Source organism: Colias eurytheme, chromosome 8 (assembly GCF_061535395.1).
Source record: "Colias eurytheme isolate Ceu_HAF_F1 chromosome 8, ilColEury1 Martin Lab GWU primary, whole genome shotgun sequence".
In the NCBI taxonomy this organism is placed as follows: Eukaryota; Metazoa; Arthropoda; class Insecta; order Lepidoptera; family Pieridae; genus Colias; species Colias eurytheme.
In genome coordinates, this window is record NC_142987.1 from 8429923 (window position 1) to 8574101 (window position 144179).

A 144179-nucleotide genomic window follows, 5' to 3' on the forward strand; every position below is an offset into this window, starting at 1 on the left:
GAATCTCGTGTCCGTTGTTGGTACTGATAGGCATTTCCATTGATATAGCTCTGTTACTAGCGTGTAATTTATCCAAATTTATCGAATTCAACTTCAGAACTTCTTCATCTGTATTATATTGGCTGGAATCTGGCAGATTTGCAATTTTCATTATCTGTCCTTTGATATGGTCTTCTCGATTGACTATCTTGAAAGCCTCCGTTTGAAGAATGCAGTTTTTGGGTATTGTGGCTAAGTAGCTTCCTTTAATGACGTCATATTGATCTTGCGAGCATGATAGGTGAATTTTTGATGGCTTGGGGAAACTGATGACGTAGTGGGCGTCGTCTAATTTTTCTAGTGCGGGTGCTCCGAGTTCCACAGGCGTGAAGAGACAAGATGCGACGACTTGTTGCGTGGTAATAAGGTGATACACGCAGTCATTTTTGGATCGATGATGGTTCAGCTTGTCCTCACATAGATACCCTAGGCCAGACTTCGGGCATTCTGCCTCCATGTACATAAAATCCTCGTCGTGAATTGCCACAAAAGGATAGGGTGGAATTAGGACTTTACTATCTTTATTAGGAACTATGGATAATTTAAATAATTCAAAGGTAGCAGGAAGGACAACCGGGAACATAAAAACTATAACTATATTTCTATTACTATAATAATAGCCTAGTTTAACTAAATCAAAATATTCTCTATAATTAACTTGAGGGATTTGATCTTTGCCATAAAATTTGTTTAACTTATTTAACATTTCTTTTAGTGAATTTGAATTGAACATAAGATGATGCGTACTTTTCGCACGAATAAAACCTAATAAATTTTCTAATCTATGTAATTCCTCAGATATATCATCAATGTTATCTGATAAAATTGCTACGCGTTGAATTAAATCGATGTATATAGTAATGTTTAAATTATTTTCCTTTAAATCATTTATAGCTATTTCAATTTTTTCCTGATTTTTAATTAAGTTGTTTAAAATGTCAGATTGTTGGTTTATCCAATCTTTACTGAGGCTTATATGATTATTCATTTCTGTGACCAATCTATTTTCATTATTTTGTAATAATTTAATTGCGGTATCATATTTAATTGCATCCGTATAGTCTAGGTTACCAGAAATACTTTTTATTACTGAACCTAAACCATCTATGAGACCTCTCTTTTTGCGATTGGGTTCAAAAGTTTCTAACTGATTTGATAATTTAATAATCTTATAATGTAAGTGTTCGATATGTGAATTATATAGCGAAAATAATCTATCGTGCAAATTAGGTGTTAATGAATTTAATTGATCCTTTACTATGGTTATACTATCGCGAATATCTTTTAAATTAATAATTTGCAAAAATGAATGATAATGAGTGACAATTCTTGCAGTTCCAATATTAAATGGTAGTATACCGGGTCCATCATCCAAGCTACTCAGGGTGGGATCCTCCGCTTGAATCAGGCACAGAATCAGAGGAAGGATTCTGTAACAATTTAGGTACCCTCTTAAGCCTAGATTTAGCAACAGCGCCATATTTCTTCTTAGTATAGATATGAATAGGTAAATCAGCCGGTACATCTGTTATAGGGATATCTAGAATTGGGTTCTCCGCGTCAGTATGAACTGTGACGGTGTCGGAACTTGCTGTAAGAGTACCTGATTTCGAATGTGCAGTAATCGTACTTGAATTTGAATTAACAGTAATTGTATCTGAACTTCTTCTTATTAATGAAGGTGTTGTTTCTGTTGGATTAACCGCTAAAGAATCTGTTTCCTCATTGTTAATTTGAATACGCGATAAAGCATCGGCGTTACAATTTTGCTTTCCCTGCTTATAAATTACAGTGTAATCGTATTCGCTAAGTTTGAGCCTCCAACGTGTGAGACGGGAATTAGGTTCCTTTAAATTCATGACCCATTGAAGGGGCCTATGATCAGTCATAATTTTAAACTTTCGACCAAAAAGATAAGGGCGGAAATATTTCGTTGCCCAGACAATTGCTAGTAGCTCCTTTTCAATCGTACTATAATTAATTTCGCTTCTATTAAGTGTACGTGAAGCGTACGCAATTGGTTTATCGGAACCAACGGGGCCTTGAGAGAGTACAGCACCGATAGCTAAATTCGACGCGTCAGTTGTAAGAATAAATTCTTTATTGAAATCAGGATACTGAAGAATTGGATCGTTCATTAATAATGTTTTACACCTATTGAAACATTCAATGTAATCTTTAGAAAATGTTATCTTTGAACCTTTTTTTAAGCATTGTGTCATGGGTTTCGTGATTTTAGCGAAATCTGGTATGAATTTCCTATAATAACCTAATAGACCTAGAAATCGTTTAATGTCGGTTGGAGTTTTCGGAAGAGGATACTTTTGGATGGCAGATATCTTATCTGGGTTAGGTTTTATTCCATCTTTGCTAATAATGTGACCTAGATACGCGGTTTCGAGTTTAAGAAATTCCGATTTATCCATCTGTATTTTAAAGTTGGATTCGCGCAATCTCTGAAACACTTTCCCAAGATTAACGATATGCTCCTGTAAAGAAGTGCTAAACACTATTATTTCATCCAGGTAGACTACACAAATAGAATTTTGCAATTCTCTCAGTACATTATCCATAATTCTTTGAAAAGTAGACGGACTGTTCTTTAGACCCATGGGCATTCTTAAGAATTCAAAATGACCATGTTCTACACTAAAAGCAGTTTTTGGAATGTCAGCCGGGTTCATTTCCACTTGATAAAACCCACTTGCTAAATCTAACGTTGTGAAGTATTGACAGTTACCCAATTTACGTAAGACATCTGTAATATTAGGAATCGGATATTTTTCATCCAAAGTTTTCTCATTTAACTTTCTAAAATCAACAACTAAACGCCATTTAACTTTACCGGATGCATCTGCCTTTTTAGGTACTACCCAAATAGGAGAGCTCCATGCTGAATCTGATGGTCTAATAATACCCTGTTCTAACATCTTACTTATCTGATTTTGTACTTCCTGCCTATGAATAAATGGATAGCGATAACTTTTCGTATAAACCGGTATTTCATCCTTAGTTCTAATAGAATGCTTAATTTTATTCGTAAATGTTAAGTTTTCGCCTTCTATATAAAATACATCCGCATATTCTGAACATAATGACTCTAAATTTAAACGTTCCTCATTATTTAAGTGATCAGTACGCAAGCGAGATAATACCTGTTTCACACGGTCGGACGAACGTTTGGTGCGCGTGTACTCGTTATTATAAACCTCGGCACATACTGGTCGATCCATTGAAAAAATTACATCATTACGGGTTGGATTAGAAATTTCCACGATAGCGCGATTGCTCCTCGCCTTCGTTAAACATTCAGAAATATGACAATTACATATAATTTGTTCCGGTATAATAGCGTCTCCATTCTCAACATCTACGGGTAATCTAACTAATTTACTACTTCCTGCGGGTATGACGTCCTCATAAAGATTAGCGTTCCGTGAGTCATATACTAATAACCGATTCGTTGCATTGCAAGTATTTAAAGTTTTAGTTTTATAATTTATTGATGCTTCCCATTTATCTAACAAATCTGAACCTATTAAGCCGTCGAAATAATTGTGAAATTTATAAACGAAAAATGTGATATCGTCAGGGTCATTAAATTCAGGAAAACTAGGTAATGTTATAGAATACTTATTACGTGTTACAGCATGAACATTACTTACTTCAAAGGGATCATAATTAAGAGTAACGTCAGGAAAATATCTCTGTACTGCATCGGGGCTAAGAAAAGATTGGTTAGCTCCAGTATCAATTAACAATTTAAGTGGAGGATTACGAATTTGAATATAAGGAAGTTGACGTTGCGTGTGTAGATTTAATTCTATTTTGGTTTTTCTAATTTTGGTGGATTCGGAAAATCCTGATCGTGTTCTGAACGTACGTCACACGTTTCATCAGAATTTTCAGGTGCGTCTGTCTGTTCGTAATGTACATAAGGTTCATATTCCGTACAGTAATATTCATTATTATAATAGTCATCCTCATAAGGATATAAATCGGTACAGTAATAATCTTCATCTAGATATTCATTATGATTCATCTCCCTAGTCTTAAAATAATTACTCGGGGGTGGATTACCAAATTTTGACCAATCATGAGCGCGTGCAAAAGGTGTCGGTGGTAAAGTCTTTGTCACGTAATGGCTAACACCACTCATAGGATGCGGTTTCGGTTGCGCGGGATGTTTAGGCTGTAATCTGAACGTATTGCTCTGCGGGTTATAGTTAGGGGGTGCAGCGCGGAAAATTTGCATAGTACGAGTTGGACGTGCTGGTCCTTGCGGTTGATTAAAATTTCGATTAAAATTTGGTGGCTTAAATTGCGGTCTAAACGAATGTATAGGCTGTAGTTTAGAAGATATAGGTTCACTAAAATCATTATGTCTATAAAACGGTTCATGCGAGTACGGCATTCTAAAAGGTACGTGGGGTTTCCTATCAAAAGTTTCATTACGTTGTTGAAGGTATAAAGTGCTTTGTTCTTCATTAACGTATTCTAATGCCTTTTCAATGGTTGCGGGGCGCATGCAACGTATGCGTGAGCCTAACGGATCTCTTAAACCACGTAGGAAAGCCTGTAGTGTTAATTTTTGATACAGGTCCCTTTTTGCCTCACGAGTAGTAACGACTGTTTCATGTAATGCTATATACGTCATTATGGTACTAAAAAGATGCTGACATCTTTCATAGAACTCTTGAGGAGAGCTACGACCTTGCGTTAATAAGGCTAAATCGTTATAAAGGGCGGTCTCATCTCTATGGTCAGAAAAGTTATTAACTAATACGCTTCTAATACCGTGCCAAGTAGTAGGTATACCATTTGCATTAATAACTCGGGCTGCGGGCCCAGTAACTTTATTTAAAATACCATTACATAACGCGGCAGTTTTTAAAGTATTTCCGGGATCTTTATCTATAAATTCCTCAGCTAATTGGTCACTTAAATGTATAAATCTTGTTAAAACGTTAACATTACCATCGAATTCTGGCAAAAGTCTAAGCGCATTAAAAATTTTATCCAAATCTGACATTTTAAATATCTGTATTACCTATATAAAATGTATTAAATTTAATTAAATTTATTTACTTCGTTAAACTAATATAAAAAAATTAATAATCTTTACCTAATATATTTGAATTATAAAATGAATTAATTAGTAAAATTCGAAAATTAATCAATTCGTAATTAATTGATATTTAAATTTATTAATCTTTTATCAACCTAATATCTATATATTTGAATTTTACAAATTGATTTTGTAAAATTCTACAATTAATTCTCGATGAATTAATATATTTTAAGCCTACGCACTACAATTCCTCGGTTCCCGTGAATGGGTAATCTAGGAAAACTTACAATCTAGGAGTGGCAAGTCACTAAGAGAATTAGTGTACTTACAGGATTTTCATTTCGGCCTTTCTTGCAGTATCAATGTTCGGATACCCTTCGCGTTGCGGTGGCCAATGGTGTAGGTTCTGGATCCCCGTCGTCGTCCCTCCGATGGAATAGCGATACTCGATGCTTGTAGTTTCGCGTTCCGAGAGACGGCTCTCAAGGATTATCCACAAGACTGCGCCAATTATATCGACCGGCCCGCGAAGGCGCAAAAAAACCGAAATTTACTTATTAATAATTTATTGTAAAAAAAAATTACATGATAAATTATTCCTAACTTAAACTATGTCCCTCCCGTTCAATGTTGGAACAAAGAGTGCTCGTCGTCCACGGCGGAGCAGCTACAGCGTCGCGGTGGCGATGATTGCCGCAACACTCTCTGGAATCGCAGGTGTGCGCGATGTCGCAATTGCTAACAGGTGCAAGTCCTTCTTGGGTGGCCCCATGCATCCTCTAATAGTTAAGGCGTGTATACACAGTACATAACACTCTAAATAATAAATGTAATGCTTTTCTTTGTTTGTATTTCTTAATTTGTACAATAAAGTGTTTTTATTTATTTATTCTTAAATATTAGCTTACCTATTCAAATATGTCTGTAATTCAATTTCCTGTGATATTCTTTTCTCTTCTTGTACATTCCATCGTTTCTTCCTCGCAATTCTTATTTGAGCAGCAATGTCATCACCAAAGTTCAATTTTTGTTCACGAGCTAAGTCATTGGCTGAAAATCGATATAACGTTTAATTCTGTTTATTATCTTAAAATAATCTTAAGGAAGCTTAACCCATTGAGCCCCGAATGGCCCGATCGGGCCACGACACAATAGATTTTCTATTGTGTCTGTGATTCCGGGGCCTGAGTTAATAATATGGAAGAAATAATTAATGTTGATTTATAATTAAACACAATGGGTAAAACTGTAAACAACTAGTTATGTTGTTTATGAAATAAAATATTTAGCGTCTATGTTTGTTATTTATATAAATAAATAATAATAGTTATCAAAGTATATAAAATAATTATATTTATGAAGTATGATAATAATCCAGTTTTGTAAAATTTCTACAAAATATTTGTAAACACAAACAAAAATTCAAATTGGCTTCAATGATTATTTTTGAATTGAAACCTACCTCTATGGAGATGTTTAATAGCCTCATCGTAACACTCCAGTTCAACTAGTGCCTGTCCTAAGAAGAAGTGTCCCTTTACTTGATTACTATCTATGTCTAAAGCCCGTCGACAGTCCTGGCAAGTGGCCTCCCATCTCTTCATTTTCAAATGGCATAATGCGCGATTTGTAAAGTATGTCGCAACTGACGGGTTTTTTATCTACAAAACCAAAACACTCTCAGAAAAATGTTTACATTTTAAATTTATACAAGATCATCGTCAATGTTTATCTTATTGGATAAAATCAGGCAACATCCATTCAACCGTAACAATTACACGTATAAATTGGTAGGTGAATACTTACTATGGCTTTCGTATAAAAATTCATAGCATCCTCGAAACGACGTAGGCTAAAAAGTCTATTTCCTTGTTCTTTTAGCTCCTTGTCGGTCAAATTAGCAGTAGAATACATATGCTTACTCATTTTTATATGTTAATTTCTAAACATATGAAAACTAAATCACCGATTTCATTATATATTTTATAAAAATAATACTATGTTGTTGTAGTCTCTTTGCTCAGCAAGTTTGTACGATAGAATTATAAATCTAACACGTCTAGTTTTCTGTTTCAGAAAATAATTTTTATCAACTGACAGGCAAGGCAACTGCGGACATATTTTACAGCCCATGACAATTTTGACATAAAGTATTGACAGTGACAAATCACAGATGGCATATATTCGACTGTCTGTAATGCAATGTCGCTATAGAAACCTAGAGTCTGAATTCAGAAAGCTTCTAATTTTTCCAAATTGAAAATGTGTGGCGTGCTTTCAGAATTCCGTATCGAAAAATTCAATGAAGTGGCAATGGTTTTATTTTTGTTTATTTTACGGCTAAGGTCAGCCACATACTAATGAAATACCTGTCTATAATCATATTTTCAAATTATTCATTATCTATCGTTAAAGTCTCACATATCTTAAAAATGACCTTATGAGTTATGACCTTATTTTTCAAAAATTGGTTGTATGTAAAGTCTAAGTACTTACGATAGTTGAACGTGACAACGTCCGATTGTGCTTCTTTGTCGCTCGGTTCCGCGCTCTCGCTTGCACTTCAAGCCTATGGAACGCCTCAGAGCGAGGTAACGCCGCATGAGTCATGTTTTTCGTGCGTGCAGCCGGCTTTATCGAATTATAAGACGTTGTCACGTCAAAAATAATTTACTATATGCAATTTTACAGAAATACGTCGAATCACGCGTGGTAGGGATAAGAAAAAGATGGCGCGTAACGGAAAAATGTCACGCGTAAAAAATGTTACACTAAATTTTTTTTTCCACACCTGATAAAGTTTCACTTCAAAAATTCAGGATCACAAAGTTATTACGCTATCTATTTTTACGCGATTATAATTATTTAGTGGGTGTGTTTGTGTTCTCTCTATAGAATTAATGTGTGTAAAGATTTGTGTTCTTGTTCACCATCTTAAATTTATATAATATCCAGAATACACATCGGACATACTATCAGAGCAATCTGAAAATTAAGATTCTGAAAAATCTGATTGTGTGGGAAACAGTGAAATTGTACATGCATTTCTGTGTTTTCTAAATTCAAAGACAATTCCGCTTTAATCCCACAAAATATGCAAAAATCTTCACTTTACCTGAATCAATAAAAATGCACAATACATAATTATGTTTAAATAATAAATAAAGAACATACTGTAATTAGAGCTTTAATTATAATTCAAAAAGGAAACTGGTAAGATGGTATCTTTATCACTGAATAAAGAATTGCAAGATCTTTATTTTTCCAGCTGTAACGTTCATTTTCTAAGGCCTTGGTGGCATGTCTGAAACAAGCAAACTTAATTATTTATCTGTAGTATATTACTTGCTCTGTGACGTACTATGGTTATCTGTTTCATCTCTTGCCGCCAAGTTGTCTATTTCGAAATTTCATCAAGAACAAGAAGACGAGGAATTTTAAAAGTTTTGCTTTTGAGTTTACTCATTTAGTTAATAGCTACCTAATATTATTAATTTAAATACTAGCCTACATTAGTAGTAAAAAAATGCAATCTGTTACAAATAATAGCTATTAATTATGTTGTACGAAAAATATATAAGACGTTACTTAAAAAATTGATTTTCTTAGAGATATTCTGGAACTCACTTTAGAGTTGGATCCACAATGAGAGGAAAATCCAAAGGAACATTCAAATTGTGAACCAAAAGAGGACAAGGAAAGTTTAAATCACCTAACGGTAAGATTCCTTCAGATTCCTTTCTATTCTGAAACAATGAAAACAATAATACAACGTCTACCTTCTTTGTAAAAAATGATAATTAATTTAGTTTATGATAGAATTAATGATAATTTATAATTAAATAAATAAAAAATGTTGTGTGGTTTTATGAAACCACGGTAAAAGTGAAACTGTTCGAACGGTTCCGAACACTGCTTTGTGTAGCGCATGTCGTGTGACGGTCGGCTGCCGAGTAGGTATTAGTCAGTTCTTTAAAGAAACGAATCTTCAATGGCAACGCTTATCATTCCCTCTCGCTCACACACGGCCGTACGGTATGCAAAAAAAAAATGGAAAAATAAAATCACTAAAATGTATTTGATTTTCCCTATAATAGTTTTTATCATAAATTTACAATGACAATTATGCATTTGCGAAAGTAAATAATGTTTTATTGGAATTTGACAAAATATGTTCTTTGGGAAAAGTTGTTCAGTTTTATGGGCTTATTACAAGTATTATGGGGATTTTATTACATTCTGTATACGTAAATATGATAATTCATATAAATACACAAATACAATAACAAAAAAGTTTGTCAACAAACAATTTGAAATAATTAATAAAATAATTATCAATTTACGTTATTTTTATTTTCTTTTTTGCTGATCCTACCATCTGTCAAAGTCAGCTTTGGCCGCCATTGAAGATTCGTTTCTTTATTGAACTGACTAATATACCTACTCGGCAGCCGCGATACACGCGACATGCGCTACACAGACCAAAAAGTTTGAGACGATGTACTTAATAAAAGTTTCACTTTAATAATTTGACCATAAAGTAATGCCTGACTTCTTTATAACTGGTGTACATTTAAATCATTATCAGCCCATATACCTACCCAGCAGTAAGGTACATAATATTGTTATACAAGTATTTACTAACGTAGTGGCCGACCACTTCTTTGCGCAATTTCAAAATGTTCGAACACCATTTCCACATGTTTTCATCAGCAGCTCCACGTCGATCCAAACGTTCGTAAAAATCGAACATTTTTCGAATTGGTTTAAGGGTCTGAAAGAAACAAAATCAATGAAAACATTTTATTTATCTAGTTACATATCCTAATAATTGTTCTCAAATTAGATTAAGTAGGTATGTTATCATCAAAGTAAAAAAAAGAATCCTTGCAATACATTTGAGCGTCATAATATGATTGTGTGTCTGCCATCGTAAGCGGATAATTATAATTTTATATGCTTTGAAGGATTTTGTATGTAAATATGATAGAAACAAAGTAAATCCACTTACAGTTGGTGGTGGCCTTTTCACCTGTTTCCTCCAATCGGCAATATTAGCCGATTTTTTGACTGGCTCTACACTAATTGGTGATGTTATATGATAGGTGTCTCCATCGAGCGTAGAAGTATTTGTGCAAAGCTCAGACCCGCTCACCATGCCTAGTTCTTGGTCGTGACGTAGTATAATTTCCTAATAAAATTGTAAGTTTTTGAATTGTTTGTGGGACAAGTTTATCGTCCCTTATATCAGAAAGAAAGATAATATTGCTTTCTTGATTACCTATTTTAAGCAATTTAGATAAAATCGAACTTTGCAATTTAACAAGTAAAATTATGGTCGATTCAATCGTAATTTCAAAGTAATAAAACGAAACGTGTTAAAGTAAACACGTCTACGACAAACAATAATTATTGAGTAACGTAAAAAATATACTATTAAAGTACCAAATACCTATACATAAGTAAATTATAAAAAAAAATACTCACTCGCAATTTTTCTATATCCATATTGATCTTTTGTCTAGCCAGCATATCGGCTTTGATCTCATCAAGAAGAAAAGCCCAATATCTGTTCACTCTTGATATTTCCGTATACTGCGTTTGAGGCACGTATAATAGAATACGTTTGGCAATGATCGCTGGTAGAAGCTGAATCTATAACAAGCCGAAAATTTTAATGTTTAAAGCTTAGTATTTTTAAATGAACGTTAAGTTCTTAGTTAGTAGGTAATGCCCAGTTTGTAAATAAATAGCAATCAAATGCATACAAAATCAACAGTTTCCAAACTTTCTGGCTTCGGCCTATTCACTTTCCAGGTGGTCTTTTTGGTGCCATCTTTATACATCATTTGTAGTTCCTCCAGCTTAAAGCTATCTCGGAGTGATTTTATGGTTGAATTCCAAGTGGCCAGATTTATTTCCAACTAAAAATCGAAATGTTATATATTATGAAACTCACCCATATTTTTTTTCTTGCTGATTTGTAATAAAAGTTTGGATAAAAATGCATCTAGTTACTAAAAAACTATAAGAAAATCGTATTTTACCTCTCTTTGGGCTTGTCCAGGCAGTGGTGCTTGACTTGACGTATTTAATGACGTCTTACGACGCGGAGTTTCTTTTTTTACCTTTAAATATTGTAATACATTAAGGAACATTAATTTATATTTATTATAAGCAAAAATACCGTAATTCCTATTTAACAAGACACTTTTATAACGTAGCTAAATTAAAACGTAATAAACCTATTACAGCGTATTTAGGTACCTAATATTTTCTTAAGAATATTTATATAAATGATTTGTTCACTAAATAATTATAGATTTTATATCAAAATAACCTCAGTCGGAACAGCCTTTGACTTCTCTGCTGCTGGTTCATTCAAAACAACACAGTCCATCATGTCTTGTAACTGTTGTTGGCGATGTCTCTCAAATATCTGCTGAGCTCTAGTTAGTATATCCCACATAAGTGGACCACCTGATACCGTTAGTAATTCAGATAGAACTAATGCTTGTTGGTCCTAAAATTTTAAAACATCATAGAGAGGAGAAATATGAACTAGTGTGCCGTTATTTTTATGAAAGCTGAAAGTATAACAAGTACTTTCCAATCATAATAAAAATTTGTCCGGATGAGGGACTTCTTCAATTATTAGATTATTGTCATTAACTATACATAGTTATCAATATGTTGTCTATTCTGTTTTGTTGAAATCAATATTCAAATTATAATACTCACAGATTTCAGAGTCGAAAACCATTTGCGATCATTAACCATAGCTTCATTTAACATAGAAAGTGGCAGTACGGTTCTGTTATTATCCAAGGGAACCTGATCATAACTACTCCAAATTTGCTTTCTATAACGTAAGTAGGTAAAAGCTTTTAATTTAGGAAATTTATCGTAAAAATTATAAGTAGTACCTAAGTACCTAGCTTTATTCTTTTAAACTTAATATATATAGTGCTCTTGTTCTTTAGTTTATACAAACTTAATATATTACTGATGAGTAATGACCTTATTACCTTCTTATTGCTTATTGAATACTTACTCGCTTATAGAAGATATTGCATCTTTAGGCTTGCAATTCCAAATAGACTTCAGTAGAAGCGATAGAGTCCAAACGCTTCTAACATCTTCTAGCAATATCATTAGGAAATGCTTCTTATTCTTCCACGATATGCGCATGTACCAATATTTTGTAGTAAGAAGATGTTTACTAAATTCTATAGATTCTTCGTAATAGTCGTTTTTACCTTTAATAAAATTAGGTGACTTCATTTATAAACCACTAGGTATTTGATATATCTAGATTCTAGACCAAGGACAATTTATGTGAATAAACTTGTTTTCTGTGTGCCTCGTATTGATATTTCGGCTCTAATTCTACTTTTACAATTTGCTCACAATAATGAAAATTACCTGATATCATCTCTGTCAATATCAATTCATCTAATAAATGAACTTGTTTCGATACATCGGCAAATGTAGTCATTATAATATGTAAATTTCTTTAAATTGCAAATATACAAAGTTTAAATAATAACAACAATTAAAAATTCATTTCATCACTGACATCTTAATATGACAAAAATATTTTTTATATAAGTATGTCGTATTTTTTCTTTACTCTATTGCGTATAGCCTGAATAATTTTGGTCAGTAAATATTTTTCCCTAATGTTAGTTATCCATATTTGTTTTAATGTTAATTTATCCATATTTTGTAATAGAAAAGTAACATAACAGTTAGGTAGATCTAGCGGTAATTTCATCGCCTACTCCTATCTCTAAGATCCCAGGGTCGACCTTACAATGGCTATTATGTAAGCAGATTGTATACAGCAATATTCCAGTTACAAATCCGACGATGTCTGACCGACTGTCAGTTGGAAGCTGCAATGACGCGCGTAGACACGCCACCCCAAGCAATTTCAGTTAAACCGAAAAGTGCAAACCTGTGCCGGTTCTTATCAATAATAACTATTACAGCGATCGCAATTTCTTTGTACTTTATTTACAAAAAACCATTCGATTCACTGGGTGATCCATCCGATCAAATTGTAATTCAGAATATCCCTAAAACTTATTCAAAGTTAGAGACTGTTGATCCTGAGGAACGTGATGTTTTCGAAGGATTTCGCACGTCGTTTTTGCCTCCAAATGATGATTTTATGGCAAGACGGTACGCCGACAGCAATACTGAGACTTATTACAATGTAGCGAATGACCAAATTCAATCAGGAAACAGAAAAAGTATCCCACCCAAAAGGATTAAACGCAGAAGCCAATTTAAATTTACGTCGGAAGAAGACGAGTAAGTGTAGTCTGAATAGTATTAGTTATAAACACGATCGAATATTATTAGTCTACTTTCGAAAACGAAACAAAACATCTAGTAATAAATTAATGAGATATAAATATGATGATTGTTAACAGCTGCAGCATAATAAACATATACTTATTTACTTTAAATCATAGAACTGTAGTTGCATTGTCTTAACCATGGAATCACACTTCGGTATGTTAACGAGACAATTAAATCCTTACATACATACTCACAATATGGTATTATGGCATTGACACCAATTTACGAACTAATTTAGTTGCTAATGGTTTGCTTATAATTAAAAAAATAACATCAGAAGGTAAAAATAATATTTATCGTTGTCCAACATTACTATTTTTGTGTTATCCATGACTTTTTCGTCAGGTTCAAAAAAAAGGAAAAATGGAACCATCCCCATTATAAAATTTTTATAATTAAAGTGCAATATGCAAAATACGATAATTAATATTTAAACGTTCATATTATGTATGTACTGCAAAATATGTAGGTACCTACAACGCCGGTAATGGATAGATAATAATATGCAAATATCATAATCATGCATCTAAAAGATTATAAGATATTTTTTTGGGAGGTTGTTGGAACTTTAATTACCACATTCCTAATGCAATAATAGGGCCATTACCTTGAATATCTACCAAGTAAATTAACAATTTAAAGTCTCATGATAAATCAAAACATAAATTAAATTTTTACTTTGCATTGTTATTTCTTGATGGATTGCAGTTTAGACTATAAAACAAAACATCAGTTCCACTTCACTCCTCGTTAGAAATAAAAACAAGTATGAATGTAATTATTGATGAAAATTGTCAATTGTAAGATCATTTATTAGACAACGGTTTTGTAAAAAATGTACACAAAAAAATTTCAAGCCAAAATTCTTGAAGCCTTGAATGAACCAAAAGTGTAAATTTAAACACAAAATTGTCAAAACACTCTGCAGATAAAAGGACTATTGTAGGTGAATTTTATGTATTAAACTCTAAATGTAATATTTTAAACCAAGTACTTTATAGAGACTATCTCTCCGACCAAACCGAAGAGGATGAAGATGACAGCGAAATAGAAGAAAGTAACGAAAAAGATCCTAACGATCAATACGACGATGATGGAAAACTGCAAAGGTACTAGATACAAAAATATAGTGTACATCAATTGATTTCATTTATTACATAGAAAATGTTTCTGCTATCGTCCTAGCAAACTGCATCAAATCCAATATGATTGTTTATTCTATGACACCTACTACTTATTTTTTTGGGCTTTTAATTTTACAGGTTTATAATATGTTAACAATAAAGATATTAGAAACTCGTACACCGGATATTTACTTTGTTAGGCTCATGTTTCAGTAATGAATTTTCATGTATGTATGACTGTATTTATCAGTGTAGTGCATCCTGAACTATACGTTGACCGTGGCCCCTTGGACGATGTGGAGCAAGTTCGCAGGCAGCCCGAGTTAGAAGAAGGCGAAATGAGTTCAGCAGCACATGTGTACAAGCCTGTGCGTTCGTATGCTGGTAGGTTTTAATTATCTTTATCAATTGTATTAAGTATCTAAGTAGGTACGTGTTTTGTTTAAATATTTCAAATTTCCTTACTTATCCATAGGAACAGAAGATTTTCCACGATGATTTTCCTCTAGTATTGTTAAGGCTCAGAACAACTTTGCTTTGCGTATTTTTGCATAACAAATTAAAATCAATGTCACTTATCAAAAACCCTCATGAAAATGTACTGTATTTTAACTACCTATCTTATGTATAGTGGCAAACTATTTTTGGCGGGTTGCTATACGTACGACTTGTAAGCATTCGTCCCGAATTGACAATAGGTTATGCATACTACAACGTGCTACGCTCACGCCCATTATCCAATTGTGGACTCGTGTAAAACGAGTCAAGTTCACGTCCGAATCAAATGAAATTACATGTCAACATTATTATGAAAAATGCGAAAGAAGCAATGTACGATTTATGTAGTTAGTAATGATGGAAAATCTGGCTAATAGCACAAATTATTATTAGTATAGAATAAAAGCTTGATCTCAATTAAAATATAGTAAATAATAAATCTAGTGAGTCTAATTATTCGAAAATCTTAATAAAACAAACTGTTAATTTAAAAATCGTTAAAGTTCCTCTTAATTATTACGGCTTAGCAAACTTAAAACAATGGTGAATTACCCACAATAAAGAACCCGATAGTGTCATCTTTGGTAATTACATCATTACTTTATCAGGTATTCATGCATTTTGGAAAGGTCAAGGTGACCGCGACACAATAAGAAGCACTCAAGCAAAAATAATGACGCAATACATGGACGCTGAAGCCGATCCTTGTCATGACTTTTATCAATACGCGTGCGGTAACTGGCCTGCTCTTAATCCTATACCAGCTGATAAAGCCGGGTAAGATTATAAAAACGACCTAAAATAAGAAAATTTCAATATAATAACTCTATCTTGCTTTTCAGTTATGATACATTTGAAATGCTTAGGGAAAACTTGGACGCAGTTCTCAAAGATCTGCTTGAATTTAAAAGATCTGAATACGTCGAGTCCATTTATCCGGGCCCACATTTAGATCTTGAAGAAAGCTTTCTAAAAGTATTAAGACCCTCAGAGTGTCCTATTGAAAATATTAATAACATGCGTATAGATATAATTTTAAATAAACCGGATGATGTTTCCGATAATGTTAACGAACAAGCTCATTACGAAATAAATGATGACAAAAACAAATCAGAAATAATTAATCGTATTAGAAGGTATTTGGACAAAATATCGACAATTGACAAATCTCTACCTAGAATCAAATATAACATTCACGAATATTACTTTGATAACAAGAGAAAAGGAAGGAGTCGTTTAAAGAGGGATCACAGACTAGTGGAACACATTAATCGAGTTAACAGAATAAAAAGAAAAAAGTTTTATAAAAGGGACTTAATGCAAGGAAGACGATTACTAACAAAGAAGCGAGTCAAAAGACGGCAAGGCATTGACGACGTCATTTCTCATATAAAACGTATGCCTCAGAAACCTGACTCTATCGACCCAGCTCATGGCGATGCTACATTAAAAGCAAGATATTTGTTCAAGTCGTGTATGAATCATGAAATATTAAAACAGAGGGCGCAACAACCACTTTTAGATTTATTAGATCTTTTCGGTGGTTGGCCAATTTTAAAACCTGATTGGACTCCTGGGGCTTTTGATTGGCTAGAACTAATGGCCAAATTACGATTGTTTAATAACGATATTTTGATATCTGAGTGGGTTGGACCAGATATTAAGAATTCGGATGAATATGTCATACAATTTGATCAAACTAGTTTAGGTAAAATAATATTCTTATCTTTTTTTTTTCAAAAATGCCTTCATTATACTTTATTCTTTTGTACTAGGATTGCCAACTCGAGATTATTTTCTACAAGGATCAAACAGGGTATATTTGGAAGCATACAAAACATATTTGATAAAAATAGCAAATTTACTTGGAGGAAAACCTGGTTACGTGAAAGCTAGTGCAGACAAGCTTATCGATTTTGAAATCAAGTAAGTGACAAAACTTACCCATAACAATAGTTTTAATTAAATCTTAGTATTTTCCTGTTTTTTATGCTATTAATATTAGTATAAATAAATTGTAGCAATCATTAAGTATACAACAAACTAGAAATAAAAAATACATTCCTTGTATGTAATTTGATTTACATAATATATCCAACTTCAAATGCAAATATCAATATAATAATTTTCCATAGATATAATATAATTTGTGTTGTATTTTCTATATCTATTTTCATATAATTCTAATGTATTATGTACTCCTAACTCGGCAAACGTTATTCTACATACACCATATTTTTTCACGTCGCAACGGAGCGGTTTCATTAAATGTATTATGATTTTTGTGTCCGAAGGTAATTAGAAAGCCAGAGAGTAACATAGAGGTAAATTTTAGAGGTTTTAACAAAATAATTTTATACAGATTTCTTTGAACAGGTTGGCAAAAATAACCTCAGCGCCAGAGGACAGACGCAACGTATCAGAACTGTACAGGAGAATGACGTTAGCGAAATTGCAAACTTTAGTGCCCGAAGTCGATTGGAAGAGATATTTGTGTATTGTTATGAATAGAACTGTGCATTCTGAGGAAACTGTCGTTCTATTTGCGCTTAATTATGTTCGGGTAAGTAATTTTTTTTTATATTATTAATATTTATCTTTAAATAAAGAGATTATTTGTAAAATGTAGAGCAGGGGCAATAAATACTATAACTGTATAATTGTATTGTGTATTTTTTTTTATTACATATTTGTGCAGATTATAATTGTGACAATTGTGAAAGTAATATGAATTTATATTTGAAGAATAATCGCATTTCCTGCTAAAACTTATGCGAAAAAATTTTATTGCCGATGTTTTACCCGTCTGTAATAAAATGTAGAGTTCTATTTAAATTGTAATTATAGAAATTATCACTGCATTAAAATCTCGTATCTATAGTAACGATTTGTCTAGCATATATTTTGCGTATATTTTTATAAAGATATCGCTGACATAAACATTTCAAAATCAACTATACAACAGGCAGTGTTGCCAGCGATTTGCAACATGTGGATTCACCGTTGTTAAATAAATGTTTACCCTGAATACTGGGTTCTACTATGACGTAAATCTTCAAATCTATTACAATTATCCCATACCAAAGTCACATCACGTGTTCCACCTGACCAAAATCACGATCCCATCACGTGCAAGTCTATAATCTGTCAACAATTCGACAGCACTTGGTGCAATTGATAGAGGCGACGGATCCGAACACTTTAGCGAATTATCTGCTCTGGCGGTTTGTGCGGCATCGCGTTAATAACCTGGACGACCGCTTTCAGTCTGTTAAACAACAGTGAGATTTTTTATTATTTTTTTGGAAAAAATATATTTCAGATGTGTAAAAAGGAATGGTAATAAAAGCAGTATCAGAAAAAACAGAAACTAAAATTCTCTACACAAAAGTACCTATATGGTTCAGTTAAGATACTTTTATCATATAAAATACTTGGAAATATTTTATGCTATGTACTTAATTAAATCACAGTATGTATCTTAAAGCATAACAAGCTCCTGTTAAATAAACTGTCATTACAAATGAATTAATGTATTCCTAAAATAGTACCTAGAAAAGTGCAAATTTCATATACCCAATCTGTTAACATTCTATTACGATCCAAAAACTTTTCAGATTCTACTTCATACTATTCGGGCGGGAACAATCTCCACCACGCTGGAAGAATTGTATATCCCAAGTAAACTCAAACATGGGTATGGCCCTTGGCTCAATGTTCGTTAGAAAGTACTTCGACGAAATGAGCAAAAACGACACACTAACCATGACAAGGGAAATCCAGCAATCATTTAGAGATTTACTGCACATGACCAATTGGATAGATAACGAGACGAAAAAACTAGCGGCACATAAAGTTGACTCTATGATGCTTAGAATAGGTTACCCGGACTTTATCCTGGATAGAATTGAGCTGGATGAACGGTATAAGGAAGTGAGGATACACCCGGATAAATATTTCGAGAATATACTGAATATATTGCAGCATTTGACGAAAATGGAACAATCACGGTGCGGTTTTATTTTGATTACGTAGTTCAGTCGAATTGAAATGTAGAGTTTAAGAATTATCTAGTCTTTTGCATTTGAATAAAAAAAGTTTCCTTTATATCTTCTTATATATAAAAATGAATCGCAAAATGTGTTGGTAAGCGCATAACTCGAGAACGGCTGAACCGATTTCGATAATTCTTTTTTTATTATATTCCTGGAAGTACGAGGATGGTTCTTATGTAGAGAAAACGTAAACATGTACCACGGGCGAAGCCGGGGCGGACCGCTAGTCTTATATATAAAAATGAATCGCAAAATGTGTTGGTAAGCGCATAACTCGAGAACGGCTGAACCGATTTTGATAATTCTTTTTTTATTGTATTCCTTGAAGTACGAGGATGGTTCTTATGGAGGGAAAACGTAAACATGTACCACGGGCGAAGCCGGGGCGGACCACTAGTCTTCTTCTTATATATAAAAATGAATCGCAAAATGTGTTGGTAAGCGCATAACTCGAGAACGGCTGAACCGATTTCGATAATTCTTTTTTTATTATATTCCTTGAAGTACGAGGATGGTTCTTATGTAGAGAAAACGTAAAAATGTACCACGGGCGAAGCCGGGGCGGACCGCTAGTTTAATATAAAAATGAATCGCAAAATGTGTTGGTAAGCGCATAACTCGAGAACGGCTGAACCGATTTCGATAATTATTTTTTTATTATATTCCTTGAAGTATGAGGATGGTTCTTATGTAGAGAAAACGTAAACATGTACCACGGGCGAAGCCGGGGCGGACCGCTAGTATTTAATAAAATGCAGTTAAGTCTGTTCTTTTCTCAAAAAAAAAGTATAAGAATGAATTTTTGACCGAATAAAATATCGTAATTTAACGTCCCATCTAGCGCCGTCACTTTCCCATAAAGGAATTAGTTCTGCTATAAATTGTCACAATAACCCACACATTTTTTTAAACAGTTACTGAGCGTTTATATTGTCAAATTAAACGGTGAACTTGCGGTGTATGATATTATCTATTTAAGTTAGCCCTACAATAATTGACAATATAGATAATATTTTTAGATCAATTTAAATAATATTTTCTAGTAATTTCCATTAAAACACAGCATAGGCCAACCGGTAAACAAAACACTCTGGAACACAGCGCCCGCAGTAGTGAACGCGTACTACAGCCGCAACAAGAACCAGATAATGTTCCCGGCCGGCATCCTGCAACCGCCGTTCTATCACCGGCACTTCCCGAGATCGCTCAACTTTGGTGGCATCGGGGTTGTTATTGGTGAGTTGTGCTTGTTATATACAGTGTACAGTATATAGCAAGTACGTAAGTACGCAATTGTGAACGTGTACTACAGACGCAATAATATGAGTTTTTTTTTAATTGTTGGAATCGATTAAATCAATATAATAACGTAAATCCATGAATAAATGAATGAATCAATATATGACCTAAATCCCATATTAGATAGAATGAAACGTATCCAAACTAACGTAATAGTCTTTCGATTCACCAAAAAAACCTTTTCTTTCCTTTTTTTTCTTTCAGATACTTAAACTTGATGAATTTGATTTGATTTGATTTGGTTTTATGGCATTCAAATGTTTTATAAATATATTTTTTAAAGAATATAAAAAATTCGATCAAGAGGCGGGATACGAACCCGCGTCTTTCCACCAACCCGTTTTCCAAAAATTCGATCCCACCCCGTGGTCTATTTTTTTTTATTCTTTAAAAAATTATTTACTTACACTTGTCAAACTAATCACACCCGACGTGATAGTTTTTTGACAAAAAAACTTTAAATTACTATTTCCTTATTCCAGGTCACGAAATAACCCACGGTTTCGACGACAAGGGTCGTCTGTTCGACTGCGAAGGCAATTTGCACAGATGGTGGTCGGATAGCGCTATAGAGGCGTTCCACAAACGTGCGCAATGTCTGATCGATCAGTATGGACAGTATGTAGTGCCGGAGGTTAACATGAAATTGGATGGGGTTAATACACAGGTATGGAAAATTGTATAATTATTATTTTACTAGCTTACCACCCGCGGCTTCGCCCGCTTTGTCTAAAACCTAATAAATTATATACTAAAACCTTCCTCTTGAATCACTCTATCTATTAAAAAAACAGCATCAAAATCCGTTGCGTAGTTTTAAAGATTTAAGCATACAAAGGGACATAGGGACAGAGAAAGCGACTTTGTTTTATACTACACTAGCGACCCGCCCGGCTTCGCACGGGTGCAATGCTGATACTAAATACACTACAGAAAAACTTTTAACGTTGTATATAAAAACATAGCGGCCCGGCCGGCCGGTACCGCCGCAAACGGTACGCCCCGCAATTTTTAAATCTGTAATATCTTCGAAAATATTCAGTTAAATCATACGGTGTAAAGGGCCATATAGATCTATATTAAATGAACAATGTATTCAAGGTATTTAATTGGTTAAGGATTAATGCTGTATTGGTTAAAATCGCTTCGAAAATTAGCCATTATTTGTCGTAAAAAGTAAATGACAAAAAAAAGTTATTGTGGGTTATCCATAAGAGATAGACATATGCCATCGCGGACTTTTCTATAGACCTTTTCAATGTGTACAATACTTAGTACATTATTTTGATAAAACTCGTAGGGTTCAGCCTGCGTTTGCAATGTAAGCGGATAAAATGTAATTATTTACGACATCACATTAGAAACCTCAAAAATAACAGTACTTCTCCACTATTTAATGGATGTTATTATACATATAAACCTTCCTCTTGAATCACTCTATCTATTAAAAAAAACCGCATCAAAATCCGTTGCGTAGTTTCAAAGATTTAAGCGTACAAAGGGACATAGGGACATAGGGAAATAGGGACAGAGAATGCGACTTTGTTTTATACTATGTAGTGATATTTAGTGATGATGCATTTATCGAATTGAGTTTCCTAAAACTTTTTCTCGCAACCTTGCTTTGTCTTTTCGTGGTCTTTTCCCACAATTTTCATCACTATTATACAAATAATTTTTCTTGCGTAATAATTCCTCTCATTTTCTTTAAAAATTCATATTTGCAGGAAAGTTTACCTTAACAATGAGAAAAGATAATAATTAATTTCAATTTCTACTTTTCCTTGCATCAATTGATAGTAAAGATTGGGAGATAGTTGAAAGAGTAACAAAATGATAAGTAGTATATATAACAATAATTACTACGTTATTAATTTAACCAAAAATGATCATGAAATTTCGTATTCCAGGGTGAAAACATAGCAGACAACGGCGGTGTGAAACAAGCGTTCCACGCGTATCAACATTGGCTGAGACTTCACGATGCAAGCGATGAAACTCTACCAGGACTCAATCATACACACACGCAGCTCTTCTTCCTTAATTTTGCTCAGGTACTCTATGTAGAGATGGTGGCTAGATAAATCATATAAACAACTAGAGACAAAACTCTACCAGGACTCATTCCTCAATCACACGCGTAACACGCAGCTCTTCTTCCCTTACTTTGCTCAGGTACTCTATTTAGAGATGATAACTACACCTATCTTATTGTGTACAAGTCAAGCGATGAAACTCTACCAGGACTCAATCATACACACACGCAGCTCTTCTTCCCTTACTTTGCTCAGGTACTCTATGTATGAATATAGAAATAATGGCTAGAACAATCATAATAATATGCATAGTAACGAAACTCTACCAGGCCTCAATCATACACACACGCAATTATTCTTCCTTAATTTTGCACAGGTACTCTATGTAGAGATGTAGAGATAATGGTTAGAGCTATCATAATAATATGTACAACTATATGACGTACTCTATGTAGAGATCGACTCGGCTATTATATTAAAGTTATTAAGAGATAGAGATAGAAGCTGTCGGCTCTATCACACACTGCTCTATAAATAAATGAGTTCTATTCTAGCAACCGCCAACTACTATATTATATAATCGATCATAGGGATAAGAGAGCGATGCCTGATGCTTTTATTTATCATGCCGTACCCATGCATGTAGAATCCAATAAATGTCGAATAAACTGTATCTCATGGAGTGGAAAGCGTCGATCTCCTATAACACAGGTCTAGTACCTATTTTAGTTGATGTCGTGTCTCTTTATTTGTAAACTTATATAAAAGATCCATCTAAATATTTTCTATTTAAACTTTATTTTATTTAAGGTAATTCTTTACGATAATCACAGGTATGGTGCGGTGCAATGCGTCCAGAAGCGATGCGTAACAAACTGAAAACGGCCGTACATTCTCCGGGACGGTTCAGAGTTATTGGCACTTTGTCTAATTCTAAGGATTTCGCGAGGGAATTTAATTGTCCATTAGGTTCACCTATGAATCCTGTACAGAAGTGTAGTGTATGGTGAAAGAACGAAATAACAAGTTTAGAGAATATAATAAACAGAAATTTTTGATTTCTAAATATGTTCTGTTTCCATAGAGCGATAATATTTTATCAGTTTATATATATATTTATTATACTAGTGGTCCGCCCCGGCTTCGCCCGTGGTACATATTTCGCAATAAAACGTAGTCTATGTTCTTTCTGAGGGTCTAAAGATTATATGTGCCAAATTTCATCAAAATCGGTGCAGTAGTTTATGAGTCTAATCATTACAATCAAACAAACAAAGTTTTCCTCTTTATAATATTAGTGTAGATATTGTAAACAGAAACTTTCATGATTTAGAATCCTATTAAAAAATATATTTTCGATAATTAGTACATCTAGCCAGAATATTTAATCCGTCCATGTCCTTTATTTTAAAATTACCCTCATTTTTATAAAACGTATCTCTACTAATTTCAGCTCATAATATCTGAATGTGTGAATCCTTTCAGTACCTGATTTATTATATATTTTTTGTATAAAACTTTTATATTGTGGAGATATTACAATCGTGCATTTTGGTAACTGTGCTTTAATTGTATATTAATATTAAGTTTGTATTGTTAGTTATTGTCAATTTTTAAGTTTATTTATAAATGAATATTTTTTAAATAAATAATATCTGAAATAAAATGGGTGTCATTTATTATACCATTAATAAAATGCGTCAGTATTTTTTACACAACAATAATATTTTTATTGTCTTGTTATTTATAATCACGACAATGGATCATCGTAAAAAATAATAAAACAGCAACTCATATTACGTAATAAATTATTTACTATACGATACAAATGCAATGAAGAGTGCCTAGAGTTGTCACATTAAAAAAAATTAAAATTAATTTTAAAATTGTACAAGAGCTTAATTTAGGATACAGGTAGGTAGGTACACAAAAAAAATATGTAAAAAAATAAGCCAACTTCATCGCTATTGCGACTAAACCAATTTATTCAAAACAGTGAACACAAAATTTGATCAAAAAAACACACAAGGTTGCCAACTTCATTACTGCAGTTTATTAAAAAAAAACAAATATCAAATAAAAAAAAGAACAGAATCAATAGACAAAGTTGCCAACTTCAACGCTCTGCACGTCGTCATTGCTCCATAGAGTCTCCACTTCATAGTGCGAAGGTCCGCTAATATCCACATGGTCACGGCGCTGCCAACGTAAACTGACCAGCCGGGCCATTTCCAACCACAGACGAGCTTCAAGCACTGAGAAGCAAAAAAAATACATAATATATACATGTATGTTATTATTATCTACCTAACTACTTAGATAATTTCAATAAATTACTTACCAAATCTACTATTAAAATCTACAATCATGGACATGAATGAGATATGGGGCAGACGAAGGTATTATCACATCTGTTTTACTGATCAATAAAATGAAAAAAATCTTTATGGAAATAGGTGTTTAGAACTATATTCTGCCAATTTTTCAATACTGTCATAATATTTATATCCTTGTCCAATCTTTGTCTGCTATCATGATTTTAAGTTGCAAACACAGGTATTATAAAATAGAAATATGAACCAAAAACTATACTAACAGAACAAAAAAGAGAAAGCCGTCAAAAACAAAGGGTTGATGCATCCATTGACCACGCTCATGGTGTAAATCAACGCACCAGCGGTGGGCGCCTGCCTCAAACACAGGCCACGCATTGTAGCACCAAGCCATGGCAGAAATAGATATTCACTTAGAGGGGATCGCTGGAAGAATACATTTTTTTTTTGGATTTAATTATAGATATACGAAATACGTTCTCTTGTCTCTTCTTGTAATTTATAAAATTATTGTGTTGGTTGTCATACTTCTAGGAAACGGGGTGATCGATTTTTATGAAATTTGATACGTTTTTTAATAATGATTACCTATTGAATGTAGACCGTGTATTTTTTAACTCTAAATGAAAAGAATCTAAGGCAGAAAAACGTTCGTCGGGACAGCTAGCTGCGGTATAAATTTGATTGAATAATTAGACACTTTTGTAGCAAATCTTACATGATAAAAGCATTGATAATGCATCATTAAAACCTAATATGATTTCCTTGCGCCTTATACAAACATAAACAGAATTATTTGCATTGAAGTACGCGCTTGTAACATGTACTCGTTGACTATTTACATTAGGTTAGGTATACGTATACGTATCTACCGGTCCAAAATGTGTGCACAGAATGATCATATTATGCGATATATATAATATTATTATTGTACAGTTGTTTTTTCCTTCCTGTAGAACAAATCAGTTAGGTAATACAATTATTACCTACCACGTTTGATGAATTCCATATCAATAGTGTACTAAAAATTATAACAAGCGCGTCAGAAGCCTCGATACACCACATCACTCCTACAGAAATGAAAAAGATTCAATTATTATTTAAAAAAAAAGTGTACCTAAAAATCTATTTGCTCTGCCTCGCCATTATAAGTATACTTATTTATATTTATTATTATGAATGCTTCACTGCAAAGGAAAATTTCTTAGGTGCCAATGGTGTTAATTTAAAAATTAAATAACGACATCCTAATACTAGCAACTCTATGTAAATTGAATTTTTACTCACTAGACACATCAATATCATCGATATACAGTTTATCATCCTTGCTCATCACCATGAAGTGTAAATCATTTGCCAACGGCTCTTCATCAAACGTCACAACTTCGAATTTCACATTGCTCACCATCCCTAGGGAAAAGCAAACAAATGCTACGAAAGTAGCTGATAATGTTTGCTTTGAATTAGAAGCTTGCAATCTCTCCGCTCTAAAGAACGTTTTGCTCCTCATATATTCGATATTAGTACTTATATAATCGAAGAAAGCTCCGATAAATGGTATTGTAGATTTTGCATAGCTCATATGTTTCGGTATGTCGGGTGAATCTCCGCTAGCCATTGTTGATGTTCTTTGCGAGTTCAATTTTATCACGTTATTCAATTTGATAAAGTTCATTTAATATTTTGACAGAAATTTTTCTTTTTCTATCATATAAAGTCATCTTTATGCAGTTGCCAAGTCATTTTTAATTTTATTTTATGCTTGCTTGATGCTAGCAGTCCGCTTTGACAAGCAAGGAATATTATAAAAAAAGAATTAACGAAATCGGTTCAGCTTCAGACGTTCTCGAGAGGTATGCGTTTACCAGTTGTGATTCGTTTATGTTATAAGATAGATACATTCTTAGAGCATTAAACATAAATTATTCAATAGTTGATTTGTATCAAATAACCAAAATAATGAAAAATTAATATAATTTGTATAAAAAAAATACAGAATGTAGATCTTCATCTGGTATCAGTCTATCAATTATTAAGTACCTACCGTAGGTAAAAAGGTAGCCCGCATCTTACTATATATAGTATATACCTAATAATTTTCCATGTATTATCGTCATTAATACAAAATGCAAGTCATACTTGCATAATTATTATTGTTTATAAAAAGAAATATAAGATTAACCTGTGAGAAAATCTTGATTTTTTGAAGTGAAAACTTCTTTAGCGGCGTTGAGCACTTTTTTGTATGGGTGTTCACTTGAAATAAAACAACGAAAATACAATATGTAGCGTTAGCAGGATTATTACAAAAAAAAATGAACACCACATTATAAATGTATATATATAAACACTAAAAATTATAAAGTATTTCAAAACGAATTCAATTATTTTTTAGCAAAATTAGAAAATCCCCGAATTTGCATTCGGCTATTTTTCCATTGTAAATCTTTTGTTTCACGCGCAGGACTGTGGCGAAATTTCTCTTTCGCTCTTATTGGATTTCGTATGGAGGCAATGTACTGAATGTTGTTTCATAGGAGCGCAATCGAGAGCGCTCCGTAAGCTCCGTTTCGCGCGTTACTTATGAAATGAATGTAAGAGTGTATAATATGTAATGATGTATTTTATTTGTAATGTGTAAAGTTACTTATTTTATTGATATTAGTAAGTATTGGAGTTTTTTACTTGGCGCACTGAAAATGACAAAAAAGAGCTGTGTAATTCAATTACCTGTGCAAAAAGTTTGGCTTATAAAAGTAACCTAATTACCCATTTAACCTTAATTTATTTACATACAAGCGTGACTTGTATGTAAATAAATTAAGAATATTTTTATTGATAAGAATGGAGTAGTTACATGTGTATTCACGATAATCATCATTCAAGCAGATTTTTATTTTTTTTATTAAACAGAATACCTATTTATGGCTTAATCTCACAAATATAATTCAGTCTGTAATGAATGTGAATACAAATACCTAGATAAGGAATTTTAAGTATAAACAATAAACATTGTTCGCAATTAAATATATGAATGCGCAAGTATAAAACCAAGCTGATTATAAAAATACACCCTGTTATCATAAAGTATTGACAACTATTGAAAATATTATATTGTTTGTTTTTAGGGTTCCGTACCCAAAGGTAAAACGGGACGGTCATAAAAATAGCGTTACAAAATAAAAACGTTCCGTTCCGTTCATCAATGTTCATAGATGAATGCAACTGGAAGTTGGTTCAATATTATTTCAGCAAGTCTCAAACTATAATAAACGAATATTATCGCTAAAAACTATCATATTCCGAAGACATAAGGTTCTAAATTATTAATTTTTAACCGCGCTGTCCTCTAGAGTGTGGGCTATTATATTATGATGAATATAAATCTCAATAGCTCATTGACTGACGCACACCACAGAGCAAGTAATATAGTACGCACACATTCTCGACGCATGTGACCATAACAACGTTTATGTGTGGTTTGTGTGTATAGGATACACGTATATCCGGTATCACTACTTAAACATTAAAAGCAGGGAATATCATCAAACACTACAAGTTGTTGAAATAAACTTAACCAGATCGCCCGCGTCGGTGAGCACTGGGCATCTAATAAATATTTATTGAAAATTTGAGTTATTTGTGATAGTGACCAAGCAATATAACAAACGCTTATTTGATGTAAGTACCTAAATATTTGATTACCTATACTATCATTTTAGTAGAGAGTTATATCTATCTTTATTCAATAGTTTCATTATATTAGTTTTAATAAATTTTACAGTAAATCAGTAACAGTATTACAGTAAATCGTGTAGGGCAATCCAGAGCCAACCCAACATTACAACGCGAACGCCCTCTGTTTCCCACTGACCTTGAAATTCAGACTTCAGAGGCCGTGACATTAAACCTTGACTTTGTGTACAATACGGTAGATATTATAAATTAATCACACGTAAATTTTATATACAAATAGGTAGATATATATAAGTAGGTATATTTCATCATAATAATTCATAATAGATCACAGATTACCAAATAGTACCTAAGAAGTAAGAACTTGATATTATAAATTTTACTATATTATGTACCTACAGGCTACAAATGACCTTAGAAGAGAAGAGCTACTTATCTCGTTAAAATTTAATGTATTTTCTGTATCAGTTTAACGGGTGTTAGGTAGGTAGGTATCTATACTTAATATTATAAAGCTGAAGAGTTTGTTTGTTGGTTTGTTTGAATGCGCTAATCTTAGGAACCACTACCTAGTCTGATTTGAAAAATTCTTTCGGCATTAGGTAGCCCATTTATCGAGGAAGGCTATAAGCTATGTATACCTATCATCTCGCTAAGACCAACAGGAGTGGAGCACTGCGGGTAAAACCGCGGAGCACAGCTAGTTATGAATAAATAGGGAAAATTTGAAAGTAGGTAGCTACCTACCTAACTTATTAAGTAGGTGAATTATAAGCAAATAGGTTTAAATGTAAGTAATGAAAGTAAAATCATATCGTAATTTTATTTAAATTTAAAGGCATTTACATTTTAATAATACGATAATCTATGCGGGTCAGCTACCTTGTAAATTAACTAGTTAATACCTACTTACTTACTTAAGAATCTCAATACAATTGTTGAAATCAAGTTTTAACAAAAAATAACACTTTAGTCCTACCTAACTATTGGTAAAATTCCAATAACAAATAAGTAGTCATTACCAAAAACTCCAAATCAATTTTTTTAATCTTTACATACCTACTTAACATGTTTTTGGATAGATTTTTTTTTATTCGAGAAGAATCGCCAATAAACTTAATGTGTAGTTTTTAGAAAAAACTTTACTTTTTAGTTTTGCTACTGTCCATTCATTCATTATGAGAATTATTTTAATTCAGTAGATTGCTGTTTCCTGGCTAATAATTATTATGTGCGTGTAAGATATATTAGAGATATTAGATACAAATGTTAATTATTGTATGAATAGAATAAGATTTCAAATTGATCTTCCATCTATTTCAGATCCAGACATTTTTCAAAAATTAAGGATGGTGAAGGCAAGAAAGTACGTCGTAAAGAAACATTTCCAAGGTGTCCCTAAGCGTGATGATTTTGAAATCGTTGAATATGAACTTCCTCCATTAAAACAGGGCGAGTTTGTCGTTAAAGCGGATTGGATCAGCGTTGACCCTTATCTTCGTGCCTATAACTCTACTATGCCTGTTCCTTATGACCAGTTTAGTTTCCAAATCGGCACAGTTCAAGAATCAAAGAATAACTCGTTTCCCACAGGAACAAAGGTCGTTACGCACAAAGGCTGGTGCGATTACAGCATAGTTAGTGAGACAACTGATCCTTTTGGTAAAGTTTATAAACTACCTAATCTACAAGGCCTACCCACTGAACTTGCCCTCGGTGTTGTTGGAATGCCTGGAGCGACTGCTTACTTTGGTTTCCTAGAAATCTGTCAACCTAAAGCTGGCGAGACTGTTGTAGTAACGGGAGCTGCCGGCGCTGTCGGATCAATCGTAGGTCAGATAGCTAAGATCAAGGGCTGCAGAGTGATTGGATTCGCTGGTTCTGATGACAAAGTGCAGTGGTTAGAAAAGGAATTAGGATTCGATAAAGCAATCAACTACAAGACAGCTGATATACCCAAAGCATTAGCAGAGGCTGCTCCAAAAGGAGTGGATTGTTACTTTGATAATGTTGGAGGAGAATTAAGTAGCACTATAATGGGACAGATGAATAAATATGGAAGGGTATCCGTGTGCGGGAGTATAAGCTCTTATAATGACGATCATACAAAAATGCCAAAGGCGACAGTTGTTCAACCATTTATTGTGTTCAAAGAGCTGAAGATTGAAGGTTTTATTGTATCACGTTGGTCGCAGCCAAAGGACAGATGGCATGAGGCGTTCGCTGATTTAGCGCAATGGATTAAAAAAGGACAGATTAAAACTAGAAGTCATGTAACAGAGGGTTTTGATAAACTGTACGATGCATTTATCGGTATGCTTGCTGGTGAAAACACTGGAAAAGCTGTTGTTAAAGTTTAATACTATTTTAACCCTCCCTGTTAAATTGTATGCAGGTATCAAAGTGTTCCATGTTATGTAATCAAAATAAATGTTCGTTATTTCTTATCTATTATTTTATTTCTGTTGTATTATGACAAAATATACGCACGCAATTTAAATACCTTCATTTTAATTAAATTACCTAAACCTTGTCTGTTTTTCATGATATGTATTGACTAAAATTATTAATATGAATATTTTACTAATAAAGTGCCAAGTAAGAAGTGAGGCGGATATTTGAATTTTTTATAATATTATATACAAGCTGTAATCAAACATCGTTTTGCATAATATGTTTTATCTATAATTGTTGTAGATGCAAGGCCCTACTTCAAATACCTACCTTCTTATACAAACGTGACTTAAATAATTTTATGACTTACTATAGTAACAAGTACATGTACAGTGTACCTACTCTACTCACGATAATGATCATTCAAGTACTTATATACGTAATATACCAGCGGAATCGTGCCCATTAAACAAATATCGCCTAGGTTAATTATTGTAAAAATATTTTTTATCTGCACATTTGCTTTTCCCACAATTAAATTTTTACCTGACTAGTTATTTTGATATAATTTTAAATACATTGCTGGTATGTATCTTGTACATTCATTATGCTGTCTCACTGAAGTTAGTTATGTACATAAAAAATTGTTCTTATGTTGCTACAAACTTAAAAGCTGGGTGTAAAAAATTGTTTGAAACATAACCAGGATATTGTCTGGCAACAAATCATTATAATTAGTGTTTAACATCACTATTCACTAAAAAAAGATCCGATACGTAACACCCAAAATCCCAACTACTTCAACTCATGTGACTCATCGTATAAATAAATAACGTCTACAGTTTATTTTTATCACCAAAAAACTCTAGTCATGCAAATTGATAAAGTTTTTTCACGATTTGCGAATGGTTATCGTATTTGTATAACAAATCGTTATAAATTATCGTATTTGTAGACGATGTTATTATAGAATCTATTTTGATCGTTGAAAACTTGAAACGGATAAAATTTATTGTATTTTAAATACGAATTGCATTGAAAATAAATTAACAGGTATATGAGGCATTGAAATTATATTAAACTATATATGAAATGGAAAACAAAAATAAAAGTAACGTATAAATGTGTATGTTTAATAGTTACCTTAAATACAACATAAATTTAAATTACATATTATCTTAATCACTAATCTTACAAATTAAATATTTTTAGCCTTCAGCGAAAAAAATGAAGCAATACAATTCTCAGTCAAAACAATTTATCAAATAATAATTTAGAATAAATACAGTCAAGAGATTTTCTTTTTCATTCATCCGTTTTAATTATTTAATTTTAAGGCAATGTTACACTTAAACCTATTATGTACTTACCTTATAAATACACAAAAAATATAAGGACATTAATTATTATTTATTAGACTTTAGAGCTATAGATAGGGCTTTTCTAGGTCTATTTTTCCACTATCCCTATCTTTATCCAACACGAAGAAAAACCCTTCACTAGAACGAGAAAGGTTGCTCTTTTTAATAAGAAGTTATTGGTCTGCCAACTGCAACATCAGGATATTCTCGATCTAGTTAAAGATATTTCTAAGGAATTAAAAAAAAGATGAAAATTTATGTCTCTGGATAATAAAAGTACATAAAGATTAGTCAAGTTGAAGGAGACTAAAAATTTCCAAAAGCATGAGACTGGCAGTTACATATTATAAAAAAATAAACATGAAAAATTCTTAATATGACATTGGAAAATAAAATTTGTCTCCTGTGGGGTTTGATCTCAATCATAAAGTGAAGGTTAGATACATACTGGATAAGGTCTAATTCTCGTTATTTACATATTTAGGCTTTTAAAGGGTTTTACTTTTACATCTATATAAAATAATTAACACGCACTCGTCAAATAAGATGCAAATTACTGTTGTACGCTTTTTAAAATTATTATTCTCATACAATACACCATTATTTGTTGTCTATGGTTTAACAAGTCGTTAAAGTTTCTAGTAATTTCTGAAAACTGAAACATTACTCTATTTTAAGATATTTAATCTTTTTACGAAAACATAGTAACATACGGTTTTGCTTTTAGATAGTATCAGGAGAATGCGTGTTCAAATCACGTCGGGGTTACCACTGTGGAGGAAGGAAGGTAGGATTCCTCCATTGATAAACAAGTCTACTCGACTGGCCGGCCGTTGAACCCCTTAAGATATTTAATCTAAAGCTTTCTTTATCAGTAACCTGTAAATTTCAAATGAATATAACCTCATAATTAAGTAACAATTCAGTATTCATAATCAACACGTTAAAAAAAACGAATTGGTCAAACACCATAATATGTATGTGTCAATTTATTCATTTAGCACTCACACCAAAAATGGTTCTTTACTGAGAGCGTAGTCCACAATTATTTTACATAGATAGGTGTTAAAACTATTTCACGTATTGACTTTTTTCGGTGCCGGTTCTTCGGTTTCACTGGGCTTGCGTTTCCTCTTGATGAGATGTGAAATATCTGAAGCCGCGGGCTTTGGTTTAGCCTCTGATGATGAACTGGCTCCGTTGCTTTGGGATTTCTCTCCATTTGAAGGACAGAGTGTTTCTCGTACTCTTTTTATGGTCTGGAAAAATTAGTGTTATGTTTTAGATTCCATAATTTATATTAATAGTATATCTATTCTCTCATAATCTAATATCTCGGAGAACAGCTTTACTAAATCAGATTTATGGACAAAACTGATTTTAGATTCGTTTTGCTTTGCAGCTTTAGCAAACTAAAGACTCGGATGACAAATGATAACTTATACTTTCAGAGCTTTTCTATCTTATTTATCCATAAATCTATACAAATAGTTTATAGCTGAAGAGTTTGTTTGTTTGAACGCGCTAATCTCAGGTCAGATTTGAAAAATTATTTCGGTGTTAGATAGTCTATTTATCGAGGAAGGCTGTAGGCTATATATCATCACACTAAGACCAACAGAAGTGGAAGCACTGCGGGTAAAACCGCAGGGCACAGCTAGTTTCTAGATATAAAGAATGAGTTTTGCTTATTGTGTATATGTCATTTTGAATATTAGACATCCAGTTACATAATCGGTGAATTTTAGATTGTAATTATTGAAATTCCTATGCATTCATGCATATTTGATTGCAATCAAATAATTTTTTTTATGGCATAGTTCATGATTTAAATAATATATTTATCCAATTATGATCTACCAGTCCAGAAGATGCCAGGAGCAACACCTTTCTTTACAGCAAAGCATTTATTATAATAGAAAATCTCCTTATTTATAATTCATAAATTAATTTACTATGCTTCAACAAAATGCTTTGTCATTAAAGATATTAAGTGGGGCTAAATTTAAAAGTTAATTTTATATGATCAGATGGATAATATGAAAGATGGAAAATCCATGGCATGTAATTGGTTAACCATATTGTTTTCAGGCATCATAACTTTAAAAAAAATTTTGGAAAAATGATATATTTTTAAAAGAGCAATTTTATAGTATCTTGAATACCCTCTGTAGAAACTTTTTTGAACCAATGGTAAATATTAAATTACATATTAAGATTATTTCCTTTAAAATCTGCCTCTCTCAAACAATCAATATCAATTTTTACAGATAAAGGTTATAAAAAAACATCAATGGCCACACACCACAAACAAAAACCACATGGCCATCAATGTATTGGGTTCGCTGCAATAACAACACGCGTTAATTTCGAACATGTTTATTTAAAAAAAAAATCACAATACAAAAATGGCCTTGTGGTATATAACAATACAATGTTACTTATATACTAACCGCTAAAGCGTCGAGATTAAGGCACTGACTATAACATAATACTGACAACAATTTAGAATTAATTTTTATTGTTACAAGAGCATTGCTACTGACAATTTTATTGAGATTAATGAATATATAACCATAAATGTAAATTGAACAAAAAAAATGGCAATATTTTATTAAAACCGAAAATTTACTCATTCAATAATAAAATAAAAGTATTATTTCAACAATTAGATGGTAATATTATTAAAAAGGCACTCATACATATAACATTTCACAAAAATTAGCATTATGTCAGATTTCAAAGATCAGTCTTGAGTCGGCAGTCAATATATATGTCACGGCTAAAGGTAGGTGAGAACATAAACTTAAGATTAGCCGGCTAAACTTAGGTTTATTTTCGACGAGGTGTTAATGTTAGTTTGTTCTATCTTTAGCCGGCTAAACTTAAGTGTAACCGCAGGCCCGTGGCTAAAAATGTCGGGGTGGGTAGATTTGGTTAGCGCCGGGCCGGTGGAGGGCTTGAGGGGCCCGCACAGTGCCAGAAAACACTCGCCCTGTTCCTTACATGTATTATAGTAACCAAATCTACCCACCCCGACTCAGGGCAGAAAGCTGGTGGCTAGGTTAGGTTAGGTTAGAACTCTTAAGACCCGCACGAGCCGAGCGAGCGCAGCGAGCGTGCTGCGGCAGCAGCCGGCGAAGTGCCAGAAAACACTCGCCCTGTTCCTTACATGTATTATAGTAACCAAATCTACCCACCCCGACATTTTTAGCCACGGGCCTGCGGTTACACTTAAGTTTAGCCGGCTAAAGATAGAACAAACTAACATTAACACCTCGTCGAAAATAAACCTAAGTTTAGCCGGCTAATCTTAAGTTTATGTTCTCACCTACCTTTAGCCGTAACATATATATATCTATACTAATGAGTATTATCAGTCTATGGAATTTTAAAAATGTTACTCGCGCCAATAAAGAAAGGAATGGAAAATGGTGGTGAGGAAGCAAGACAGCAATACATGAGTTCTTATGTGTGAGAGAGACAGAACATCAACACAATTTACGATTCCTTCCTTTATGAGCATCGGTTATGCCAAATTTGGCATAGTGATTGGCAGAATACTTATCAACTAATAGTCAGCCTTGGGGATATTTAAGCCTAAGAGATAGCAGTTACATTATGGTTATTACGGTTCATAATAAGCAGTAATAAGGAGGGAATTAGTTTGTAATTTTATGAAGTTATTTGTCTATTCCTACAATTATCTTGTAACAATTTTTAACACTAAAATAGGAATGCAAACATCACAGGAACAATTTCACCTAACACTAATTAAAAAAGGGATGTCAAAAACACACAACTTGTAATCCAAAACATTAAAAAACATTAAATCTAACCTTATTCACAATCAACTTCATAAAACTACACACCTAACCATACTAGTTAGATACGAAACAAGAAGCTTATAACTAATACACTGGAGATTGCACTATGACCATTAACTTGTAACAAGAAAATATGACGTTGAATGACGCCTGTATGTTTTTTTATCCCTTTCACACCTAACTTGGCAAGTGGGTGTGAAAGGGATAAAAAAACATGCGGGCGTCATTCAAGGTCATATTTTCTTGTTACAAGTTAATGTTCATATTAAATGTCCAGTGTATTAGATATAAGCTTCTTGATACGAAACTAAGCCTCAACTTCAATATGGCACATATTTTTCTCCCTTATAATCATGTTCCGCAACATGTCTCTAGTCTGCTCAATGCATTCACAGGGTCTTACCTCGGCCTTATAGTCCATCATGTCTTGAATTTTTTCCTGTATTTCCGGTAATAATTCCTTCAACTCCTTTATTTCTCCCTCAACCGAATATAAGGGATCTGCGGAGTATTTCTTGACTGTAGCATCGTCAGTTGCGGTAGGACTTTCCAGTGATTTGATTCTAGTTTCTAGAATATTCGCCGCGTTCTTGAAGTGTGTGATCGCGTCTTCGAAGTTTGACGCGAGGGAATTTGCGAGACCTGCAAGTAATGCAAAATATTATAATTAAAAAAGATTTCCTACAAATTAGCTGTATGTTATTTAATAGTCAAATGTCTATTACTGGCCAAAAAGTTTTTCAATATTCAAGCATGGAAAATGGAATTTACTTTTTATATAGAATAGTTTATTTATAGGGCCGATTTTTCAATGCTTGGATAAAACTTATCCGTCCAATAAAGTATTACACGATAATATTAAAATGTCACGTAAACTGTCAAATACTTGCAATTAGAATACGTTTTTAAAATGTTAGTTTTATACATTATTCGACAAATAAGTTTTATCCAAGCATTGAAAAATCGGCCCTTAGAAGAAATAATTATGACTCATTATTTTTAAAAAATTTAAACTTTAGTGAATATACATTATTTGAGAATTGTATTAATTTATCAATTAAATCTCTACTATGTACAGGACAACCAAACTTACCAATTTGATAATGTGTTTCAGCGATGCGCCTATCATCACTGCGGTACAGTTCCTTTTGAATTTCCAAACAGCTTACTGTAAATCAAATTATTACCATTCAATTAATTATAAACACCATATCTATACTAATATTATAAAGAGGAAAGGTTTGTATGTATGGTTTTCACGCATAAACTACTGGACCGATATTGATGAAATTTGGCACAGACAATCTTTAGACCCCGAGAAAGAACATAGACTACCTTTTATGGCGAAATATGCACGACGGGCGAAGCCGGGGCGGACCGCTAGTGTTTTTATAAAATTGACAGACCAACCAACAAGAGAACATGGGAGATCACCATTTAATTACACCTAACCATACCATACTTTATTTAAATATTTAATAAAAATGTTTTTACACCTCAATGAATTAACATAAATGCCTACTTCATATTTTTTGGTTTCTTACTTCATAAAAAATTTGGTTGTCTGTAAAGTCGATTTACTGACGATAGTTGAACGTGACAACGTCCGATTGTGCTTCTTTGTCGCTCGTTCCGCGCTCTCGCTTGCACTTCAAGCCTTACATGGAACGCCTCAGAGCGAGGTAACGCCGCATGAGTCATGTTTTTTCGTGCGTGCAGCCGGCTCTATCGAATTATAAGACGTTGTCACGTCAAAAATTAAACAAAAACACAACTTACGCATATCAACAACAGCCTTGTCATATGTTTCACTCTCGAGAGCAACTTCACCGAGTGCAAGATGGACATCAGCTAATAATGTACGAGCAGCTTCCGCTTTCGATTGTGCGCGACGCTCTAGTATGCTTCGGGCGAGATCTGAAATTGTAATGTAAATTATATTTAAGATAAATTAATTTTTGTAATGAAATAACAAGAGTTAGCTTTAGAGAGAGACATTTTCAAAGAATTCTTACAATTCACTTATTCTAACGTTTCACAATAACACATAAACTTGTACACCTTGAGAAAAAAAAAATTAAAGAATTTGCGGGTGAGTGGAGATTATTTTGTGCAATAATATCGTCTTATTACGGTATGGCTGTGTTCGTGAGGAATGTTAACACGGATATAAAGCAATTCAGTAAGCAATTCAGCAAGTTATGCAACTTCATAAAACTAAATTTCTTTGAACTGAAAGTAACGCAATAACCACAATAATACAAAGATTATGTGAAGTCCATAATTTACTTGACAATACATATTTTTACTTAAAACACTGTATATATAAAAGTTGTTAGTATATATGTATGGTGTATGGTGTTAAAGAATGGTATAAATTATGTTTGTGCAAGTGTGCACTATATAAAATGTAATCAGATTTTATTACAAAATTCGATGCACAAAAAACTTTAACTATAGAATAATATAATAGTTTAAAAAAAACCTAAAAAACACCCATTTAGTTCGGTTTTCTATAAAAACCGTGTTTTTTAGTTTTTTTTAATCATTATTTATTTTATCAAATCAGTGTATTGTCATCGGTCCTCAATAAATCTAAAAAGTTTGAACGAAATCTGGCCGTTTAAAGTGGGTCAAAATTGCGCCCAAACAAGTTGGTTACAAACAAACATACAGGTGAAGCTAATAAAAAGCGTGTAAAAATACAATATGATTCTTACCTAACATTTCCCAAGCCAGCTGCAGATTGTCAACATCATCTTCATTGTCAAGGTTCACCATTGATTCATCATTAGCTTCTCCATTTGATGTACCCTACAGAAAGATGTAAATATATATTAGTAGCGGTCCGCCCCGGCTTCGCCCGTGGTACATGTTTAAGTTTTCTCTACATAAGAACCATCCTCGTACTTCAAGGAATATAATAAAAAAAGAATTATCGAAATCGGTTCAGCCGTTCTCAAGTTATGCGCTTACCAACACATTTTGGGATTCATTTTTATTTTTTATATTATAGATTATTTTCTAACAAAATGAAACTGTTCTCATTTATATTTTAAACACAATTAAGTTATGCTTAAACGATCGAATCTATTCTAAATACCATAAACATTTTAAAATATAAGTATTAAACTTACAATGATAAATGATTTTCTCTATGTAATATCTACGACAGTAGATACTCTCACCACAAAAATAGGGAATTAAATTATTAATATCTAATGATTAAAGGAGGTATAAAATATATACCCCGCATCATACAGAAAAAAGATTATTACAGTCGAACTTTGTTTGTTAACTAAAAAAGATTGCATAGAACATTTTGTTCTTCTTTAATACCAGTCTATGTCTAATCCCAATTAATTCAGTTAATCTGTGTTCTACTGTACTTTTATTTTACTAGGTTTCCGCCCGCGGCTTCGCCTGCGCAGTCAATGAAAAACCCGCATAGTTCCCGTTTCCGTGGGATTTCCGGGATTGCATCATTTTCCCGGGATAAAAAGTAGCCTATGTCCTTTCTTGAGTATCAAAATATCTCCATACCAAATTTCATGAAAATTGGTTCAGTAGTTTAGGCGTGATTGAGTAACAGACAGACAGATAGAGTTACTTTCGCATTTATAATATTACTAGCGGTCCGCCCCAGCTTCGCCCGTGGTACCTACATGTTTATACTATCCTATCTCTCAAGTTGGATCGAACTGCACATGGTGTGCGAATTTTATTATAATCGGTTAAGTGGTTTAGGAGTCCATTGAGGACAAACATTGTGACACGAGATTTATATATATTAAGATAATATTAGTATAACTTGATTTCCACCCGCGGCTTCGGCCGCGTTTTCAAAGGAAAACCCGCATAGTTCCCGTTCCCGTGGGATTTCCGGGATAAAACCTATTCTATGTGTTTATCCAAGTTACCCTCTATATGTGTGCTAAATTTCATTGTAATCGGTTCAGTTGTTTTTACGTGAAAGAGTAACAAACATCCATACATCCATACTTACAAACTTTCGCCTTTATAATAGTATTAAGATTAAGATTAGTATGGATTAACTTACAGGCTGTTCATCCTGTGTGCTACTCTCTGGTTCTGGAGCCTCTGCCTCCGCTTCATCTTTCGTGGTGGACTCTGCTTCGCCCTGTTCCACTTCTTTCTCTGTGACATCTCCATTCGCTTCACTCTGTCCTTCCATAGCATCGTCATCTCCGTTTTCTTCTTGTTCTGTTTATATTTAAATTCATGTGAGATAATATAATATAGTAAAAAAAGCTTGAATAAAATGGTATTGAGGAGAACGGATTCACAACCTTGTAGTTTCTCAAAAAAGTGGTAATGCAAGACATAGAAATTTTCCTTTAGTTATTAACCCATTGAGCCCGCCGATCGGTCCACAACACAATAGATTTTCTATTGTGTCGTGATTCCAGGGCGTGAGTTATTAACAGAAAAGACACAAGAATAACAATAAATAAATTGTAAGTTACCCAGCATGTTTCTACTCAATGCTTTAAAATAGTTAATAATAAAATCAAACATACCATCATTTTCATCATCATCATCTTCAGCATTATTTGTTCCTGGCATACCATCTCCAAGGACACCATTTTCTTCCCTCGACAAACCAAGAAGAGCTTTGCCATACCTAATAAAAAACATTCATAATATACAAAACAACCAAAAATGATTTTAAATGTTATTAAAAAATTTAATTTAATGTTCATATTATTAAATTCGCTTTACAGAAAGTTAACTGAGCTTTATGTTATCACTACATAGTATAAAACAAAGTCGCTTTCTCTGTCCCATATCCCTTTGTAATTTGTATGCTTAAATCTTTAAAACTATGCAACGGATTTTGATGCGGTTTTTTAAAATAGATAGAGGGATTCAAGAGGAAGGTTTTAGTATATAATTTATTAGGTTTTAGACAAAGCGGGCGAAGCCGCGGGCGGTAAGCTAGTTTATTACAAGCAAGTCTATAATTCTGCTACACAAAGACCTCCACCCATAACAACCATAAATTACACAATTATTACTAAATACTGGCTGAAAATCATTGTGTGTAATAAAATAAGACATTACCATAAATACGCCTCAGCACATTGGTCTGCAGTGTCACCATGTTCCTTGGCTAGTTCCTCGCAAGCCTTAGCCAAGCTCTCGACAGCCGCTCCATAGTCCCTCACGGCAAGATGTCGGCGACCCACTGCCAATAATTCCGTCGGAGTGGTAGGCACTTCGGATACTTCAGCCATCTATTTAAATTATAAAACAAACAATCAAACAATGGCCGAACGTATTTGACCCACAAACAAGTTTGGTAAAAAAAACAAAAACTATTTTGCCGGCAAACTGTAACGGTTACTTTTGACATTTACAATTATTACAATAGAACTTTTACACGTACCACGTGGACAACAATAATGTGAAACTTTCTAATTTAAACTTGTTTGCTATTGATTGTGGATTTTAACAACTTATATGCAATAAAATCGTTTTTATACAGTAAATTCAACACAATTAAAATGCGAGAAATTGTACGTTATACCTGTTTGTCCTATCAACTCACCTTTCAAACAATTAAGCCAGGAATAATTTAATATTAGGTTTTGCTCGTATCTCCAATTATCTTTTCCTTTTTCCACTGAAATGTTCGCCGAGTTAATGTGGAAAATATAAATTAAATTCACTAAAAGCAGCGTCGTGTAGCCGATGAACGTGATCTCTCGTAAATAATGGCCGACACGGCGACACCGTTGAGGGGTGAAAACTGAAAGTTGAATCATCTGTCACATGTCATGTGTCAATCATAACATTTTGTTGCCATAATAATAATTTTATTTGTTAAATAAACCTAGCAGCCAGGATTATCCACCAAGAGCTCGCTCTGAAGTATGGCCTTCTTGAAGGAAAAGTGCCTTACTACAAGTACGCGCCGGAGCCAGTCCTGGAAAATAACCGTGCCAAGTTGTACTGGGATCGGCCCATCATCACAGACAGGACTATTCTAGCGAATAGACCTGATATTGTGGTGATGGACCGAGCAACTTCTAGGATTTTCTTGGTAGACATCACTATTCCACATGACGACAATCTTGTTAAGGCCGAGTCAGATAAACGGCTCAAATATCTGGATCTGGCGCACGAGGTTGTCGAGATGTGGGACGGTGTGTCTGCCGAGATAATCCCTATAGTTGTGTCCACCAATGGGCTGGTTCCTGCCTCCTTAAAACAATATTTAAGGAGGTTGGATTTACCGGTAAAGCCCATGACAGTGGGGATACAGCGGGCAGTCCTTCTGGATAACGCTCGGATAGTCCGAAGGTTCCTCACTCAGTCGCCCTAGACTCCGGCCGTCTGGCCACTCAGCCGGAGTTTTTCTTCACACCGCCGCGAGGCGAGATACTTGCCCCCCCAAAATAAAATCGATGCATTCTTCCATAATTGGATATATTTTAATCCAGATCTATGTTTATGCATATATTCTAAAACAAAAATCGAAATTATGTAACGCCATCTGCGTGCGCTGGTGCAGTACTTACACAACTTTTTCTTTTTGTTTATGACCTTCGCAGTAATTTCACTTGTTTACTCTATACAGCCTAGTTCTATACCTATAGTCTATGCTTTCGATGTCTTCGTTATTCCCGCCACAGATTCCCGCGCTTTTTACTACGATGAACAATGTGTTTTTTTTTTTTTAGTTTTTACTTTTATCTAGTGTGTTTGCATTGTGAGATTGATTTTAATTTGTTACTAAGCAGTTGTTTATTTAGGCTTATGCCTTGCTTGCCTTGGGCCTTGCTTGCCTTGGGCCGCATCTGAGGGCCGCATTATATCGTGTCGACGTGTCTCTCACTCACAGTCCGCGTCCGAAGATTTGGATTTAAGAAAAACATCCTGAGAAAATGTTTAACCACCTAAAATCAAATGTTTGCATAATGTTGGTATGTGTATTCATATGTATAATACATAAGTACTATAAATTATTATAAATATACCTAAATGAATACCTACAGCTTATAGTTGCAAGTACTTGCAGCATCAAGTAGTGTCGTCAATTAGGTACTTAGAGTTCCACGAATGACAGTTTTACCAATGAATGATATAAAATTAACAATTTAGGTAATAACTAACTAATAAGTAACTATGTACAATGTACATATCTATAATAATCCTCATTTTCATTGATTAAGTATTTGATAATTTCATTTTATAAACTAATTTAACCAGGTAAGAAGCAATTTTATTAAGTTATTATTATTATTAAGTAACTAGCATTTCGACCACGGTTTCACTCGCGTGGACTTCAAAGTGTTTTATTTTGAGGATTTTCGAAGAAATGGCAGTTTGGGCATTTATGGCTGCGTGTATTCGAATTCCGTGAAATAGAAAACTAAAAAAACGCGTACGTACAACTTATTAAAAAAAACTTATTTAGAGCCTTAAATTCTTAATACCTACCTCTGTTTCATTTTTAAAGATCTATCCATATGACGTGTCATTTATTTAATGCATATTGGCGAATTTTTTTTTCCGGTTACATGAACATTGTAAGGATAACCACCCCTAAAATGCCCCTAAACAATTTACATAAAGATATTAAATGTACGTAGTATCTAAGTTGAACCTTAATATTTTGTCTATCACTGTACCTAAGAATTTTGTCACTATCGGCAAAATGAATTTTACCTGCGACGCACATTCAAACAGACAAAATAGACAAACAGAAAAAAAACCGGCCAAGTGCGAGTCGGACTCGCGCACCGAGGGTTCCGTACAAACCTGCAATGTTTTTTTTCACGGGTTAATGGCAATTAGATCTAAGTATTTGATATGAATTTCAACTTGATAGCGTTCATGAGGAAAAAAGTAATAAGTTTATATTTATTAAAAAATAAATATATATTTTGTAATGTAACTAAAAATTTAAGGTTTTCGGAATTTTTCCTTTATGTGTGCTATAAAACGTTGCTTCATGCCAAATTTCAAGATTCTAGGTCGACTGGAAGTACCCTTTAGGTTTTGATTCCCTTGCGAGTACTTGCGAGTTTCAAAATATGCAGCTAAAATTGCTGTTTCTTTTGATTGCGTTGACATAGAAGTTTGATTTTGTTACAGCTTAAAGGTATTATAGACCCGAGTATTTAGTATGAATTTCAATTTAATACCTCTAAGCGTTTATGAGGAAATGGGTAGTAAGTTTAAAATTATTAAAAAAAAATATATTATGTGATGTAACTAAAAATTTATGGTTTTCGTAATTTTTCCTTTATCTATGCTATAAGACGTTGCTTCGTTCCAAATTTCAAGATTCTGAGTTCACGGGAAGCACCCTGTAGGTTTTGATTCCCTTGCAAGTGTCGAAAATTTGCGGCATAAACGGCTGTATCTTTTGATTGCGTTGTCTTAGAAGTTTGATTTTTTCACAGCTTTAAGGGACAGTAGACCTGAGTAATTGATATAAATTTCAGCTTCATACCTCCACGCGTTCCTGAGAAAAAGGGTCTTGACAGACGGACGGACGGACGGACGGACAGACGGACAACAAAGTGATCCTATAAGGGTTCCGTTTTTTCCTTTTGAGGTACGGAACCCTAAAAACCAACTATTATATTTTCATCTAAGTATATTGCATACTAGCGATAAAACTTAAATAAAATCAATTTTTAAAGGGATATTAGTGAATGTAATGAAACAAAGAACGAATTATTTACATTCGATAAAATTTATACGTAAGCGCGGGAACCCGATCTCTATTCGAATGTCTATAGTGTCTAATTATGTATTCGACTATCGTACAAAAAGAGAACATCATTGGTACCTAAAAACGTGTACAAACTTCGATATTGGAATTCGATTCAGCGTTGACAATTGCTGGAATTGAATTGGATTTTCGATAAAATTCTATTTGTAATTAATTATGGTGCACCGTGCATCGTGCATCGTATAATGGCATGAAGTAGCTATCGACTTTTCCCCCGCCCTAGCTGTAGCGATTGTCCGCCCAATATTGCCGTAGAGTTGCTCCATTAGGACATACTAGTATCGAATATCGATAGGTATTATAGGTACGTAATATTAAGATTTGTACGTGGGGCATGTAAATTTTAACATCCAATACTAACAATCTTAATACTATTATAAAGGCGAAAGTTTGTAAGTATGGATGTATGGATGTATGGATGTTTGTTACTCTTTCACGTAAAAACTACTGAACCGATTACAATGAAATTTAGCACACATATAGAAGGTAACTTGGATTAACACATAGGATAGGTTTTATCCCGGAAATCCCACGGGAACGGGAACTATGCGGGTTTTCCTTTGAAAACGCGGGCGAAGCCGCGGGTGGAAATCTAGTAACTAATATAAGCTTACACCGAGCGCAGATATTATCGCCTCTTATCAATATTTTATTTTTCAATACGACTACTTCATTATTATTTAGGTCCTTATATAGTTTATCTATTACGGATAATAAATAAATGTAAAGAACAAATGTTCATACCGATCGTATAAAAATTGTTAAGTACCGACACCAATAACAGTTGCATTATAACTCCCACACGTGTGAACGCTTTCACTAGTCTAAAAAGAGAAGAAATAAAAAAAGAATCGACGTTTGAGTTTCCCCCGCCCAACACTACGTGCCGTTTTATTTTCTCGTTTTTCCAACCCCGTCAGTCTGTTTGTAATTCTCCGCTGGAGAGGTTCGCTCTCTGCGTCCGGTGACATCGCGAGTGAACAATCAACAAACCCTCCACACGCAATCACGGGTATTGAAAGAACCAGAAAAACTTTTTACAGGAAAATGTGACGGAAATTCGCGCATTATCCCAAATAATAAGGAGTGGAATCGCGTGAAAGGGGTAAGTACGATTTGTAGCTATTATCCGATATTCGTCACGATATGATACGATATAATGAGATAAAATGTATCATTTTGATTAGAAAGAAAATTAATGGTTTGAGGTAGTAGTTGGCTATATATATATCTGGAACGCACAATATAAATCCGACTGTAATTTTGTTTTATGTAGGAGACATTGAACTCTAATGAGATTAAAGTTACGGCAAACTCTTATCTTTGTTTTTATGAAATATGTTTTATCACATCTGATTTTATTTGATCATCACCTTATTATCACGGAGATTTGTATTTTGTCTGGCAGTTGGAAGTCCTAAATTATCTAGCTGTGTACAAGTAAACGGTAAATTATTTTCACAGGCTTTGGCAAAGCAAAGTATCTACTTAGAATGCCAACAAATCTAAATAATGTATCTGCATAAGGACCCTATACAACATTTTGTAGGAGGGTGCTTTATATTTTTATAAATAACGATTACTTTAATTAGGCAATTAAAACTACCTTCTGCACACAAGGCGACCTAATTACAACCGTAGGGAGGGTATTTTGTGTTCAAAACAAACGGGGTTTTCCCTCAAAGAATTATTTGGGGTGAGAAAATATTTACCAAAGTTATTTATGAGCTATGCATCTCATCGAGATATATTACTAGAGGGGTTATTCCAAACAAAAACATTGCGCGCGGCCGATGTGGTGGGGTACGTGTGGAACGAGCGAGGCGTGGCTTCAAGTTCAAAGATTAAGCAATGCGTGCAGATGCGACACATTGTGCAATCTGTTTACTCGGTACTATCTGGTGGTACTGATACTAGGGAATTAATAAAACGAGGATTTTATATTAAACTATGTATTTTAATTTCCTTTAAATAATATCAATTTATTAAGCTTTTGTCGTTTTGTGTAGTAATCAATAGTTTTATCAGTTTTTGCTTCATGATGTAATTTAAATGGATACGATGATTCAATGTTGATGGCGTTTACGTATAAGAAACTCACATTTTGAAAAATCTCACGCGAGATTCGAGGATGGGGGAGGGGTTGAATAAATTCTCACGACATCTCACCAGGGGGGGAGGGAGGTGCAGAAAATTTTAAAAAACACCTCACGTAATTTATGGACGCCCCCTTACTCGATCACAATTTTTGTAACTTTACTATAAACGGAACTACATTTAAAAATATACTTTATTTATTGAGTTATAAGGTTGCTTCCATTCTGTTTATTTACATTCTCAAAAACATCAATCGCTGCAGAGGTGGCTTGCGACAAAGGCGGCTTGTGTCAAAGGCCTCGGCGATATCATTTAAGAACATAATATTATGTACTTTAGGCAAACTTGTTATAAGATCTATTTTACTTTCTTATTAGTCCATTTGACAAGGATATTGGGTAAGATACCTATTGGAATAATTTTATTATTATGTATGTACTTATTAAATCCGCGAATAAAAAAAAATTTTAGTCGTGAATATAGAAATTGGGTCGCATTTTTTTAATCCGCGAATAGTGAAAACACGAATAAAGGAAGCGCGATTAAGGAACTTTTACTGTATTAGTTTCTGTGAATGTTGTGTTTATTTGTAATTGTTGTGCATAATCACTACATAGTATAAAACAAAGTCGCATTCTCTGTCCCTATTTCCCTATGTCCCTATGTCCCTTTGTACGCTTAAATCTTTGAAACTACGCAACGGATTTTGATGCGGTTTTTTTTAATAGATAGAGTGATTCAAGAGGAAGGTTTATATGTATAATAACATCCATTAAATAGTGGAGAAGTACTGTTATTTTTGAGGTTTCTAATATGATGTCGTAAATAATTACATTTTATCCGCTTACATTGCAAACGTAGGCTGAAGCCTACGAGTTTTATCAAAATAATGTAATAAGTATTGAACACATTGAAAAGGTCTACAGAAAAGTCCGCGATGGCATAGGTATGTCTATCTCTTATGGATAACCCACAATAACTTTTTTTTGTCATTTACTTTTTACTACAAATAATGGCTAATTTTCGAAGCGATTTTAACCAATACAGCATTAATCCTTAACCAATTAAATACCTTGAATACATTGTTCATTTAATATAGATCTATATGGCCCTTTACACCGTATGATTTAAGTGAATATTTTCGAAGATATTACAGATTTAAAAATTGCGGGGCGTACCGTTTGCGGCGGTACCGGCCGGCCGGGCCGCTATGTTTTTATATTCTGTAGTGTATTTAGTATCAGCATTGCACCCGTGCGAAGCCGGGGCGGGTCGCTAGTAATTTATAAATCCTATTGGAACAACTTGGAAAATTGGAACAAATTTTTTAATAAATAAAAATAGGTTAATAAATAAATATTACTTAATATAACCTACCGTTTTACTTTGCGTAGTCGGGTAAAAGTATAAATATTTAGGTACTACACCACGGTAATCTTTCCTAGTTGATATTGTATATACATAGTTAAAAAAATCCAGTTACATTTTTTTAACAGACTCATCGATAGTGTCACGTCTGTGCTGTTAGTCTATGAAAAATGGCACGAAACGCAGAACGCGTGGTGATTTTTCGCAAAATGATAACAATATTAGTAAAATGCATGACTTACTCATAATAAGGAAACTTACTGGTGAAAAGTCACTCCTCGGGCTTTGTTTGTATTATGGGAACTGTTAAAACAATATCTAAGCAAACACGAAGGCATTTTGAACAGAGCAATAACACGTGTTGACGCGGCAAGCGGGGGGCACAGTCCGACACAGACTAAAGAGACTTGTGATTCTTACCTCTAGCTCGTGTTAAAGAGAGTATAGTAGCGATCGCCTCTCTAGTACGTAGTACATTCTATCTCGATGATGCATCTACGATTTTTTTATTTCATCTAATAATAATTATTGTCCCTTAGAATTCATCGATACCTTAATTTATGCATCCTTATTTATTTAAATATTCAATTAGTTTTATACAAAGTTTATTATTTAAATAAAGTGTAACGGATAATATTGTATCTTTAACGTGTAATAACTACACAAAACGGTATAACGTCCGTATAAGGTAATATAGTCGCGATAACTACAAATTATGAACACCTTGAAACGTTAATTTCATAGATACCTATAATTTATTATTTCTTTCACTTAATATTCATATATGTCCCAAAGATATATAATATTATTTAAGTTTCATTTTGACTGACCATTAAATTGGCCAATTGCCTCATGAGCCTTAACAAAAAAAATAGCCGCATTAATTGCACCGTTCTCGAGTTTTACGCTTCGCAATACGTTTGGCGACCCATCTTTATTTCTTTTTATTTATATAGATTATATTATAAAGATCATAAATGTATATTCCCACTACAGCTGTATGATTATACACAGGAAGAGAGGCATGGTCCCAGCGACCAGATGAACGGATTTAGTATTGCCGGGGTCGACATAAGACTACGAAAATTGCTTCCCACGGCAGTCCGGCGCGCGCCTACATCGCCTACCACAAGCTGGGAGCCGATATGGAGGCCCAGACCGCCACGCCGCAGGGCGACTGCGAGTGCGGCGTGCATCCATCCGTCTTCTATCTACTGGCCACGCTGCTGCTCACTAGGTAACAACATTAACACACATACACACACTGTGCATATACGATCCAACATGGTGAAAAACCGCAGTTCGTAGCAGAAAGCGTAGCTCGAGCGTAGATGACTCATTCCTAATTTACCACTACAGATGCCCATTGGCCATTAATATATATATGGTTTAGCTTAAATGTACTAATGTACTAAATAATGGCTTTTGAATTGAACAATTTGGGAGATTAGTGTCAGGGAAAACCACGAGGTGAATATACGATTACGTAATCTGCATGCATCCACGTGTCTGATATTTGGCAAGTTCACTGCTCTCTAGGTAAAGGGGGAGGAGTTGCTTGGACCAATCCATAACGATCTCGACACGTTACATTGACGTTAAGTTTAAAGGATGATTCAAGCTACACCGTGCCGTATATGATAACAATACTACAATAAATAGATACATGTTGTTTATAAACTTAAATTACCGTATATATTTTACATAAGCCGGCATGCCTAAAAAAATCTTCTCATTTTAACTAAAAAACAACATACATACCTAGATTATTTTGTTTTTAGATAATGTATAAAACTATATGATAAACAACCTCAAAGCAATTTCGTTAATATCAAAGTCTATAGAAATGTTTCTTTTAGAAATTCGAGTGGATACTGAATACCATATATCTGCAGTACATATTTTATTTAAATATTCTCTAACAAGCACTAACCCAAAACTTACTCGAATACGCTCAGTAATAAGCCGCAAAACTAGATATGCAATTCGGAACTAAACCAAAGATATGTCAGTTTTAAGATATTTTCATTGAACATTTCGTATTGCATTTATAGCTCGAAAATTCACGAATAAAATATAAAGCAAGAGCTTGCTTGCTTGAGCCTGAAATTCTGATTATAATATTCATGTCACATATTGGTATCTGCAGTGCGCAGTAGACTTTTATAGTTTCGAAGAAATGAAGACGATTGAACTTGTACAATATTCACGCTCTTTGCACCCCTAATTCTTCTTTTAAATCGATTTAAAAAGAGGAGGAGTTAGAGAAATACCACCTCTGATTGGTTGATCTGATTCTTATTATTATTTTTATTTGTAAGCTGGTGCCTTCAGTGAGGTACCAATTAAATTTGGTGTAGTTCTCACAATTTGATTTCTTTCATAGTAATATTTTTAAGTGCGTTATGGAAATAATGAACATTCCGTGAACAAAGATAATGTACTTGTGTCAATATCAAAATACAGCTTGTAAAGTAAATTTCTACTAACTACTTAAAATTCACTGCCTCTATACGAATAGTTACTATATCTATGTTACCTATTAGTACTACTAATCCCTTGTAAAGACATGTTTAGGACTCACTCGCACAGTATTTCCTCAATGTCAATTCCGGCGTTATCGAATATCAATAGTATCGTTGATCGTTGTATATTTTTTTAGAAAGACAACAGAAAATTGCTGTATAGATCATAATGAGTTCATAATATTATGACAAATTTATTTTTATTTAAAAGACAATTTATTGCGCCTTGCGGTTACAAAATTTTAAAAAATAATAAAATGAAATCATTACATATTCAATTTTATAAGCATGTCTTGAATATTGACTTATTACTTATAAACTTAATCGAGTGTTTCAATGTACTTAATTTTAAACACAATATTTATGAAAGTATAATATATTATGTAAGTACGTTAGCATCAATGCTAACAAAAGAATAAGTTGAATACACAAAGCGGCGTACATGAAAATAAACAAAGGTTTCGTTAGCAAACATAGACAGTGTAGACACGTACTACGTATGCTACGAAGCTACGAGGCTACGAAATTTCTACTACGGGAGAAACGTAAAATTTTACATACTACACTCGTTAAAATATTTGAGTTTAGGAATGGGTTACTCTCGTGTGTTAATTGCAGATAGTTTTATAGCCATCGCTTCGAAATGTAACGAGAGTTTAAATTAGTTATTTTATGTGCAGGCATTCGTTTATTTTTGTTAAAGAATTTCTAATTTATTTTACTTGCTTTAATCAGACTTATGAAAATTACATTTCTTCTTATATTATGTCGTTAAAACATCTAATAAATCTCACATTAGGTCTTTAGGAGTATGTCTCAAAAAGTAATAAAATCGTTGAACCGTTCTTGATAACATCTTAAGTAAGATAAATGATGCCCGCTTTTATTCTTACTCAATTTGAATATTTCTTAGCTTACCATTTTAAGTGACAAAAATTGTATTCAAATATATTATAAGAATATGCTTAATAGGATTATTCCAGTAAAACCAGAACGTGTAAATTCCCAGAGGCTACGTCAGGAACAGAATTGAGTGAAAGGTAGTTTACAAAGTGTTGAGAACTCTGAAATGTCAAAGGTAACGTCTGAACTGTTGTAAACTGAATTTCCATTTTAATTCACTTCTAAATAATTCTTTCATGATAGAAATTTATTCAAATGAAACTGTTTATAATATATTGTTGGAACTCAGCCAAATTATGAACGCGTATTTGTTTCATATTATTTACCTAAATAGGTTTATTACACACAGAAACATGGATGCCTTCGGTGCATACATTTCTTTCTTCATATTTCTTCCATGATTAGCTGTTATAGATGTACGTACATTCCACTTAATATACTATTAGTAATAACATTTCATGCTTATCAAATAATTGAATGAACGCAATAAAAGCAACAAATTTTACAATTATTTAATGCACCTCAAGAAAATTACATCAAATGAAATAGGCAGAGATTGAAAAATCTGAAAACTCATACCGCCATTTTACCTGCAGTACCGCCCACGAATGAAAAGAAAACACCTTAACAATTGGGGTGACTCATTAAACAATATCAACCATTCACCCTCTAAACTGCCTTTATTTAGGCCAAACACAGAACAATAAACAACGTTGGAGACTATTCATACATTTAAGTAACTATGAAAAGGGTTTCATAAGTGATTGTTTTGTAAAATAACGTGGGTTGAGAAAAGTACAGTGAAGATATTTTGCAGCTATTTCAATTCAAACCGATCAGATTAGTCGTGTCTACTGAGTACTGACTACTGTAACGTTACGAAGTTTCACTTCAATAAGTAAGTCATAATACTTATTGAAGTGAAACCTCTTTAGGCACGTTGAGAATAAAATTTCAAGGTTGCGTCATGGCTATACCGTCACGTCATGGAGTAATGCGACGATTTTGGCATCTTTGAATCTTGTCAAAAACTTTCACTTCTGACACGTGTGCTCGGCACACACTTTTTTTTACAGTCTAAGTTAACAAGAAAATCGTCATTTTTAGCAAAGATTGTACTCAATTACAGTATTGTGGCTTTTCTAAATCGCTATACATCAATCTATTTTAGCATTATACAATTACATTGTATTCATGGTAGTCTAGTTTTATTAACAACCACGCATTAAACTCGAAAGCCGTGAGATTATTAGCACGCATACGCGCGTAATGCGTGTACCATTAGCTTTGTATTTTATTGTCGAGCATAACTTCTGTCATTACCTACAATTATTATGATAACACTATTGAGTTTTGGATAAGACTATGTTTTTTATTTTAAAAAATGTAATAAATACAACGTGGCCTGAACCCTCATAGAAGGCCTGTCCCTGAAGTAGGAACATAATATATAAGTAGGTATGGATTGATGGGTATTTGCACAGGGTATTTGTATTAAACAAAATGCTTTCTCACCTTTAGCTGTACATACCACTGATAATTTAATACTATTGTACAAACCATAACTTTATGTAGCGCTTACATTATCTGTTCAAGCTATAGGTACATGCACAGAACAGTAAAGTAGATAGAAGTGTGATGTGGGCGTGGCCCACGTGTCACTTGTAAGGTAAGATCACCTAACTTGCTCTCATTTGTGCGCAGAAAAATATTCGAGTCGGTTGTCAGCTGTCAAACCTTTTTTCCGTATTTATTCATTAATTAGGACGTGTTGTTCGGTATAAGAGTGCAAAAATGATAGCAGACGAAATAATATCAGCAATGGAGGCATTTCATACCATCGGTAGGTAAGTCTTATTTTTATTTATTTTACATATAATATTTTATGTTATATCTTCGCTTGTAATTTGTCAAAATTGTATACAAATATCTAGTCAAAATGAACCTTAATCCGTAAGAAATTAGTACTATTATAGATTGAACAACAAACAAGAATTTCTGGAATATTATTGCAATAAACAAACGAATGTCGCTTTAGTGATGCTTGTGGCGCATATCGACAGTATCGATACTTTAGAAAAGACAAACATTATAAATATTAAATTTTATTTTATTTTTCCTTAGCTTTCATTAGTCCAATTTATTTACAGATTTCCCAAAGAGGCTAATTTAAAAGAGAAATGGATAAATGCAACGTGACGAGTTAACTGAATGCCGAACAGCACTAAGCAGTCTAACAAAGGCCATCGATACAGCAAACCTACGGCAGTTCCAAGATTTAAAATAATGCATATTTTCTGTTTGTATTTTGTAAATATAGATTAATACTATTCTATTCCGTTTTTTATTTAATAATTATAATATAAAAAGACGTACTTAGTAGTAATAAACATACTCCAAAATGTGACACATTATACTATACTCGTATAATAGAAATAAAAAAAATACACAAAAAATATTTATTTGTGAATTATCGATATCTCGATATCGATAACAAGGCTGACATCCCTCAGGGCATAGCATCAGATAAATATCAAGTTAATGTCATTAATGTTGAGTGACACAAATTTCAACCTTATCTCTATGTGTTGAGGTTCAAAGTTATATCTATCGAAAACTAACGCCCTCTGTTGTGGAGTAGCTGAATGTTTTTCGAATTTGGAATTTCTGTGCAATGAGAAACAAAACAGCTAATATACCTAGAGATGTTATACTAAAATAAACCGTAACATGGTGCGTTAGGGTACATATTGAAATGCTGAATTTATAACCTAAGTCAGTTTTTACTCAAATTAAGCTGTCCAATCAAAGGCATAGTTTACTTGTAGTGTACTGTATAACTATCGGTTTAAATGTGTGGGTTTGGCGACACTGGTTTTCATACTAATTATGACATTATCGCACTTCTATTTGTTTTTATTGTTCTGTGGGTACATGACAGTCTCAAAGGCTTTTCAGAAAGAATATGAAACATTTACTAGTTTATGCTAGTTACGCTATTGCCACTATAGCAGTATTAACCCAGTGCGGGCTGTTTCTAAGTGCTCAGCGAAGTAATTCTTCGTGTCAGACGGCTTCATGATAGGGCTGTCAATCGTAATATTATTTTATAGTGATAGAGACATGAAAGAATATTTAAATTCATTTATACAATCGACTACTCCAGCAATCCTGATATTCTTACAACTATAGTAACATTTCGGCAAGAAAAGTTATTTAAAGAAAATCTGAGTACGCGTTATAAATCTCTCTCATCTATACAGAGAATGTGGGCGGTATTGAAATGATTAATAATTCTTTGAAATTTAATTAATCTTTGACAAGCTTTATAAATTGAATAGAGAGAAAAACATTTATAAGATGTTGAGAAAAACTTTTGAGTTGATAAGCTTTATGCATAAGTTGCGTAGGTACGTGGTAGTTGTTGCGTACGTTTCTATAGGTATACTTAGTTTATGAATTAAATTACCTACTTTCTAAATCTTAAAAATAATTAAAAACATTCGTAATATAAAATCTACATTGTTTGTTTCTTAATGTAAGTTATGTTAAATTGATTACGTGGGCTAAGTACCGAGTCATGCATCACAACATGCATGCTCTTTCTGTGTGAAAAAAGGTAGGCATAAAAAAGGTAAACATACCTTATGTTGTATGTTTACCTTTTTTATGTCTTGTATGTGTTTTCTATTGCCTTATTCGATCTATAAAACGGTGGCAACCCTGCTCGATAGTGAGTTAATTCTTTAGTACACACACCGGGGTATTACATAATATAGCGTGGGTAATGAGTTATTTACAACGTAGATAATTATTTTGTAGACAAACACACTTCTTCCAAATCAGAACATGATAAAGTAGTGTTACAGAATACATAAAGGACTATGGCGAATGCAAAACGCAAAAGATATAGGTAAGATGTCGCGAAAGATGGTTGTTTTATTGAACAAGATAGCTACCTACATTTTTTTAAAGATGATAAGCATGTATTTTTTTTAATATTTTTTGAAGTGAAACTTCTTTATCGGGGTTGGAAAACAAATTATTGTAACATTTTTTCCTTACGCGTGACATTTTTCCGTTACGTGCCATCTTTTTCTTATCCCTACCACGCGTGATTCGACGTATTTCTGTAAAGTTGCATATAGTAAAAAATAAGGTCATAAATAAGTTTCACTTCTTACGTGTGTACACTAGTACAAGCACACATTTTTTTTTAAAGTCGTGAATTTTAAATCAGCATAGCATAAATAGCAGTACCTATATATTATTCAAAATGAACATAATAATTTCATCATGTAGTAAAATAAAAGATTAACGTCAAAAGTTAAAACTTTCTTGATAATATCAACTTGAGCATAACCCGAAGAACAAAGTTTTATAAGGTAAAACTTTGCTTAACTTATATGATAAAGTAAATCGACTTTTATACAGTTTCTACTGTACATAATATACATATTAAGGGTTCGTTTCAAACATAAAAAACGCACAATCATATCATTCCTCCAGCACACATTTAGAAATTATATAAATTATTTTGCCCGTACTATCTTCAGGAGCTAGGTTATTGGTACATGAATATGAGGTATGTAATGTTAAACTGTGCCACAGATTAACATTACAGATTCTGTGGTTATTTAGGTAGTTAGGTTGTCCATGATATTATACTCTTTAAAAATTTATACATATCTTTCAGAAGAGATAGAGGTTTAGGAATAATAATAAAAAAATAAAATCAATTGCAAATAATTTACTTATATGCCACATAATTTAGAAACAAAGACGTTACCATTACAAAACATAAACTTTTAAACCATTGGCTCTTGATCCAGTGTAGCGTAACTATGATATGTACTCATAGACGCTACACTGGTATCAGGATATTTCGACGAATTAACAGATTTAGCCTGTGTCTTCGACGCATTAGAACTCGGTGCTTTTGCCGCCTTCGAAATGATATTCGCATCAGTTATTACTTTTGACATATTGACATTCAATTTGGATTCCATATTGAAAATTCCCGCGTAATCTGTGCCCAATTTTTTATCTTTCACCAATACGTACGCGCACTGACATCCCGTTGTCACAAAATGCGATGCAAACCTATTGCGATAATTCCCTTTGGAATGTGGTTTACTTATTTTTGTTCTTGACGAGACGCGGTGTGTGCGTGACTTCGGTTTTGCTTTGGACTTAGCGCGGCCACGGCGCCTGTACTTGTTCCTTTTAAATTTTGCGCAACCATTGAAAGTTGGATCTCTTCGGAACTTATCTTTTTTCTTTAGAGCAGTTATCTGGATCAAATTAACAATTATTGAAAACCTTCAAAAAATCTATATACTTATAAAGTTTAACATAGTAGTTCTTTAAGATTGTCATTATATGATATTTTTATAATTTTCGACTACTAAACGCAGATAACTATAAAAACATACATAATATACTATTAAATGATATAGCTTTGAAACGGTCTTAAAACGGTACTAAAACCTCGAATTTACATAAGCCATTTAAATCCATACTAATATTATAAATGCGAAAGTAACTCTGTCTGTCTGTCTATTACTCAATCACGCCTTAACTACTGAACCAATTTGAATGAAATTTGGTATAGAGATATTTTGATATCCGAAAAAGGACATAGGCTATTTTTTATCCCGGGAAATAGGATAGGTTTTATCCCGGAAATCCCACGGGAACGGGAACTATGCGGGTTTCTCTTTGACTGCACGGGCGAAGCTGCGGGTGGAAAGCTAGTATTCATTAATTATTATCCTAGACACATTAATTCTCTTAGCTTTAAAAGAACTCCAAAGAAACAAGCCGAACGTTATTGCAAACACTTTGTACCCTTAAAAGTTAAAACTATCTTGTCTGCATAAAATTAGAGTTTATTTTTTATTACCTTCGTCATCGACCGACGCCTGTCCAGTTCATCAATCAGCTTGGGATAAGCAGCATTGTGTCGGTGCACACGGTTCACACGACTCCCACTGCTTCTGCCTCGTTCCTCGTATTGCGCTTGGTGGTTCGCCCAGAATTTCTCCAGGCCATTTTTTATTTTCTTATGGATAAAACCGTTAACTAAGTCAGTGCAAAATAGGTAGAGTTTTATAAATATAGCTAATTGAAGAATTACCGTGTGCTTTCTTTAGGGCTTTTATAATTTGCTAATAAATAATTGGTAGCAGTTTTTATAGGGTACTAGCGGTCAGACCGGCTTCGCCCGTGGTACATGTTTACGTTTTCTCTACATAAGAACCATCCTCGTACTTCAAGGAATATAATAAAAAAAAATTATCGAAATCGGTTCAGCCGTTCTCGAGTTATGCGCTTACCAACACATTTTGCGATTCATTTTTATATATATAGGGTATTACGTATTCAGAAAATCACATAGAGCACCCACATTTAATATCGGCTTACTAAGGCAAATAAAAGGTATATTCAAACTTTGACAGAAATTAAAATATTTCAGATTGTAAAAACGATTCTGTATTCGATTAGAGAGATTTATTAATTCTCTTCTCTAACAGAATATTATGTTTTCTTCCATGATATTTCTGATTTGTAACGTTACATAACATTAAGGTATTACCTGTACGGGTTTAAAATTCTTCATAGGCTCAGGTCCATCGTCCATTATGCCAACTACACAATCGACGATATCTTGTGGCAGCTTGTGCATTTTACACTAAAACCTACAAAGATAAATCGATGATATTCAATGTTTATAACGTGTGAGGGAAATATTGAAATAATATTATGCACTCTTGAAGTCACACTTGCATCGACAGTCAGTATCTTTGACAGAAGTACAACAAAATCCTGTTTGTTCCTGGTTCCTTCACAATATCCGTTTTACACCAAAAATAAAATACTCTCAACTTACCATTGGCTCGTTATATTTTTATTAGATTTTTAACACTTTAAAATTTTTATATTATTTTTATTCATTTAGCCATTTTGAACTATTGAAATGGCACAATTGTCATTTTTGCAATAGCCAAAAGAAAAAAAAAGTTATATGAACATAGGTCAACCTCTTTGAAGAGAATATAGTAACCACATTGTAACATTCACACTGTGCATTCACATTAAATATTTATATGTATTAATTTCACATATAAATAACATCTAACAAAGCACCATAAAATTAAAAATGGACTATAGATAAACATCAGATATTCACCCAATAATTAAGCAAAACTTTGTTGTTATAAAAGGGAGGGTATTGTTTACTTGGATAGCCATAAAGGCGATGAAAGGTCACTGAGTAATTAAATTCTCGTTAAGGTGAAGTAAAAATAACACATTAGTCATATTGTCTGTGCCTACAGTACGCAGTAATTACGGTAAATGAATATATTTTACAAGTTTCGACTAATGTATAAATAATATTGTAATACTGTGGCACCCTTGGTGGCACCTAATAGGAAATAGTCGATTATTTATCCATCACCTCAGATATTTGTGATACTAGATTACCTATGCACTAAGAGCATAGAATGTACATTGATATGTACATATTATATTTTAACGTGACCTGAGAGCATTATGTAAAATCATAGATTAAGAAACTTTTTGGAAAACAAAATATGTAAACACTGCAATTAAATAGAGCTAGGGTATGGGTATGATATACCAAAGTTTCGCTTTAAATGGAGTTTTATGTCGAAATGATGAAGATGAAACAGAGATGAGTGCAGCAACTTTGCGTTTGTACATATAGGTTGTCTATACGTATATTATACTGATATAGAATGTACTGTTTAAACTTTGTGCTATTGTGTGCATCAAGAACGGAATCTTAACTACTTAATTTTAAGTATAACGACTGTGGGTATGACTCGATATTTTGTGAAAAGATTTAAACATAAATTATTATTTCTCACGAATCAAGTATATTTGCTGCATTAATCGCGCAGATTTCTGTCCTCGGCATCGCATGCACGGATTTTACGATATCATGGTATAGCCAGCTCTGCAAGACTGCTTTTAGCCATGAAAAAGAGCACGTACAGAATTAAAATATATATAAAGGTAAACATTGGGTATACACATCACATTCACAATAAGCAGTGATAGGATTTTATCTATACCAAACTAACAGTAATAATAAAAATAATTTGGAAAATCCAAAAGTGCACGCCTCATAATTTTTTTTTCAATAAATATTTATTAATTATTATTTTTGTTTATTTAATAACAATTAAACCACATCGAATCAGACCCTGAAAAATGAAAGGGTTCTATTCCTGAGCATACTCAAGCGTAAGAGAAAAAAAAAGACTCGATTAGTAAAGTATTTCGGTCGCTATCGTGTTAACAAGAAAAAGGATCCGCACATACAGACACACGGACGTCCAAGACAGAACTTTTTTAACTGTTTTTTAACTAGTTTAAATAACAAAAATGACATCAAAAATATCATGAACGTTAAAAATAGTGTTTTTTCTTAATATGTGTGTGTATGTATTATCTTACAAGTGCAATGTATGATACATAAAGACATTTTAAGTTTGAAAAATCAGATGTTTTGCGCGAAGTGACAGTAGTACCCACCTCAACGCTTCGCTTATGAGGCGTGCAAAATAAAATGATGAAAATAATATTATGATAAAATTACAATATGTGTTATCTTATATCTATCATTTTTCGTTCATATAAAATGAGAAAAAAAAGTAATTTGATCTTGAAAAGCAGCTGTCAAAGCTTTCGCTCCTCTTTGCGATATAATTGTATTACGTAAAGAGCTGTTTTTGGTGAGATGGTAAACTATATTGCTTTTGTGTTATAACCATCTTATAACACTTGGATGACAACATTTTGTGAGCAAAAATATTTCGTGCAAATTTGCTTCACTTAACTATATAAATAATTTGTAATAATTTAAACTGTACAGCGATGAGCTACATTTTTTTATTATTTCGGTCGTTCCAAGTCAAAAAATGCTTATTGAAGGGGTAATAAAACCTAAACAACTAGAGCTTCATGAAAGGAAGAAGAACTTTTCGATGATAGCTCCAAAGCAGTCGGGCATATTTTTTGAACACATAATAACTAAGATGAATTCCTAGAATCAGTATTTATAATATGGTATATATAATATGGTATTTATAATAGGTACACCAGAGTCGCGTTCCTAGTACTTGATAGAGCTCTTCAGTATGTAAATCAGTGTGATTGAGGTCAAACGTGAGGTGTTTCCCACTAAAGACTCTTTAGCCTGTGGAGTCCTTGCTCTAAATATTTCCCTTGATGATGTATAAGTACATATGTAAATACTTGGTATGAAGTGATTGATTTTGATATAAATGGCTTTTAATCTATCACCAATATCATTTTTACCGATGACTGATTGTAATTTAAGTATGTTTATGTATGATTGATTGAAAATACCTTATATATCTAACAAATTTATGACGACTGCTAATGATGTAGGTATTTTAGTACCTATTTACTCATTATTTACTATATGAATGACAAAATAGTCATATTTACTTTTCTTATTTAAAAAATCATTTGACATACATTTATACAACTTTGATCCAGTTCAGATCCAGTTCCAGCTCAAACATTTATTTATTCAATTAGACTTCTTCTAGAAGCACTTTTGAAACTTCATTAACCCCTCAGCTGTCGCGGCGCGCCGCGTCAAAAAGGTGCTGTCTGTCGGAGAAATTCGAGCGGTCGGCGCTGATTTGCCGTTTTTTTTCTATATTAAAATTTGTGATATAAACTTTAACCTGTGACACTCTTGTAAATTTTGATGCTAACTAGATAACCAAACTTTATATTAGTTACCTTACTTACTCCCTGGCATGTTTATTTTATTTATTAGAACCATTTTTTCCCACACATTTTGAAAAAATACGACATTGTTAAGAAAAATACTCATAATAAAATAATATCAAGGTATTTTAGATTTTTATTTTTGTATTTTCACACTAGAATAGACAATCTTTTGAGTGAATATAACAAAAACATAGGTTTATTTTATAAAAATTCGAGAAAGTTGAGTATGAATATCATCGTTTACGCATGAAAATAAGTGGACGCGATCTCCACATATGTTCATACAAATACAGACATTACAGTCTGCTCCAAAATTAGAACATTTCAAAAATTTTTGCTACTTTTTTTTTATTTTTATTTTAATCAAAACTAGATAAAAACTAACAGTAATTTTTACTTTTTTAAAATATTTAGGTTTTTATTAATGTTTAAAAATCGTCTTATTCCTAAATGACTTCATTCTTATGGTGGACTTTGTTCTAACGTCTGTATGTATAACGTCTCCACATCAATTTTAATTTTAATTTATTTTTTCTTAAAATTAGCGATTAAGAAAATAATATTTTTTGTGGTAACAATAGCATTATGAAGAAATGCTTTTTTTTCTTTCATGCTCTTAATTATTATAATATAGTACCTATAAAATGAAATGTTGTCCAACTACAAATCGAAAGGCACTGTATCCATACAGAAAAATGTCTAAGCTGTACAAAAGTGAAATCTACATTTAATTATACCATAACTTAATTATAAACCGTTACATTTAACATATAAATCAAAAATTTCGGAAATTCGAGTTTTAAATATTTTTTATAAAATACAGCTTATGTTAAGGATAAAAATCAATAAACTTAAAGATTCAAAATAAATAAACAATTATTATACATCTAAATGTTTTATTTACTTAAATAAATTTTACTTAACTGACAGAAAAATAAATTCTTATGAAGCTTTGTGTCTGTACTATTTATATACTCATGTGGTTGTAATGTGTGGTGTTGACGCCAACATTGGCCAATAAATAGGAATATTTGCAACTTAGCATAAATAACGTTAACTTCTGTTCATTTTTTCTTATACATCGGAGTTCGGACACAACGACCGCCTCGAGACGACGATTTATTACCACGAGGTTCCACTTGAATGTGATCAGGAAAGTGATGAACGCTATCCAATCTAGTTGTACTTCAATACATGCAGTATTTCCAAGCATATTGTAATTAAGATATAAACTAATCGGTAAAATTGTATTAAAATCGGTTCAGTAGTTTAGGGAGTCCATAGTACACAAACAGCATGAAACTTAAAAAATATTTTGATTGGAATAAAGTAAGACGTGTTATGTGTAGAATTTCATGAAGAATCCTGGTATCAGGAATTAAAAGCTGTAAATTCCCAAACACTAATCGTGTTAGTATTATTATCTGTTCATTTGACAAAATATACAGAGTTATATTTCTTGATTTCAAATACTGTTACGTCCTATTGTTAAAGTAAGCCTTGGAGTGTCTTGTCTTCCATTGCCATAAGAATCGTTGTTTGGATCCATTTGAATTCTCTTTTATTGATACTCAAATGCTTACGAATCAGAAAAGGTTATTCTATCAAATACAAATTTTTATTTTCGAAAGAAAATTAAAATATCAAGACGGAAGTTTATTTTAGGGTTACCTAACAAATAATTTATTATTGATTATGTAGTTTAAACAGCAATGTGATATCTTCAAATAGAAAAATTGCATTCTTCTTCTGGGTAATAGAAGCAGTTTTGACACCAAAAGGCAAAAATACAATAATTGTTATCGCTAGTCATTTACAAAATGAGAGGGTAGATTTATATTTGCAGGCGTACTGCAAATGATGCATTTAATTCGTTTTATTAAATAAGTAATGTTCCAAGGCTATTTAAAGTCATGAATGCAAATAAAAATAATCTTCAGACAGCGATCTACATCAGCTTTAACATTCGGCCTACGAATGTACTACATATAGTACATAAGAATAAAAAACCGGCCAAGTGAGAGTCGGACTGGCACACCGTGGGCTCCGAACAAACCAATTTTTAAAGTGAAACTTTTATTACATCGTCTCAAACTTTTTGGTCTGTGTAGCGCATGTCGCGTGACGGTCGGCTGCCGAGTAGGTATAAGGCAGTGTTCGGAACCGTTCGAACAGTTTCACTTTTACCGTGGTTTCATAAAACCACACAACATTTTTATTATGTTGTAACTCCGAAATTTTATGTTTTTCGAAATTATTCTTCAATCTGCGCTATAAGACCTTATTTTACCCCAATTTCAAAACTCTACGTACACGGAAAGTACCCTGTAGGTGTCGATTCCCTTGCGAATGTCGAAATTTGCAGCATAACCCATTGAGCCCCGAACGGCCCGATCGGTCCACGATACAATAGATTTTCTATTGTGTCTGTGATTCCGGGGCCTGAGTTAATAAACGGCTTTATCTTTTGATTGCGTTGGTTTATTAGTTTGATTTTTTCACAGCTTCAATCGACTCAAGTAATCAATATAAATTTCAGTTTTATGTCACATCACGCGTTCCTGTGAAAATGGGTCTTGACAGACAGATGGGCAGATGGGATGGACAGACGTGATCCTTTAGGGTTCTGGACCCTTAAAAACCATTAATGCTACAATTTTTAGCAAATTTTGACTTTTGCAATGGAATCAAAACCGACAGGGTACTTCCCAAGTACATAAAATCTTTAAATTTGGTAAAAAGCAATGTTTTATAAAACAGATATAAGAATAATCGCAAATAACATGATTTTTTTAATTACACTTTATATAAAAAAAAAAAATAATTTCAACTTACAACTCTTGAACGGCTACATGTATTAACTTGATATTCACATTAAAAACTCAGATTTATAATACACTAGCAGTCCGCCCCGGCTTCGCCCGTGGTACATATTTACGTTTTCTCTACATAAGAACCATCCTCGTACTTCAAGGAATATAATAAAAAAAGAATTAACGAAATCGGTTCAGCCGTTCTCAAGTTATGCGCTTACCAACACATTTTGGGATTCATTTTTATATTATAGACTAGAGGTCCGCCCCGGCTTCGCCCGTGGTACATATTTCGCAATAAAAGGTAGCCTATGTCCTTTCTCGGGTATCAAAATATCTCCATACCAAATTTCATGCAAATTGGTATGGAGATATAAGATTTAAGACGCAATCAGAAGAAATAATATTCATATGCGGCATATTCTGAAAACCGCAACTACTAGCAAGGGAATCAAAACCTACGGGTCAAAAGTTAAGTGGACTTGGTTAAAAGCAAGGTTTTACAGCACAGATAAAGAAAAATTCACTAAAAACACAAGAAGTTAAAACATAATAAAAAGTAGGTTTGTTCGGAGTCCTTGAAGCGCAAATCGTATTGAGGTTCAAAACTATAAAAAAACATTCTTCCAGTTTTAAAGAAATAACCCCAAAATATGTGTAAAAACATCTTTGGACTATCTGGGTTTCAAAAATGACAACTCCCGTGTTGTCGTTCATTTTGAAATTGTGAGACGACAGAAAAACAAAATAAAAACAGAATCAAACATAATATATGCCTACGCAATCAAAAGATACAACCGTCTATGCTGCAAATTTTCGTAATTTTCGACATTTGCAAGGTTAGAAAAACTTACAATAGCAACGTCTTATAGCACAGATAAAGAATTCTAAAATATAAATTAAAAGATACCTACAGCATAATTAAAAAAATAAGTTTGTACGAAGCCCTCGGTGCGCGAGTCCGACTCGCACTTGGCCGGTTTTTTATTTTTTCAGAAACATATGGTTCCCCAATAAAAAATAATATGTTGCATTTGTATTAAGGTAAGAATATGTTGTACAATTAATGTGTTAAATTTCTTTTCCAGTTTGTCCTACACAAATTACATAGTAACATAGTCACTTTGTCCTATATATAGGTCATAGTGAAAACCATTGTTCCCGATGTAGGTTTTTTTTACTATTTTTCCAGCATATAATATACACTTTTAACCATAATATACTAAAATTAAAGGAATTCCATAGAGGTTACGGACTATAATTTGTATAGTTGATTATATCGTATTAAACCTGAGGACAATAAATACCACAAAAACGATACCCATCAATATAAACAAAACATATGTATGAAGATGAACAATTAAATTTTTCAATTTCATACAATATGCGAACATGCTGTACGCGAATTTTACGGGGAAATTATTGTCGGTTCTGAATTGAAAACGAAATATCTTTAAAATGGAACACAGTATCAAATTTTGAATTATATTATAAAAATCTTCATAAAATTTCTTGTAAAATGATGTAAAAAACAAATAAAATATTAAAAATAAAATACGATTAACCAGGGGTCAAAAACTAAGCAACGTACAGTGAAATGGTAGATACATATTTGGAGCCATTATTTGTGGTATAATTATTGGTAATTTTCATTATTTCGGCACATAAACATTAGGATATATAGTGAATAATAATAAAAAGAACAATAAATACTTACCGTTTATCAACTTTCCGCAAAATTTTACATTTTTTAAAACTTTAAAATTTAAAAGTTACTCGACTAAAGTATGACATAATTACTGTTATATTTCGAATATTTATCGGTCAAATTATTAAGTGATGGACTTTAAATATTCAGTAATTCATAAGCTATCAACTAAATAGTCGTTTATGCAGATTTGAACTATATTTGCGTTACAATGAGCTAATTTCCAACCGGCGATGATTTGGCACAGATCTGTGCCACGACAGACAACGGGTACAAAATTTTTGGCTCAGATCTGTGTTCCGACAGACGAGGGTTTAAGTACATATTTTTAACATTTACCACCGATTCGGAAAGCAGTATCTACGGAGAAGAATCGGCAAGAAACTCCATAGTTGCTCTTTTTAATCATGTCAGATTTACAATTTCACAAATTACATATGTAATATCATAATATATTATCATAATATGCCAAAGAACTGTCCTGTGGTTTTTACGCGACAACCCTCCATGGGTTTTTATCTTCCATATATTCCTTAATACTGTAATAGGCTCTCTGGACAAGTACATTTTTTATATGAGTTTTAAATTTAGAACTACTATAGTAGAGCCATTAATAGGCAACATTTGACAGTTCAACAAACTTCAATAACGTAACCTAGTAACGACAACATAGAATAACATTGGAATAACATGATATTTCGTTTTGTTAGAACTGCACATTTGCTTAACTTTTTTCAATTACGATCACATATTTATAATAATAATGACCGATACAAGTAATTTTAAGATTTCATTTTACTGATAAACCATTCTAAACATAATAAACAATTTCTGAATTGAAGAACTGACGTCGCTACAATTTTGTGTCAATAAACCTTTTTTCTTTTTAAATACCAGAGACGTTACTCTAAAAATCGAAATCTGACATCTAGAATCGAATGCATTGATTACTTGTGAATAAAAATCATCATAAATTAATAAATTCGATTGACAAATGTTTAAAATCCGTATCGATTAATTCACTTTAATCGATGTTTTTAAGCAGGTTACCTCTCTTCGAAGATAAAATTGATAGACGTCAAATGTTGCCTATTAAATTGGCTCGACTATAATCAACCCAAAATATTATCAGATGTCTGGTACCGTAGAATGAAGTATAATGGTATGGGTCCTAAACAAACAACAGTTAATTAAGAGCTACTTAGCTATGTAACTATGTTGATGAAAAACTTCTGCAGCACAGCTTTACAGAAACAGTCATGTCACTAGAGTGAACCTTAGCTTGTATGTTAATTAACGATACAAGTACACTACACTAGTTTATAACTATGTATAACCTTCCGTCCTTCATGTTTGTAATGAGTTTGCGGTTCTAGTTTTTTATGCTACATATTTTTATAATAGTTTTTAGACGGTTTTTGTGAAAATGTAGGTACTTTATGAATAAGCAAATGAAATGAAAAAACGGCTCTACAATTTGATGGTCATGGACCATTATTCTATTTGCGCCGTTTCTGGCTTCTGCACAACTTAGGTACTCGTAACACTTTCAATCATCCTCATATATCATATTGTACAATAATTTAATTGTACACATATACTACGTGATTTTAATAACCACGATTAAGCCTCATTTATATTTAGGTATTGGAAAATTATATAAACAAAAATATTATAATGGATATGTTAAGTTAGTTCCTACTATAAATTTAATATTTTGATGTGGTACACCTAATAACTAAAAGATATTGTTACCGTCGTCTGACTTGAACGTCTGTACCAATTATTCTGTATTTATAGCCAAATTTTGCAGAATATTTTAACATTTTCCGTAACGCGAGACAGCGAAATGTGTTAAGAGGATAACAAGCACTTGCGAAAATCAGTTTTAAACGAAATATTTTAGAGGATAAATCTTAGTAAAATATTGCAGGGATCCCTTCCGTCGAGACATCTTGGCGTCTCCCCGCTATCGATTATATAACGTATAATGTAGGTCGGTTTAAGGAAAAACTTTTCAGAATTTCTCGATTAAATTTCGGATTGGAATTGGATTACATAATTGATCATGGCATCGCTTTCTTTGAAAATAAACTGCTATAGTCTGTCTCTAACTAGTAGGTACCTATAGAGTTATAGACCCATAAAATACAATACATAAGTAAGAATATTGCATACAACAATAGGCTTTACTTATTTGTCATGAATTTGTTTTGATATATATGTAATTATCATAGATTTGCCAATAACTTTAAAAGCGAAAGTCTTTGTCTGTTTTTCTGTCTAAAAGTTCCCTTTGTCTCATTATAGACATGACATTCTTCGTAATTTGTTGCAAATAGCACTTGCCACTTGCGCATTACAAAAAAGCCTAACAAGATCTATCTAGATTTTCTTATTTGAACAATCGAATAAAACTTTGTTACAAAGAAAACGATTCTACATTTCGTCTGTATTGCGGAATCCGTAAATCCCCTAAGAAAAGAGTTTGTATTGGATAAAGGGTAGGATTTGTTTTTACGTGGCATTAAATTACCTGTTTAGATCGACACTTCTAAGATTTGTAGGAACCTTGCTTTTCTACTGAAATGCGTGTACATATCTTAAACTTTAACTTCATAAAGTTCTAAAGGTTTTTTTAAATTCGGTCCAGTAGTTTCGGAGCCTATTTAATTCAAAGAAACAAACATAAAATCTTTGATCTTTATAATATTAATTATTAGTGTAGATAACATATTGATTATTATTTTCACATTTGTTAGTCTCTACATTTATTACTTTTGAATAAGTAACATGATGGGAATAATTAATTTAACACTGCTATTCTAGAGTCAGATGAAAATGTCACATGGAATGAATTTTCCAGGATTTAACCTTTGTAGATGGATTAAATCCGTGCTTACTACATGAATTAATTTAAATAAATAGTATAATTCAAACGTACTTATGTACCTACCTATCTACATTTTAAATACAAATTACAAAAGTTTTAATCCAGGGTTATAAATGCGTGAATTTTGATATTATAGATAATATTAGCGTGTCATGTGCTTTAATAATAATTTATTAAAACTGAATTTTTAATCTACTTATTTCATTGCACATATTTTGCCAACAAGCAAACTAAAATATTCGTTTTATAGTAAAAGTTAGTGACACTTCTCATAAAAGTTTTATACTCTCTAGTAGGTATTCTTCAGAACCGTCTTTGTGGTGAAAAGTGGCTTGTTATGTTTCGAGAGTTTAAACTTTGTGAAGAGAAAAAACATGAGGTTTTCTTCATATCAATAGTTAGTTCAATATAAAAAGCACAAACTTTGTAGTTAGGTTTAATAAAATGAAACGTTTCTTTTCATTGTTAAAGATTTTTATTGTAAAAAATTGATATAGTAGGTACTTTATTTCCATTGCTTTATAAAGGAAAGGTTTATTAAATATATAAAAATGAATCGCAAAATGTGTTGGTAAGCGCATAACTCGAGAACGGCTGAACCGATTTCGATAATTCTTTTTTTATTATATTCCTTGAAGTAAGTACGAGGATGATTCTTACATAGAGAAAACGAAAATATTATGTACCACGGGCGAAGCTGGGGCGGACCGCTAGTTAAATATATAAAAATGAATCGCAAAATGTGTTGGTAAGCGCATAACTCGAGAACGGCTGAACCGATTTCGATACTTCTTTTTTTATTATATTCCTTGAAGTACGAGGATGGTTCTTATGTAGAGAAAACGTAAACAATAAACATGTACCACGGGCGAAGCCGGGGCGGACCGCTAGTTAAATATAAAAACGTGTAATAGGTAGTATAAAAATGATGGTCATCATAAAACGCTTTATATCCCCGGCAGCGTTGTCTCAAGCTTCTCAAGGGTATAGATTTAAGATCATCCATTACGTAATAGATCTTGAAGTAAGTATAATAGAATTTTTGGTTTATGGTTTAAAAACTTGTTCACAAAATATAAGTGGTTTATTTAATATTATAAATAATCATAGAGCATTTTACTGTTGAAAAAGCTCTTCTTTTCTAAATAATTAGTGATGTGTTTAAAATAATATACTACTACCAATTTCTTGGATTTGTAGATAAAAATAAGAATTTATAGGACATATTTCTTCATTCAAAAATTGCCTTTTTTGTGACAGTTGTTCAACGGCCATGCTATGCGCGGCGATCATGACAGAGCACTGGGAGCACATGTCGTGGGAGCGGTCCGCGCTCACGGCGCTCGCGAACGCGTCCAACACCGCGATACAGTGGCTGCTAGATGAGAAGGTCGTCAAGGTTAGTATAATAAGGGCCGGCGCCCACTGCCGGCAAGGCGTGGCATGGCAGGGGCCAGGGCAGAGGATTTTATTACTAATTAAGTTATTTTGAATCTTATTTCAATCAGTTTAGAATTCAAGTTACTTTATTTCGATGCCACGATGCCGCGACGTATCGCAGGATGCTGCAGCATGACGCGGCACGCCGCAGGATGCGGCGGCATGACGTGTCTTGCTTTGGGGTCGAGGAATTATGATTGCTAGCTAGTTGAAATAAGGTTGAAACTTATGCAGCATTAGTGGGGCTTTTAGCAGGATGCCACGGCATGCCGCGGGATGCCATTGCACGCCGCGGGATGCTATGCCGTGCCATGCCGTGCCGTGCCGGCACTGGGCGCCGGCCCTTATGTGTCCCGATGTTCAACGGCTATGCTATACGCGGCGATCATGACATAGCACGTGGAGCACGTGTTGATTATGATATTGAGATGATGTTTCTTCCAGGGACACGGCCTGAATTTTTTAATTTTTCACACATAGGTACTATAAACCATATAAACAGTTAACACGTTCGCTGCATTACGAGATCTATCAGATACCTTGCAGGACTTTTGTTTTGTGCGTTGAATATAATCGTGTTTTTTCACTCCTTGCGGGAGGATCTAACTTGTAAAGTTCTTTAACAACTTAACTGTCCAATGAGTCACATATGACTCATGGTGAACTTTTGGAATAAGTTCGTGAGTCACAGGTGACTCTTTTTTTCAAGAATCTTTGGGGTATATTTTTGTTATGAACGTGGAGTGATATTCTAAATATAATTACGTGAACGTGTGGCGAAAACCCTAACCTTCAAGAAATTGAAATAAATTTTCGCAAAAGTTTTATACATTATCTGTGGTAGGTACTAAGGTAGGTAGGTGTGTGTATCCTATTTGTTCTAAATAAAACAAAAAATACAGTGAAAAGGAAAACGTTTTATTATGAAAAATATGTTTGTAAGTATTATTAGGAGAACCAATCAACACATAATATTATGTTTTTCGTTGTAGCAATATAAACAAAATGCTTTTTTACATATTTTGCACTCTGTGTGCACTTGTTTAGCTTTTCGAGCCAACTGCCCTTGAATTTTTAATTTTTCATAGCAACCGGTACATCTCTTTCGAACTAACTTATTGTTTGTAGTATTACGCGGAATTTCTTGAAGACTATGGCCAGGAGATGAACTAGAAACTGGAGATCTTGGAGTCAGAGAAAGCGAAAGTCTTTGAGGCACGTTATTTTCTGTAGTTCTCGCTGCTGGCCCTAGAAAATGTCGAACTAAATGTTCTTGTACTTGCAAAACAGACAATTTAGGACATCCTGAAGCCAAATCATTGTAAATGCACCTAGCATTTATTACAGAAACTTGAAATAAAATATCAACAGCCATTTTTTTGTACCAAGTTAGGCTTTTGCGTAAAGGAGAGTGAAAGGATGCTAGTTGGTCCGAAATATCTATACCTTTTGCTTCATTATAGTCTATTATAACGTTGGGTTCATCAAATTCGGTTCGTCGGGTCATCAATCAAGTTTTATTGTCTATTCTTGATGTGTACACATATGACTCATTGAACTTGGAAAAAAAAATCTTTTATCCCACGCTCATGCTCATATATGAGGCATAACGACGATGAAGTATCAATACCTCCTAACTAACATTTTAGCGATTTTCGTTTTATAGCATTTTCGTACTTAAAATAGAGTAATACATAGGCCCATAAAGGTCATTTCTCTGTAAACAGTCAATTTGAGCAAATATTAAAGTGTAGCAATACCTTATAACAAAAGTTGCGTCATTTTTGCTGGCAATATATTCTAACTACACCCTGAAGCGTCCGCTCTATATTTTTAAGCACGCTTTCCTTGGGCTCATTTACAGTTTATTCCTGTGTTAAGAGTTTGGCATGCTTTCAAACCAAGAAGAAAGTATCCTAACACGTGCTTCTCCATCAAACTCAACAAACCATCGAAAAATTGCCATTCTTGATGAGTTTCTTGGTGCTTTTCCAAAACTACCATCGCATTATGCGCGTAAAGATACCAACAAATTGTTCGTAGAGTCAATTAAATTACTAAGCATTGTACATGTTACTGGTTTGACGAAACAGCTGCTGACCTGACGTCTAGCACTTTTGTTTCGTTTGTAATTAATTACCTGGAAAAGCATTGTGTTAGCCAACAGCTGCCTATTATTATATTTTCTGACGGATGCTCTTACCAAAATCGCAACGCAGTTATGTCGAACGCACTATTATATTTTAGTAAAAAGTATAATATTACTATAACTCAAAAGTTTTTAAAACCCAGTCACACGCAAATGGAATGCGATTCAGTTCATAGCACCATTGAACGCCAACTTATAATAATATACGGGCATTTCTCCGCAACTCGAGGTCAAGCGCCTATTTTGCGTGAGAGAGGGAGGTGGGGGAAACCAGCTACAACTGAAATCACCCGAGCACATGAAGCCAAGCAGCTTGTGAGGGCTGCCGAAGGCTTCAGGGAGACCCCAGGTGTCTTGCCCTGTACTCCGCAACCCCCGTACATTCCATGATGACGTGGGCTGCCGTTTCCTCGGACGCCATGCATGCTCTGCATAGCGGACTGTCTGTGATCCCTAAATTAAAGAGATATTTGTTGAAGGGGCCGTACCCTGTGAGGGTCCCTGTTATTACACGTAGTTGCACTCTGCGTAGGTTGAGAATCGGACGTGCAAGTCTAGAGTCAATGTTTGGTAGGTCTTCTCTGGCATGCTTGCAGTCAGATCTGCTTGAACATTCTGCTTTTTGTGCAGTGTTAGTGAGCTGGGTAATCATCAGCCGGATCCAGCTTGCAGGTAGCGGTATAATTGGAAAAGGTCCCATGACCGGTGTTTCAGATGCCCTTCTGGCTAATATGTCAGCAGCATCGTTTCCTCATGAGTTACTGTGTCCTTTTATTCATTGTAGTACTAGGGACTTTCCCAGATCACATACCTACCCTAGTTAGGGCTAGGTGACACTATTAGAATTAACCCTGAAGTGATTTCATGGCTTTTGATTGCCATGAGTGCTGCTTTGCTATCCTATACTTTGCATAATATGATAGGATCCGAATCGAAAAGTTTTTACATTCCTTTTGATTATGGCTAAAGCTGCAAGTAGAAGTCCTAGGCACTCAGCCTGAATTACGGGGTCCCAAGGGATGCGAGATGTTAATGTTTAGGTCCTCAGAGAAGACCCCAGCACCCGTGCCATTTTCAGTCTTGGACCCGTCCGTGAAGATGAGTAAATCTTCGACGCTGTTGTGCTCTGACGTGTGTTCACGTAGTATCTTATATTTCTTGACTTGAACGCCAACTTACGAACAAAGAAATTTACGTTCGAAGTGATTATGCCACTATAACCAAAGCAGCAAAAAAATCTCGTCCATATGAAGTTGAACAAATTGAAATAATGTTTTATATTAAAACCACTATCTTCGAGCATAATCACGTGTAGTGACAGGATTTTAAATCAACATTTTACTATAGTATTGATACAAAAACCTAATATTAAAATAAAAAAATGTTGTAATCTTTAGAACAATTTCTTCTAAGTATATTGGCAATAAATTGTATCTAAAAAATACGGCTTCCTGTTTAAATACAATTACAAGCAATATCTAATATCTGCATGTTTTTTTTAAAAAGCTGTGAAGTTACATTTCTTAAATGATTCCATGATATCTAATATCCTTTGATAATGAACGTAAGCTAAAATAATAATTAAAAACGGTAACGAAAAAGAAATAAAACGTTTTTTTTATCTACTGAAAAATGTAGTTTTTGTAGTTAGCATATATTGACACTTCATCGTCGATAAATATAAATTGAATAAAATAAATAAAAACAATAACTATTTTTATAAAATATAATTTATAAAGACAATGTGAATGTTTTTTACCCTAATAGAAAAAAAAAACTGATGGACGTGGGGTAGTGTTATTTTGTATTGTATGGGGACAGTTAAGTTGTTAAGTATGAGTAGGACAAATATACATATTTGCTTCCTACTTAAAGCTGAGTTCAATAACATTAAAAAATAAATTAGAGATGGATTAGGTCCCTAACGCACAGTACTGTAATTATATTCATTCCTTGCGTTAGGAGATATGTCGGTACTCGTGGAAACGTAGGCCTCGTAGACGCAAGAGAGGGAGGGTAGGCGGCGCGGGCGCTGCTTGATTCGGTTTAGTGTTGTCCTAGCATCGATGTGGGAGCTCGCTCGTTTTGGAAATAATACTCGCGTATCTAGGTGTTGATTATTTTTTATAAACAATGAGTTCTTTTAAAAGAAAAAAGTGTAAAAAATCTATTTATTTTGGTGAGATTTCTAACAAACTCAAACTCAAACATTTATTTATTCAATTAGACTTCTACAAGCACTTTTGAAACGACATTCCATATTTTTAACATTTACCACCGATTCGGAAAGCAGTATCTACGGAGAAGAACAAAAAATCAAAGCCGGATTATAATGCTGCATCGTCCAGTATAATAAAAATTTTGGAAAATGTTTGGAAAACGAATTGTTACCATATGCGTGCAATGCAAGCAATCAATTTGCTTACCATGTTTTAATGAAAAACACTTTGCATAATTAATAAAACTATTTCAATCGACAACTGACATTCCCATCACTACTTACTACACATATTGAACTATCTTCGGTTGCGGTACGAGATACAATCGATATCTAATTTTTTTTTGGTATTTGTAGTTTATTCAAATGTCATAACTGCGTGCGAACCTAGCAATATATAAAACAATAGACTATCTTTCATCCACAAAAACTTCAAAGTATATGTCATTATTTTCCGGAAGATATAAATTATTTTCAAAACTGTATCTTTAGGAGACTGATTAGGTCTCAAACGCACCAAAGGGTGGGTAAGTTTCGAGATCTTTTAGGTCTCCAAAGCACCAGCGGAAAGTTCTTTGAAAATGATGGCGCAGTGAACGTGTTAACTACCTAAGGTCGAAGGTCCCAGAATGAGATTTTTTGAAAAGTAATCTATATCACTCCTAGCTACATATATTTAGGTATAACTATCGTGAAACGTGAAAGAAATATAAATAAACAAACAACGCGTATGTACTTACAATATTTGGAAGGATTAGCTGTGATTATTGTGATGTGTGATTTGATTTGTGTGATTTGATTTGTGTGATTTGCGTAGCCTTCCTCTATAACTGGCTTATACATAGAACACAAAAATAATTTTTCCATTCGAACCAACAGTTCCTGAATTCCTGAGTTTAGCGCGTTTAACCAAACAAACAAATTAACAAACTCTTCAGTATAGATATAGAGTTTAAATGAAATATTACCTACTGATTATACCGATCGCTACATATCGAGGCTACCACTTCTAATTGATATTATTCAGCCAATATTCTGAATATTCGCAAAACATACTTTCTCATTGTTGTAGGTACCCATATTAAAATTAAATGTGTAAAGTATTATGTGGTACTAGATTTCCGCCCGCGGCTTCGCCCGCGTTTTCAAAGGAAAACCCGCATAGTTCCCGTTCCCGTGGGATTTCCGGGATAAAACCTATCCTATGTGTTAATCAAAGTTACCCTCTATATGTGTGCTAAATTTCATTGTAATCGGTTCAGTAGTTTTTACGTGAAAGAGTAACAAACATCCATACATCCATACATCTATACATCCATACATCCATACATCCATACAAACTTTCGCCTTTATAATAGTATTAAGATTAAGATAAGATTAAGATTATTATTTGCTCGTATGTGTAACATTGCACTTTGCAATTTTCGTTATTACTTATTACATTAACTCCCAAGAGCCAACAATGTTTACGAGACTAACCCTATATTTTGTTACAATTCCAATTTATCACTAGCGTAGATTTCACTTGGGAAAAATATATGAGGTGTCGGAAAAGTGGAGTTTCCTTTTATAAGTAACGTAAATTGCTCGAATATTGGAATTGTACGAAGTTATACTATGTTATTAGGCTTCTTACAACACGCTTTAGTAAGGTTTTTGTTGTCGATAGTTTATTTGGCAAAGCATTAAACATAATATCAATCAATGAAAACGTTATTCTTAAGTACTTTTATTATGAATATTTGTTACTCTTTCACACGAAAACCCTTGAACGGATTTTGATGTTACTTGGCAGTGATGTAGCGTGTCTACTAGAATAATACAATAGCTATATATTTATTTGTACCATACCACATAATGGAAAATGAGACTACACTTTAATGAAAAGAGATATAGAGCCTATTAATTGTACGTCACACACAGCTAAGAGCCTCTCAGGCCACGAATGAGAGAAAGAAAATAAAACGCGTACATACGATGACGTCAACTTCATAAAATAATATTAACAGGGAAATTAATAAAATAATATATTAATTAACTTTGCAATTGCGAATGATAATAAAATTTAATGACGAAATTATATTAATTTGCACGCGACGGGTCTAATTGAAATTGAAGGTTAACTAATTGGTAACCAGGTACTCTAATGGATGAATACAAACGTATCGGAGTATCAATTAAATTAAACTAAGTGCTAACGAATTTTATTCATCCCTAAAAAAGTACCTGCTTAAACAATAACATTGTTTTCTAACTAAGAAATACTAAGACTTACCTAACCTAACATTGACAATTTTCAAGTCAAAAATAAATACAATTAATTTATTATATGTAATTCGTAGTTCGTACTTCGTAGTTTTAAAAATCGCCAATAACCAAGTGTCTATAGAGTTTAGATTCTATAGGCAAACACGATCTAAACAATCCAACAGTGCGTTGTGCTATAATCCCTAGATATAATGCTAAGTCAGAAGCCATTTTACTTGCAATATTGTAAGACTAGTCTTTCATCTTATATTATCAAAATCAATAATCAATAAAAAGGCAAAGTGTACCTGCAAAGAAGGCAGGTACATATATAGGTACATAATGCAAATTATAAATGGTATTTTCAATCCTTATATTTCCAGTTTCCACTATATCCATTTTTTCTTATAATATATTATTTTATTATATTTTGTGCCCAAAGGACCAAAGGCAATTTATTTACAAGCCACAAACGGAGATTCAAGTTTAATTTATAGAGCAATTTTCTTCTTAAGCAAGGAAATTATTATACGAATACCTAGTAGGTACATGTATATTATCTGTGTATGAAATCGTATTTTTTTGTTTATCATTTAATTGTTAATAGAGTAGATATTTATTAGGTATGTTCAAATCGCATATATGCACACACACCTACTATGTACATAATATACCTATTTATGATATTGTAATTACGTGTAAAAAACGTGGGTATTAAAATATAAATTCCAATATCATAAAAGTTGCAGATTCAATTTTCATGTTCAGGATGTAGACAAATAAAGCCTTTTCTCCAGTAGAAAGTGTTTTGAGTGTCTTTCATTATCCTTTATCGTGGGTCATCCAAGTGGAGCCGGGGATCGAAATAATATGGGACGCAACTTTTTGATAGAAGTTTAACCACAATACCTAATTGTACTATAACAATAGTCCACAAAACTAATTATCTCAACTATTCATGATAGCTATAACCATTAGTGCTTTTGCTAGTTGGATATGTACCTATTACGACCTCGCTAGACGATTAGTTAAATTACCCAAATGACATTGCCAACTGCTGTTTACTGTGTAATTATGTATGTGTATAAATTTGAGCGTGTATCACTACACAGTATCAAAGCATAGCAACGGATTTTGATGATTTTTTTAATAGAAAGTACGAATTATTCGTAGTGTCAATCTTTGAAGGCCAAATGACGTTTACGTGTTTAAGTACGAGTTACGAGTAATAATAAATAAACACACACAAACATAAGCACTTGTAAAAAAAACATTCCTTCTGGAACAGGTGAATTCGGGTAAAATCTATGGGTGCATTTATAAGCTTCATCATAAATTACCATATAGCTCGATACTCATTATACATTTTTTAGCATCAATGTTGAAAATAAATAGAATTAGATACTTTTTTGACTCTATATTTTATCTGTTGTAATAATTGTAATACCTTAAGACCTTGGGCCTTGGGCGTATTTTATTCTTTGCAAGCCCTATATAGCAAAATATCATTTCGGAACCCCAATGTTTTTGCATATTAACATTAAGCCAGTCACCTTGATGTTTTTCGCTAGCACGCGAAGTTACGACGTAATTATAATGAAAATGCTGGAATATTTTTTGCCTTATAAATTTCATTCTGTTTTTCAGCACTTACCGTGGTTAGAATAATAACACGAGCCGTGAAGCTTTGCAAAACGTTGCTTTATTTTAAGAAATTGCACTTACAATGAACAGTAATTTGCAATCCATTTCAATATTAAATGATTTATTCTGATTCTGTAATGTGTATTCTTTGTTCAACAATATTTTATTATGATTATATTGGATTATCTCTCTTGAATACTAAAATTTAATCCGTTAAAATATGAGCTTAATCTATATGAATGAAATAAGTACGTTTCAGCCCTGCCATGAATTTTAACCCTTAATAAAATTCGGGTCACGCGTGAAAGTTCACCAACCCCTCCATCAGTGAGGAAACATTTGAAGTACTGAGTTGGTATGACTTGTGTTACGATTCGATTTTTTACAGAACAAAGAATAGAAGAAAAAGACTTATAAATTTATAAAGAATAGAAAAAAATCGATCACGAGACTGGACTTTATATTTATAAATCATTTGATTTCCATAAAACCTAAAATATCAAATTCAAGACAAAGACTGTTTAAAAAACGCTTTCTCTATATATATGTATTATGATGGAAAGATTAACGACGTAATTTAATCAACAATTACTATGAGCTTTTATTGAAAGCTCAGTTAATTAATATTATCACAATTTACAGCGATAATTCAATACGGAGAACGGATATAAAAAAGATCAAACGAATTTTAAATGAAATGAAGAATTTCTTTCAATCCTACGTACATTCACTGACATGTGACAAATATTAATTAATTCTTCTTTATAAGATAACTAGCTATTCGCCCGCGGCTTCGCCCGCTTTGTCTAAAACATAATAAATTATATATACTAAAACCTTCCTCTTGAATCACTCTATCTATTAAAAAAAACCGCATATCTACATAGGGACATAGGAACAGAGAAAGCGACTTTTTTTTATACTATGTAGTGATTAATGGTTATATTAGTGTAGATCTGTGTAGCTATGGAGCATAATAGATAGATAGTTATTAACCTAGTGTTAAATAGATACATTTTAATTATAATAACAAAATACTAACTTCAAACGTGTAAACGGTCAGGTGCAAGTCATAAATTACTATAAGCCCCTAGGTTTCCCATGCCGATACTTCAATAGCCGGAGGTCAAGGTGACGTAATAATATGAGCGCCATGCGTTGTAACTTGTAATCACTAGCTAACCTTGAAATTGCAGCTAACACGCGATATCATTATTTATATTACTTTTAAACTTTCTTTCTACTTAATGTATTCTTCGACTTTGGTTCGCAATAAATTACGTATTTTGTTAATGACTTTTCAGTTTGTAGAAATACTTGGAATTTTGTACGCATTGATTAGGTAGGCAGTTACCCATTTTTGTAACTTGCATCAATCTTTGAAAGTTTATTCGTTTAGTTTTAGTCTAGTATAGTTTACCTACCTTTTCTTCGCAATAATAAATTCAGCAAGCAGATTTTAATTACCTAGGTAGTTAAGTACCTATTATTAAGAAAAAATTATAAAGAAAATTTGCAAAGCTTTTTTCAGTGCTTTATGTGCATAAATAAGTGCAAAGCTAGCAATTGGCCTTATACCATTAATCTTCCATGTATAAAAGGCAATAACATATTGAGGTGCTACGTATTCAGACATAAACATAAACCACCTTCTAAAATACAAAGAAAAACCATAGGTCATTACTTCTGGAGAAGCTGCTTACAAATGCGATTCACTGATTGCACGTCTGTCTCATTTACCGTTCGTTAATTCAACCGAGGCTCTTTCAAGCGGTGAATAATAAAGCGTTCCTCACCACTCGACTTTTCTAAAAGATTTCACGAGAAATCTGGAACCTTCTCGAATGTTGCAGATGTATAATATTGAAGACCTCTTTGAATATTTTAAAGAAAATTTGTTGTCGCAATGTTTTTGAATATATCTACACTAAGTGTAGGTTTTCGAGTGTCGTAGAATCGTCTTATTTAGAATACTGAATTTATTTTTAAAGTTTAATTGAAATTTCAGGGTGCAATTATTTCTTAAAGTATGTAAAAAACTTCGCACAATTAATGTTCGATCAAGGGACATAACCACGCTACTTACTTTATCGTAGAGCGTTATGAGCTTGTATTCATTATGCTTCTTTAAACATGAGATCGATACATGAGCTGTTATACATATATTGCAAAATGCAAATTGTTTGATAATAATCCATTACAGGTGGAAGATACAAGCAAGAAAAAAGGGGGAGGAGGAAGCACATTTTTAGTACCGATGAATGGTGGCATATGGAAGATGTGCGTTTCTTTAGAAGGTAAGTTTTATTCAAAAATAAAATTTTAATTGACTTTGAGTCGAGTGTAAACACTTTTAAAATTATACTGTAAAGTTTCTCAAGTATTATGTGTTTAAGGTAGTTTCTCGTATATTGTTGGGAACCTAAACTCTAAAGACAATTAATGTTAAAAGGCTTTTTCATCCGAATTAAGTTCGTAGCTTTTTATCAACTGAGCCAACATTATTTATTTTGCAGTGTTTGCTGCAGTGTACCCGTTGTAACAAAGCCAAATTTAAAAGAGAAACACAAAGAGTTTCATTACTAATATTTATAGCTGTTGTTATTTTGTAGAATATTTGGCATTTCAAAACTTATACAATGGTTCTATAGAAAAACTATGCAGTTGTTTTTATAAAGCGCAGCTTAACATAAAATAATGTATCTATAATATGGGCTCTTTATTTGTGAAAGTCAGTATCGATGTGTCGATCTATAAATGACCAACATTTCGATTATATATCCAAAAAATCAGTACCTAAATACTCGAATACAATTCAAACTTTGAAAAAGTTATTAAAACTTTCCTTGATCCAGGGTAGAGACGCTCATCACTATGCAAAATACAAACTATGCTTTGTCCTGTATGGTTATATGTAGCTGACCTTATACTGATTTTTCAAATATTTTCAATAATTGTTTAGCGGAAGAAGTATCAATATTATCAAGGGCTGGCTTCCCTACAGAGCCGCTGTGCACAAATTATTTAGCTGATGATGAGAATGAGGAACCCAGAGCTGATGTGCAACATCGTAAGTAATAAATATATTAATCTGTATTAGCATATTTTTGGGTAGCACATTAAAAGTTAAAAATTGGTTGTCTGTAATGTCGGTTTACTGACGATAGTTGGACCACGTTGAACGTGACAACGTCCGATTGTGCTTCTTTGTCGCTCGTTCCGCGCTCTCGCTCGCACTTCAAGCCTTACATGGAACGCCTCAGAGCGAGGTAACGCCGCATGAGTCATGTTTTTTCGTGCATGCAGCCGGCTCTATCGAATAAGACGTTGTCACGTCAAAATGTACGAAAATGTAATTGTACAAAGAAGACTTTCCTGATGATTATAATTAAAAAAATGTGATAAAAGTGTGTTTAGGTATAATATTATTTGATTGCTATCCGCTAGCTCGGATCGAATCAACCAATACAATTTATTTTATAGATTCTGAGTCACATCTGTGCGTGCGAAACGTAATAAATTCTGACCTAATCTAAACTCTAGCCCATATAAATGTCTCTTTTAAAAGAAAACCTACAACAAATATAACATTGTGTTTTTTTTAAGAACACTTACTTTTTCTTAACTTCAAACCTTATTGAATAACCCTTTCCACAAGCTAATCATCTATCGATCTTTTTATTTGTCAAATTTAAAGATAAGAACTTTTATATTCTTTTTAATGTTCCATAACACATGAATTGTACCCTTTTAAAATAAAACATCTTAATATAATCCTTATAAATATATTTCTAAATTTTGTAGTGTTATATTGTTAGCATGTAGCTATATTTAATTGAGGAAGAGGGAACTTCCCTACTACAGGGTTATATAACTTAAAAGGGAAGTTCCAAATGTTTGTGACCACACCGCCATGTTAACAAATAAATAAATTGTTTTGTTTAAATTGTGAATTGTTTTGTTTAAATTTCGTACACCAGGCATGCAGAATCTGTCCATATCGTGTGCGCTAGTGTGCCTCATAGTGCTGGGCAGCGCGGCGCTGGTCGGCGCTTTCGGGGTTTGTAAGCACCAGATCAGCGCTGTTCTTGTTACTGGCGTTATGTATTTGTTGGCTGGTAAGTGGAAGATTATTCAAATAAAAAAACATTTAAACTTTTATTTATAACAAACGATTTAAAAGAGCCTACTTAGCTAATAGCTATATAGATATTGAAATTACTTTTTTTATTCATGTGCATATGGTAACACAGAAGACCTAGCTTCCAATCCTACCGATCTTTTGTTTTATAATTAACTGTTTGTAAAAGTAAGAGAAAAATAAAGGAATAAGTCATAAATCAGTTTGTTTGTTTTTCCAGAATGATAAAAATGATATTATTGTTTATTGGCAAAAGAATTTATAAAGGTATTGAATTTATACAAAACAGCTAAAATGCTGCAATTTTTATTAATAAAACTCATTGTTCCCAGGTCTATTCGCAATGTTCACGCTAATGATAATCCACTTCAAGCGTGTCCAGCGAGTATCAGCCCGCGCAGTGGACGATACCGCGGACGGAGTTGTTGGACCACATGGACCAGCTATACCATTGCTATCTGCTAGAGAATTCACTACGTCTTGGTCTTTGGAACTTGGCTGGGGCGGGGTTGTACTGGCCACTACTACGTCACTATTGTGGATTTTGTTGTCGAAGATCATGCGATACAATCCGCTGTCCACTATGTTACTATGAATTGTCCGCTACACATCCCATGCGTTTCCTCGAGTGCTGCTATCTGCTAGAGAATTCACTACGTCTTGGTCTTTGGAACTTGGCAGTATCCGTTATTTGTTCTCAAAATAAATAATCCTGAACTTATACAGCTTTAGAGTAATGAATCCTGCTTATCAAAATCAGAAACTTAACCCTTCGTCCACTATTGCACGCCTCATAAGCGAAGCGTTGAGGTGGGTACTACTGTCACTTCGCGCAAAACATCTGATTTTTCAAACTTAAAATATTGTCTTTATGTATCATACATTGCACTTGTAAGATAATACATACACACACATATTAAGAAAAAACACTATTTTTAACATTCATGATATTTTTGATGTCATTTTTGTTATTTAAACTAGTTAAAAAACAGTTTAAAAAAGTTCTGTCTTGGACGTCCGTGTGTCTGTATGTGCGGAGGATTTTCTTGTTAACACGATAGCGACCGAAATACTTTACTAATCGAGTCTTTTTTTTTCTCTTACGCTTGAGTATGCTCAGGAATAGAACCCTTTCATTTTTCAGGGTCTGATTCGATGTGGTTTAATTGTTTTTAAATAAACAAAAATAATAATTAATAAATATTTATTAAAATAGAAATTATGAGGCGTGCACTTTTGGATTTTCCAAATTATTTTACAATACAATGTGAAGCTTTACGTTATTATTATTTTAGACATTATTAAAAAAGTAATAGCGGAATTAAAAAGCTTACCGATTCCTATTAAGTCTGTGGTTTCTATGACAAATAACCTGTCCACTTAGAGCGTATACGCACTATGCGGGTAGCCGTCCGGCTGACCGCAAGCAGCAATTATGTACGTAATATTCATTTCTATGCGCACTGCGATGCGGCTACCGCAGACCGCACAGTGCGCATAGAAATGAATATTACGTACATAATTGTGCTTGCGGTCAGCCGGACGGCTACCCGCAATGCGGCTACCCGCATAGTGCGTATACGCTCTTATTACTATGAACGTGCTATAGTAAAATAGTGAATTTTGTTGTCCACTATTTATTCCTATATATACAAAAATTATATCTACCGATTTCGTTTTGTCACATAGTATTTTGTGTTTTATCACAAAGCGTACACGGTACATACAAATTGTTTCTTTCCCGATCCATCATGGCCTCGTAATTAAGTCAATTATAGCTGGTTATTCCATTCAAATAGTACCGTTTATTAGGATATTGTCTATGCTTTGATTAATTATTCTAATATTGGCTTATACCGCCATTTAAGAGAATAATTAATCAAGGGATCTCGGTAGAAGTGTAATACAATATTAGAAGTTATAATGTTATCTGTGGTTACAATATGATCTAGAAAATAAGAAATATAGTAGTATAGGTAACATTGTTGAGAATGCAAAGCATTGAAATTGTACTCTGATTGTTCAAACAGTATCTAATATAAAAATATGTAAAATAATCCAACCCATGAAAATCCACTCATTTCAACTCGCTTTATAAACATGAAAAAGTTTGTAATAAAAACGGCAACTTCTTTTCGTCTTACACAATTGTTTAAAAAATTTCAATCGCCGAGCTTTGTTGCCGTCCATTGCTATTGTTATTATTTATGGCTATAAATATATTTTTGAAGGGAAAATGTTTTCCTTTGTTTCATGAATATTATGCCCTTGAATTTTATAACCACGTTACGCTTTTTCGAAAATACATTTGTTTAAAATCTATCTAGCTATAGATGTAAGTACTTAATAATGATAGTACGCTGTGTGTCGTTTTCTCTTACAATTTACGAAGGTTCGATTCATACATACGTATCGCGTATATAACCTAGCCAAAAAGAACAATAATAATTATTATTATTAATGCTAGGGAACATAACGTCATAGTATTTCAACGGCAATTTGCTGAACTATTTTTCATCGCGATACGTGCAGTGGAAGTTGGAACACAGTTGAGAAGATTTTCACATTGATTTAAAATCCTATTGGTTGTGCTTTAATTGCAAGCGTGTGATGTAATTTTAAGGAATATTTTATGTACAAGTGTGCCTGGTGTTGTGTAAATAAAGTGATATGAAAATATTAAAAGTTAACAAAAATTGAGTTTTTATCATAAAATTCTGCTTAATGTATACAAAATGGTTTTATGTTACAATTATGAGGTTTATTCAGATTATTACAGTTGATAACGGTTGTAGTTCTACCATTATGGATCTAGTATTCAATCGTACCTACGTTTACAATGTACATAGTTTAAAAATAATTGTCTATTAAGTAAATATCGTAAAAATAATCTATGCGATAAATAATAATTTATTTCAATTGGCTTCAGCATTCTTTTAGCTTGTCCTTTAAATTTAATATGCATACAACGAATTTTAAAAAAACCTATGAGTAAAAATAAATGCAAATAATGTGACACTATTTTATGAAATTTCTTTGTTTTTAACAGAAACTTAAAATTTTTCATCATTAGTGTATAAAGCTGAATGTTGAAAATGGTGCTGAAACGATGTTAAATTTTAATGTACAATTAGCAATTATTGAAACAATATTTTGCATGAAGAAAAACTATGCACAACATTTTTGCGAAGCAGTGTGTGTTACCTGTATGATTGTGTCGATAATAATTAAAATATAGTAATAACTGTTTAAATTTCAATGCATTTTTATTTATTTATTGTTCCCACACCTAGCTAATCGTATAACCTCGCAATTTTAATTTATTCAGCTTTGTTATGAACATAAGTAGGTACATACTTTTACAAAATAATGTTAGTGGTTAATGATAAAAATTAAGAATATTGTTAGCTTGATAATAATTGCAATAGCTTAAACGCACTAGAAGGGCGAAATATTTGTAAAATATTATTTGTGATAATTAATAGTTCTGTTAAGTGATTTTGTTATTAAAGCTATATTTTGTTTATGGTTATTTTATTTGCATTGAATTAAGCGTTACCTTATTTGTTTATATTTAATCAAAAAGAGGTACATTCGTAAAACAACACAGTTCTTTATGTGAAATTTATTTATTTTCAACTATAACAATATTTACAAGATAATATACAAAATAGTTCACAGAACTAAGAGCCTAAACATTGGATCTGAGGAATTTCGATATTTTCAAATTTTAGCGATGAATACAACTTAAATAGTTTGTCGATAAAACATATGTATTCACGAACACTTTAAGCTTGGACGAATTGAAATAAAGAGATTAAATTAAAAATAGATATTTAGTTAAAAAAAACTAATCGTCCTGCAGTAATTGGTCCTCAATATCAATATCTTCGGCTTTCCTTTTCCTCGTTTTCGGCCTCTTTCCGTGTAACATTTCTAGTTTAATTTTCTTAGCTTGCTTCTTCTTTTCGCGTAATTGAAGTTTACGTTTTGCTGCCTTCTCTGGATTACTGACTTTCTCTTGTAATAAGATCTGAAAGTAGATACGAAAGAAATTAAGATATTTCTTAAAATATAATTTAAGTTTAATTTTTTCTATATCTTAATATAGATAAATTAAGCAGATCTTTGATAATTTAATTAGAGCATTTAAATTAGGTATGTAACGATACCGATACCGATATATCGGCCGATATAATCGGCAAGCCGATATATCGGTATCGCCGATAGTAAAACAACCGATACCGATATCAAACAATTCAAAAAACCGCGCCCAATGAACGATGCGGGAGGCCGCCCGCGCGTGCGCACTTTGTTTTCTGAAAAAACTCTACCAATAGTAAACTTTTATTAGGTACTGATTGTATGTGTATTACTTAAAGTTTAACTGACTTTGTAAAATAATAATACTAAAAAAATGGTTTTGTTGTTTTTTGATTTGGCATTTTTATTTAAAAGAATACGATTAACAGTTGAGTCTCTGTTAAATGTTGGTAACTTTTTATGCATAATTCACTATTTATTTTTCTACCAAGCCATCGATATCGGTATCGGTATCGGTATCGCCGATACATTACTACAAATATCGGTATCTGTATCGTATCGGCAAAATCATGTATCGTTACATCCCTAATTTAAATAGACAGAATAGATGTTAAAAAGAGTAATTAAAATAGATAGAATACATGTTTAAAAAAAGTCATTAAATTTTACTATATTCAATTCTCCCGTAAACACGGCTTTACGGACATTGATTAATTTAAATTTAATAATAGATTTGGACTTTGAATTTTTTTCCTATATTTAAAACAAAATTTGATAGTAGTGAAAACAGATAAGCAACATTTTCTATATCGCTATAATGTAAAGCCCTACAAATTTATTAATTATTAAATACATTGCGAAAACATAAAGCGTTAAAAAGTTATTAATAATTATAAGTTACACTAACCTTCTTCCTCTCAGCCCTCTTAATATTCAGCTTAGTTTGTACTTCCGCAGCTAGCTTGCTATATTCAATATCTCCAATTTTCCTTCTCAATTTTTTCCCAATTCTGCCCGCGAGTTGCTTAGCAACGCTAGACGGTGACATCGCGTCACCGGTGGAAAGTTCTCGAACAACCGGCGGTAACATTACATCTATTATTCTGTTTATATCCTCTGGTTCGAGGATACTTATGAAGTGGATCCACATTGTAAAAATGGCGGACCTCTGTGAAAAAAAAAATTAAATATACCCAGGAAAATAGACATAATTTAAATTTGTTTTTAATAATGAGCTTTTTATATAACCTAGCTATATTCGTAAATCAAAATATAAAGGTAATTTGATAAAAGTACACTTGCATTTTGCTGTTATTAAATTAATTGATTGATAAATAATTATTTTTGCTTTGTTTGATGATTGTTGCAAATTTTTTGTGTAATTATTAGGCATTAGTTGTACTATAAAAAGAGCGTGTGTGCCGAGCACACGAGTCAGAGGTGAAACTTCTTTGGCAAGATTCAAAGATACCAAAATCGTCACTTTACTCCATAACGTGACGGTATTGCCATGATGCGACCTTGTAATTTTACTGTCAACACGCCTAAAGAAGAACGCCGAATTGCTAACTTTAAAAGTAACAGTAAAAAAATAGTTTCTTATACACTTTTTATAATAACTAAACAAAAAAAATATATGATAATAACTTACAATATTCATACAAGTAGGCGCTCTAGCCACCTCAGCATTGACTCCTTTCCGTAGTTTAAAAAGGATCCATCTTATATTCACTTTAGCTTTTTCCGTGTCGACTTCGCCACTTTCCGCTTTATTTGTCAGTTTGAAGCTAGGCATTGAATGCACTAATTTTAGTATGAGGAATAATACTTCGGTCACCTGAAAGAGTTTATAAACCGAGTTAAAACTTATTATGAAACTAGAAAAAAGTATAATAAATTACGAGACAAGATTAATTTTGGCAGACATCATTAGTTATTGTGTAATTTACTAAAATGGTAACCTCGCCAATAATTTCAGCGGAGGACTGAAAATCAGCACTGCAATGCGACTGTAAATCAACATACGCTAAGATTTCAAATATGTTATTATATTTTATCTTTCCTTCCTAATGTTTATTGCAAAAATAATGTCCATCTTTATTTCTAATCAAAAATATGCGTACAAAATTACCTGATCAGCCATATCCTTGCCCACATTAGGTGTATACTGCGCGCACAGATCCAAGACTAAACTACGCAAAGCATCCTCCGTGTCATAATAAATAAACCCTCTATCAGTTTCACCATTATTCTCTAAGTCTTCAACATTTACACTATTCAGAATATGCCCCAAAATTTTGGCCGATCGTAATCTAACCCACGCATGAGGATACGCCAATAACGCTTGACAGTGTTGCCCTATATCATCGTAATCGGAATTATAATTCTTATTTTTCAAAGTGGCAACACAGTGCGTCGCAATAGCATCTATTAAATTCAGAATTTGTATTAGGCTGTGATCTTTTTCTTTCTGTTTATCTTCGTCCGATTTTTCAGTGTCGTCGAGGCGTATTTTAACAAAGCGGCCTTCAGTTATATCGTTACTGAGAAGTAATATTTTTCCGCTGAGTACGGGAAGGAGGGATTCAATACGGGTTTTAAAGTTTTCTTGCTCAACGTTAACAAACCGAATTGCTAACTGTGCTGCTAATTCGAAGTGTACAGGCTGCAATACAAGAAATAATTTAGCATACACAGTGATACTATAATTGAAAAACCATTTTTATTACATTATAATTAAGTTACATACAATTCAATATGATATTTTACTATAAACAATTTTCATATAATATACTTGTATGTGGCAATATAACAGCTTTAAAATAAATATTTAATAAATAAAAATATTATGACTTTTGATTAAAGAAACTGAGAGAAAGTCTTTTGACTATGATTAAATTGTTTTCATCGATCTGTTACACACAACTTTGGAATTCTTATTAATGTTTCTTTGCTAATCACCTCACTTGAGTCTTTATTTAGTAAACAAGCTGTTGCCCGCAGCTTCGCTTGCGTGGAAAATATAAATTTTCATGGTATAAGTTTTCATCCCCTATTTTACCCCTTTAGGGGATGAATTTTCTAAAATCCTTTCTGAGGGGACGCCTACGTTATGATATCTATCTGCATGCCAAATTTCAGCCCGATACGTCCAGTGGTTTGGGCTGTGCGTTGATAGATCACTATATCAGTCACTTTTAGATAAACTTTACAAACCTTTGTATCTTCAAAGAACTTGAGCAGCATATCGAACAGCTTGTTCCTATCAGCGGCTGAGAGTCTGGTCAGCATCACCTCTATACAAGCCGCCGCAGCGCTGCGACACTCCGCCGCGCTGTCATTCAGCATGCTGGCTCCCAGCGCTAGTAACATGTAGTCACTGTGCTTCGAGAGGAATGCCTGGAACGGAATAAACAATTATTTTTGACGTGATAACGTTTTTAAAATCGTTTTAGTCGGGTGACATGTCCAGAAACTTGTGTCACACCAAAACCTCACGAGCGCGATCGCAGGTATAACGAGAGAGAGACGGACCGATCTCCCGTCTCATCTCGAGCGCTGCCACTGCATTATGTTATCACGTAAACATCTCGATCGTAAACCTACTTTACAAATTTTAACATGTTGAACATTATATGTTTGTTTGCAATAAACAATTAATAGTTTACTGAGACACGGTCAGTGTCAATTTATTGCTATACTGATAAAATAACCGCGCTGTTTTCTAAACCAAATAGAGTGTAAATGACTTAACCTGAAGATCAAATTTTGCAATAATTAGAACGCAATTGATTTCTGATAAAGCATCATGATCAAATAAAGTAAAAACACTAACCGGTTCAAATTTCCTCACGATCATTTCAATGAACTTAAGCGACGATTCCCGCCCATGCTGCAGCTCATAGTTCAGTTGAGACATGAAGAACTGAATGAATTTCTCCATTCGCCTTCCCGGTGAATAATTCGTTAGATATGTGACGAAAATACCTCGAGCTTCGTCTCTGGAAAATTTAATAACGTTATTTATAAAGACTGTATACGTCACAAACTAAGTTTTTAAAGCATTTTCCAATGCAGATAGAAAAATGAAGATGAAATGATCTATAAAAACTGGAAAAAGTATTATTTTATAAATTTGTAAAATAACTATTCTACTGAAGTATAATTGAAGAATCAATAATTTTAAAATAAGCTCATATTTTAACTAATTTCAAATAAAATTTTACGCAGTTTTGAAAATTCTTTGGTAACATAAATATTTAAAAAATCAACCATATTAATACCTGGATCTTGCAGATTCACTCAAAATACAAATTTTCGATATCTTTTGCATAACTTCGTGTAATTCAGTTGAAACTAATTTCGCATCCAATATAGCTTTTAACAATGAAAATGAGTTCGCTTGTCTTTCATCATTTTGACAATCTTCTTCAGCATATAAAAGCAATGTTTTAAGTTGATCTGCTTCTAAAGTATAATATTTAACATTTCTTACAAGTACTGTTACAGCCTGAAATTAAGAGATTAAAAGGAATTAAATTTCAAACACTATTATGTAAAAAGTTAATGAAAATAATAATTTACAGAAGAAATGTTACTTTACCTACATACGTTAATTTTAACAATTTAAACAAAAAGATTTACCTTAAAAGCTGTCCTAACCAGATGATAATTATCATTCTGTTTGCTGATCTCAAACGTCGCGTATTTATGTAATATCGAGAATATCGTCTTTACAATACTTTCGACCATTTCTTCTAACGTCGGCGTGCTAATTCTGATCGTCCACAACGCCGCTATACATTTTAGCGCTACAGTTATAACTTTAATATGGTCACTTTGTATCGCATCCACTAGCAACGGTATAAGAGGATCCACGAATGCCTTACAATCCATTCTAGGCACTTTTTCCCTCTTCAAAATAATGTAAAGTATGTTTAAACTGAATTCCACTAGAACATGAGCGTTCGCTTTAGCAGACGTTTTAACGTGTCTCGCTTGTGACTCCTTATTCCTTTTTGGTGTTTCTGGTATAATGAAACAATCTGGCTTCGCTCTTAGCATCTTTTCTTTCTGGTCTTCAGTTAGCACGCGTTTGGGAGCGCTCAAAACAAATTCTGGAATGCTCTCTGATGCGATTCCGTGAAGGAATATAAAAAGAGATTCGATATCGATAAATTTATTCGTAACTAAACCACTTGATATATGCATTAAGGCATCTTGTACTTTCAGAACTACTTTCTTCGAGTGGTGATTCTGTAAGACCTCTTTAAACGGTAAGAGGAGGTTGATCAAGCATTTTTCTGTAATATTCTGAGACACGATCATGAGTGTCACATAGCTTTTCTTGCTTGGTTTTGCTTCTGGAGTCTTGTAGTGTAATTTCTCCACTTCCTTTTCTTCGGATAATTGACCAAATAAGTCATTAATGCATACATCAAGAATATATTCGAGATTTTGATCAATATCGTTTGGTTTGAAGTCAGATTTTAGAGCATCTAGCACGGTGTGGATTGTGGATACAAGTACGTGGACTTGGAAACCCCTGGTCAGTAGTAGAGTTAAATGTTCAAGGAATACGCCAAGATATGGAGTACCGACTGTTATCATCACTTTCTTAACGATATCGCGCGCTGCTATCCTCACTTGTTTTAGTGGTGATTTTAGGAACGAACATAACTTTATTATAATCCTGAAAATAATACACGAAATTATATTTACATATACATACAGAAAAAAAATAGCATAAGTACCAAATTTATATTTAACTATTTTACTGTGCTGGTAAATATTATGCGTTTTTCCTTGTTTTCTTAGTAAATATTAAATGTTTTGACAATTCAAAAACGCTTATAGTTTAAATTAGAGTCTAGTTGACTAAAATAAAAATAACAATTTAATAAACAATTGTTTGAGTTGTCAGTTTGACCTATAAAAATAGCTTTATACCCAGGAAGCTGATATTTCAAGAAGTCACCGGGCAAGCGTTGCAACAACTTGACCAAAGCCAATGCTATGGGTACTCTTAACATGTCCTCCTCTTGACGGACCAGTCCGGTACGACGACGGTTCACTTTGTGCGACTCTTCGTGTTCCGTCAGTTTTCCTATTGCTCTGAAAAGTTTGTAAATGGTGAATATCAATATTATTATCGAGCTTTTAATCACGAAAAACTAGTCTCCGTGAACAAAAAGATCAAAATAGAGACGAAAATATACTTTTGTATAAATAAACAGATCGATATTCAGTTTAGATTAAATTATAACGTACCTATTTAATTGTGGTAATAACCCAGCTGTTAATGATTTGATTATCCTATTAGCCACAGAAGGCGAAACACTAGTAATTCTCTCAAAGGCTGGTGAACTAGACACTTCTTTCGATTCTTCCTCATCTTTCTCATCACCGACTTCAGCGATTAAATCATCCTCTAACGATTCCTTTTCTTTACCTTCTTGTTCGTCTTCAGACTCTTGATCTTTTTCCTCTTCGACTTTATCTACCTTCTTATTTTTATCAATTTTAATACTATTCATTAATGATTTTGGTAATTCGATATTTTTAACTTTAGAGAAATCGAAATGGAACGCATCAATCACTCCGACTATAATACGCGTTAGTTGTTTTTGATGCTCTGTTGAGTGTCTCATTTTATTCAAATACAACTTCAAGATCACTTCGTAATGATACCACGGCAGTAACCTACAGCATGTGGATATGACTTCAATACAAGCATCTATTAACGTGTTCTTATCCGAATAATTGTCGTCACATATGTACATAGATGCCAAAGGTAATATGAAATTAGTGAGAGTCCTGGGTGTTGGACATTTTGTTATTTTTCTTGCTACTTTACAGAACTTTAGAAGCGCACGCACACGTCTATGCAACTGAAGATGGCAAGAGTTTTCAAAGAAGTCAACTTCCATGTCTTCTTTGCTAGCTAGCGGAGCTAAATCGGAAAGTACTACATCTGCATCAGGACATTCCCGTACTAATTCTCCCAATATTGTGAGACTCTCATTTCGCAAAATATCATTTTTCTTATCGCGAATACCAGTCGATATAAGTGAGAGCACGGTGTCTCGAACGAAAAATTGTCCTTCATTAGTTGATCTGTACTTCATTAACAATTTCGGGAGTATTTTCTTTAAGCATAATCCTGCACTATCGCGTAAACCGATGTCCTTCTCAGTGCGGATGAAGAAGAAACAATTGTTAACGATTAAAATAGCCAGATCAATATCTATCTCATTATTATCCAACATTTGATAAATCGTCTTATATGCATCTATTCTTTTGTCGAAATCAGGTTGGTCTATCCATCTTTTATTGAAAGCATTCATTTCACTAACAACATTAGCTATTTTCGTTAAGGCTTCTTTATTAGCAGATTCATTTTTGCACATAGAAAATAACAGTTTAATCAATAACTTTCTTACTTCAACTAAAGTAATCTTATTAAAGAGAACAGCAATATTCTTCATGTATAGCTGTGGATTAGAACTATGTCCAAGAAGGTTTATTATAGTATTTACTGCATGCTCCATATTTTCTTCAGCCATACTCATGCAAACTTTTTTCACAATTATAGGAAGTAGGAGATTCAATAAATCGTCGCACATCTCGGGTGTCGTAACCATTTCCGTTACGCGTGAAAGTATTAAGAGATCTCGTTTATTCACAGTATTAGATTTTGCTGAATTTGCAACTCTTCTCTTCATGACTTCCAAAATACTGGGCAAGTGAGGTATTAAAATTTTACTGCCAAAATTGATATCAGTTCTATCAGATTTTACTTCTAAAACATTAAACGATTCTAAATCTGGAACTTCCTTTTCTTCATCTTCAGTTAAAGTCAATAATTTTTCGACCATATCAAGTATCATGTTAACAACACCGGGCGTAGTTTTTGGTGCTAGCAAAAGTTTAAATATTTCAGGTAAAGGACTTAGGGAAGTATCATTTTCGGAGCATGTTATTAGTAGAATATAGTATCTTGGATTGAGGCACCATGTATTGAAAAGCTTTAGAAGAACTGTTGGACTGTAAATACCCTCAATGTGCAATCTAGGAAGTACAGGCCATATTAAAGTTTCATATATGACATATAATTCATCCTTACTCCACGCATATTTGTCAAACTGATCAAAAACTTTTCCCAGTATTGACAGTGCAATGGTCCTAAGATTTTTCATTACTTTCACATAACTCACGTGCACTTTTTCAACACGAGATAGAATGGCGGCTACGTGTGAACAGACAGCATAAAATATTTTCATAAAGTGAGATAGTAAGCTATCTTTCATACATCCGCCAAAATACTCTCTTACTACATCAAATAAGTTTAATACACTGTGAATTTTTCCAGGGCTCGTAACTGCTTTTAAGTCTATATTATTAGTTATATTATGCAATATTTCCTTTGGTTCTAACTTCATATTGTCCTTGAAGTATGTGAATGCCATTTCAATGAATATTTTCAATTCATTTTCTTTACAACCACTCAAATATCTCATCACTAAAGATCGTCTAGTTTGACCTCCTCCTTTTTTGTCTGCTCCAAGTTTTGAAGTCATTTTTCCATATAAAATTCTTAATATTATAGGAACAACATGTTCTCTATCTTCAACGTGAATAGCCTCTGAATCTTCAGTTATTTTAAATTGTGCAAGTTCATCCTTAAACTTGTTTTCATCAACTAGATTGTGTAGATTTGTTTTGTATGCAACCACACTTTTATTTTTATAATTCAAAACACAATCCAATGCATATTTCTGGAGACCAGGATTTTTATGTTTTAAAAACTCCATGTAGAGTTCCCAAAAAACTGGTTCCTTATGGAGTGCTCTAGGATTTTTAAACTGCGAGAGAACTTGCATAATATTTATAAGGGTTTTAAATATTATTTTACCTGACACAGTGTCTTTTTCTTGTTCTTCAGGAATTTCAAGATTATCAACATTCTGTTCTGGATTATCAACTTCCATTGCACTATTAGCTTCGTTATCATGTTTTTCGACATCTATTGTTAGTGCATTCATATTACTATTTTGCCGATACTCTTCGTCTATGAATTTCAGGAAAAGAGTAACGACATCCCTATTTTTAGCCTCACAAACATGAACACAGAATGTCATTGTTTTTAAGATCAAATTTCTGTAATTGAAAAGATCAGGCCTTTCTGGTATATTATTATATTCAGCATATAAATCTTTAAGGAGTGCACTATTTCCTTCAATTTCGTTATCATATTTGAAATTTTTGATGTTGCACTTGGCGTTTGTGAAAGAATTTTCTAGAGCCTTATAGAAGGTTGGCCAAAAGACGTCAATTACGAGACCATTGCCATAACCTGCAATAAATTCTACAACTGGTTCCCAGAGTAGTTTGAAATTGGCATATAGAATACCTAACATATAATGCAGAGCATAGAGATGAAAATCTGTGTCTTTCGCCAATTCATACTGTGTTGTGTTGAACGCCATTTTTTGCAATGTGCTTATTTGAGCCCTATATTCTTGTATAGAAGGAGTAATGGATTCCACTGCATAACATTTAGTGAAAATTGAAAATCTTTCAACTTCCCCACCAACTTGTAATGTTTTATTTAATTCTTCAACATTTTCAAATAATTTATATATGTGCGTTGTTAATAATCTCACCTGAAACAACAAAAAATATATTTTAACATTTTATTGAAAATAAATAATTTAATGAATTATTACTTTCGATTATTTTTACTTATTAGGATGTAAAAATCGAAAATACAAAATAATTGTGAAAAATACTTACAATATGAAATGGAGAAGACACATTAGATCTCAAATAAGAATCAATCAATGACAAAAATGGATATGTCAGGCTGTTCTCATATTCATAAGCTGTTAGATACAAGTCAAGTAATTGTAACGCTACTAAATAGTTTGGGTCTGCTGCACAAGGTACTATAACTGGTAATAGAACATCTATATCACATATTTCCTTCAATCGTTTACAGCTTGATATATGTATCGCACATTCCAATGTAGTAGCTAGTATGAACATTATTTTTCTTGCACATATTGATAATGCAGTTGTATCACTGATATATTTATTTTCATTTTGATGTTCCAGATTGTATATGGATAGTGTGTTCAGAAGTTTCTTAGTTAATTCTCGAAGTAATTCAATACACATGTCTACATCAAGTCGCTCTATATGAGGCATGCAAAATAACACATTCATTAACTTAGATGGATTTTCAACTATTTCCTCCAAATCTTCATTTAAAACATTTTTGAAGTGTTCCATTATTAATGGCAACCCTTTTCCGAAATCTAGAGGATATTTTACCCATTCGAAAAGTTTCAATCCATTCTTGGATAAAGGTGATTTTCTCAAACATATCTTAGTTAATGTTGACATAGCTTCATTGTCACAATCGGATTGAATTACGAAGTTCAGAAAATGGGGCAATATGTGCATATCAAATTGTGAATAACTGATGACATTTTGTACGAAATCAATTAGAATATTTGGAAACGGTAAAGGCAGTAGTACTTTAACAAGGATGCCAGCATGTTCTTGTGACAGTGTAATATTTGATGATAGAAGTAATAATGCTCCAATTTGAGCGCAAACTTCTAGAACAGTCTCCGATGATTGTTCACAGATAACCTTCACCAACAAAACAGTATATTGCTGTGGATTGGACAGATATTTTCCATGTTGATGTTCAATGACTTGTCCTGATAATCTGAGTATATACTCCAGTCCTTTATTTCCGTCTTCTTTAGCTATTTCTTCTGTATATTTAACGATGTTATCCCAAAAGAATGTGAACTCTTTATGTGATATTCCTTGTAAGCTGTCTTCAACTGTCTGAGTGAGTACTTTGAATAGAATTTCTTGGTGCGTCTTGTTCTCTTTGAGTTGTTCAAATAACAGAGGCAGGAAGGTGTCAATACAGCTGTGGAATTTATTGCTCACACCTCTTAATATCTCAAAGAGCAAATGACCACATCCTGTGATAGCCTGTAAACAATAATAGATTATATTCCAATTTAGTGAAAGATTTAAATTTTGTTCACCATCATTAAACTCATTGTAAATTTCAAAATTTTTAATAATTTATTATAATTTATAGTATTATAAAATAATGGAATTATTTAGTTGGTAATATTTATTTATTCTTCATTTATAATAAACAAGTACTTACATCATCATTATCCTTTAAATAAGTAAGAAGAGATTCCACAAACTTTTTCTTATCTCTTATATCCCTGGCCACAAAGGCAAAACTTTCAGCAGCAAAATTATTTATGTACTGTGGTTTATTTTCACTCAAAAGAGGTATTATTCTCGGTAGTACAACCCCAAGATCCTTCTTTAAATATGGCTTTAATATCTTGAATAGAAAAGCCAAACATATAAGTGTCCATTCCAGTCTCTCTGCGTCTTTTGTGTCCAATAACTTTATTAGTATATCCAGGAATTTAGGAAAGTGTGGGTAGAAATCATTTCGTAAATCCTTCGCTACTGACACCAGTATTCTGTAAAACAGATTGATGTATGAAAAAAATAAGAAATAATAAATGGTAAACTGTATAATTCAAAAACATAGAATGATTGTATTTGTGATTGCAGAGTAATTTCAGTTTACACATAGTGTTTATGGGCAATGGTAAGAAATGCCTCACAAATATAATATTTCTCCTGCTAATCACTAGTCGCTACAATATGAAGACTATTGATTTAAGTACCATTCACATCATGTTACTTACTCTAATAAGGGTTGGAGGCACAACTGGTCTTCCAATTTCAAAAACTTTTCCAACAAATCAAGTACTTCCTCCTTTTTATGAATCAACTGTGCCACAGTCACAACGCCAAAGACTTCTTTCTTAAATTTCTTGAAATTTTCCGTCAAATTAAGCGCATGCCATTTCTGGATAGCTACATGGAAATGTGTATCATTCTCTCCTGGTTGACTGGAGTATGAATGCTCAATGTGGTAGAGAGCAGCATGCCGAATGTCGATGCCATTTATTCGCTCCGCAAATGGCACAAACTGCAATATTGAGTGGATGATTAGAACTTTAGAAGATTTTTATAACGTCAAAATTCTTCGATATTTCTAATTGTATACGTATTTCAAAATACATATACATACTAGGTAATGTTAGTATACATACAATTCAAGTTGAATTTAAAATAGTAATTGATTATTATGTCTCTAATATAATACATTTTACGATCGTGAGTAGGTAACCTCAAAACAATTATTATAAAGCTCATAGCATATTATTTAATAATTATACGTACCCGAAATGTATTCGTAGTTTTATGTTTTACTGGTTTGCTCTTCATTGTGAATTATATGAGTTTATAATTGTGAATATCAAAAACATCACGGCCTGTCGTACAGGGCTTGTTTACGTTTTTGAGCACAGCAGTCAGCACATGTGTTTGACAGTTCATATCAGAAATTGACAGCCGAAGACAGATCTCAGAATTGTCGCTATAAAAATATTTTTGGATTCATACTGTACCACACTGTACGTAACCTTCACGCAACTATTTAAAATATTTTTAAATAATATTCAGGTACCTGTCGTAAATTAATATTAATGTGTACAGAATTGGGGGTGTAAATCGTGTAATCATTATGGTTAGGGAGCCAGGTGCAAATTTGGTTAACTATTTCCTCTCAAGAGATAATTCGTCAGACGCATGAGAGTATAGTATTATAAAGCCTCGTGAACGTCAGCTGGCGCTCGGTTGGGGGGGTGAGCGGTTGTAGCCTCCCACGCACATAGGAAAAAAAATACATTCATTCATTCATTTCCTCTCAGCTAAAAATTTGTCAAATTGTAGCTAACCCAATATCTCAACGAAAAAAAATAGTCAGCTGGTTACAACATGGTGTATTATACGTCAGCTGGTGTCTCGAACATGAAAGTTAAATTTAAAGAAAAATTTATTTTCCGTTATTTCCTCTCAAACAAAAACTTACCTGATGATAGCTTATATGTAACTGTGGATAAATATATATGTCAGCTGGCTGTATCTTGGTGGAAAAACCGTCAGCTGATACGGGAGGCTACAACCGCTCTTCCCCCCAACCGAGCTCCAGCTGACGTTCACGAGGCTTCATAATACTATACTTTGATGCATTTTACTAATTACCGCTTGAGAGGAACTTGGTCATAAAATCTGCTGCTGGCTCCCGGACCATTACCTACAAAGAGTATGCGCCAAGAAAGAAGTCCTACGGCGAAGCAATGAACTAAATTTGACATGTCGGCCATTTTGTAGAAAAAAAGTTACGAGTTGCCACTAAAACTAAAAGGTTCACCTTATTGAAAATTTAATAATATGGACTATAATTTACGATGAAAGGAAGGATTGCTTCGAAATAATTAAGTAGATGTGTGCAGATTACTTCATATACTACCAATTACCATTATTCATGTATCGTCGTATATATATACATATATATATATATATATATATATATATATATATATATATATAAATACTAGTACGTATATATATATATATATATATATAACTATAGTATATATATAAATATATAATTAACTAGTAATTTTTATTCTTTAATTGTTATTTATCTGTAACTAGAATATTCTGTTTACGTATTTTATAATACTTGTATGAACTCATAAGGGAAGGCACTGTTTTCTGAGACTAGTTCAGAAGGCAGAGCAAAATTGTGAACTATGTAAAATTTGCTAATAAATATTATTTTATTTATTTTTATTTATTATTGATAGAAAACCTTCATAATTTATGTTATAGAATCTTGCATTAAATAAATCATATAAACATCTATACTCAACGCAAGCAATGAATATGAATAACATTTATAGCGCCCTTCTCATTTATTTTTCCCAATTCTACGGGTATTTGAATATAATAATATGGCAATATTATGTCAGCCGCCGACAGCGCCACATCTGCGGGACTTTTTTCGTGACTCTCTGAAGTCTGAACACTTGAGTTTTGCTGGTTTTGTGATTTGTCATTCAATTACTTGCTCTGTGTTGTCATTCAAATGTCATAGAAGAAAAACAAATGTTGATAAGATTTCACACTACTTCACAAATCTTTATTCTTCTGTTTAATGCGCAAATTTAACAGCACAATAGGTACAATATTTATTCAATTTAATAATAAAGCATAGTTTTAACCTGTTAACTGTGAGACTGATTTTTTATTTTTTGTTCAATGCTTGCTAGGGTCGTTAATTCGTTGCCATTCGGGCTTTCTCAACGAATAACTAGACTTTACTTTCAGGGTAAGTTATTATAATTTTCAAATATGTATATCAGTGTTTTTCACAATAAACAACTTAATTTTAAATGTTTAGCTTTGGTCTGGAATCAACGCACAAGTCACAGTAAACCGGAATTCCATCAATTTAAAAACATGGATATTAAAATTCTGCCGGCTTTGAAAGACAATTACATGTACTTAATTGTGGATAAAGCAACGAAAGAAGCGGCTATAGTGGATCCAGTGGAACCAAATACTGTTTTGAAAGCTGTAGAGGAGCAGGGTGTCACCTTAACAAAAGTACTCACTACTCATCACCATTGGTATATTAATATTGTTAAATAAACTACTGACTGCTTTAAATTAACCTTTCGTAATTAACATTTCTCGTAACTAACATTTGCTAATGTTTATTTTGGTATTTCTTGTTATATTTACTGTAATTTTAAATTTAGAAATAACCATATATAGTTATGATTTAAAGGGATCATGCAGGAGGCAATGAGGACCTAGTGAAAATGCACCCTGGTTTAGAAGTATATGGGGGTGATGATCGTATTGGTGCATTGACCAACAAGGTTGTACATAACTCCAAATTTAACATTGGAAATTTGAATGTGCTCTGCCTTTTCACTCCTTGCCACACATCTGGTCACATTTGTTATTTTGTAACTTCCCCTGAGGAAGGTGGAGAACAAGCTGTTTTCACAGGTTTGTAGCTATATGGATAAAAATATTATTGCTATGCATAATATACATTTAAAATGCAAAGTTTACATTAAATTGATCACAAAACATAATATTTAGAAATTAAAATAACATGCAAATAACTTTTAGTTTTGTAATCTGTATTTTTTTTTTTATCTTTACATTATTTTTTTAATAAACCTATATGTTATTATATTTGGTTGTGTTTTTCAACAGGTGACACACTCTTCCTAGGTGGTTGTGGAAGATTCTTCGAAGGTACAGCAGAACAAATGCACAAAGCTCTGATAGATATACTGGGCAATCTACCAGAACAGACTAAAGTGTTTTGCGGCCATGAGTATTCTATACAAAACCTGAAATTCGCTGCTCATGTTGAACCAGAAAATGAAGATGTTAAGAATAAAATCACATGGTCTCTCCAAAAGCGACAAGAGGGAAAGCCTACTGTGAGTTCTGTTATATATTTATTGTTACAATTACTTCTTGTGAATTGTTTGTGTCCAATTAGTAACAATTTTTTTAAACTTTTGAGAGAATTTTCTGAATTATTTGAACTGAACTCAAATAAGATATTTATTATGCTGAACACAGATATAGTAGTAGTCTTAAAAGATAAGACTAGTTTATCACAATATTTATATAAGTATATTGAAGTGTTGATAGCATTACATAATATAAGTAACAATAACAATACGAATTCTAGGTACCATCAACAATATTGGAAGAAAAACTCTACAATCCCTTTATGAGGGTAACACAAGGACCAGTGATGAAACACGTCAACAAAGCAGATCCAATCGAAACTATGAAAGCTATCCGTCTGGAAAAAGACAATTTTAAATCCTGAATAGTAGATTTCCGTCAATATGTTGTTTTCCATTATTTATAGTTGTTTTTAATTTGTAATTTTTTATCGATGAATACACTTTTGTATTTTATACTTGCTGTCTTATTTCAACCTATGTTTCAGAATCAGTAGGTTATTTTTAATTATGTTTTTATATTTAAAACTGGCTTCCACCTGCGGATTCGCCCGCTTGGTGTTTTGATAAAAGGTAGCTTATGTTCTTTCTCAGGGTCTAAAGATTGTCTGTGCCAAATTTCATCAAAATCAGTTGAGAGGTTTAAGCGAGAAAGCGTAATAGACAGACAGAGTTATTTTCGCATTTATAATATTTATGGATAAACTGATAGCTAAGGCAATATTGCAATATGATTAACTAGTTTGTGCTTAAATAAAAATAAATGTTTGTAAATTAAAATTGTATTTAAATAATAACTTAAAGCTTAAGATCACAAGGGGATTAACTGCTAAGTGGTTTAACTGCTGAATACTATTGCTCCTTTTTAATGTATGCTGACATTTCCTCTGCATATTTTTCCTTTGATCTCTCAAACATTGCTACATATACCTGTAAAATAGATTTGAAAAAAATTATAATATGTGAAGAAGACAAAGACTTAATAGTGAATTGTTATCATTTCAAACCTATAAAAAACTGCTACACATATGAACAAAGAAAAATTATTATACGAAACATTTTCCTAGATCAATACTATTGGATAAACTAAATCTGATTCTCGTGTAAGTTATTGTAATCTGAAAGACATAAAAATAATATTTTACTAGATTTCCGCCCGCGTTTTCAAAGGAAAACCCGCATAGTTCCCGTTCCCATGGGATTTCCGGGATAAAACCTATCCTATGTGTTATTCTGATGTATAAGCTATATTGTGGTAAAGTTTCATTCAAATCCATTCAGTAGTTTTTACATGATAGAGTAACAAACATCCATACAAACTTTCGCCTTTATAATATTTTATTTACCCTTTTCTCTTCATTTGTGAGGGCTCTCCACCGTGATGCTAATTGCCGTGTGACTTCTTGTTTCGTGGGCTCTGAGCCCATTTCTGTTGCTGTTTCTGCTACTACCACTGGTCTTTGTTCTTGGCAAAATTGGAAGAAGGCATTACAAGGTTTCTTCGGAGCGTTGGGGTCTTTCTCTGGCTGTTAATAAGATTATTTAATTAATACATATAATTTGAAGATTAACAAGGGCTTATACTGTTAATTCACAACAACAATCATTCAATATAATAAACACAATAAAGCATAAACAGTATATGAATAGTAAATAAGTAGCACCTTGTCTGCTTTGCTTTTTCTTTTAGGCGCAGGTTTCTTTCCACCTGTCGCATTTTGTTTATCTATCTGCCGTAAGGGTGTTTGTGGTTTATTGCCTTTAACAGTCTTCGTGAATACTTCTGGTTTGACTTCGGTTTCAATGGGTATGTTCCTGAATGCATCGCCATGTTTATCTAGTCTTTCCACTAATAACTTTATGTCCTTTTTATAGCGTTTTGTTATTTTCTTTACCTCGTGTATCCTAAAAAGATAGGTCAATTTATACAAATTGTAAATAAGCTTCATACAACGGAATTCATAAGAAAATGCAAACCTATTCACTATTCGTTCATTATCCTGTTGCAACACTTCACATCTTTCAAGTAACAATTGATATTTTCGCCTATAAATTTCTTCCTCGGATGGTAAACTAACCATATCATCTGAGTCGTCAGAAATATTCGAGTTTAGTTGCTGGACTGTCATTTTAAATTATTTCTCGGCTTCAAAGTTCAACACAAACAAATTCCTTTCTTTGTCGCTTGTCAGTTGTCAGTGGTCGTTGCTCATGTTGGTGTGCCCGTCAATTTGGATAATCGGACTTACTTAGAGCATATTCATTTGTGAGCTCTTGATAATTTAAATTTTTCTGATTCTTTAAAAAAAGGTAGCTAAAGTTAATATTTCATTAAGTGATAAAATGTATATTAGAATAGTAATATTAAACGCAGCTAACATTATAAAAAAATCGTACCATAGATAATTAGATACCATTTTTTTTTATTCAGTAAGCTAAAGTTTAGGCATAAGGCACTTTAGGGTTAGGAGCGGGAAAATTTAATGCCTCTACGTAAACTTGTACGAATTTAAAATATTTTCAGCGATGTTTCCATTATCAATTTATTTATTTTTGGCAAGGAGCCATACATGAATTCATGAATATCTTGTTCATTCATAAAATAAACATTTCGCGACTGCGCACTGCTAATAATACAAATGTATCGCATTGCGGGGTGCGGGTTGTTTAATTATAGCGTGTTTTGTAAAAAAGAAATAAAGAGTAGCGTTAAATCGAATGATGATGTTTATTTATATTACTAGATAGTCGGTTTCAATTATTGTAGATTAAATAAAGTGTTACAAATGCCTTCCAAAAGCAGCAATGAGATGGACACCACTTTCTTCCAAACGAACTACGTTTATATATTTCACATTATTATTTCTATTATATTTATTATATGTGTTGAATACTTCCTTAGTTGATGAACGTAAGGTAAGTATCAATTATTATCTATAATACTACCATTAATATTGTATTGAATTAATGAAACTGTAAAACTTTATTCAAATTTCAGGTCTCAGTCAGGCTTTCTTGGAACCACATTTCAAAATATAAAGACGCAGCATTTAAATTTGCTACGTTTTTGGGATTAAGCTTAGATGGAAGTTACGAGTATCGCCGATTACATAAATCCAACCAAATACCCATTAAAAAACTTCCAGATGCTCTCATTATAGGCGTAAAGAAATGTGGTACACGGGCGTTATTAGAATTTTTAAGGTAATGATTATTCTTATTCTTGTAAATAATTATGTTTATAATCTTATAGGTTTCCAAATATTGAATAAAAGTTTAAATATAAAAATATTCAGTAATTATTTTAAATATAGGCTGCATCCAGACGTGCGAGCCGCAGGATCAGAAGTTCATTTCTTTGACAAGTACTATCACAAAGGTTTCGAATGGTACAGGTACGTAACTACTTACGCATTATTATTTTAATAATATTTTTATATTTTTTTATCATTTCTTTTCATTATCTATAATGATCAATACAATATTTTTTTGCAGAGATAAAATGCCGCCAACGCTAGAAGGGCAGATTACAATGGAAAAGACACCTTCGTATTGGGTGACGAAATCCGCCCCTAAACGAGTATTTGCTATGAACCCTCTTGTAAAACTGCTGGCTGTTGTTAGAGATCCCGTGACGCGAGCAATAAGCGATTATACTCAGTCTGCTAGGTAAGGTAAATGTACCAAATACAGGGTGTTAGAAAATGTTCAAATTTTAAAATATAGTACGCAATAGACATATTGTGTTTGTGTTTTTAATTAGCGGAGGACGGTGTAACTTTGTTCTTCTCTTATGTCGTTTACTTTTACATAATATACCTATTCGTTTTTTCGTGCAGAGCTGTCTTTTTTATTGCAAAGTTAATTGTATATTGAGTAGTTGCTAAATATTTATTTTCATACAGCAAACGACCAGGATTACCTCGTTTCGAAGACTTCGCCCTCATAAACAGCACTTTACAATGGGGCGGGGCTTGGGCCATAGATGCATCATGGCCACCAGTAAGATTGGGGATATATGCGCGACCATATCGTAGATGGCTGCGTAGGTTTCCTAAATCTAGACTTTTATTGATAAATGGTGAGAGACTAGTTGCTGATCCAGCTGCTGAAATGGCTAGAGTTCAGGTGGGTCCTAACTTAATCTTTATTTCACTTGTATTATAAGAGAAAGATAGTCGCTACACAGTAACCGAATACCTAAATTTGGCACAGAAGTAAACCTGCCTTCAAAGTATGTGGGTTCGATTTCCATGGGGTGAATATGTAGGTATGATGATGATATAGGTATGATGAACAATGCATTTTATTGTGTCTAGCCGTAGATTTTAATGTGTATAAAGTTTTCTCCATATAGCTGTACGTGACGTTTCTAATACGAAACTTTTTTATTAATAATTTTAAGTTAGTTTTCTTATCGCCAGTGAATTTAATATTACATAATTTTCAGGATTTCCTCGGTCTCAAACGAGTTATCACGGACAAGCATTTTTATTTCAACTCAACGAAGGGCTTCCCATGTCTTCTTAAATCTGAAACAAAGTCGATACCACACTGTTTGGGTAAAACCAAGGGCAGAAATCATCCCCATATAGAGCAAGCTGTATTAGATCGTCTGAAAGAATTTTATAAACCGCACAATGAAAAGTTTTACGAACTATCTGGCATTAATTTTAAATGGCCATGAGATATGCCCACCTACTCCTTTTTGTTAAACTCTAAGCTTTTCGCGGAAGAAGGATTTCATGGAATATTAAAAACTGTAAAATATGCTTCAAACATTAGGTATCTATGGAACTCTTGGCTTTTTTATAACTTCCTTTTAGGTTTTTTTTTATGATTTAGTTAACTCGGTACTCCGTACTTCCTGTAATAATATACCTAAGATCTGAAAAGTCTTTTGTGTTTGTAAGTAGAATGTATACTAAGGCTGTATATAGTATAAAACATGTTTAGACGTCCTTATTTGCTTTTGACTGTGATCCAAGTATTATAGGTGTACCTTTAGTCATTAAAATTTAAAATAATATATTAGTAGATAATATCATTAATGAGCCTAGTCTGTGGGTAAGTTAAAGTCCTTGCCAAACTTTATACAAATTGAACCCTTGATATTCGATTCTACAGTTAAAAATTACTTTAATTAATATAGGTAATTAACAGAATATGAAGGTTCTCTTCGAATACCGTAGGTATCGTTCTACATAAAGTTTGGCGCGGACTTTAAAAAAATATCTATTAATTAGTACTAAAATAACTACGCTTGTAACATATCTATTACGTTGTGATTTATTTAGGAAATTATATAAATATTTACAAAACAATATGATACCCGCTGTAGTTTACTATTGTATTATTAATTATTGTTCTAAAAATCATTAAAGTAAGCTTACGTTGTGAATTAGGGAAAAACCTATTATTCATAGTACATATTAACTCGATGTTATTCATTAAAAAATAGTTTATCTGTGATAAGCCGTAAGCGAAAAACTTCACAGTATTAGACTTAGTTGCCAACAACAATTAAAATTACATTTTTAATAGGGTAAACGTAACAAATTCGACCTGATTTCATAATTTTCATTAGTAAATAAAACAAAAATAGGTAATTAAAAGTAAAAAATAAAGATCATAGACATTTTTGTTTGTGTGCATGTCTTCATTGATTTTCCTAAACTTTTTTCACAATCCAACCTTCTAGTTCCTAAATAAATTATCACCTAATTCTATCATCGAAAGTTCCTAATGCACTTCACTGTACATTCCTATGCCAATTCTAGATATTATAATTTTGCCAAATTTTATATCACATAAATACCTACTTAGTACGTAAGTGGAAAAATCGGTGGATAATTTTTAATTTAATATAGCAATAATTAACTAGCTGCTATAAGTTACCTACGCCTTAAATTAAATTAGCGATAGCTTTATTAAAAAAACAATGGTTGTGTATGTAAACGAATATACGAGTACGAGTATTGTGTATTGTAACTATTGGATTTAAATAGACGAATAAAATGTTTAATATAAAATTGTTTTTCTTTTATTTAATTACCAGCTTTCCGCCAGCGGATTCGCCCGCCTCTGTGGCCAGCGTAGTCAAAGAAAAAGCCGCTTAATTCCTATTCTTGTGGGATTTTCGGGATAAAACCTATCCTATGTCCTTTCTCAAATCTCAAGCTATCTCTATACCAAAATCCATAAATCATAAAAAATATATTCGGGATATCTTTATGTAGTTTTATGTAACTATTTTAAAATTAAATTCTGAATGCTTGAAAGTCGACAGATAAAAATATTATTGAAATTCCCGAGTACCTAGTTACTGACTTTTTTTATTTACCTTTTATGTGAAAAAGACTAGATATCTTAATACTATTATAAAGGCGAAAGTTTGTAAGGATGTATGGATGTTTGTTACTCTTTCACGTAAAAACTACTGAACCGATTACAATGAAATTTAGCACACATATAGAGGGTAACTTGGATTAACACATAGGATAGTTTTTATCCCGGAAATCCCACGGGAACTATGCGGGTTTTCCTTTGGAAACGCGGGCGAAGCCGCGGGCGGAAATCTAGTACTTATTAAAACAGTACTGAAACCCGCTAGTAGCCTTTTTATTTTATGTAAAATACATAGTAAACATAATAAATAATAATATTATCATAGTATACACACAGCCTGCCCCCAGATAAAGGTATGAAATAAAAGAGGTAAGTAAATATATGTTTTTATTTATTAACAAAACAACTTAATATAACATTTTTGTAGTTCAAGAAGGAAGTTGCATGAAAACAATCCCTGACGTCGTTGATACAATGCTAAGTATAAAAAAGAAGTGTGTCGTGTGGAACTCGGGGACTGCCGCGGTAAAGCTATTGCATGCTATGCCTTCAAGCCACACCTTCGAGCCGGTTGGAGTGGGGAGCGTGAGGTTTTTTCGTTACGGAATTTCTCGATTCCGTCCCCGCGCTCAAGGCCCGCGATAGAAGCTAAGAAAATATATATAAAAAAAACAAACAAAACGAAAATAAAATTTGAATTATCCTTAAATCAATGATGTATAACAAAGATATACAATACAATGTATATCTTTTTTAGACATCATTAGTATTTTAAAAAGGCAACGGCCCTTTAAAAATTGTAAGTCGCGCATAATCTTTTACGCATGAAGCATTATAATTATGTATCATGTACTACATTTACATCTCACTTACATAAGTCAGGCAATTAACTGACCTTTCTATTGCCATTCTGGATGATGTACAATAATAACTTTGAAACATCTTCTTATTTTTTATATTGTATCAGGACTTTGTGAGTTTATATACATATATTATGTATTTAAAAATAAAAACTCGGGGAATTTTAAATAAATACTTAGATTGGTTACCTATTGTATATGACGGAAGAAGGGGCCCAAAGGCTATTTTTAAAAGAGTGACGTCAGCAATTCTGACGTCACCATCATCAGAGCAGACGCTCATACTCGAAGTAGAACGCCCGTAGGTATTTTTACTGCCTTTTTAATTCACGTCGAAATTACTAATTTTAGAGAGAGCTCCGAACGCTCCGACGGCCGGCGAGTGAATGTGCTCTGTGCCGTCGGGCGCTCGTATTTAAAGCGAACCATGACTCACAAGAATTAGTTTGAGTGTTGCCACTCGAATTTTTACAATGAATTTTCATCAGTTTTAACAAACATTAATTATTTCGTTAATTTAATTGTTTCATTAGTGGTTGATTAATGAATCAACCACTTATTTAAAAAGATCAAAGTAAACTTTAGCTAGTTATAATTATTTAGTAGTTTGAGGGTAGTCGTTTATCGTCGTTGCGCCGACACGGCCATACTGACAGGCGGTGCGCGCTCTGCACCAGCCTCGTAGTAAATGTCTGTAACAATGCCAAGCAGGTCACCAATGCGCTGGACCGACCAAGTGAAATCTGCTATAGGAATTTGTGTATCAGACTGCACCAGACAGTCTAGTAACAGGTTCTCGGAGAGTCTCGAAGGTTCTCGTAGATTTCTCGGAGGTTCTCGAAGGTTCTCGTAGATTTTAAGTCTAACACGGCCATATTGACAATCGTACGTCCTCGTACGCCTTTTCTCGTATTACAACACTACGGTAGTTCATCTCGGGATTTCAAAAACACACTGCCTCGGCCACACTGACCTTTCAGAATACTGAACACTCCACATGACAGAGACAGTCCATTCGCGTATCATGTGATCAACACCTACTCATTTGTGATATAGGCAGATTCTCGAAGGTTCTCGTAGATTTCTCGGAGGTTCTCGTAGATTTCTCGGAGGTTCTCGTAAATTTATGCTTATCACAAAGAGAGGCGCAGCTCAGATAACACACACAATTCCTTCGATGAACTACACTCCCGTTACAATAATCCACGTAACAAACTTTTACTTTACACAACGCACGAAAAAACACAAACGCCAGTATGCCGTTACAAAACTACGTAAACGTTTAACATTTAAAAAGAGAGAGCTTGAATTCTATCCAACTTCTGATGACGGAAGAAGGGGCCCAAAGGCTATTTTTAAAAGAGTGACGTCAGCAATTCTGACGTCACCATCATCAGAGCAGACGCTCATACTCGAAGTAGAACGCCCGTAGGTATTTTTACTGCCTTTTTAATTCACGTCGAAATTACTAATTTTAGAGAGAGCTCCGAACGCTCCGACGGCCGGCGAGTGAATGTGCTCTGTGCCGTCGGGCGCTCGTATTTAAAGCGAACCATGACTCACAAGAATTAGTTTGAGTGTTGCCACTCGAATTTTTACAATGAATTTTCATCAGTTTTAACAAACATTAATTATTTCGTTAATTTAATTGTTTCATTAGTGGTTGATTAATGAATCAACCACTTATTTAAAAAGATCAAAGTAAACTTTAGCTAGTTATAATTATTTAGTAGTTTGAGGGTAGTCGTTTATCGTCGTTGCGCCGACATATATATGTTACATCAATATTTTTGTACGTGTGTAGTACTCGTGTATAATATTTGTAGTCTTTTTATGTGTATTAGTAGTAAAATGGTATTTAATATTATAGGATACTGTATAATATAATATCTACAAATTTTGTATATTCCATGTTCTTACCTAGAAAATTATTTTTTGCAACAATTTTGCTTTCAATACTTTCAGATATGATAATACATTTGAAAATATATAATATTGTTGTGAATATAATATATTGAAGAGCAGTTTCATCTATCCTTTTATTTCGTAAAAATGTATGAAATTAAAAATGTATGTATTTGTACATGATATACTGTATAATATATTATAATAGTTGTCTTATTAAATTCACCCATAACATAAACATGTTATCGATAGTTATCACTCGGAGTATGTACAGGTATTTCCATAGGTTTAACTTGTAAGTATGATACTGAGCTCATACTGACTAGAGCGAACACTATTGGGACATTGTCTGTGTATTTTGAGTGGAGTGCTTTGATTTCTGACGCTGCTGGTAGTGATGATGATTCCCTGAAAATTAAGTTTATTAATATTATCAACTCATACAATATTAATATATATCCATTTTTATTATTAAATGCAGTTTTCCGACAGAAATAACAGAAACAGAATACAACTTTTTATGAGAGTTACAAGTATATTTATCTAATTAAAAGATAGCTAATTTATTTATATAATTTACTAGCTATCCGCCCGCGGCTTCGCCCGCGTTTTAAGAGAAAACCCCGCATAGTTCCCTTTCCCGTGGGATTTCCGGGATAAAACATATTCTATCTCTCAATCCAACTTGAGAGTCTCAAGTTGGATCGAACTGCACATGGTGTGCGAATTTTATTATAATCGGTTAAGTGGTTTAGGATTCCATTGAGGACAAACATTGTGACACGAGATTTATATATATTAAGATAAAAAAAAATACATGAACATGACAACAACCAAGTGTTTATAATAAATTGAACCAGACTATGATAATATGCTATGACTTTTACATAATACAATTATTCTGGTTTCAGTGTAATTTTAGAAACAATTTTAAATTATAATTATAATGGTCCGGGAGCCAGCAGCCGATTTTATGACCAAGTTCCTCTCAAGCGGTAATTAGTAAAATGCATCAAAGTATAGTATTATGAAGCCTCGTGAACGTCAGCTGGAGCTCGGTTGGGGGGAAGAGCGGTTGTAGCCTCCCACGCACGTAGGAAAAAAAAAATACATTCATTCATTTCCTCTCAGCTAAAAATTTGTCAAATTGTAGCTAACCCAATATCTCAACGAAAAAAAATAATCAGCTGGTTACAACATGGTGTATTAAACGTCAGCTGGTGTCTCGAACATGAAAAAAAATAATATATTTTCCGTGATTTCCTCTCAAACAAAAATTTACCTGATGATACTCGATAAATATTATTTATCGAGTAACTAGTTCATTTATTTCTTATTGATTATTTAATTATTTAAATATATAAAATTATTTGATTACATACTTATTCGTTTCAAAAATATTGATACTGAATGTTTATTTCAACTCAACTCTTATATTGAAGCGCAATGTCGAATAATTAAAGATACGTCATTTCCTCTCAGATGAAAATTTGTGAGCTGATTGTTAATATACTGATGCGATAAATAAAAAAAATCAGCTAGCAATAAGTTGAGGAAAACCTAGTCAGCTGATGCATATAAATTGGCAATAGATGCTTTTGTCTAACTCCTATGTAATAACTTTCAAAGTATCAGCTGACGGTTTTTCCACCAAGATACAGCCAGCTGACTTATATATTTATCCACAGTTACATATAAGCTATCATCAGGTAAATTTTTGTTTGAGAGGAAATCACGGAAAATATATTATTTTTTTTCATGTTCGAGACACCAGCTGACGTTTAATTCACCATGTTGTAACCAGCTGATTATTTTTTTTTCGTTGAGATATTGGGGTAGCTACAATTTGACAAATTTTTAGCTGAGAGGAAATGAATGAATGTATTTTTTTTTTCCTACGTGCGTGTGAGGCTACAGCCGCTCACCCCCCCAACCGAGCGCCAGCTGACGTTCACGAGGCTTTATAATACTATACTCTGATGCTTCTGACGAATTATCTCTTGAGAGGAAATAATGAACCCAATTTGCACCTGGCTCCCTAACCATAAGTGGTTAAATATACTCACTCTAGGCAAATAATTCGGAAATGAGGTGTCGGAGGGTCAGTTTTCTTAAAATTCTCCACATCTCTATTGTATACATCAAAATCAATATTCAGTGTTGAATTACTAGTAATTTCTTTGTTCGATTTTATAATTCTTAATTTCTGAAGTACAGATTGTGTATCGCTACAATCTTCAGGCTTAACTAAGCAATCTACATCAAAATGAGTTTGGAACATAGAAATATCCTGGATCTCAGTAATACTTTCTTTGAGACTTTCCAAGAAAGCTATTTTCAATCCTAACCAGTTTTCAAACGCATTTGATTTAAATTTGGCAAAATCATATAGGAGTTTTGTCTTTGATAACAATGGATCTATGCCATATTCATCACATAGTTCTACTCGACCAAAATCGTTCTCACTAGGAAGCCACTTGCCTTTTATAGTTTCTTTGATAGCATCAGTATATTTTTTATCTTTTATTTCTACACATTCGTCATGCGTTGAGATATTAGCTTCGTTAGCAATATCTTGCTTTTCCGACAACCGTTTGAGAATATTAAAGGGATTCCTTAATTTTTTACTCTTTTTACATTTCTGTGCAGGTGCTTTAGTTGTTTCTTCTTGTATTACACAGTCTGTATCGGATGAGGAATCGAGAATAATTTGTCTCCGATTAATTACATCATGTACAGAATTTAAATAATAATCACAATTGTAACATCTATTGAATGTTTTTAGTAATTTCGAGAATGTTCGTCTATGCCTTGGTGTTGCTTTGCCATTAATTTCAAGATTTTTCAATTCTAGAGCCATTATTTTAATTGATTTAAGGTTATCCTCGAGAGAATCGTCATCCGTTTTTCGCTTTTTATTTTGTGGTTCTTCATCATCCATGTCTAAGTCAATAGTTTCTATTGCATCAGCAGTGACAATATCGAAATATGGGCCAAGCCTTAGATTTGTTTTGTATCTTGAATTGTAGGTATTGAGGAGTCTTTGTAAGGACTGAGTGTTATCTTGATTAACATTACCCCTTGCTACAAGTTGCTTCAACTTTTGGGCCAAAGTTTTTATCCTCTGTAAGTAAGCTTCTTGATTGCTTACATTATTCTGTGCTACATAATTATTCCCTCTGCTGTTAAAGTAATTAAAGTTGTTAAGAGGTAGCCTTTGAAATATCTGTGATCTCTGATAAAACTGAGGCCTTTGAAAGAACAGGGAACCTCGGGATTGGAAAGGTGATGGAAAGAATATTTGTTGAATAAAGGGTCTGTGGAATAGCATGTTAATATTAAAGTAATTGAAGTTAGATTGGGGTCTTAAATAGGAGAACTGCCTAAAATGATTATTGTGGTACATTTGTGTTGAATGTGGTCTATTTGAATTTGATGGGCCACTGGTGGATGCAGTCCTTAATCTTTTTATGTGACTTCCACTTGCTTCATCACTAGAACTATAAGATAAACTAGACGATCTTGTACACTTTTTGGGCACATTCCTTAAGTTAATTGTATATAATTCTTCAAGAACCATGTCATTTGGAACATATTTGGCTTCCGGAACCTTTAAAGTCACAGTACGCTTTTCTAAAAGATCTGGAATAGTACTGAAGATATCATTTGTTGTAGTTGCAGAGCATTTTTTTAGTTTCCTATTCTTTAATCTCGATAACTTGTTGTGGTAACTTTTATAAACAGAGTTATATGATTGTACACTGATTGTTTCACTTGTGTGATCTTTTTCTGGCTCTATATGCTCATTATTATCATTTTCACTACTGGGAACTTTTGTTTCTTTAGTGCCATTAGAAGTACAGGCTGTATCACCTTCTAGTGTACTTTCATTTGTTTTATCTTCATTATTTGTAACAATTTCATTGAGTTGGGATTCACTCAAAGGTATGCTTGTATTTTCATCAAGGTTTTCATGTTTCTGTTCTGTTTTCAATCTATTAATAACAAGAGCTCCTTCTAGTGTACTTTCATTTGTTTTATCTTCATTATTTGTAACATTTTCATTGAGTTGGGATTCACTCAAAGGTATGCTTGTATTTTCATCAAGGTTTTCATGTTTCTGTTCTGTTTTCAATCTATTAATAACAAGAGCTCCTTCTAGTGTACTTTCATTTGTTTTATCTTCATTATTTGTAACATTTTCATTGAGTTGGGATTCACTCAAAGGTATGCTTGTATTTTCATCAAGTTTCTCAATTTTCTGTTCTGATTTTAATCTGTTATTAACAAGAGCTCTGTGTTTATAAACTTTGTAACCTATCCTACTTAATGAAGCATATACTTTGTATTTTAATAAGTTTATATCCCCTTGCAGTAGTAAGGTGTAGGCTTGTTGTAGTGATACTGTTACTCCACTATATTTAAGTAGCAGACAATTCTGGAATCAAGTTAATAATATTTTATACTGTACTCAAATGTATGAAATATTAAAATTCTAAACAATTGTAAACAAATGTTTCAAAAATATTAAAATCTGACATTTGAATCTTAAAATAAAAAAGTCTAATGGACTACAATTAAACAACTTTCAGAAATTTATACTAATTTAGCAACAATAGAGCGAAACAAATGAACAAACCAGTTCCATCAACAGCAGCGCTTCCTCAGGTCTCAAATAAAGAATTCTCCCGACATTGTGACCTAAGTATTGCCAGTAACCGCCACACTTCTGCGTTACTTCAGCTAACATGAGCTCATCTTTCCATTCTGCATGACTGAGTTGACCTCTGTAATAGATATTATAAAATTATGTAGATTTTACATGAAATACTGTGGTTGCATACCTGCATATAAGAAATACTTAAATTAAAGTTGTTTAAAATGTTTAAAAATGTAGATAAAACTAGTTTGTGAATTGTTTATACAGGTACTTTACAATTTAAAATAAATTACCTTTTTTCGATACGTTCAACTTCTATGAGACACTTCTTGGCTTCCAGTGATGCTTGAATTTGTTTTTGTTCTAACCAAGAACCATTGGGGACTACATCTTTCAATCCTAATTCAGGTAAATTAGCCTCGAGTCTGGTTACACCTTTTTTCACAATCTCATCACCGCTAAAATATAATAAACATTTTTGAAACACTATAAAAAATAACACAATTTACAGAGGCAAGAAAGAATTCTTACGGTAATATCTTTATATTGTTCATGATTGTATTCAAACGCATTAATTGGAATTGATGGTAATAAGTTGAATTATATATCAACTTTTGATACAATTAAGGACCGTTTTTACCATATCTTTTTATTAAATAATAAAAAAGTGAAGTGTGAACGTGAAACTATAGTCCACTATAGTCAGTAGTCACGAAAATTAAAATTATAAACTGTCAAGTGTCAAGTGTCAATGTCGTCCAAGATGACAGCGCCACTAGGCCATTGTATTGCTATTATAAATAAATAAAAACTGAGTGGTAGGCTTAGGTCTTCATAAACCAACACGTTGGTTTAAAATGCTCTGGGATAGGTCATAGGTTTTAAGTTATATTCATGACCCATGAGCAAACGCCAAACTCATTCGTCGGTATTTGCTAATGATTAGGTATATAAAGTTGGTAAACCTCGAAGATATATACATTTATTTCCACACACAAAACGATGATTAAAGTTTTAGGAAATATCTCTTAAGATATGACAAGAGATTATACTCTTTTATCTACACTCCATAAAACTACTTTGTAAGTTTTGTTTGTACCAGAATATGTACTTATTACAATATTAAATTACAATTTTCTGTTCACCTCGTTTGCGCAAAGGCTTATATTCTCCAACTTGCTTTTTTGTGAAATTTCCTATTATATTTTTTCATTAAAACTTATTTATACAACGAACACATAGAAAAGACGTTTGGAAGTAATATGCGTATTCATTCTAATTTAAAAATGACAAATATAGTAATGTGTAATAATATGACGTAGGTAAATAAGTAGGTATTTTTTTACAAAGTTTTCTGTAATATGAATTTATGAAATGAATTTTTTAACTTTTTAATTAGTAAAAAAATTGCAGGCAACAAATGGCAACATTGATATCTAATTAAAAAAACTTTGTGCTTTGGCGGGATGGGGATCAATGATGGGGATCGACGTTCATAGATTTTTAATTTTTATTTTATCAATAACTAATAAGTTTTAACTCAGATCAAATATGCAAATGTTTAAAAGGTGTGAAATTAAGAGATTCACCCGATTTGGCATTATTTAAAAGAGGTATGTACTTTTTTTATAAGAATTACGTAATACTACTTAGATACCTAATATGTACCTACTATTATGGCAAATGTAATAATTTTGTAATGTTTTGTCCATAGGTTTTGTCATATAGAATTAAAGTTTTTATGTATTGAAAACTGACTATTTTTCCATTCTATATTATTTTTTTATGCATAGTACTCACATAAGACCAATAAAAAGAAGTTCTATACGAATCAAAACGGGTAGGTAGGGAAATCCTATATACCTTCTAATTACTATACATAAGTTATAATATTATGTAAGTACTGCTTACACATACCTAACATTTTCTAATAATCTAAATGAGAATCGGAACGCGCCTAATGTAGGAATTTTGTATTCAGATTTCTGAGTGACAACAAATAGTTAGTAAAACTCATGGCATTAGTCTCATGCGCACCAGCAAATGAGTGAAAATTAAATGATTCGTTTTAATTTTCTGAGATTACTTTTAAAATTTTCTACCTAACATTTTTGTGAATATTCTTTCCGTGTTTATGAAACTATTATAATATATGCTTACGGTACCTACCTACGGTCTACTTTTTAGAAAAAAAAAATATATGTAGGTACTTAGGTAGTTAACCAAGTAAATATTATCAATTAAAAAATGTTTCAGAATGGTAAAGTTAAAACAAACAAGTTCATACTTACTTGCTTAAATCATGAAGGTTAATTTTTATAAATAAAATACGGCCCTGGGTTCACAACGGTCCAATTGTTTGAATATTATGACATTCCTACGTTCGCGGGTAGAGCCAGTTCTCTAGCCAGTGTCGTGGACTAGTGGTTATTCTAGAATCTAGACGTTTCACTCCGGGTCGTTTGGTTAGAGGCGCAAAAATGCACACGGGCTTCAGCATAACGCGAAAATATATAAGTACACCTAGTCTTTTGATTGAACAAGGTACACACACAGTTATGAAATTGAGATCACTAGCAATAAATGTTATTTTTGATCGGTCATTTAAAGGCGAAAGGGTACCATTAGAAGTTTGGATTTAACTTTCAATGCGAGCGAGGGCTGGCGCAGCTGATACATTTTAGTTCGAAGTTCTTGGCGAGACAAAAGTAGTGGACAATGGGCTTAATTCAGAGATAAAAAATGATGGTCATGAGAATATCTCTTAGTCCTTAGATAATTTTGAAATGTATTTTTATACAGAAATGCGGTATTTTTTTTTTCAATATAAAATTCTGTCTATGTTGTAAGTATTTATTTTTATATAATAAACTATTTATATAATATTATATGTACCTAAGTATGTATACTATATAATTTGAGAATGATGTACGTTTTATAAGGATCATTAGTTATCTGTTATTTTATATAACCTGCATACGTTTGCCAAGTCTCGAGTAAATTAAAACAATAATTTATATATTCACTAGCGACCCGCCCCGGCTTCGCACGGGTGCAATGGCGGCCGGCCGGTTCCGCCGCAAACGCTACGTCCCGCAATTTTTAAATCTGTAATATCTTCGAAAATATTCATTTAAATCATACGATGTAAAGGGCCATATAGATCTATATTAAATAAACAATGTATTCAAGGTATTTAATTCTTTAAGGATTAATGCTGTATTGGTTAAAATCGCTTCGAAAATAGCTGTGTTTTACCTGAAAATAAAACACATATTAAATACTTACCTATATTTGAAGCTTAAACCATTATTTGTCGTAAAAAGTAAATGACCAAAAAAAGTTAATGTGGGTTATCCATAAGAGATAGACCATCGCGGACTTTTCTGTAGACCTCTTCAATGTGTATAATACTTAGTACATTATTTTGATAAATCTCGTAGGGTTCAGCCTGCGTTTGCAATGTAAGCGGAAAAAATGTAATTATTTACGACATCACATTAGAAACCTCAAAAATAACAGTACTTCTCCACTATTTAATTGATGTTATTACACATATAAACCTTCCTCTTGAATCACTCTATCTATTAAAAAAAACCGCATCAAAATCCGTTGCGAAGTTTCAAAGATTTAAGCGTACAAAGGGACATAGGGACATAGGGACAGAGAAAGCGACTTTGTTTTATACTATGTAGTGAGTAGTGATATTATTTATAACTGCAGCAGCTACCTGAAACCTGTAGAATATATTCTACATAAAAAGTTTACCTAGGTATATGTTTTGTTAATTGCATACAGAACAAACTCATTAGGTAGCTGCTGCAGTTATAAATAATATAGAAGAACAATACTGTAACTTATAATTCGACTAACCAGGGTTTATTTCAGTGTGTTCTTGCAACAACTTCAATACAATGAAACAATTAAACATGTTATACCAAATAGAGAGACTGCTACGCCAGTTGAAATTGGCTTTTCGATTTCGACGTGTAGTAATTGTAGTAAGCTACGTTTGTGAATTCGTAGTAGGTATAACGTAGCGTAGCAAGTTGGAAGCATGCCTGACTATCGATTAGTCGCGCGGTCTAATCCGAGAGGGCGCGACGCTGTACGACCGTACCCGAGGTCGATTCACGTCCACAAATAGCGGAAGTAATGAAATGCACAGAAAGATATGAAGCGGAAAAATTGTCGCTTTCCTTTTTCTTCGCGTCACGTCTTAACGTCTAAAAAGGCTTCCTACGTTTGGTTGGCTTACTGGTATGATAAAATGAATTATACGTAATCATTAATCATAAAGTTACTTTTGTAAATAATACATCTCGTATTTTTTTTGGCTATAATTTAGCCTTTAGTAGCCTTTCAAATATATCCAATAATTATTATAAATAGGAGATTCTTACATGCGCAATTATTCGGACTTAATTGCAAAGAAGTTTAAAACGTATTGATGGGTTAGTAACTAGGTACCTACTCCTTGTTCCAGTTTGAATAAGTTTTGCGCTCCGACTGTAGTATAAGAGGACTGGAGACGATTTAGCGTATTGTAATACGGGTTTTATAAGAGGCGCCGCCCCCTCTGCTCAGTGCCGCCAACGATAGCTCAAAGAATACGATAGTCGTCCGTTAACGCACGCTAAAGCCGGCCGGCATCGATTTAATCGTTGGGGACTCTTGAAATTTCAAATTTCGATTCAAAGTATCATTTCTGTTGACGCCGACATGGATCGAAAACGGGGGATGGGGTGGAACACCCCGTTGTACGGTTTTATTTATGGTATATTTTGACGTGCGCACTCGTTGCTAACTTCAAGGCGTGTAGATAATGGGGTGATGGATAGTGTTATCGGTCGCTATTCACCGTGAACTGTGTCCCAAACGCTTTATATTGTTGCAGTACGGTGTGGAAAACCCATTAACACTGTAAATGATGCGCTATAGATGAACTTAATGCTAAGTATTGCAATCAGCCGGCGTTTCAGACTGTTTCATGTAAAATACAAATTTACTGTGTTTGATTTATCTGTCCGTTCTAATTTTATTATGAAGTGAAGTGATATTCAAGCTGAAACTGTGTGCTACAAATGCTGGAAAATTGAGGAAAACTCGATCGCATTAATTGTAAGCTTCTCAGGTAAGTACGATAAATATATTATTTCATGTCAGAGGCAATTATTGTTTATCGAAACTTTCAATGAATATGGTCGTTTAAATTAAAACAGTGAGTTTTGCATTTATAGCTTTTCTGATATATAAATAAATATAGAAGATACGATATATTGTAATGCGGCATGTAAACAAGAAAATGCATATTGTGAATAACGCCATCTGTAGGCCGGTTATGGTTGTAACAATTGTTTGTTACAAGCGCCGCACTATACAGCGCCAAAGTGTCAGCCGGCGACACGCCTGCAGTCACGCGGCGTTGACGCGCGTCGCAACATGGTTGCGTGGGTGTAGATCGTAGCGTGATAAACTATCCTAGTGTTTTCTTCACTATAAACACAATGGAAACGTCGTTTTAACTTATAAACAAATGCGCTGTGTATGGAAAATTATTTTATGAGGTTAAAACTGAGTGTAAAGTGGTATAAGTGCTGAGTCTATGTGTGTTTTGTTGTTGACGCGACCCACCGAGGACAGGATTTTGGCGGTGCAGTAGAGGTCTAGTACCGGCATGAGAAAAATAAACGGTCTGTATGCACTTACGTGTAGCAGCATGTCCTTTATATTATTTAATTTATAACATTTAAATAAATGAAGCAGTTTCAACTTGTTTACTTTTTGATAAGAATTCGTGTGAAAAACTGACCGGGTCGTGGTTTTTAGATAAGAAATTCAAGAATGCTCGTGCAAAGATCGATCGTATGTAGATGTGAATAAAATTTATATTGATTAATGATTATAATATTATGTTAAGTGGTTGATATCTCGTTGGTCGCACATATTGCAAACTTGTTTTTGTTGGAACAAACACAATAATATGACTCTACAATCTACATAGGTTATGCTATGTGAATATAATTCATGCACAATCGTATTAGAAGGTCGAGGTCCAAGGAAAATAAAATCATATTGCATACTCGAGTAATAATTATTGATATTGTCTTCATAATTTATTTAATTGGCATTCTGATAACATAATTAACAAATACTTAAGATTAAAATAAAACTTCTTGAAAAATAAGTCTTAGTAAAATCTAATTTGAATTAACGAACGAATGTAAAAAATAAGAACTCGAGGAACAGATTTGAAGTTTTTAGCGTTAAACATAAAACAAATGAAAATTACTATACTGAACAAAAAACTTAATCGGAACTCGCCACCGTCGTAACGAACTTTCGAACATTTATACGCACAATAGCAATGAGCTCCAATAAAAAGTTATTATCTTCGTCTCGAAATAGAGTTGCCTGAGCGAGAAGCGGCCGAAATCATTAACCGTAGCAGATCACATACAAATGGTCTATAAACGAAATCCGACAATGTTCGATGGGACGAGCTGAAATGACTTGTTACGAAACCAACAGCCCGATTCCAGGTCGACGACTGAGGCAATGTTAATGACAATAGCCTTCCCTGTTACGTTAATAATGTAACACAACAACATAACAAGAATATACGCTAACTGTCATAAAAGCTTTGATAAGGAATTCACAGAGTCCCTTGATATTATCTGCGCAATTATAACTCACGGTCAACATGCATTCACTATGCAAGTACGACGCTCGTACGCGAATAATTATGTGAAGTACTCTTGCAGTAGCTGATGAGATCTTCCCATATTTTTCTTGTGGTAGAACACGTTGGGAGGTCGTCAACGATAAAAACAGTTGATTTAACCTTAAACGATTACGACATAAGGAAGCTTAGAAACTTAAGAATTACTGGTAGTTGGATCTCTGTTTTGTTTTTAAAATATAATATGATGTGCGAACGAGAACGATCGAAGAGTCAAACGTAAAGTTGAGCTTTCAATGTCTATGTTATAACAATGTATCTGCATCCTAATTACTTAGGAGTTTAAGTACGGTGTAGCAACATAATGCGATGCCATTCTTGCGTGTAACAACGTAGAGGCAGGAATTTAACAAGTTGTGGAAATGTTCAGGCTGCAAAGTTCAATGGTCGAGCTTAGTTAATATGCCAGTACGTAGCGGCAGAAAATCAAATAAACAGTCGCTTTCATCTCCGGTTTATCGGCGATGCACTTCGTATCCTTGCACTTTACCGTGTATGTTCTACACAAGTGTTCATTCGCAAGCATTATGCAGTTAATATCGATTTCGCCTTTGATAAAAAATGTCAGCGGATACAAAGTACGCTCGACGTATTAATTAGCTTCTCCAATTTAAATTGAATTTAAATCAAGTAGTTTTAAAAATTTATGAAGATCGTCAATTTTCATAATTATTAATTACCATTTTCCCACGTAAATGCAACTGAATTTAAAATAAAATGCATTAATCATTTAGCTATTGATGCAAATTATTCAATTATATCAATGCAATGTTTAAATTTTGATCCTGAAATATGTTCATTGTACAAAGCCTACCTCTTCAATTCGGGATACTGAACAATAGTCATCAAGTAACTCGTGTTTAAATTGTGCACTAATTCTTTTTAACTTTATTACATAGAAAGGATAATAAATATATATCAGATAATGTCTATTGATTTTGCCAGTGGTTCAGAATACTCCAATATTGACAATGAGCGGTAGTTTAGATGCTCCTACGTGCTCGGGGAATGGATGAGGATACTACGTGACTTCAGTTCATTGCTCTAGTTTTTTTGCCACTTGATCTTTTGAATGAGCTTGTGGTCCTGAGATGTTTTTAGCGGATGGATTTATTAATTCTCTTTACGGTACCATGAATTTTAATGTGCGAATAAGATTCCATGGTAACAAAATAAACTGTTTTGATGTGTTAGTTTAACAAAGTGCTCGAAGATGTTGGAATGAATTTTAAAAGGTTTTTATTTTAGTAGCTTTAAGGAGAATGGACTAAATTAAATGTACGGTTATATCAATATATCATAGATTTTACATAATTAATCACAAATAGGTTCGTCATGATCCAAACCAGTTTTTGTTAAATCCAATGTTGAACATTGAAAGACTTATTATTTATTAGGATTCCTTTTGATATTAAATATCATTACTCCATGGAATCAGTAACACCGAAGAGAAAAAAAAACATTTATCGACTTTAACTTAAAATGTTCTGAATGAAAATTGACAGAATTGAGAATTTATTTTTATTGCGATTCAAAACCAAGGACTTATAACCTAAGAGCCTAAAGAAACATCTTCATTACTTGCTTGCCTTAATAATATAGTAAAATATAAGAAAAAAAATACAAATTGACTACTCTAAACTTCTGTACATTATTTCATATTCAGTAAGTTTGTCAGGTACGTAAAGCTGGCGATGAAAAATTAGCGAAATTAAAAAAAAACAACACCAGAATTTGTTGCTTATTTGTTGCTAATTAGTTGCTATAATGACGATTTTGTTGCTCAACCCGTTTGCTGAAAATCAGCAACAGTTCTAGCTTAACGTTAAGGTAGCGTGAAGAAATCGGAAAAAGGGATGGATCGTTGCAAAAATGCAGGTGAATTTGTTGCTAATTTGTTGCTGCATAAAAACAGTGAAAATTTTGAATTTTTTTCATTGGCGCCAAAAATAACACTGGCCACGTCAACTTAATTGTCGATTTTCGGTAGTGAAACATAAAAAAAAATTTGTTGCTCCTCACATCGTTCACTGGCACAGTGTACAAAGCCAGCAACAAAATAGAAACCGGAAGTAGAGTTAATTTTGAAACCGGTTTACTAGAAATTCGTCCACGCCAGCTTAACTGTCGATTTTCGGTAGTGAAACATAAAAAAAAAAATTTGTTGCTCCTCACATCGTTCACTGGCACAGTGTACAGAGCCAGCAACAAAATAGAAACCGGAAGTAGAGTTAATTTTGAAACCGGTTTGCTAGAAAATCGTCCACGCCAGCTTAACTGTCAATTTTCGGTAGTTAAACATAAAAAAAAAAATTTGTTGCTCCTCACATCGTTCACTGGCACAGTGTACAGAGCCAGCAACAAAATAGAAACCGGAAGTAGAGTTAATTTTGAAACCGGTTTGCTAGAAATTCGTTCACGCCAGCTTAACTGTCAATTTTTGGTAGTGAAACATAAAAAAAATTTGTTGCTCCTCACATCGTTCACTGGCACAGTGTACAGAGCCAACAACAAAATAGATACCGAAGGTAGAGTTAATTTTGAAACCGGTTTGCTAGAAATTCGTCCACGCCAGCTGAACTGTCGATTTTCGGTAGTGAAACATAAAAAAAAAAATTGTTGCTCCTCACATCGTTCACTGGCACAGTGTACAGAGCCAGCAACAAAATAGAAACCGGAAGTAGAGTTAATTTTGAAACCGGTTTGCTAGAAATTCGTCCACGACAGCTTAACTGTCGATTTTCGGTAGTGAAACATAAAAAAAAATTTGTTGCTCCTCACATCGTTCACGCAAACCGGTTTCAAAATTAACTCTACCTTCGGTTTCTATTTTGTTGCTGGCTCTGTACACTGTGCCAGTGAACGATGTGAGGAGCAACAATTTTTTTTTTATGTTTCACTACCGAAAATCGACAGTTAAGCTGGCGTGGACGATTTTCTAGCAAACCGGTTTCAAAATTAACTCTACTTCCGGTTTCTATTTTGTTGCTGGCTCTGTACACTGTGCCAGTGAACGATGTGAGGAGCAACAAATTTTTTTTTTATGTTTCACTACCGAAAATCGACAGTTAAGCTGGCGTGGACGAATTTCTAGCAAACCGGTTTCAAAATTAACTCTACTTCCGGTTTCTATTTTGTTGCTGGCTCTGTACACTGTGCCAGTGAACGATGTGAAGAGCAACAAATTTTTTTTTATGTTTCACTACCGAAAATCGACCATTAAGTTGACGTGGCCAGTGTTATTTTTGGCGCCAATGAAAAAATTCAAAATTTTCACTGTTTTTATGCAGCAACAAATTAGCAACAAATTCACCTGCATTTTTGCAACGATCCATCCCTTTTTCCGATTTCTTCACGCTACCTTAACGTTAAGCTAGAACTGTTGCTGATTTTCAGCGAACGGGTTGAGCAACAAAATCGTCATTATAGCAACTAATTAGCAACAAATAAGCAACAAATTCTGGTGTTGTTTTTTTTTAATTTCGCTAATTTTTCATCGCCAGCTTTACGTACCTAGTTTGTCCGCTACTCATAATTTACGCGAAAATCAAAAGATTTTGCAAGTGATGGAAAGGATAGGATGAAGATAGTGGATACTGAAGTACCCATCAAACTCATATTGGGATCGATTTTGAGTATAGAATGAATACAGTGCGGTCGCTTTGTAATTTAATTAATTCGAGTGATTCGCGAATTTGATAAAGACATTTCTTTGATGTTACGAAGTTCCGTGAGAAATCAATGAGTGTAACAATGCGCGTGAAGGTGCCGACGATGTTCTGAATGCTGATATTCAATATACATTATCTGTATGTGGCGCCGCGCGTGATTGCCATGTTGATTTAGATAGCACGTCTGCTACAAATTGTTGCTCTAAATTGCACGTGACAGCAATATATTCCATCCTCCCAATTTGCGTGTAAAGAGTTGTTCCTTGATTTTGGCAAGGAATTATCCAATTGTGTGCTGTTTATTTCGAAACGTCTATTCTTCTTGGTCACACGTTGATGTATTTTATATGCGTTTGCTACTTGCAAATCCATAGGTAGGTATCTATAAAATTCTTATAACCTGCAGGAATAGAAAACAGAATTGGCACAGAAATCTGTAGTATTTTACACACAATAGCCGCTACAAACTCGCGTTCCCACACTTGCTACACAGGAATCGATATAGGTATAATTGGTTTCTGTTAATCACCCTTATTCGCAGTTGTTTTGGGACTTAATTAAGATAAAGTCATTTAACTCGCGATCTACATCGCAGGTAAGCAAATCTACAGGGTTATTCGCTCGTTTGCCTCCTGAGGGTGGTGTGATATATTCAGGGCCCATTTAAATATTCCCAGGGGTGATGAGGGGAAGGGATGCGTGCCGGTTAATCAAGTAACGTGATCCATTTATCTGGAGCGCACTTGATATGGCTTGAGCTTGAGAATATTGTGTGCTCGTTTGGGGCTCAGATTGGAAGCGACAAAGGAGATATTTAGCGGTCGCGTCATTTGCTGCTTACGTAAAGCACCGTTATTTGAGAGCTGCAACCAATTTGTAGGTATACAATGTAGCACATCTTGATTAAATAAATTATTAAGGATTATTATTAACAACGTAACTTATAGGAGTATTAAAACCTGGTTCCACATGAATAGTTTCCGTCACAGTATCTAAACCTTGAATGAGCGCTCGCAGGAAAATAAAAAGTGGATAGGTATTTGTCAAGATCTCTAACTTGTAGTCATTAATTATATGATAAAAAGTTGTCCAGAAGTACCTAACAAGTTTACTTATAAGTTTAAGTGCCTGGTTTGTAAGTAAAGTCCGTATATCCACGTTATAGACGTTTGCACGGTAAATACAGTGCGACACAAAAGAGATGAAAATAAATGAGGGCGCCACCGTCGCTCATATAGCAACACTGATACTGCGACGCAAGCGATCTTGATACTATAGAATAAAAATCCAAAAATCTATATAATATAATCTAAAATAAATACCGCGATTTAAACCGTTATAATTGTTTCATTGTAGCAATAGTGTAAATTTAAGACAAAAATACATTAGTATTTTAATTGACCTACCTAGGTCAAATTTTACTTATTAATGTATTTGGAATTAGTTATTTTATAAAAATCGGTCAAGTGTTTAGACTGCAGAGGCGCACATAGAATCAAACATACAAACAAACAAGCATACATGCAGCTCAAACACATTACCCTCTTTCTGGGTCCGTCGGGTAGAAAAAAACAAGGCGATTTGAAAACCACATATTTTTATTTTTTTTGTAGATAAATTTTGTACATTAATATAATTCATCAAAATCTAAATATTCTACTCCTTCAAAGGACTGATCATCACTCTGTTTCGAAGTACTGGCAAGAGGGTACTGGGCATCTTCAGTATCTGTAAATATGATACAGTAAATATGATTTTTTTCTTATGTTTTGATTGATTAATAGATAGATAGCTGTATGAAAACAGTTATCACTATACTTTGTAGTAAAATCTAAACTAGGTACTTTATTTGAGGCTGGTTGGATTGGATATAACTTCTTGACTCAAATTGTGCTGGTCGCACTATAAAAAAAAACCGGCCAAGTGCGAGTCGGGCTCGCGCACAAAGGGTTCCGTAGCAGCAAATATAATAAATTACAGTTAAATCAACCTATCTCAAAAACTATAAGAGATACTTTGATCAAACCAAAAATCGTTGAAAGAGTTAATTAGCATGCATCACCTCTATTTTTTTTAGAATTTTATACCCCGTAGTTATAAAAATAGAGGGGGGGGGACATACTTTTTACGACTTTGAGAGCTGATATCTCAAAAACCGTTCACTTTAAGAAAAATGTTTTTTAGAAAACTTTATATCATTTTAAAAGACCTTTCCATTGATACCCCACACGGGTATGTACATCGAAAAAAAAAATTTCATCCCTCAGTTACATGTATGGGGGGCCCCACCCCCAATTCTTTTTTTTACTATTTAGTGTCATATTTTTGTAGCGGTTCATACAACACATATTCCCATCAAATTTCATCACTGTAGTACTTATAGTTTCCGAGTAAATCGGCTGTGACAGACGGACAGACGGACAGACGGACAGACGGACATGACGAAACTATAAGGGTTCCGTTTTTGCCATTTTGGCTACGGAACCCTAAAAAACTAGTTTTTGTTTACATACAAATAACCTCAAATTAAATTGCGAAAACGTAATAATCGCCATACATACATACATTAAACACTCGTCACTAATGGAATATTCTATTTTACGTAGTATTGAGCAAAAATAAATGGAATCTCACCGGTATATTCTGCTGTACGTTTGTAAACGTTTTCCAAATCAGTCAATAAATTTCCAGCTTGAAATTCGGACAAACACCGAATAAAAACTTTATACACCACATCACGGACACCGCTACGTTTAACCTTTTTCATGATGTCTCCTTTTTTATTTAAATTTCTTGTTCTAAATAACAATTTTATCTCAATAATTCTCCACTTCACGAAAAAACAACAAATTTTTATTCAACTTGACAGCTACATTGCCAATTCAGGGTTGCCAGGTAATGAAAAACGAATTAGTTCCAAAATAATTAATTTCATCTCTTTTATGTCGTACTATATGTTATGGAGGCTTTAAATATAAATGGTTATAAGTATGGACTTACTGCAAAATTATCCGGATTCTTCTTTCAAATAAAGGGTAATAGATTTTGAAAATTTATTATACTAAAGGTGATTTAAGGCTTGCCTAGTTATGCTTTTTAAAATTGAGGATAAAATTTTGGTTTAAACTACAGCTTAGAATTTTTTTCTAATAAAATATCTCCTGTGATTACACACGATTATCACCATCTAAATAGTCGGAAACTAGTGAATATGTAATAGAAATAATGTATTCTATAACCGAGAGTATCTCAGTATATTTGGCAATAATGCAAATAACAAGATATACAATGAAAACGTAATTTTGTAAATGTTTCCTCATGGATTCAAAACTTCTAACCTCGACCTAGGATCTAGAAGTAAAATATAGGGAACCTTATGGGAGCTAGTTTAATTGAATAAATATGAACATATCTCGTCCTACTTAAAAATATCTGTCGTTATTTAATTAAAAAATCATTTAAGCTGAAATATAAATGAAGAATACAGCAGCGTGCATACAAAAAATAATGTGAAAAATCTCATTGCTCGTCAACTTTCTGCATTGCGGTAAAATTATATATTCGCAACTCGAGTATTAATTGAAGAGGCATATCATTTTTTTAAAGCTAGCCATTATTTGTGATGAATTTTCAATGAACTTTGGTTTCTTATAGTTGGCTCCAGGAATTAGATCGATCGCGATGCAGTAAAATAGGAGCCAAGTGGTGTAGCTGGTGGCGCATTTTGCGTTTTACTGCATTCGATCTATTTATGTGTTTATGTATGAATATGAAACCAGGAATGTAGAGGAACAGGTGTTGCTTTGTTGTTGGAAACGAGTATGAAATTACTTATTGGAATTATACTAAATTTAATGGGTACTGAAACGATGAAATTAACTATAGAATTTGAATTCGTAAAAAGAAGAAAAGTACTTAATGTTGTACCAATTCGTGTAACGTTGTGGAAAGAGTATTGGATAAAGTGCATTGGATCATTTTGCTTATATCTGCTAATATTGACTTAAGTTTAATCAATGTTTGTCTAAAAAATTTAACCCATATCGAACAATGGAATCTCTAACAGTCGTTAATCCAAATTCCATTGCTCAATGCGATATAAATTGAAGAATAAAGCACACTTTGCTTTACTACTTATCGCCTAGAATTCTTCGGTGTAACGTAATGCGTCGTGCCACGGTCCAGGAAGTGACGTCATCTGCTCCGGCCTTACACGATTCCTACCTGTCTTTGTGACCTTCACCCAAACAATTTTTGATGACATTAAGAATTATTTGATGTTGCATTCAAAAATTTTATTATTCCATATATTTTACATAATGATATTATCACATCGTGGTTTCTATTAATGCTGTGTAGTAAGTATAACAAATAAAATGCAGCTCTACATTCTTTTACCCATTATAGACAGCAAAATGGAAGACAAGTTTATCTCATTTCTCAAACGTGGAACTTACTGCAATGACTACATCAGAAATTACTAAAGACTTTGATAGAGAAAGTATTCGATATCTCAACTGCATAGTTTCGATATTGCAGCAGGAGGTCATGTTGGACAAATAAATAGGCGTTTGCGTCTTTCCTGGCTGATTAAACTCGGTTCGTGAGTCACGAGGTTGTCCAACTCTTCGGCCATCCCGCTACTGTGTAACAATGCAATGTTTTGTTTGGCCGCCGTTAACAATATGTGTTTGAAAGCCTGGACAGCTTAGCCATTTTAAATTCAGAGATAGGTCTCACAATGATGTGAATAACCATTATTTTCTATACTGCGTTCCATTGAAATGTTTGTTATGCGATTATCTCTTTATGTCATCGTGCCATTGTTAATTGCCTTTACCTTATTATTTAATAGCGAATGTATTTGTGTTATGTTGCTAACCGAATGTAGGCTTAGAAGTTAGAAGTATTCTAAGTTAATATATCGGGAAGTAGAATAATAGACTTAGGTACATTTTCATTGTTAAATATAACTTTACACATTGTTCTAAAGATTCAGATAATCAGTTGCTATTATTCATGTCAAACCTTTGTGTAGTTTGTATTAAATGAATAATATCGCCATCGTTGCTTTCTTTCAAGAAAATATCTGATGACTTTTATTTATTATGATTAATGATTATAGGTAGCGGTAAAGAAAATATTAATGTTTACCATATTTCCGAGTAATATCAAGTTGGGTTTCATAGAGTACAAGGAGACAATAGGCTGCCCTCGGTTCAAGATCACGACCGAAGACCGACCGCTTTGTACAAGTACAACCCGTGTAGAACTTTCAGTATTAATAATATCTTGATATACGTATCTAAGTACGTTAATACGTACGACATAGTCGGATACAACCTTAATATTCGAATTTATGTCTAATCCCTATAGGTAGGCAAAAGTTGTTACTAAAATAATTACCTTTTGAGTTTTAAAGATGTAGAGAGTACTTACCACTTACTTACAAATATGTATAATTCAATTCATACAAAATTCCGTACATGTAGGAGTACCAACAGATTTATCTGAAGTCTATGTTTAAGTTAAGTTTATTGTATTCGCAGGAGCAGATTTGTTTTTTAAAGACTGAAAAGGTTCGCCGTCCAAATATCGGTACATTTAGTATGCATAAAATAACACAGGGGCGGATAAAAAGGAAATAATGGGTTACACAAAAATATCAGACAATAGGAACCCGTACAATGATGATAACATAGCATTTGTCTTAATAAAATAAAAACAACAAACGAGAAGTCTGCCCGCCATTACGACGATACGCGCGTTTATGGTGATGAGGTAGCGTGGATATTTTCAGTGTTGCCTTCAATAAAAATGATGCCCATTTTCGGTATGTACCTGCTATGTAAAGTATAATTTTTACGGCAGTGAAAGATAAGACTTTTATTAATATGATCGTAAATCCTTTTTAGAAAATATAATTGTGGACCTATTGGTATTCAATGATTCCTCTTAAAAATTTAAACATAAAAATATCTTATAACAGATTTAAAACACATCAAGTTATAACATTTTACTATTACTTAACGTAAGTATTGTTTGCATAACCGAGATCGTTAACTTTACAGAGTAACAATTGTCTATTTAATATGATAACAGTTCGCGTTTTGATCATATTTACGCTATTTTAGATCTTAATAGCTAAGATTTAAGGCCAATAAATGCGTACTGACAATTTATGACAGTAAAATGACCCCAGTGATAGGTACATAGTGTAACTATTCGTGAGTCACGAATTTGAAAGTGACAACGTTTTGTTTGATGATAACGTTTCAAAATGTATGAAAAATCATCGTCATAAAAGCATTTGTTACATAGGTAGTCGTTTGAACCATTGGAATCGAGCTGCTACAAGTTTATTATATGTATATGTATGTACTTTAATAATTTTAAATTCGCACTACTTACATTTATTTTATAATAATATAATTGTGGACACAAATGTCGATAAAGCAAAATGTTTATTTCCACGGTGTAGTTTCATTAAATGATTTATATTTTAATTACATGTAAATTGTAAAGCTTTCTTCGATTTCACCGTGTAATATATGATACCGAATGATCGCATCGACGCATTCTTTAATTAATGCAAGGTGGAAGACTAAAGCAGGGTTTCTGAGAAATATCTTAGTGTCGTGTTCCGATTCGCGAAGGACCCTCCGCATCTTGGTTCTTGCGTATTAAATAACAAAACAATACTTGATTGCTTTTGTACTTATTTTGGGGTTATTATACACACATGATGTACGGGTACGAAGACAAAAGCTTCTTATTTTCAAGCCTATGACCAAGTAACGTTAGTAATAATTCTTCACGGCCTTCACGGCGCGCCGGAAATAAATGATGGCCCCTAACACTCCTAACAGAGTTTTACCTCGATAATATTTGCAAAATGTAAAGAATCCAATAATACCTACGCAATCTAACTAAATAATTTGCTGAAATGGTGTTTGCTGAAACGACTTATCAAACTTTCTTAATCAGCACTTTTGCGAGTCGCCGAAAATAAGAGTTTTGCGTAAATAATTTCGATCTAAATTCTATGACTTTGTAATCACATTTTGTGCTACACTATAAACCTTCTAATGATATCAGGAATAAGGCTCGATGTCCTGTAATGGGCCCAGAGTCCGTAAAGTACTTAATGTTTTCAATTCTCTATAATCGGTTTAGAATTTCCAGAGTTCCGCTTCGGTAATTGGATTGTGAGTTGCCAGCTTTCGGGGTGAATTTTTTACCATCACCGCAATGATTTACTACTAAGTTAAATGTTTTCTTTTAATTTAAGCAAATCTTACCTCTTTTGTTACACAACTGAATGCCACACCATAATTAAATGCAATGTCAATATTCGTGTAAGTTTTTTTTTTGGGTCAACGTAGAATTCAAATTATAAGGTGAGTCACGATTTTATTGAGAAGTAGGAATATTTAAACCAAAAAAATATATTTACAAGTTGGCAGGTCTTTACGAAGTTTATAGACGTGCACCTCCCACGACATAGAATATTATATCTTCGTATATTGAATGAGGGAGCAGATGTTGAAAATCTTTTGCCATCACCTACTCGACGTTTGGCGAGGGTTGCCGTAATGCAAGGGTTGCTTGAAATGTTGCTATAATTGCTCGCATTGGCAGAACATTTTTTGGGTTGTTTATTTATGGTATAACTAGTGGGAGAACAGATAAACATTAGGGGCAAAAATACGCGTAACGGCCCATGTCGTACCCAAGCATGTAAGTTTGATTATTTAAAAGCTTTCTTCGTTATTTTTTTGTTACGTTATACATGTACTCACGTGTGGAGACAAAATAATGAGAACTTCATCTATGCTTACAAAATTGGGAGCATGATATGTATCCTACTAACTATTCACAATGCAGGTATGTATTCATTTGTTGTATTCTAATAGGATTACTTATGTTCTATTTCTATGAATTCCACAAGAAATATCTTATTCCTAAGCTTATTTGAAAAGGTTACATAGAAAACGATCCATTTCGTGTAAGTGGGTAGGCACGTGGTCTGTTTCTTGATTAATTTATTTTCGTTTGTTCTCTATCTGCTAACATGCGGTTAATGAACTTACTCTGCTTAATGAGTTTTGAGTTTCAATAGTTGAATTTAAATCGCACATTTATGGAAAACAGATGGCTAGCTGAGGTTATATTCACACCGTGGACGGTAAATAGTTCAGGTGGCGTTTGTTTATAACGTTTTTCTAACGTTATGTTTTAATACGATTGGATTTTAAAGGTCTATACCTATGTCATGTGAGATTATATGGCAATTATATTTTAATTTAATCTAAACTATACAAAAATTCAACAACTCTAAACCAAAGCAGATAAACTTTTATTTGCTGTTATTTTTATAATAAGAGCCCCCATGACCAATTTTTTTTAGTTGGCTTTTTAGGTGCGTTCAATTTTATGTCACAAATAAAAAAATGGTACAGCTTTTGGCCTCATTGATTACATTAAATTCGATACTTGTTGTTAATAGGTTTCGTAAAAGTAAATATAAGTATTCTCTTATATCATATTTTGCTAATTGCCAATATAATTACAAACTTGCGGAAGTTTAAAATGTTTATTGTTAAAGACGAAGTTTACCTGAATACTTCCATAAAATGCGTAATTCCTCAGTTTTGTTTCGCATATCTTTTGGGTAATGAATCATTACAGCGAGGACAGCATTCGTTAAGCTGTTCAAACATTGCTGATTAAAATGTGTCGACGATATTACCGATTTTTGTTTTTAAATTGTCACTGTAATGAATGAGGACTCGGTGATGAAAAACATTTACATATTCCAACTGAAAACTTAAATGAAAACGTGTGACGAATGCTATTTTCCTAGGTATATTGAAGATACGTTTATTTTATAACTGTGTAAGCTACGCTTACGCGCATGTAGTGGAGAAATATTCGATAGATTATTCATAAATTCCTGCACTTAAAATGCAAAGCTAAAAATTTAGCCCAATTTTTTTTCTGTTACCTGATAAATATTTTATTGCGTTAATTAATACGTAGAATTGCATGCTTTCTTAATTTAAGTGGATTTTAATGGACAACATAAAAACGGTTAAACCAGTATTGCATAAAATACTTTTATTATAAGAAATTTGAGGGCATTCTTTAGAGGTAGGTTAGGGGCCGTCCATTAATCACGTGATGTTTTTTTTTGGCATTTTTTGACCCCCCCTCCCCATTGGTGATACGTGGTGAGGTTTAAGACTACCCCTCCCCCCTCCCCCCTATATCACGTGTATTTTTTCGTACCTGCAAAGAATCTATTTTTTATTTATAAAAAAATACTGGTATAAGTATCATCTAATTTTATTATAGAAAATTAAAGGCTACTATGATAAACGTTCAGAGGTAGACAGAAAGATTGCAGTTTGTTTTTGAATGACATAAAATAATGAAATAAATGCGAAAAAGTTGTACGCGTTTGACTAAAAATAAATACATAATAATATGTAACGTCGCTTTTCGGTTGAGTATCGCGCGCTTGCCGAAAAAATAAATACACGTGATATATTACTTTACCCCCCCTCCCCCTGGTGATATTTCGTGATTTTTTGATGCACCCCCTCCCCCCCTTTTGAGCCTCACGTGATTAACGGACAGCCCCTTATCAATTATGATACCTAGTAGACTTGGCAGAAATATTTTTGTTGGTTTAAGGGATATTGTATTTATCAAATAAACAAATGATAGTATTCTCTAGATTACGTTATTTACATTCACCATACCCAATTGATACATCGGCTGTAGCTACGGGGAGAAGAGAGTTGAAAGTTTATCGTAATGAAATATCTCGCCCGCAGTTGGCTGTCACTTGCCCGCTCAGGCTGTCGCGAGCGGAAAATATTGTTATCGATTGGCCGAACCGGAAATGTAAAGCCTTTCTGAATGACCGTGTAAGCTTGGTTCGCTAATGTTTGTTGTAGGTATTATATTAAGTTTTAATTTTGTAGTTGCATTGAAAAGTAATAGATATCTATTCAATTGTTTTAGTTGAGTTCATTACTCAATAGTCATATACCAACGAGGTCATAACACTATACCTACTTATATTATAAGCTTAAAATGTATCCATTCAAAAGCCTATAACATCAAGTTCTCATCTTATCTTTACCAATAAGGTAAAATATTGTATCGTGTAGGTACATTCAAAAAGCTATTGAAAATGTTGAAGAGGCTGAAGTCTACAAAATTTTTCTTTCATTTATCAACTTTAACATCCACAATATACTTCAGTTCTGAAATATTACGCTGCAAAATCCTACAGTTCATACCTGAGGTAGAGTGCCCGTTGTCAGAAATTGAGAGTCCCAGAGGCACGGTTGAATTATTCAGTATATTTCTGAAGTAACTCAACTTAATTAGGGCCGGTTCATTTGTGAAAGAAGAATTTATGTGGGAGCTCGCTCGTCACGCCCAAGTCATGGCCAACCCGGACGAAATGAATGGTAGGTGTAATGTAGGTAAAGGAATGGCAATAATCATCGTCCCTTCTTGACCGGATTGGATGCCGGCGCCATGCTGTCTAGTGTTGAACGCACCCGCTTATCGATTTTTCCCAATCCCCCTAATTTACGATTTCGGGACGAAATTTAACGCTACAGGTGCAATGGATTTGGATTATTTATGATATTGGCTTAATTAAGTTTTACTTGATTTTGCTATTATGTTAATTAAATTTTGGTCATTGTCAAACATGTGATAGCAAGCTATCGTAATTAAAATTTTGTTGAATATAAAAAGACATTCTGTGAACAGTCTCTTTTTCAAAATAAAAAGCAATTCGTGTGTTATTAAAAAAAATAACTTATTTCGGGAACTCATTAATAAGAAACGTGCTTTGTTAATAAATGTCTACAATAATATTATTTTCTCATGACCGTTACGTAGATTCTTTAATTAAACAGTTATGAAAATAGATAGCCTACTTTAGCAATATCAATGCATTTCGGTGGGTACAAAGAATGCGAATGCCTGTGAAGCTCAGCGCAATCAGCGTGAAATTACTATAAATAGAAATTTACAAGTATCAAGTAAGTAAAACAAAAATTGAAATCTAAGTTCAGAAGTTCCGTTTAGTAACTACTCAATACTTTCAACCTTTTAAAACCTTATCTACAAATCAAAACACGTCTAGTTACTTTCCAACAACAAACTGAACATCTCCAAACACACGGATTTTAAGCTAAGTAGACGCTAAATACGTGTGATCAGTTACTACTCGGACAGTAAGCTGCTAAGTGGAAAGCAAAATAAACTGTACACAGGCGAATTGAGATTGTTTGCTCAAGACCGTCCAAAGAAATGTAACGTACGACTTTGTTTACGCCGTATTATAAATTGTGTTTACTTTATTAAACATATTGGCTTTGTATTTATTGTTCACATCCATGCGATAAATTGTTTGAAGGAATATAATTTGTTTTGCGTTGTCTGTGAGTTCTGATGTTTATTAATGAAATGTTTCACTAAATAAATGAAACATATGAATAATTGTACTTCGTGAAAATGGATACTTTTGTTGTTTTGAAAAGGAGTTTGAGTCGTTGAATAATTTAAAGTAAACTCAGTCCAAAAGACACGACAAATAAGTTGATGTCGCAGGTGTTTCATGAATTTAACCTCATCATCAACACGCGTGTTTTCTGCGAAATTTCGTTGAAAACAGGTGTTACGTTTTCATAGAATGCTTCGAATTATTTATTCATAAGGAAATTGCTTTTAAATAAAATTACTTGACTCTGTAATGCTAATGACATTTTCGTACACGAAACTCGCATAACCAAAGGTGGATATTCTAAATAAATATTCAAATTTTTACTTCAGATAAGCTAGGATACAAATGGACGTTATATTATCGAGCGATGTGAGCATGTGAACAAAATATTTTCAAATGACAAAAAAAGAAAAACGTGTCTTTGTTACTGCTGGTTTAAAAAGCAGACCAATTTATAGCCTAGGATAAAACTGCTCTTTGAAAAAAAGGGTGGAATTGCGTACATACGTCGATAAACAATTGCCGGCAATGTTGGTTTTGGATTAGCATATTTGAGTTTCCCAAGCGCTAACGATGACGTGTCGTTGGCCTTTGTTTCACCAAGCTTGTAAAGTGACGTTGAAAAGAAGGTCAATTAAAAGTAATGTTATTCATAGCTTTTCTCATAAGTGGAAAATGCAATTAAAATTCGCAAATTTGAACATGTTTCGGGTAGCGACGAGATGTATTAGATAGCTTATATTAACAAAATAATAAGAAAAGGGAGGATTTACGCTGAATGATATTTACTTTTTAGGTGACGATTTATGTTACACCTTCTTAAGGGCGCGTATAAAGTCAAATCACCAATCAACTTTTAGTTGATACGTGTAATATTCAAGACCAAATATAAAAAATAAAATATATGTAAAACTTGATGATATTTTCGATTATATTGTCAGATCAAAAACATAAAATATTGAAATTGACTCGATAGAAAAAATTCACGAAGTTACCTCTAAATTTCACACTTTTACGTTTTTTACTGGACATGGTAATACTTATTATGATTTTTTTTTCATAAACAATTATATTAAAACATTTGCAATATATTTGTCAGAGCATTTTGTGTAATTACTTTTAGTTTTGGTTTAATCACGATAAAACACTTTTGGCGCTTACTATATTTTTAATTACGCAAGAAATCATCTTCCATCGCACGTTCCGGGAGCTAAAAACATAATTCTATTTCATACATCAGACGCTATCGCTCCGTTGAGACGAGTAGACCACGCTAAAATTGCTGCGCCGTGTTTTATAATTACGCCGAATATTGATTTGTTGAAAATGGTAAACAACAAAATGAAAAGACTTAAGAAACGAGAACTAAAGAAGATTCAAATTGAAAAGATAACTAAATGTCGAAGGTAATAATGTATATAATGTATAATATAATAGTATTGTTATAATATTAATAAATAATAATTATAATATAAAAAGATAAGTCTTGATTTACCTATTTGAGAAAGTTTAGTTAGGTAAATAAAATTCATAGTGGTACCTAATTCTTACAGTCGCGGTGCAATCAATCAAGTCAAGAAAGATTTATATTATTATTATTACTATAGGCAGATCCTATGTTCGCTCCAGTAAATAATAATATCAATAATATGTAAACCGGTTGTGAATAGTACATATATATTATATTTACAATCTGTATTAGATAATCATACATAACATCTATAGTCTATACATAGGTATAACAAATTCGTACGAAAGTCAAAATTGTACTTACATTGAATAGGTATTTTTTTTATAATATACATATGTATATGTATATATATAATATATTCATAATCTGTATTACATAGTAATATGTAGTACATATCTATACATAAATATAGTTTTTAGAATTTTTGTATGTGTGTCTGTATGTAGGTATGTCTGGGCTCTAATTTTGGTGCAGATATAGCTTGAGACCTGAGAAAGGTCATAGGATGAGTTTTATCCCGTAAATAAAAAAAACTGTCTGTGTTTGTCTGTTTGTTTGTACACGCTAATCTCCGGAACTACTGGACGGATTTGAATGAAAGTTATTTTGTTGTGTAGGTACTATTATATTATCCGGGAAATATAAAATAATAATTTATTTTGAAAACTGAAACACCTGATGCAGAACCGCAACAGACCACCTAAACTATAGATTAATTTGAGAAAGTTTATCCAGGCGAGTTTGGATATTATTATTTGTGTAAATTCTGTAAATTCGTTTCCGCGAGTTGAGTATTCATGCGACGATATTTATAGATACCTACATTCATAGTGCAACACACTGCCTTGCCTACAATTTACAAAGACACTTTTTATACTTAGTTATGTAGGTACCTAATTCCTACGGTCGCCTTGCAAATGCAATCAATCAAATTGACCCTGTTTGAAAGTAATTTACTAATTTCACAGAACAATTTTAAATTTGGAAAATGTGGACCCTCACTCTCAACCTGTGTCTACTGACTATTGCCACGCAGAAAAAAATACTCCAGAAAGGTACCTGCTAAAGTTACCAGCTGTCGATAAAATAATACGTAAATTTCGAAGAACTTTGTAATATTTTATAAAGGATAATTTTTATTTTTATTTTTAGAATAATTGCTGAGTCGAAAAATGTCGTACAATCTAATAGTCCATTGAATAAAAAGTTCTAGAGTGCGTGAGTTAGTAACGTAAGATGTTTCTTCGGAAACATGTCAAGAGTCCCTAGGTAATAAACATACTAAAACCCCGGGCCACTAGGAGGAGCCCCGGAGTGGGGGGAGGGGGAAAATGGGTCCATTTTTTCATTTTTCGCTTAAATCTCAAAAACGGTACATGTTAGAGAAAAACTTTCAAGGAAAAGTTGAAAGGCCATAAAATTATCTACAAGTTGTACCTGAATCATTTTTTCCTATATCCTACCGTTTCTGAGTTATACGCAGTAAAACATGATTTTGGCTCAAACAATTTCCACATCAATCGATCAAAAAATATTTCTTTCTTCCAAAAAACTCAAAAGTGCTACTTGTGACCGGTACTGATAGATTGCTCTTAATTAGGTCTATAATTGGTAAAATAAACACATTCCTCCATGGAAGCCTTTAGGAGGAATCGATTGTCAAAATATTATATTATGGTAGTTTGAGTTACTGAACTTGATCTTTTTATTTTTTTCTTCCAAAAAACTCATAAGTGCAACTTGTGACCGGTACAGATAGATTGCTCATAATTGGGTCTATCATTGATAAAAATACCAGATTCCACCATGGAGGCCTTTAGGAGGTATTGAATTTTATTAGGGTAGTTACGATACATGAACTTTTTAACTAACTACCCTAATAAAATTCAATTCCCCGTAAACGCCTCCATGGTGGAATCTGGTATTTTTATCAATGATAGACCTAATTATGAGCAATCTATCTGTACCGGTCACAAGTTGCACTTTTGAGCTTTTTGGAAGAAAAAAAATAAAAAGTTCATGTATCGTAACTACCCTGATAAAATTCAATTCCCCGTAAACGCCTCCGTGGTGGAATCTGGTATTTTTAGCAATGATAGACCTAATTATGAGCAATCTATCTGTACCGGTCACAAGTTGCACTTTTGAGTTTTTTAGAAGAAAAAAATAAAAAGTTCAAGTTCAGTAACTCAAACTGCCCTAATATAATATTTTGACAATCGATTCCTCCTAAAGGCTTCCATGGAGGAATGTGTTTATTTTACCAATTATAGACCTAATTAAGAGCAATCTATCAGTACTGGTCACAAGTTGCACATTTGAGTTTTTTGGAAGAAAGAAATATTTTTTGATCGATTGATGTTGAAATTGTTTGAGCCAAAATCATGTTTTACTGCGTATAACTCAGAAACGGTAGGATATAGGAAAAAATGATTCAGGTACAACTTGTAGATAATTTTATGGCCTTTCAATTTTTCCTTGAAAGTTTTTCTCTAACATGTACCGTTTTTGAGATTTAAGCGAAAAATGAAAAAAATGGACCCATTTCCCCCCTCCCCCCACTCCGGGGCTCCTCCTAGTGGCCCGGGGTTTTAGTATGTTTATTACCTAGGGACTCTTGACATGTTTCCGAAGAAACATCTTACGTTACTAACTCACGCACTCTAGACCCCCCTTGGAGGGACTCATTCAATGGACTATAACCAAATTAATCAAAATAAAGTTCTGGAGGAATGTGTGTCGTCGACTGCGTATGTTTATTTAAAAATAGTATCTATACTCGCTATTTCGACAGACTTTTTTTACGGATTCGTGCTCTATACTGTTTCCCTAATATTGTTTTTTTTTATATATTACATACAGACAGTTTTTACTTTTTTTATTGTTTTATAATATGTATAGATTATCATTAATAATTATAAACAAATAATAATAAAAAGACATATTACATAATTTGTGATGATTTCAACTTCACTGTTTTATACAATTATTTTAGACAACATACCTACTAACTACCGAAAATACGCGTTGAACGAGCGAAGAATATTGTGTATAATTTAGCGTGCGATGAACTTTACGTACGTTGGATGAGCCGGGTGTATGAGGGTATTGTGAGGGCGCGCGGCATGGCGCGTAATGTGCGGGGCTTAATCGTAGAATTATCTGGCTTTATACGCCTTCTTAAAATGTATATTGTATAGAATAGACAAACAATCAACGTATCTTTTAAAATACGCACGAAAATGAGGTTACTGCGTAGGCAATTTTTTGCTGGACACGCGCATTGGTTAAATAGGTACAGTGTAAAATAAAAGCATACGTTAAAAATGCAAAATCCGGTGCTTTGCTTGTATTAGCTTGAAGGCTGAAGCTACTGTTATACCTAACGCTTTCTCTTTCTAATTTATATTTTACAATAGGTATTATCTATATCTCTGATGGAATTTCAGGGTTATTTGAGTCGCTTACTCAGATTATCATATATATTGATCTTATTCAAACAATTAAGTATGTTGTGTTAGGCTATTTAAAGATAAAGTAAATTTTTAACTATTCATAAAATCTGCTATTATTTGGAATTTATTGAAGGAAATGCTTGAAAGTCATGGAATACATACTTTACAACAGGCAAAGCAATAAAAACGGACTATGTCTTCCTACCTCACGGGATTCTTCATAGAATCGCCTTCCAAAAATGGCGATACAACTACGAGCAGCGGACGAGGTAGCGGCCAATAGTCCATTTTGTGTCAATCTGCCATGGTTTTTTGCACGATGGCAGTTTTATTACATGCTACCCTATCTCCAATAAAATTATGGATATTCAGTTCATTGTATAAATAGCGTGGAATGATCATCCGTCTTTTGCAGTATAGCTACCAAGTTGGGATGCTTGATATGAATGTTTTTATTTTAATATAACAGGAAAGTTCTCGCTCTAGCTATTATAGTGCAATTCTGATATAAAAGATTGCAGATCCGTTACTTTAACCATGTTAATCTTGTAATAGTAATGATTTTTCTGAGAGGCAAAAAAGCGAGTAGAATCAGTGCCTAATAAGAAAATAATGCTCTCAAGACCTTTAAAGGTATTGAGGAAAATTGTGGAATAGCACGATTCGACGGATATCATGATACTAACAATTTAAAAGTAAACTTTGTGACAACCATTTTGCTGTCGGTCTCCTGTGACACATTTAGGTAATGTTATCTTTTTTACTTCCAACTGGATTTGCTCTACAAGAAGCTCAGTGTAAAATAGGGCATGCAGAACCGAGTCCGGTTCCAAGTTTCTGAAACCCGGTTCCAAATCGAGCTCAGAACCGGGTAGAACCGGGTTACCCGGTTCTTTTATAATACCTCGGAAAAAAATACGAAATTAAACAAAAGTAACTGTAAAAGTACCTGATGGGCCTTTTATTTTACGCGGCTTGTGTCTTATTTTATTACATTAATAAAGAAACAAAATTTCAATACTTCTCTTTATTTATCAGTTTTATAAAAGTACCTTATTATCATAATATCACATATAAACTTAAACCTTATTCATTAACTGCGAACTGTAAAGCAAAAAACCGGCCAAGTGCGAGTCGGATTCGCGCTCCGAGGGCTCCGAACAAACCTATTTTATATAATGTTGTAACTTTAAAATT

At 33.2% G+C, this 144179-nt stretch overlaps 14 protein-coding genes and 1 long non-coding RNA gene across 17 annotated transcripts in view; 7 read left to right on the plus strand and 8 right to left on the minus strand.

The window, feature by feature from the left end:
• Positions 1–7236, minus strand: part of STUB1 (STIP1 homology and U-box containing protein 1) — a 12519-nt gene extending 5283 nt beyond the window's left edge. Inside the window, exons 1-3 of the mRNA XM_090104841.1 lie at positions 6917–7236; positions 6573–6771; positions 6019–6160 (exon numbers count right to left, since the gene is read on the minus strand). Of these exons, the coding sequence (XP_089960967.1) occupies positions 6019–6160; positions 6573–6771; positions 6917–7036 (461 nt within the window). The 5' untranslated portion in view covers positions 7037–7236. The remainder of the gene's footprint in view (positions 1–6018; positions 6161–6572; positions 6772–6916) is intronic.
• Positions 7237–8308: 1072 nt separating this feature from the next.
• Positions 8309–12608, minus strand: LOC149906672 (uncharacterized). The gene is made up of 11 exons (XM_090104455.1): positions 12536–12608; positions 12165–12369; positions 11852–11972; positions 11451–11633; positions 11158–11238; positions 10879–11034; positions 10598–10765; positions 10122–10301; positions 9771–9884; positions 8738–8856; positions 8309–8414 (listed from the first exon to the last, which is right to left on the minus strand). Exons 1-11 carry the CDS (start codon positions 12606–12608, stop codon positions 8309–8311), a joined length of 1506 nt encoding a protein of 501 aa, XP_089960581.1.
• Positions 12609–13013: 405 nt separating this feature from the next.
• LOC149906673 (neprilysin-4-like) lies at positions 13014–23527 on the plus strand. The gene is made up of 13 exons (XM_090104365.1): positions 13014–13429; positions 14482–14589; positions 14855–14988; positions 15711–15879; positions 15945–16810; positions 16878–17028; positions 17479–17665; positions 18265–18383; positions 18720–19112; positions 20221–20393; positions 20939–21123; positions 22367–22510; positions 23326–23527. Exons 1-13 carry the CDS (start codon positions 13014–13016, stop codon positions 23500–23502), a joined length of 3222 nt encoding a protein of 1073 aa, XP_089960491.1. The 3' UTR covers positions 23503–23527.
• Positions 23528–24586: 1059 nt separating this feature from the next.
• Positions 24587–26443, minus strand: LOC149906674 (uncharacterized). The gene is made up of 4 exons (XM_090104204.1): positions 26113–26443; positions 25816–25895; positions 25089–25251; positions 24587–24747 (listed from the first exon to the last, which is right to left on the minus strand). Exons 1-4 carry the CDS (start codon positions 26441–26443, stop codon positions 24587–24589), a joined length of 735 nt encoding a protein of 244 aa, XP_089960330.1.
• Positions 26444–28347: 1904 nt separating this feature from the next.
• On the plus strand, positions 28348–30968 carry LOC149906675 (prostaglandin reductase 1-like). Of its 2 annotated transcripts, none has more exons than XM_090104842.1 (2): positions 28348–28506; positions 29845–30968. In XM_090104842.1, the coding sequence occupies exon 2, from the start codon at positions 29871–29873 to the stop codon at positions 30879–30881; it is 1011 nt and encodes a 336-aa protein (XP_089960968.1). In that variant the 5' UTR covers positions 28348–28506; positions 29845–29870; the 3' UTR covers positions 30882–30968. The 2 variants fall into 2 exon arrangements, with proteins under 2 accessions (XP_089960968.1, XP_089960969.1); XM_090104843.1 differs by lacking the exon at positions 28348–28506 and adding an exon at positions 28703–28756.
• A 1066-nt stretch (positions 30969–32034) lies between these two features.
• Positions 32035–41866, minus strand: Nasp (Nuclear autoantigenic sperm protein). Its single transcript, XM_090104869.1, has 9 exons — positions 41676–41866; positions 41189–41361; positions 40645–40748; positions 40164–40327; positions 38824–38917; positions 37883–38020; positions 37197–37271; positions 36507–36745; positions 32035–33535 (listed from the first exon to the last, which is right to left on the minus strand). The coding sequence occupies exons 2-9, from the start codon at positions 41359–41361 to the stop codon at positions 33353–33355; spliced, it is 1170 nt and encodes a 389-aa protein (XP_089960995.1). The 5' UTR covers positions 41676–41866; the 3' UTR covers positions 32035–33352.
• LOC149906677 (uncharacterized) lies at positions 41842–42452 on the plus strand. Its single transcript, XM_090104456.1, has 2 exons — positions 41842–41869; positions 41965–42452. The coding sequence occupies exons 1-2, from the start codon at positions 41842–41844 to the stop codon at positions 42450–42452; spliced, it is 516 nt and encodes a 171-aa protein (XP_089960582.1).
• Positions 42453–45625: 3173 nt separating this feature from the next.
• On the plus strand, positions 45626–83595 carry LOC149906678 (uncharacterized). Its single transcript, XM_090104872.1, has 7 exons — positions 45626–45978; positions 49353–49575; positions 70239–70377; positions 80880–80973; positions 81639–81746; positions 82657–82794; positions 83150–83595. The coding sequence occupies exons 2-7, from the start codon at positions 49484–49486 to the stop codon at positions 83410–83412; spliced, it is 834 nt and encodes a 277-aa protein (XP_089960998.1). The 5' UTR covers positions 45626–45978; positions 49353–49483; the 3' UTR covers positions 83413–83595.
• On the plus strand, positions 53371–54101 carry LOC149906679 (uncharacterized). Its single transcript, XR_016456990.1, has 2 exons — positions 53371–53609; positions 53917–54101. It is a non-coding gene; the product is annotated as an uncharacterized LOC149906679 (long non-coding RNA).
• LOC149906680 (uncharacterized) lies at positions 56575–58454 on the minus strand. The gene is made up of 3 exons (XM_090104437.1): positions 58365–58454; positions 57672–57830; positions 56575–57060 (listed from the first exon to the last, which is right to left on the minus strand). Exons 1-3 carry the CDS (start codon positions 58452–58454, stop codon positions 56575–56577), a joined length of 735 nt encoding a protein of 244 aa, XP_089960563.1.
• A 2838-nt stretch (positions 83596–86433) lies between the features above and the next one.
• LOC149906681 (small subunit processome component 20 homolog) lies at positions 86434–99295 on the minus strand. Its single transcript, XM_090104844.1, has 14 exons — positions 99168–99295; positions 98627–98913; positions 98062–98395; positions 96657–97877; positions 93132–96526; positions 92811–92975; positions 91506–92553; positions 91145–91371; positions 90697–90862; positions 90078–90260; positions 88993–89526; positions 88513–88698; positions 87769–88029; positions 86434–86850 (listed from the first exon to the last, which is right to left on the minus strand). The coding sequence occupies exons 1-14, from the start codon at positions 99210–99212 to the stop codon at positions 86668–86670; spliced, it is 8235 nt and encodes a 2744-aa protein (XP_089960970.1). The 5' UTR covers positions 99213–99295; the 3' UTR covers positions 86434–86667.
• A 1614-nt stretch (positions 99296–100909) lies between these two features.
• Positions 100910–102792, plus strand: tzn (hydroxyacylglutathione hydrolase tenzing norgay). Of its 2 annotated transcripts, XM_090104283.1 has the most exons (6): positions 100910–101014; positions 101105–101163; positions 101236–101464; positions 101626–101852; positions 102066–102298; positions 102556–102792. In XM_090104283.1, exons 3-6 carry the CDS (start codon positions 101295–101297, stop codon positions 102697–102699), a joined length of 774 nt encoding a protein of 257 aa, XP_089960409.1. In that variant the 5' UTR covers positions 100910–101014; positions 101105–101163; positions 101236–101294; the 3' UTR covers positions 102700–102792. The 2 variants fall into 2 exon arrangements, with proteins under 2 accessions (XP_089960409.1, XP_089960408.1); XM_090104282.1 differs by having other exon boundaries at positions 100916–101163.
• A 314-nt stretch (positions 102793–103106) lies between these two features.
• Positions 103107–104528, minus strand: LOC149906683 (uncharacterized). Its single transcript, XM_090104683.1, has 4 exons — positions 104312–104528; positions 103999–104239; positions 103681–103860; positions 103107–103264 (listed from the first exon to the last, which is right to left on the minus strand). The coding sequence occupies exons 1-4, from the start codon at positions 104461–104463 to the stop codon at positions 103187–103189; spliced, it is 651 nt and encodes a 216-aa protein (XP_089960809.1). The 5' UTR covers positions 104464–104528; the 3' UTR covers positions 103107–103186.
• A 491-nt stretch (positions 104529–105019) lies between these two features.
• Positions 105020–107025, plus strand: Hs3st-B (Heparan sulfate 3-O sulfotransferase-B). The gene is made up of 6 exons (XM_090104979.1): positions 105020–105250; positions 105333–105538; positions 105649–105729; positions 105830–106003; positions 106240–106462; positions 106785–107025. The coding sequence occupies exons 1-6, from the start codon at positions 105140–105142 to the stop codon at positions 107019–107021; spliced, it is 1032 nt and encodes a 343-aa protein (XP_089961105.1). The 5' UTR covers positions 105020–105139; the 3' UTR covers positions 107022–107025.
• Positions 107026–111316: 4291 nt separating this feature from the next.
• Tsen54 (tRNA splicing endonuclease subunit 54) lies at positions 111317–116795 on the minus strand. The gene is made up of 5 exons (XM_090104845.1): positions 116639–116795; positions 116401–116565; positions 116087–116234; positions 113514–115885; positions 111317–111855 (listed from the first exon to the last, which is right to left on the minus strand). Exons 1-5 carry the CDS (start codon positions 116677–116679, stop codon positions 111690–111692), a joined length of 2892 nt encoding a protein of 963 aa, XP_089960971.1. The 5' UTR covers positions 116680–116795; the 3' UTR covers positions 111317–111689.
• Between the last annotated feature and the right edge of the window lie 27384 nt (positions 116796–144179).

Coding starts and splice junctions, on each gene's coding strand:
- LOC149906672 (XM_090104455.1), bottom strand. CDS start 12,608: ATGACTACATTTGCCGATGTATCGAAACAAGTTCATTTATTAGATGAA. Junction 11,239..11,450: donor CAAAGGCTGTTCCGACTGAG/GTTATTTTGATA, acceptor CAATATTTAAAG/GTAAAAAAAGAAACTCCGCG. Junction 11,035..11,157: donor CTGGACAAGCCCAAAGAGAG/GTAAAATACGAT, acceptor TTCGATTTTTAG/TTGGAAATAAATCTGGCCAC.
- LOC149906683 (XM_090104683.1), bottom strand. CDS start 104,463: ATGACAGTCCAGCAACTAAACTCGAATATTTCTGACGACTCAGATGAT. Junction 103,861..103,998: donor GAAAAAGCAAAGCAGACAAG/GTGCTACTTATT, acceptor TCTTATTAACAG/CCAGAGAAAGACCCCAACGC. Junction 103,265..103,680: donor TCACAAATGAAGAGAAAAGG/GTAAATAAAATA, acceptor TCTATTTTACAG/GTATATGTAGCAATGTTTGA.
- Nasp (XM_090104869.1), bottom strand. CDS start 41,361: ATGGCTGAAGTATCCGAAGTGCCTACCACTCCGACGGAATTATTGGCA. Junction 38,918..40,163: donor GCACACAGGATGAACAGCCT/GTAAGTTAATCC, acceptor ATCTTTCTGTAG/GGTACATCAAATGGAGAAGC. Junction 38,021..38,823: donor GCTGGCTTGGGAAATGTTAG/GTAAGAATCATA, acceptor TTACAATTTCAG/ATCTCGCCCGAAGCATACTA.
- LOC149906673 (XM_090104365.1), top strand. CDS start 13,014: ATGACGCGCGTAGACACGCCACCCCAAGCAATTTCAGTTAAACCGAAA. Junction 13,430..14,481: donor TTTACGTCGGAAGAAGACGA/GTAAGTGTAGTC, acceptor AGTACTTTATAG/AGACTATCTCTCCGACCAAA. Junction 18,384..18,719: donor TTTCAGTCTGTTAAACAACA/GTGAGATTTTTT, acceptor AAAACTTTTCAG/ATTCTACTTCATACTATTCG.
- LOC149906675 (XM_090104842.1), top strand. CDS start 29,871: ATGGTGAAGGCAAGAAAGTACGTCGTAAAGAAACATTTCCAAGGTGTC.
- Hs3st-B (XM_090104979.1), top strand. CDS start 105,140: ATGAGATGGACACCACTTTCTTCCAAACGAACTACGTTTATATATTTC. Junction 105,730..105,829: donor AAAGGTTTCGAATGGTACAG/GTACGTAACTAC, acceptor ATTTTTTTGCAG/AGATAAAATGCCGCCAACGC. Junction 106,463..106,784: donor CTGAAATGGCTAGAGTTCAG/GTGGGTCCTAAC, acceptor CATAATTTTCAG/GATTTCCTCGGTCTCAAACG.
- LOC149906678 (XM_090104872.1), top strand. CDS start 49,484: ATGGAGGCCCAGACCGCCACGCCGCAGGGCGACTGCGAGTGCGGCGTG. Junction 49,576..70,238: donor GCCACGCTGCTGCTCACTAG/GTAACAACATTA, acceptor TTTTTGTGACAG/TTGTTCAACGGCCATGCTAT. Junction 70,378..80,879: donor TAGATGAGAAGGTCGTCAAG/GTTAGTATAATA, acceptor AATCCATTACAG/GTGGAAGATACAAGCAAGAA.
- tzn (XM_090104282.1), top strand. CDS start 101,094: ATGCTTGCTAGGGTCGTTAATTCGTTGCCATTCGGGCTTTCTCAACGA. Junction 101,853..102,065: donor AGAACAAGCTGTTTTCACAG/GTTTGTAGCTAT, acceptor GTTTTTCAACAG/GTGACACACTCTTCCTAGGT. Junction 102,299..102,555: donor GACAAGAGGGAAAGCCTACT/GTGAGTTCTGTT, acceptor TACGAATTCTAG/GTACCATCAACAATATTGGA.
- LOC149906681 (XM_090104844.1), bottom strand. CDS start 99,212: ATGAAGAGCAAACCAGTAAAACATAAAACTACGAATACATTTCGG. Junction 90,863..91,144: donor AGTGAATCTGCAAGATCCAG/GTATTAATATGG, acceptor TAAATTTTCCAG/AGACGAAGCTCGAGGTATTT. Junction 89,527..90,077: donor AGTTCTTTGAAGATACAAAG/GTTTGTAAAGTT, acceptor CTTGTATTGCAG/CCTGTACACTTCGAATTAGC.
- LOC149906680 (XM_090104437.1), bottom strand. CDS start 58,454: ATGCACAAGCTGCCACAAGATATCGTCGATTGTGTAGTTGGCATAATG. Junction 57,831..58,364: donor AGAATTTTAAACCCGTACAG/GTAATACCTTAA, acceptor TTTATCCATAAG/AAAATAAAAAATGGCCTGGA. Junction 57,061..57,671: donor GGCGTCGGTCGATGACGAAG/GTAATAAAAAAT, acceptor AATTTGATCCAG/ATAACTGCTCTAAAGAAAAA.
- Tsen54 (XM_090104845.1), bottom strand. CDS start 116,679: ATGCGTTTGAATACAATCATGAACAATATAAAGATATTACC. Junction 116,235..116,400: donor GTTGAACGTATCGAAAAAAG/GTAATTTATTTT, acceptor TATCTATTACAG/AGGTCAACTCAGTCATGCAG. Junction 111,856..113,513: donor TTCCGAATTATTTGCCTAGA/GTGAGTATATTT, acceptor CTTAATTTTCAG/GGAATCATCATCACTACCAG.
- LOC149906677 (XM_090104456.1), top strand. CDS start 41,842: ATGGCCGACACGGCGACACCGTTGAGGG. Junction 41,870..41,964: donor CACGGCGACACCGTTGAGGG/GTGAAAACTGAA, acceptor AAATAAACCTAG/CAGCCAGGATTATCCACCAA.
- LOC149906674 (XM_090104204.1), bottom strand. CDS start 26,443: ATGGCTAGCGGAGATTCACCCGACATACCGAAACATATGAGCTATGCA. Junction 25,896..26,112: donor CGATGATATTGATGTGTCTA/GTGAGTAAAAAT, acceptor TCATTTCTGTAG/GAGTGATGTGGTGTATCGAG. Junction 25,252..25,815: donor TATGGAATTCATCAAACGTG/GTAGGTAATAAT, acceptor GTATTCTTCCAG/CGATCCCCTCTAAGTGAATA.